At 40.9% G+C, this 120,321-nt stretch overlaps 14 protein-coding genes and 3 non-coding genes across 18 annotated transcripts; 5 read left to right on the plus strand and 12 right to left on the minus strand.

The window, feature by feature from the left end:
* Positions 1-5,170: 5,170 nt before the first annotated feature.
* LOC121619914 (sperm acrosome membrane-associated protein 4-like) lies at positions 5,171-8,279 on the plus strand. The gene is made up of 3 exons (XM_041955855.1): positions 5,171-5,386; positions 6,347-6,457; positions 6,906-8,279. The coding sequence occupies exons 1-3, from the start codon at positions 5,335-5,337 to the stop codon at positions 7,121-7,123; spliced, it is 381 nt and encodes a 126-aa protein (XP_041811789.1). The 5' UTR covers positions 5,171-5,334; the 3' UTR covers positions 7,124-8,279.
* Positions 8,280-14,625: 6,346 nt separating this feature from the next.
* Positions 14,626-18,075, plus strand: LOC121620156 (ly-6/neurotoxin-like protein 1). Its single transcript, XM_041956120.1, has 3 exons — positions 14,626-14,808; positions 16,192-16,302; positions 16,682-18,075. Exons 1-3 carry the CDS (start codon positions 14,757-14,759, stop codon positions 16,903-16,905), a joined length of 387 nt encoding a protein of 128 aa, XP_041812054.1. The 5' UTR covers positions 14,626-14,756; the 3' UTR covers positions 16,906-18,075.
* Positions 18,076-20,397: 2,322 nt separating this feature from the next.
* Positions 20,398-27,720, plus strand: clic1 (chloride intracellular channel 1). Its single transcript, XM_041955168.1, has 7 exons — positions 20,398-20,536; positions 20,791-20,857; positions 22,515-22,624; positions 22,935-23,060; positions 23,450-23,556; positions 23,952-24,133; positions 24,259-27,720. The coding sequence occupies exons 2-7, from the start codon at positions 20,816-20,818 to the stop codon at positions 24,418-24,420; spliced, it is 729 nt and encodes a 242-aa protein (XP_041811102.1). The 5' UTR covers positions 20,398-20,536; positions 20,791-20,815; the 3' UTR covers positions 24,421-27,720.
* LOC121619445 (prostate stem cell antigen-like) lies at positions 27,372-32,707 on the minus strand. The gene is made up of 3 exons (XM_041955169.1): positions 32,148-32,707; positions 31,009-31,128; positions 27,372-28,929 (listed from the first exon to the last, which is right to left on the minus strand). The coding sequence occupies exons 1-3, from the start codon at positions 32,197-32,199 to the stop codon at positions 28,718-28,720; spliced, it is 384 nt and encodes a 127-aa protein (XP_041811103.1). The 5' UTR covers positions 32,200-32,707; the 3' UTR covers positions 27,372-28,717.
* A 3,166-nt stretch (positions 32,708-35,873) lies between these two features.
* Positions 35,874-44,934, plus strand: ddah2 (dimethylarginine dimethylaminohydrolase 2). Its single transcript, XM_041955756.1, has 6 exons — positions 35,874-35,989; positions 36,897-37,459; positions 38,417-38,605; positions 41,108-41,227; positions 41,864-42,007; positions 43,949-44,934. Exons 2-6 carry the CDS (start codon positions 37,160-37,162, stop codon positions 44,066-44,068), a joined length of 873 nt encoding a protein of 290 aa, XP_041811690.1. The 5' UTR covers positions 35,874-35,989; positions 36,897-37,159; the 3' UTR covers positions 44,069-44,934.
* A 110-nt stretch (positions 44,935-45,044) lies between these two features.
* Positions 45,045-48,483, minus strand: rps5 (ribosomal protein S5). The gene is made up of 6 exons (XM_041955284.1): positions 48,427-48,483; positions 47,375-47,478; positions 46,880-47,089; positions 46,004-46,132; positions 45,406-45,504; positions 45,045-45,157 (listed from the first exon to the last, which is right to left on the minus strand). Coding segments are annotated over exons 1-6 (612 nt in total). The 5' UTR covers positions 48,428-48,483; the 3' UTR covers positions 45,045-45,088.
* Positions 45,578-45,709, minus strand: LOC121620177. The gene has a single exon (XR_006007553.1). It is a non-coding gene; the product is annotated as a small nucleolar RNA SNORA3/SNORA45 family (small nucleolar RNA).
* Positions 47,175-47,308, minus strand: LOC121620178. The gene has a single exon (XR_006007554.1). It is a non-coding gene; the product is annotated as a small nucleolar RNA SNORA3/SNORA45 family (small nucleolar RNA).
* A 1,288-nt stretch (positions 48,484-49,771) lies between the features above and the next one.
* On the minus strand, positions 49,772-57,838 carry ppt2b (palmitoyl-protein thioesterase 2b). The gene is made up of 8 exons (XM_041955259.1): positions 57,394-57,838; positions 56,123-56,276; positions 54,947-55,042; positions 54,117-54,224; positions 53,868-53,951; positions 53,341-53,425; positions 52,783-52,837; positions 49,772-52,345 (listed from the first exon to the last, which is right to left on the minus strand). Exons 1-8 carry the CDS (start codon positions 57,559-57,561, stop codon positions 52,202-52,204), a joined length of 894 nt encoding a protein of 297 aa, XP_041811193.1. The 5' UTR covers positions 57,562-57,838; the 3' UTR covers positions 49,772-52,201.
* A 951-nt stretch (positions 57,839-58,789) lies between these two features.
* Positions 58,790-73,783, minus strand: cratb (carnitine O-acetyltransferase b). Its single transcript, XM_041955021.1, has 15 exons — positions 73,440-73,783; positions 72,842-73,066; positions 71,796-71,914; positions 70,918-70,971; positions 68,516-68,681; positions 67,265-67,439; positions 66,070-66,160; positions 65,141-65,228; positions 64,948-65,048; positions 63,922-64,041; positions 62,750-62,872; positions 61,652-61,787; positions 61,448-61,510; positions 61,224-61,361; positions 58,790-59,710 (listed from the first exon to the last, which is right to left on the minus strand). Exons 1-15 carry the CDS (start codon positions 73,488-73,490, stop codon positions 59,507-59,509), a joined length of 1,854 nt encoding a protein of 617 aa, XP_041810955.1. The 5' UTR covers positions 73,491-73,783; the 3' UTR covers positions 58,790-59,506.
* A 1,062-nt stretch (positions 73,784-74,845) lies between these two features.
* On the minus strand, positions 74,846-82,551 carry ppp1r18 (protein phosphatase 1, regulatory subunit 18). 2 transcript variants are annotated; one of them, XM_041955343.1, is made up of 3 exons: positions 80,812-82,548; positions 77,542-77,752; positions 74,846-75,860 (listed from the first exon to the last, which is right to left on the minus strand). In XM_041955343.1, exons 1-3 carry the CDS (start codon positions 82,423-82,425, stop codon positions 75,841-75,843), a joined length of 1,845 nt encoding a protein of 614 aa, XP_041811277.1. In that variant the 5' UTR covers positions 82,426-82,548; the 3' UTR covers positions 74,846-75,840. The 2 variants fall into 2 exon arrangements, with proteins under 2 accessions (XP_041811277.1, XP_041811278.1); XM_041955344.1 differs by lacking the exon at positions 74,846-75,860 and having other exon boundaries at positions 77,591-77,754; positions 80,813-82,551.
* A 4,118-nt stretch (positions 82,552-86,669) lies between these two features.
* On the minus strand, positions 86,670-91,046 carry nrm (nurim). Its single transcript, XM_041955668.1, has 4 exons — positions 90,851-91,046; positions 89,462-89,655; positions 89,081-89,257; positions 86,670-87,948 (listed from the first exon to the last, which is right to left on the minus strand). The coding sequence occupies exons 1-4, from the start codon at positions 90,999-91,001 to the stop codon at positions 87,646-87,648; spliced, it is 825 nt and encodes a 274-aa protein (XP_041811602.1). The 5' UTR covers positions 91,002-91,046; the 3' UTR covers positions 86,670-87,645.
* trnak-cuu lies at positions 90,436-90,508 on the minus strand. The gene has a single exon. It is a non-coding gene; the product is annotated as a tRNA-Lys (tRNA).
* Positions 91,047-91,713: 667 nt separating the features above from the next.
* On the minus strand, positions 91,714-94,280 carry LOC121620010 (LIM domain-containing protein 1-like). The gene is made up of 6 exons (XM_041955945.1): positions 94,191-94,280; positions 92,984-93,051; positions 92,793-92,855; positions 92,113-92,243; positions 91,892-91,943; positions 91,714-91,797 (listed from the first exon to the last, which is right to left on the minus strand). The coding sequence occupies exons 1-6, from the start codon at positions 94,234-94,236 to the stop codon at positions 91,714-91,716; spliced, it is 444 nt and encodes a 147-aa protein (XP_041811879.1). The 5' UTR covers positions 94,237-94,280.
* Positions 94,281-97,125: 2,845 nt separating this feature from the next.
* cdcp1b (CUB domain containing protein 1b) lies at positions 97,126-110,602 on the plus strand. Its single transcript, XM_041955447.1, has 13 exons — positions 97,126-97,343; positions 99,944-100,168; positions 100,391-100,732; positions 101,876-102,091; positions 102,773-103,120; positions 103,301-103,516; positions 103,665-104,021; positions 104,440-104,799; positions 105,606-105,803; positions 106,429-106,785; positions 108,309-108,665; positions 108,758-108,839; positions 109,153-110,602. The coding sequence occupies exons 1-13, from the start codon at positions 97,280-97,282 to the stop codon at positions 109,655-109,657; spliced, it is 3,627 nt and encodes a 1,208-aa protein (XP_041811381.1). The 5' UTR covers positions 97,126-97,279; the 3' UTR covers positions 109,658-110,602.
* Positions 110,603-111,017: 415 nt separating this feature from the next.
* Positions 111,018-114,406, minus strand: LOC121619843 (tetranectin-like). The gene is made up of 3 exons (XM_041955771.1): positions 114,290-114,406; positions 114,032-114,130; positions 111,018-112,153 (listed from the first exon to the last, which is right to left on the minus strand). The coding sequence occupies exons 1-3, from the start codon at positions 114,384-114,386 to the stop codon at positions 111,747-111,749; spliced, it is 603 nt and encodes a 200-aa protein (XP_041811705.1). The 5' UTR covers positions 114,387-114,406; the 3' UTR covers positions 111,018-111,746.
* A 2,037-nt stretch (positions 114,407-116,443) lies between these two features.
* exosc7 (exosome component 7) lies at positions 116,444-120,108 on the minus strand. Its single transcript, XM_041955798.1, has 8 exons — positions 120,020-120,108; positions 119,751-119,852; positions 119,427-119,521; positions 118,699-118,864; positions 117,487-117,557; positions 117,264-117,387; positions 117,020-117,175; positions 116,444-116,587 (listed from the first exon to the last, which is right to left on the minus strand). Exons 1-8 carry the CDS (start codon positions 120,074-120,076, stop codon positions 116,483-116,485), a joined length of 876 nt encoding a protein of 291 aa, XP_041811732.1. The 5' UTR covers positions 120,077-120,108; the 3' UTR covers positions 116,444-116,482.
* Positions 120,109-120,321: the final 213 nt, after the last annotated feature.

Here is a 120,321-nt window from a genome sequence, read left to right on the forward strand (position 1 = left end):
TAGTGATCTCTCCTCAGATATATAAGTCAGCGTCTTCCCCCCTGTCCTTGTCAGGTTGTTCTCTGTGTTTCCCTTGCTTTTTTGATAAGCCATAGCCATAGCCCTATAGTGAGTGTTCTTCATTGTGTTATCTTTGTTCATGTCCGTGCTGTGTTTCATGTGAGTGTTTCCTTGGTTTGTCTGTGTTCTTGGTTTTGCTGCATTTGTGCAAATGTTTGTCCTGCGTCTTTTGTATTGTCCATGTTACCAAGCCTTCCCACCGTCCATGTAAGTTTGTTTCTAGTGTTGTCTTTGTCTTTAGTATGCCACAGTTGCTGTAGGTTTGTTTCTTATCTTTTTTTTTTTGTCTTTATCCACGCCAGTCTATGTAAGTGTGTTTCTTTAGTGTTGTCTACGTCTCAAATCAAGCCACGTTCCTTGTGTGTGATTTCCTAGTTGTGTCTGTTTTCTCTAGTCTTGTCTTTGTCCGTTTCCTTCCCATGCAATGTCTCTTGTTAGAGGTCTCCATAGTTCCAAGTGTGTTTCATGTGTTATTGAATATTTGTTTAGTTTTTCCCCAGACCCTTTAGCCTCATTTCTTGTGTTTTCTAGTGTTGTCTTTGTCTTAACCCATGCCCCGTTCTGTTTTGTGTTTGTGTGTAGTGTTGCCTCTTTTTATGTGTAGGCCCATAGTTTTGGTTTTCTTTTGTTGAATAAATTCATTAATTTGAACCAAGTGTCCCCTCGAGTCTGCATCTGGGTTCTACCCATAGCTCCCTTAATTCCCCACCTTCCTGACAATTTTCTTGGAAACCTGGCATGTTAGTGTCAGAAAGAGGCATAAAAATCGGCCAATTGAATTGCCCAATGAACTGTACGTCCAGATAACGTGCCAAAAGAGGGGATTAAATCTAGGAGAGTGGGAGCAGATTATGTCAGTACAGCAGTACATCATCAGCCTATAAGATAATGAGTGCCTCTGTACCACCCACCTGTATACACATTATATCTGAGTGGTTTCTTGTTCTTCTGATAAGGGGCTCCAACACGATGGCAAAGAGGGCTGTTGAGAAAGGACAACCGTGCTGAACTGTATGTTCAGCTAATGTAGCTAATTTATCGCTGTTAGTTACGACGCAGCACACTGGCTGTGCGTATACCAGTTTCACCCAAGACATCAATGATTCACCAAAGCCAAATCTATACAGGGACTCGAACATGCAGGGCCACTCAACTCGAGGGACAAGATTGCTGCTCTACTGGCCTTCCTGTAGTCAGTGTATATGGTGTTTGGGAGATATTCATGAGAAAACGTGGTCTTTTAAGTATGAACCAACATCTTTGGCTTCATAGGAAAAATGTTTTTGATGATTTCCTGACTTCAATGTCACTGGTTTTCTTTATATTTTCTGTAGAGGCATGAGATACAGTAGACTCTTGGGCTCATGAAGCGCCTTTTTTCGGCTCCACTTTTGAACTTTCCACTTAACAACAACAACATGCTTTAGAGTTGAAACAGCTGGTCATTCGATCATGGCGTTCAATTAGGTCTTCCTCAATGTCAATCATACTTGACATTCTGTCACTCCCAGTGATGCTGTCCCCAAGCCAAAAATGAAGACAAGTGGCTTGAAAAAACCACATTTGATCCCCTCCCATCACCCCTCTCTCTGTATAAATCTCTGGCCTCAACAACCAGGCTCATCAGTTTCCACGACACACAGCATCCGATTACCTGGGTGGAAGGATTTTTTGCCTGTGAGCTGAAACCAAGAACCAAGCCGACGCAACAAGATGGCAAAGATCCTGTTTGGAGTCATTGCAGCTGCAGCATCTCTCATGCTGGGTAAGATGAAACAATAATCAGGGTTATCAATCAGGGAAAGTATGGACCTGGCAAAGGTTTTCTGGCAGTGGTTGACGTGATTGATATTTTGAAATTGTATATCAATAGTATGCAGACTTTTTTTTTTTTGACTAAAGTAGATGGTCCTATAAAGTCTTGTCTTTCCAGTAAGAAATGTCACACGCAGGAAAGCAGGAAAATCTCTCTTCTCAACTCTTCCATTTTGTTATAAGCTTGAATATCTAAAATTTACAAAATAAGACAACAAACATCTCAGGCCAATTCAGCTCTTTATGCATTTCATTTCCATTTACAGTAATTGTGTTGGAGAATGTGTCATTACTGTAAAATATTGAGGCAAAATAATGAATTTCATCCATTCTGGGGCTTCATGCAACAGTTGGCCAATTAAATAAACACATGTGATGCCTCTTGTGTCCAACAGACAAGCTTTGTGATTCTCCATAAGCATCCCTAAAGCAGATGAGCTATGAAATACAGGCTTTTTGGCTCATTGTCAGGGGTTGGCAAGAAGAAGTCATAGAAGCAGAGAGTGAAACCACAACTGTCAGCAACTATTACCACCAGAGGAAAGTGAGACAGTTTGTTTTCTTAGTGTGATTTGGATGAACTGACCCTTTTTAACTAAAAAGACCTCCAAATGAGTTAAAAACCCACTTTACCTCATTCCAGAAAAGCGTCCCATTGAGTAGCAGCCATTGCCATTTTCCTTGACAATGAGATCGAAATCCCACAGTGGCATTTAAACCTGCATGATGTTCTTCAGATGGATGGTCATCTTGGAAATTTATTTGTTTTGTTTGTACAACAGCGCACGGGTGTGCCGGTCCACAAATTCCCCAAAACAACGTTAGCTGATCTGGAACGAAAACATAAGATAGAACTTTATTTGTGCTGACGAAAACTGTTGAATGAATGTTCATGTTGATGTCAACAATACAACTGACTCAGTTAAACCGAGTAAGGTCATTCGGCCCTAGATAAAGAGAAGAGTAGAAAAAGTTTAACTTTGTTTTACCTTGACTGAATCAACATTTTTTAAAGCTTGTTTTTCATTACTTCAACCACACAGACATGTTGTGAATACTTTGGAAATTCTACTCAACAAAACGTGTTTTTTAATTTGAACTTTTATGCTTTCTTCTGTGTTTCAGTGGAGGCAGCCACAGTGACCTGCAACCAATGCAACTATGGTTTGGCAGACTTCTGCCTTAGCAACACAGAGGTGTCCTGCGATACATCGACCAAAACCTGTTTCACTGCAAAAACAAGTAGGTCACCTTCAAATTGCCTAAAAACTGACACCCTTTACCTTAAAACATTATGTGCCACCACAGGCATGATTCAGTTATAATCACTCCTGTGACACACACACACACACACACAAAAATCCAGTATTCCCAGTCTCTAAGCCACATATGGAGCAACCGTATATATACTGATTCAGTGTAGTCATTCATTTCAGGTCAGTGAAGAAGGAAAGGAATGAACAAAAGGAGAGAGGAAGTTGGAATTAATTGTTATTACTGATGTTGTGTTGAATGTAAAATCTAAATCTACAATCATGAAAATGTATTTAAAAGTTATATTAACAAATAAGTAACTATAGGTTAAACGTGGTGCAGTGAAAAGTGTCAAATTTCCCTGCAGTGGAGTAAAAAGTAATGCAGCAATAAAATAGAAACACTCAAATTAACACCAGTACCTTCAAAACTATTTTTTTTAAATGTACAAAGTTACTTTTCACTTTCTAACACAACAGTTTCTCTGCAGCCTTTCCCTCTATCTCAAACACTGTGGGCTTCAACAAACTGGGGTGCCAGGACAAGATGACTGGAACTACCGACAACTGCAAGGACAGCGACGGCAACGTGTTGGGTATCAAGTACGAGACCAAAGTCACTTGCTGCGAAACAGACAAGTGCAACACTGTCCAGCTCAGCGGCGCCCCATCCGCCAAGATGACCCTCACCACCGCCATCGGTGCAGCCATCCTGGCCTCCATGTGTGGAAGCTTGCTGTAATATGTCTAATGCTGCCAGCTGATCCTGAAACCTATTTGTGCTATGATCCAAAGTCAAAAGCAATTTTCAAAAACAACTATTGGGACCTTATGAGTTTAGAATTGTGATTATTCATACACTCATATGCTGTTGCACTCTTTATTTTCCAAAACTCAGGTCTTGTCATGTCAGGGTTTAGTTTTATAATGCCAAGCTATAGAAAACCTAAAACTAAGGTGTACACATCATGGAAGTTGATCAATGGCATGTTTCAGGGAAACATTGAGTTCGTAAATCTTCCAGGTTGTTGTCTTACTTTGTTTTGGGTTTTTTTCATTGAATTGTATTTATCCTTTTAACTCCTTTGTGGCTTACTGCAGAAAACATTGTTGTGAAAACAAATAAAATCATTTAAGCATCTGTTGCCTCTGCTACTTGCTCTTATTTTAACAACATGCATCCACCCATCCATTAGCTGTACATTCGTCTGTCAGTCACAGGGCTGATACATAGAGACGGATGATCGTCCACGATCACATTCACACCTGCTTTAACATCATGCAGTAACCAATTATTATTTCTAATAGTATAATTTATTTTTAACTATAGCAATATTCTTCTCCAGTCATTCCAAGCCAGGGGGAGGTTGACATAGTTCAATAATTAACAGCTGAATATGCAGCAGTTGGCAAAAACAATTGAAAGAGCTGAAAGAATGGGTAAACAGTTGAAATAGTTTGCCAAGAGTATAGACAGACTTCCCATTTCCAAACAATCCAGGAAGAGGGTGCAGAGAGGCTGTCAGAAAACATGTTGCCACAGTGGCATGAATGCAGCTTTTCAGGATTTTAAACTTAATGGCAGTCAGTCAAAGTACAGGTTAAAGGTCCATTTGTATGCTGCACTTGTCAAAACTTTATGCCATATGATTGTTGAGCTTGTCAGCTCTGGCTAGCTAATAATGGATAAATGTTTAAAATTCTTGGATGAAGGTCACGAATAAACAGTTGAAGCTGTTAGCGTTAGCTAAAAGTAATGAATAAGAACTGAAACATTTAGCTAAACGTAATAAATAAATTGTGTGTGTATGTCCAGTGTCTGTCACCAGGCTACAAATGCAAACTTGACCAAAGCAATCTAAATAAAGAGGATTTAATCGTATGAAAGATATGCTGTAACAGTCTAATTTTCAGTAAAAATGTGTTTAAACGAAAACATTTTGAACTTGTAGGTGGTGCCGATTACTGAGCTGTAATAGTTTTCAGTTTGTTAGAGGAATGACTCACCATCCACAAACTTTCTTATCACTACTGCTGATGTGTATTACTGATACAAGTACCCAGTGTATAAAGATGTTGACCATGTGTCATTCTTCCTGAAAACTTAATCCCACAGCTTCAGAAAAAGCAAGATCTGAAGAAATTAGTGCCAAACCAACCCTCCTTGGTGGTATTTTCACCTGTCGGTACATCTAAGGACATCAAGATGAGCACGTTTCTGTGGAGCTGTGCAGCGTTATTGACTCTATTTGTTGCAGGTAGGAGGTTTTCACTCTATTTTGTTAACTTTGTGGCACAGAGGGTTCACCCTGTGTATAAGCTCAAATAAGGATCAATAAGATTTGGAGCTTGTGAAATTGTATTCAGAAATAGTAACAAGCTTGTGGTTGTATATGACTCTTTGTAAACCAGTGACAAAGAGTTCGCACAAAAATGTTGTCTGACTCGAACTGTTTGACTGTATTTAGACATTCAGATTTTATTTTTCTCGCAAATCTTTTCCACACATCATTTATTATTAATAGGCTTTAAAATCATCAACTCTGCAGAGACAGCCTATCCTGCAATGCACACGCTTTTTGCAGATGTGTGTTGTCAGAGCAGGGCTGTGCTGTAATTTCATCAACTAAATTCAAAATTACATGTTTTTTGTTACCCAAAACACAAAACAGTGCAGGATATATGACCTCAAAGCAAGCTGTAGGAAATGCCACACCTATATTTGAGGTACATGGAGGGAAAAACATGATTTAGCATATACTTCTAGTCTAGTTTTTATGGTTTATCTGGAAGACAAGCTGCTGTTAAAGGTATTTTTTCGATGTTTTGAGCACCATTCCATTAATCTCTAATGTATCCAAGTGGAGGCAGACATTTCAGACATCTCAAAACTTGAGCAAATATAAACCATCTGTGTGCAGCTCAAGAATAGCTGTGCCATTTCACATTGCTTTAAAGTCCTACCCTGGATTGAATGACATTTTAGATTATTCATGTGCAGCCAGTTCACTTTAGCGGTTGTGAAACATACTCTTTATGTGTACTTTGTGATTACAGCAGGTGCTTGTTTGATAAAGGTGGAACTACATGGAGTCGGATATTTGTGGCTATTGGTTTCACTCTTTGTCCTTCAGTTTATGACAAAGGGTTTATACCCTGAGATCCAAAAACATTCTTCTTTAAAATTTCCTTTTTGCTTATTGTCTCCACTGCCACAGTTGAGTCCCTCACCTGTAACACCTGTGATGTATCCATTCTCGGCACCTGCCTCGGTGACACTCCTGTAAACTGCACCAGAACTCAGAACAGATGCTACAACGCTGTTGCCAGTAAGTTGAACCGCTGAATGGCTCATTAATCATTTTTGCATGATTACAAAAATCATGCAAAAACTCATCCGCCACACCTTGATAAAAGCAGGGAACAGAAATCCTTTGAAATCTTTATTTTCTGAATTGGCCGGCGGCGTTTCATAAAGGAATGAACAGCAACACTTTGTCAAAAACCTGCCAAAGTTCACGGAACAGTTTTTCCACATGGGCTACAAATCAAGAGGGAAGACATAATGCTGTTCCTGTTTAAAAAAAAAAAAAAAAAAAGATTAAATGGATAAACATCCAACATTTCTGTGACCACGTGTGGTTTTTGAGCATCTCTTAGATTTTACATGAATAACTGAATTACAGCTTCTTCTTTTCTTTTCTTTTTTTTTTTACAATAACGTCAAAAAAAAAAATCACAATCAAAGATAAGGTGTCTCGTCTTTTCTACCTCCAGAATTTAGTGCCGACCTGTTGCCGATCCATGCGCGAGGCTGCATCGAAGAATCCGCCTGCAAAAACGAGACAGGGGTCTCCATCCTGACCGTGAACTACAGCATCACCATGACCTGCTGCAGCACCAACCTTTGTAACGGAGCTGCCTCTGTCCCGCTGCCTCTGACTGCCGCTCTGGGCGCTGCTCTGGTGGCAGTTTGGAACCAATTGGGCCTTTAAAGAAGAAGGAGACGGAAGAAAATGGGTTGCTGCACATTTTCATTTCAAAATGTCATCACTTGTTTGTTCTTTAATTTCTTGAATATGCTTTAAATGACCCTTGCAGTGTGTCAGGGCGCCCATGTCACGCCTGATATGACTCTGCTTGGAGTCTTCACAGCACCGTGTGAGGTTGCAGCAGGTCTACATTGACGGTTTGAGCAATTTGTTGGGGTAGATACTACATCAGGGCTGAATATCTATGCTTTTATAAGTAATTCTCAAACATTTTAACACTTCGGATGTAATAATGTATTTCAAAACATTCCCAGACATGCATGAGATCATATTGGCTAGATTTTGTTGTGAATCACTGTATGTTCATTCAGTGCTAAAGGGCAACTAAATCCTAATACTGATTATTGCAACAATATTTTCCATTTGTGTTTCGTATGTTTATTTGGAACACAACCCTCCAAATGATTCATATTATGGGGTATGGTAACGTAATTTCTTGAAGATTAAGTTGGGCTATGGTAGGTGATCCGGTTTAAACATTGCACTCAGTGTGCTGGCACAGGACAAGATCGACATACATACTTTATGCTAAGCTAAGCTAAGCAGCCGCTGGCTGTACAGACATAAGAGTGGTATCAATCTTCTCATCTAAAAAAGAAATAAGTGTAAAAGTGTAAAATTATTCCTTTTACTACTAACAACCAACAGTAAACTTAAAGGACTAGTTCAACATTTGGTAATTATTGTATGCTTCTTCACATTCTTGCAGAGTGTTGTGTAATGCTACAGCTAATGTTTATCTTATCTTAAAGACTAGAAACCAGAAAACAACAAAATTGTAAATTCTTGTTTTTTTCATTTTTTCTATTTTAATGTTGAACTATTCTTTTTTCTTCGTAGCAGGTGTTATATCTATCGTGTTTTGAAGACTTTTTCATCAAATTCAAAGCTTAAATTCCATTCGTAAGTGTCATTTAAATGATCTATTATCTATATTATCTTATTATTTTCTATTCTATAAGTGGACCTTTGAATTGAGATTACGTCATTCTCTAATATTTCAGATTTTTTTTCTACTCTAAGGTGAAGAATACAGTTCTATGATCATATCCCTGTCTTTATGTATCATAAAAATAAAAGGAGTGTCTTCGACACATAATCCTAATATTTGTTGAGAAATTACTCTTTTGTTGACTGAAGCTTTGGTCTTTATTGCAATGTAAAGATGGAAAATGATTATTAGGAGCACACAAAGGTTCAGACACATGTGCATACAAACACGGGACAGACACTGTCATCAATCATCTCTTTTTGGCTTTGTTTGGCTTTTTCATTGGCTTAACTCTTCATACAAACCTCTGTTTGTTTTTTTTAAAGGCCCTAACCATTTTGTAGAATACATCAGAGCCTGACCAATGAAAATCAATGTCAACATTATTCTGCGTTGTTTTCTATATTCAGATCTAAGGCCCTGACGGCACACCTCTGACATAAAATCAGATCCCCAGAGCTGATGAAGGTCACTGGAAACCCGCTTCGCTCACCTGTGCTGTTGGATCATTGAACTTTCTCTTTGACTGCCTCGGTTGGGATCTTCTTATTTACGCTGATAATTTCTGGATAAAACACAGATCTGTGTAAGAGCAAGGTGATGAAGTTCATCTGGGTTTCTGTGGCATTGATGGCAATGTTTGTTACAGGTAAGAGCATCAGGCAGGAGGCACTTTTGTACATTTAGTGTTGAAAGAAAGGAACATTATCTCCAAATGCTTCTACTAAAAGAGACTTTTAAAAATGTTATATGTTCAGATCTTAATGATGCAGTTTGGTTACTAAATACATTTCCTAATGAGAACAAATGAACCATTCAGTTCTACATTTTTCATCTACACTCCCGCCTCCGAAAAAGTTGGGAGACTGAAAACAGAACAGAATGTGATGATTTGCAAAACATTGAAACCCCACATTTAATTAGAGATAGCACAAAAACAATCAAATCAAATGTTCAGATGTTGAAACCAAGAAGTTTAATTGTTTTTTGAAAAATATATCCTCATTTAGAATTTGATGCCAGCAACACGTTCCAAAAAAAGTTGGGACAGTGGCAACAAAAGACTTGGAAAGTTTGGGTATTGGGTATGATTGGATATAAAAAGAGCGTCCCAGAGTGAGTCTTTCTGAAGAAAAGATGGGGAGGGGTTCACCACTTTGTGACGGACTGTGCTGGCAAAGAGTGCAACAATTCAAGAATAATGTTTCTCAATGTAAAACTGCAAAGAATTCCTACAGTGCATAATGTCATTAAAAGATTCAGAGAATCTGAAGAAATCTCTGTATGCAAGGGACAAGGCTGAAAACCATTAATGGATAGCCGTGATCTTCAGGCCCTCAGACGGCACTGCGAAGAGGAAACCTTATAAAAACCAGATCCAGAACCGCCTTCTCTGGTCCTGAGCTCATTTAAGATGGATTGAGGAGAGGTGGACAACTGTCCTGTGGTCTGACGAGTCAAAATTTTTAATTCCTTTTGGAAATCATGGACGCCGCATCCTCCGGGCTATAGAGGAGAGGGGCTTGTTATCAGCGCACAGTTTAAAAGATGACTGTCTGTTTCAGGGAAGGCCTCGCTTGTTTCAGCAAGATGATCTCAAACCGCATATTTACACAACAGAGCCCAACTTTTTTGAAAGGTGTTGCTCGCATCAAATTCCAAATGAGGATATCTTTTTTCTTTTTCTTTTTTTAATGAAATGTCTCAGTTTCAACAATTAACAATTTGTGCTGTGTTCAGTTAAAAATGGGGTTCAGTGTTTTGCAAATCATATGTTTCTATTCATATTTTGCACAGTGTCCCAACTTTTTTGGAAACAGGGTTGTATTTAGATCCGTAGAACCTTCCAATTATAAGCCCAGTTTGTATAGAAGTAGGTTGTGACCAGTGTTGTGTTAATGAAGATTAGTAATTAGTTAGTTACTAGTTACTTCTCTCAAAAGTTATTGAATTGCTTCGCTAATTAGTGCAAGTAATTTGTCACTTTTGCGTTACTTTTAAATGTATGCTTCAATTCAATTCTCTTATTATGATAAGAGTGTGGGACGGCTGTCAAATTTGATCTCTAATTCTCATTAATGTTGGAGTGATACTGTCATACTCTCAACCACCAGAGGGCAACAACAACTAGCGTTCATATCCGCAAACTACACTTGCGTTGCTTTGGTTAGACAGTAGGATTTAGAAGAAGACCCACACAAACATGTTGTCCACGCTCTGCTATAAATAAATGATTATATGGGATAAATCCAGTTTATTTTGGAAACATTACAATCACTATGGTGAAAAACAAGCCCACCTTGCCATCTTAAGTTCAGGTGATTTGGTCAATAGGCTGCGTTTGTCTGCTGTCCTCTGCAGTTGTCCTCTTTTTTCACTGAAGACACAAAGTACACAAGCACATTTAAAATTCAGTGATTGTAACTGTGTTGTTTAATTTGAAACAAAAATGCTTTCTAGATACCACCAAAAGCATTTCTTTGTACTCCCAACACTGTTGGTGACTTTTCTGCTGACTCATGACCTCAGTATTTCTGAAATCCTGGCTATGGCCCTGAGGCTTAAACACAAAGCCAGAGGAGCTTGTTTTGGGAGGGTGAGTGTATGTTTGCTTTTTGTAAGTCTTAAAAACTATAGATGATATTTTTAAAAATAAAAATCCTTGCAAAGTGTGATGTGTGGATGTTTTTGGTGCAACTTCATCTACTAAGGTGCACACAGATGGAAAAAACATTTTAAAGTGTCAAAGGTCAGTCAGTATAGAGAAGCTGCTCTGTGCAGGAGTTCTGATTGTTGAAAAAAACAGATACACTTTTACTTTGAACAAACTTTATTAAAATCTGTCTATGATTAGATTTCCTGTGATTTTCACATGAATAGAAAATATCCATGCAATATCACGATCATAAAACTTTGAATTAGTGAAAGTATGTTTATGTTTAACACTCTGATTATCTCCTTTGTATAACCTTGTATAAAGAAAATTGTCCCTTCCCTTTCATTTGATCTCTTTTGACAGCATGTTCTCTCTTCTCCTGTGCTCCCCTAAATCTCTCCTTCCCTCTGAATCACAGGTGAGTCGCTGACCTGTAACACCTGCAGAGTGGGGATCGCAGGTAAATGTCTGTTCAGCTCCACTAAGACCTGCACTGGCGCTCAGCCGAACTGCTACTGGGGTAAACTGAGTGAGTAACATTTCAATGATCATCTGCAGTTCTCTTTAGTCCTTTACAAGCCTACAGGAAAATTATGGTGTAGTGTAGTGTGAAGTGTAGGTGTAGTGTTTGTGTCTGTAATAACAATGCTACTAAACCCTGCTGGGCTTGGAACAGTTTTCTAACCACAAACAATGTAACAGTGCTGAAGATGAAAAACCTGTACTAGAACATATTGAGGTGTGGCCAAACGTCAACACACCTTAACACACCTTCATCCCAGAGCAGTCCAGTTCTAATTATCTGTTCTATGTAGACAGACGCAGGAAGTAAACAGAACCACAATGTTTTTGCATGTTTTAGGCCATTTGCTGCGCATAACACATACTCTACATAGCTACAACCACAATTTTCCAAAGTAAAAGCTTTAATTTGCATGTTTTATGCAGCCTTTGGTCAAAAAATCAACTTGAATCTGATTTAGGCCATTTAACTCTGGGCTGGTGGGTTTATGTGCAGGTGGAAGGTCCTGACAGCTACTTAAAACCGTTTTGAATCAAGACGCTGAGTCACAGTCAGATGACTTTTTTTTCCATGTAACGTCATGAAACTGGTTTCGGATTACAAAACACCTCAACCAGCACTTTCATGTGCCAACTAGGAAGTCTTTTCAAAACAGTCAGTGCTTTTAACTGCATTACCACACATGTAAGACATATTTTGGAGATAACAGTAGCATTCATATTAGTACAAACTGTCTCACACAAGTTTCTCCTTTAGTGTAGTGGTAATCATGTAGATGGACAATTCTTAGGAAAATAGTTGGTAGGACTGTAAATTCGATATATTTTTATGGGCCAACAAAAGCTAACCTATCTATGTTTACAGGTCAAACATTTTATGTCACTTCTTCATAGGAATATAATAGTTATATTTCAAATAAAACTTGTTTGCTTTAACCAGAGTTAGATGTGATACCACTCCCATATCTGTATGCTAAATGTGAAGCTAGCCAGCTGCCGGTGTGCTTAACTTAGCATAAAGATTGGAACGAGGGGGAAACAGCTAGCCTGGCTCTGTCTAAAATGTGCTGACCAGTACGCTCACTTTCTAAAATACTGCATCTCATTTGTTTAATCAGAACATAAACATAAACATTAAGAAATGTAAAAACAACCATTTGTGGCATTACGGGAGGCTACAGGAAGTTAGCCTACTGCGTAGCTGTTGTTAGCCAAAAGGCAGTTACAGTATACAGCACAAAATCTGCTTGTAAAACCCAGCTGTGTGTCATTAACATTCCTGTTTTAGTACAGAACGAACAAACAAGTGTGTATAAGTGAACTTGAGAGAGTTTGTTGGTGTGTTTTCTTAGCATACAGACAGGATAGCTGTTTTCCCCTGCCTGTGGTCTTAATGCTGAACTAAGCTAGCCGTCTCCTGGCTAATATTTACCGTATGAGCACGAGAGTGGTATCAATCTTCTCATCTAACTCTCAGCACATCACATACTTTTTGATTAGTATGGGTTAAAACATGCAAAGCAATGGCTCGTGGCTAGAAATACTGGACTCTAGGAATTTACTACTTTGTACTTTTGATTGATGTCTGTGAGTCATTTAACACACTGAGCTTACAGCTATTGTTGCTGCTGTTCTGACCTGCCCGTGTTGTGAAAGTCCACAACTCGCCATGATATGCCAAAAGCAAGCAGGATAGCCCGAATCCTCTGGTGCCACACACAGAGATACAGAGATCCATTTCAGGCCAACTAGACACAATACACACACACACACACACACACACACACACACACACACACACACACACACAGTGTAAAGTGTAAAGTTTTGAGATAGATAAAAGAGATAAAATACAACACAGTATTAAGGGTGAAATCAGTGGTTGCCAGCATTTTGGCTTTTGTCACATTCTTTCGTCAAATTTCAGATGTCTATGAATTGTTAGCAGTTTCACCTATGACACATTTCCCATCGAAACGCTTCATTTGAATAACTGTTGACCCAAAGAGGCAAACTTGTTATTAATAAAGTTTTTTTTTCTTATTTCCTCTCCCATGAATCATATCACAACCTCTAAGATTTATCTTGTGACGACTTACTACCTAACTGTATGTAAAGTAGTAGTAGCCCCATCTGGAGCAGATACGACAGCAAAAAGCTATTTACACACTAATGAACCTGTAATAACAACCTGTTATGTAATATTTAATGATATCCGAGTCAAGGGCCATTTTTCTGAACCCGTACTTTTTTATACTTTCAGAACATTTTGTACTTTTACTGAAGTTAAGGATTTTAAATGTAGGAACACAGAATCTTCACATTGTTGTATTGATACTTTTATTGAAGTGAAGTATCTGAATACTTCTGCAAGCACTGCTAATAATAATCAAAGAGTGTGATATATTTAATGAGGTAAACTCTGAGAGAGGCCATTCTGAGTACTTTTGATATTTTTATTTGCTGATATGTTTGATGTAGTTTTAGTTTATTAGATTTTTGAATGCAGGACTTTCAGATGCACGTTTTACTTAGTACAGGATGTGAATATTTCTTCCATAAATGGCACACTGGGTGGGACACAGAGTGATAATGTACACTTTTTATTTTCTGTGTAAAAATGTGACAAAGGCTGCTGATCTTCATGTTCCCCTCAGCCTTCAACATCAGTAGAGTGATGAGCCTGGAGACCCGAGGATGCCTGGCCTCGCCCCTCTGCAACCAGACCGATTCAGGAGCCCTCCTGACTGCCGGGTACACTGTCAACAGGACCTGTTGCAGCACTGATCACTGTAATGGAGCCACATCCCTCCACCTCCCACTAAGTGCTGCCTTGGGTGTCGCCGTAATGGCCATTTGGAGCACCTGAGGCGTTTAAAACAAACAATAAAGATCATATTCCTGACTGGGTGATGCCTTTGCCTGATGAACTTTGAGCACATTTCTATAGTATGATACTTCTTGTAGCTTCTATGCCTTTGGGGTTTTAAGAGAATATTTACACAGTTGAAAAGCTCAGTGTAATAACATATTGTCAGTCTCATGAACGTTGAATAGCTTTGCATCGTCATCTACCGCAAAGGAAACTTTATACTGCATGAAACTCTTTACAATCATGAGGATATTTTAAGTGAACAAATAATAAAAGTTGTTCAAGCTCAGACTTAATGACTGTTTTCTTTAGACTGAGGGTGTTTTACCAGAGTGGAGTTTTCCAGCAGTGACCGGAGACTAACTCGTCACGCCGCTGGAACACAAAACCTGATGAACCTCATTCTTCCACGTCGCTCTTCCATTGAGTCGCACCTGAAATCTTGTCATTCCTCAGAAACTCACTTGACTGAGACAGGTATTTAGTCCTTTAAGCTCATTTCTACAACAAAAGGTGTCCGTTAACCTCAAGAAGGATGAATAACTTCTGCAAAGCAGCGATTGTCCTGAGTGCTTTTATCGCAGCAGGTACGTTGAGATTGATGTCTGATTCCTGAGGTGAAAATGGGAGAATCAATACACAAGAGCAAATGGGGGATTTGAGATGAAAACTATGCCTTTATTAACTTTAATTCTCATTGTTGTGGACTAAAAATGTCTTTTATGTCAAAACTCTGTAATTTAGCTTTTCTTTTCCCTCTGATATCTGTAGCAACTAAGTATGAGGTTCATGTCTTTGTTAAGCACAATCTAACGCTGCCATTGGAGGAGTAATGTGGTCAAAACAACTTTTTTGCAACCAGTACCACAGGCTCATTACTTGGGACAAACAAAATGTTCGGGACTAACAAAGACGAAGATCAGTGGTTATATTAATTGGTGTTCATGATTAAGTCTCAGGTGATTTTACTGTGCTGCAGCTTAATGACATTCAGTCTAGTGTCAAGTGTCTGCGCCAGCACTAATTGCAACAGATCTAACAGGGATTTCCTGTTCAAATGAACTAAAAACTAAACTGAATTTTATACAGATTATGAGACTATGATATATTTCATATTTATGAAGGCAAAATAGAGCTTTTGGAGAGCATCTTTCTTCCTGAATTTAAATGTAATAAAAATATACCAGAAATGAAAATATACTGACAATAAGAATATACTAAAACAATAAGCAATAAAATATACCAACAGCAGCTGAAATATACTAAAATGTATATACTGAATGCAAATGGCTGACCATTAAGTTAAGCATGTGTGTACTTAAATGTCAAGTACACAGAAGATGCAGGTGAAGGTGGAGGTGAAGGTTTTCCTGATGGAAGCGGTACAGGTCGGTGGCCCGGACGGCTGGGGTCTTGCCCTCTTCCTGACCCGGCCTTCATATATAGAGTCTAGGTCAGGAAGGGGGCAGCCCACGATGCCCTGTGCAGTTTTAACCACCCGTGCCAGTTGTTTCCTCTCCTGTGCCGTGCAGCTGCCATACCACACTGTCACACTAAGGCAGAGGATGCTTTCAATTGTGGCCCTGTAAAAGTTGACGAGCAGCCAAGAGGAGAGTCCAGCCCGTTTTAGTTTCCTGAGGACGAAGAGCGTGATTATATGTAAAATGCTGCAAAAACATACTATTGAAACACCGAGCTAGGTCTTCAAGGTATATTTATGTGTCCAATTATAACAAAGATCAACGAAGCTCAGGTCTGAAAGAAATTAAACCAAGCACTAGCATGCAGCAACAGTTGATCAGTCGTAAAGATTAGTTCGAAATTTTGGGTAATATGCTTGCATCTGTCTGTTGAATATGAAGCTAAAGCCAGGAGACGGCTAGCTTAGCTTAGCACAAAGGCAGGAAACAGGGGGAAACAGCCAATCAGAATCTGACTATCACATGTTTCCTCTTTCTTTCCTTTGACAGCACAATGTCTGACCTGTCGTCAGTGCTACATCGGTGTATTTGGGACTTGTCTGTTTGGAAACGACGTCACGTGTAATAATGCAACTGAGAGCTGCTTCCGTGGAGAAGCACGTAAGAAAACCTCTACACCACTCTGTATGTACTGTGAAAACCATAAAAAGGCTGAAATCTAACAAGAAGCTCAAGAGTAAAAGTAAAAACAGTAAAAACATGTAACAGTGAGCACGACATTAATAAGCAGTTGCCTCGAAAGTTACATTATGTAGCAACACAACAGCCTCAGTCAGCTAGTACAGCTAGCTTGGATAGCAGTAAACTGTATTAGCAAAACAGCAATCAAAAAACAGCTGTAATTAAAAGAGTACCTACAGATACTGCTCCAGAAAGGACAGCTGATGCTGTTCAGCTGAAACTATTTTGCTGACGGCGGGAAAAATGCCAGAATTTTGCACACCTTAGTTTTTACATTTTCCATTTCCAATCCTCGCAGAGTTCAATGCTACGGGATCGCTGACCCTGCACAGCCGCGGCTGCCTGGACTCCGACCTGTGCGAGAAGACGCTGACTGGGAGCATCCTGGGTGCTGGTTACACCAGCACTTTCCAGTGTTGTACAAAAGATCTGTGCAATGGAGCCACGTCCGTCCAGCTCCCTCTGGCTGTGGCCCTTTGTGCGGCCATCCTGTCCTCTCTGTGGGGCATGTGGGAGTTGTAGTTTTACATGATCTGCCTGTTTCCACAGCTCCCTAAGTGGATTTATTGTACGGCTACTGTGTCATTATCATTAAAATAACAAAATGCAGTTTCGGGGCTATAGCTATCATCGAAGACGCTGGGGTCTTGTTTTTCGTGATTATTTTATTTTATTTTGTGTTGTTTATTTTATGTAAGCTTAAGTGATTTTTCATTCTGCAGTTATTGTGTTAGGTTGATCAAAAAATGAACAAATTAGTAAAGAACTCAGTAATTCAGCTCCAGAATTTAACTCCTGGTAGGGCGGAGAGTGCTTCAGAAAAGCTTTGGGAAAGAAAACAGTAATGTTTTATTTTAGGCATCCCTAATTTCCTAATAATTTCTTGCAATGTAAACTTGTAAAAATAGAACAGTGTACTGAAAAATCAAAACAGTTTTTTTGATATTTTTGAGAATTTTTGTCTCTAAACCATGGCCTTGAAGACACTGATGAAATCTATTCATGGAAATGTGCAGTGACACTGCCGCAGATCATGAATTAGTCATAAAGTCTAAACTGAAGGGTGTGGGCCACATGCATGCTACATGGAAAAGTCAATATTGTGAAACAGGGTGAACTGTTTTTCTTAAAAACACAACCAGTGGGCAGGAGAAGCTATTATTATTCACACAGACACACAACAGGTGTGTTTGCACCTTTAACGAATCCGGGGGTTTAAAAAGATCGGTGCTGACTTGTTGTCAACACAGGCAACATGGAGATCTGTTTAATCCTGTTTCACCACCCTACTTGAAGTAATTTCAAAACCCTACAATGCCCTCTAGTGCACAGTTCCACAACCTCTTCATCTTGTCTACGTGCTATGAAAATAAGAACCTTCTGCACAATTGACACCTCAGTTATCTCAAAGTTTTAAACCCCCTTTATGACTGACTTGAGATTTTTTTTGCCATTAAATAATAGTTATCCACAACTTCAACAAACCTAATCAAAAAGACTGAAATCTCAACCATTTCAAACAGCTGCCAGCTTTTCTCTGTACCTTTGTTTTTTCTTTTAAAAGTTTACAGCCTTCTCATCTGTGTTGTCTTAAATGTTGAATGTAAAAGTTTGCTTGCAACTTATGGAAACAGTTAATAAGTAAAATAAAATAAAATAATACAATTTTAAATAAACTCTAAACAATCTGTATTGAGGCTGGATTGAATACTGGTGCTTTTGTCCTGTTTTATGTGTTCTTAAATAATCATAAGCTACAATAGATAATAACCAGCAAGAAACATTTCTGACCATAAACCGCAAATATTATATTGGAAAATGAAACCTCTCATTAACGATCTAAATTATCACACTAACTGTCCCCTTGAAGTTTCTCAAGGACTCCTGGAAGTCCCTGATCCCACGTGGGCCTCCATGACAGGGAGCACACTGCACCTGAATGGTTCAACTGTCAGTGCCACATGCTCATTGGACTGGCAAACCAGGAGGATTTCTCTTATAACATTTTAGTAATTTTTGGACCACACTCAGGACAGTTTTTCATGACTTGTTTATCCCCTCGGAGCAAGAAGCAAAGTATAGCTCAATGGCCCCCTCTACTGGCGCTCTATCGTACTGCAATCCGTACTGTGTAGTATGAAAAGCAATCATTTTTGCATATTTTATTTACATGATGACAGTTTCTCTTCCCAGGAGTATCCCACAAAGCCAAGATGACATTCTTACATTCATTCATGAACCCTAAGCTTGTGCTACACTGCCTTGTTCCTTTTTGATCAGTTATGGCTGCTTCTTCCAAAACATCCAACACACTTGAACATTAAAACATGAATGGAGTATGCAAATCACCTCTTAATTATCCCTTTCATTTAAAAGTCCCTTCCTAAATCACCTCTTAGCTACATTTTCAGAAGAAAAACACTAAAAATTATGTCTCTAATTTACCTAAAAAATGGCTCAAACATTTTGTTGTCCTCATTTCAATACATTTTATCTTAAAAGTGATTCAAAATGAATGCAAGCAACATAAACAACATGGGCTGTTTTGCCATTATGATACACCCACTGTCCCGTCTGGACTGCTGATGTTACCATGCCAACAGAGGATGCAGAAAGTCAAGACACTCTCAATAGAAATAAAAGTTTGGAAGCGGCTGCCACAAAAGCTTAATTTGGTACAGTCAGATGGCTGAGTAGACTGCTCTATATTCTTGATTGGTCTTTCATGCTTTTAGGTTGAAGAAAGTCCTCTTTACAAATGGATGTTATTTTGTGTGAAGGGTTTGCAAAAAATATTTGTACAGGGAACAAAAGGCTGTATAGTGTTTCAGCCAGACTGAAAACTGAAAGGACAGAAAGAGACAAAGACACATCTGAGCGACAGGCAAATGAGAATATAAGACATCAGCAGTTGTTGGTGAACAAAACTGGAAGCTTATCATCAACATCTATGCAGATTTAAAAAGGAACAGGTTTCTGTTACAGTGTCAAGTGGATAATAATGCCCAGAACAAGCTGTAATTAACAGGCATGTTGTTTTAGCAAAGCTATTCTTAAAACTTAAAAATAGAAAAAGAAGGTCCATGGTTTTGCACAATACCAGCTGAACATACTATGGACTGTTAAATCACAGTGTAAACCTGTTCAATCCAACCACTGAGTGGACTGCAGCGGACCAAACAAAAAAAATGGGTTCCCAAAATATTTAGAGCCAAATTGCATGATTGTGGTGTGTAGCTGTGTACAGTACATGTAAGCCTCTGCTTCCTGATGACAGATTGCAGCTCTCCTCATTTATATTGCTTATTATGTTGCATGTCTCTGGTCCACATTCAGCTCCATATATCCAAAGCTCAGCTCAGGCATCTGCACAAGAAAGAGGCTGAAGTATTAACAAAAAATACTTTTAATACTTCAAGCAAGGTTTTGCCGAAGTTATAAGGGGGGGACAAATAATCAAGAATTTGTCATAGACAGCATGTCACAAAATTGCTGTTCCCCGACCTCAACAACTCACAACAAATGACAAATGATTAAGAATTTGACGTAGGCAGCGTTTCGGTTTATGGAGCTACTAAAGTTGCCCGCTAACTCGACAACTTACAAAATCAGCGATTTTTTGAAGGGAGTCTGGTACCTTCCCCTCCGGGTGACAAACCAGAATTGTGCTACAGTTATCTCTATCTGTGTGTGTGTGTGTGTGTGTGTGTGTGTGTGTGTGTGTGTGTGTGCGTGTCTGTGCGTCGCATCATCGATGTCCACACATGATTGACAGTTATATATGCTGCCCTTATACTGTCTGTGCGTCCATGTGTGATTATTGTGTGTGCGCGCGCCTTGAGGATGCTGCTGAGACCTCTGATATAAGGCCTGATAGCATAATTCTGAACACCTATTGAATGAAGGCGTGTTTAATACAAAATGTGTGTATAGGATCTGAGTGCTACTTCCCCCTCCTCCTCCTCTTCTTCCTCTCTTTCGAAGCCAGACCGCGCGTTATTCGCAGAGAGCTCAAGCCGTCGCGCGCCACCAGGAAATGGTGGAGCTGTGGTGATGAGCGTGTAGCTGCAGCGGACTGACAGACAGCAGAACTGGGAGGGGAAACGACCAGCAGGCAGCAACAGGCGTCAGCGACAACTTCCAGCACTCTGAGGTCGGCTCTGCGGTCCAAAATTAGCACCAAGTTAACATTTTGAGCTTTAAATGAGGCGAAATGTGCTCTGTTTAACGTCTGCGCTTCTTGTGTAGCTGCTACAGCGTGTCATTTGTCATGTAGTCGCCGGCTTTTGTAGCGGAAGATGGGCTAGGCTGCCCGAGTTCAGAACTCGGCTCGTTTTGTCGTCCTAGAAAATGTCACTTTCACGTTTTTTTTAAAAACTTGTTTCTGTCTGTTTCCGCTTTTAAAAGGGGTCTCGTGCAGTAGCGGGCGAAGATGAGCGACGCGAATCATCCCAAAGTTGAACTTTTTGTGAAGGTAAGCGATTGAATGATTGCTAAAACAAACAAAAAAAACCCCCCCATCACACCCAGAAAGTGACGCATTATGTGACAGTAATTTATTTAACAGTGGCTTTTGAGGCTTGTTATCTTATCGTTTCATCAGCATTCTCAGTGTATTGTTACTACAAGCTGATTACATATCCCACACGGCCCACACATGGGGGGTTAATGTGCCCCCTGTGTGTAAAAATTACAGTGTTGTAGTATTCATGTCAGATAGACCACCTCTGCTGACTCACCGGGCTTAGAAATGACAGGAAGACTAATCTAATTAAATGCACATTAAGATAATGGGCAGCCGACTTTAATCTATATTTAGTATGTTGGTCGGGATGGCTAATCCCATTTTCTTTGAGCCAAAAACATGCTCTAATATAACCAGTTTGGCTTCCCCTGCCTCCCCTCATGGTCTTACACAAGTTTCCATAATGATTCCTCTGTGTGAACATGTGCGCCACCCTCTGCTTTTTTCTTTTTCTTCTTCAGCGGTGAAAGATGCTGTTGTAACTTCTCTAAATCCTGGTTTCTAGTCGACCTCTTCGATAACACTTAAATTAACAATATAGAAGTACAGTTTCACATTCGCCTTGGTAACAGAAAGTAAATGGTTGCCTGGTTTACTGTAACTGCCCTCAAGTTTATGCTATTCAGGAAACCGTGCATATAGATGAAATATGGCTTCCTGCAGCTATACAAGGAACATTTTAGAGTTGTATCATCATTTCCTGAGCAGCTTATAACTCCTTTACCTGAATGCAAGAAAGAATTCTGTTGTTTCAAGGGCTGCAGATAATTGTTGGTCTGTGAAATGATCAGAAAATGCTGAAAAAAGGCCATCACCATTTTCCAGAGCCCAGGGTGGCATCTTTGAATTGGTTGTTTTGTCCAAACCAACAGTCCAAAAACCAAAGATTCTTTGTTTTTAATGCTCTAAAACAAAGAAAAGCAGCAAATCTGCACATTTGAGAGTCTGGAAGCTGAAATTTTTTTTTTAAAATGATTATTAAAATAGTCTCTAATTTTCTGTAGATTGGCTGATGTTGTTGGTTGTTGAATGAAACGTGCTAATGCAATGCCTTCAGATGTTTAGTATTGTCCAATCAACAGTCCAAATCCTTAAGATATTTAATCCTGTTACTTTTTTTATCCCAAGCTGGGAAACTGCACTGCAATTTCCCAGCTTGGGATAAATAAAGTATATCTATCTATCTATCTATCTATCTATCTATCTATCAATCAACAGTCCAAATCCTTAAGATATTTAATCCTGTTATCACATAGAGCTGAAATGATTCATCGATTGGTTGATCGACAGAAAAACATTTGTTTACTTTTTTAAAACTAGAAATACCAAACAGTACTTCGCTTCAGCTTCTCGGTTGTGAGGATTTTGTGCTTTTCTTTACTCTGTGTGATAGTAGACAGATTATATTTGTGTTTTGGACTTTTGGTCAGACAAAACAAAGACATTTAAAGATGTCATTGAGCTGTTGGAAATGATGATTTTTCTTTATTCCCTGACATTCTAGAGCCATAATAATGAACCATTTAATCACAAAAACGTTAGAAAAGTAACAGCAATACTCATGGCGCACCCCCTTCGCCACATTTTCTCTGTGTTTGTGTTCCAGGCGGGGAGCGATGGTCAGAGCATCGGCAACTGTCCCTTCTCCCAGCGTCTCTTCATGGTGCTGTGGCTGAAAGGAGTCACTTTTGATGTTACCACAGTGGATATGAAGAGGTGAGAACACTGGCCTCACACATGCACCCTGCGGGTTTCTGTTGGCACAACAGAGGAGTGTCCACCTCATCTTTTGCTCCCTTATGCACTGTGCAGTGAAGGAACAGGGCACATTTCATTCAGATATTGAGTGTTAACAGATATAAAACCACTCTGGTAATGGTCTTTGTTGCAAACATGAGTAATATCCTGTGGTTTCATGTTTTTCCCTTTTCTTCCCTTATCCTTCCACCTCTCTCCTGCTGTTAAACCCTCCGTCTCTTTTTCTGAATTTCTGTCTCCATCTGTCTTTATGTCCGTCCACCTTTAGGAAGCCAGACATCTTGAAGGACCTGGCTCCGGGTGCCCAGCCTCCCTTCCTGTTGTACGGCAGCGAGGTGAAAACCGACACCAACAAGATCGAGGAGTTCCTGGAGGAAAATCTCTGCCCTCCAAAGTAATCGCCAGTGTTTTTCAAGACCCGAAAGGATCAGTCGATCAACAGAGAAATGATTAGAAACAGTTTTGATTAAAATAGCAACTATTTCTTAGCTTCAGCTTCTCAATTGTGCTGCTTTGTTGTCTTATGTGATAGTAAATGGAATATCTGTGCATGTTATTCTGTTGTTATGTTATTTCAGCTGCATTTTTCACTATTTTCTGACATTTTCTAGACCAAACAATTAACTGAGAAAATAATCTGAGGATTGATCGACAATGAAAATAATAGTTAGTTGTTTTTTTGCAGTTTTTGGGTCATCCTTCTTGGTCTAAGCTCTTTACAGTTCACAACGTTCATGTGAATTGTTGCTTGTGATGTGAATCATCATTGAGCTCTCTGTTTAGGTATCCCCGTCTGGCTGCTCGTAACCCAGAGTCCAACACAGCCGGCATGGATGTTTTCTCCAAATTCTCTGCTTATGTCAAGAACTCAAACCCTCAGGCCAATGAGAGTAAGTAGATTTAATATTTAAAAATTAGAAGTAGTGTCAGTACTTTATAATAGAATTAAACTGCTCGCTACTTTAGTTTTGGCTGTATTTACTGTAGTAGCACCGTCTGTGTTTCTGTGATGCACAGAAAACCAGCAGGGAGCGTCCTTGTTAACAACATTATGCTCTGTGCTCTCTGTGTCTGGGTGATCTCGTCGGAAATGTCACTGTTGTTGTTGGGTGAAAACTGTGTGTTAATTTAATCCACTCACTCTTTAAAAAGGAATTCATTTAGTTTCAGCCATTTAAACAGTAAAAAATGACTTGCATTAGTCTGAAATCAATGTAGCAAACCATCATTTCAGCTTCGAGCGTGCTCTGTATTTGAATATTTCTGTGCATGCACATGTGCTCAGATCTAGAGAAAGGTCTGCTGAAGGCTCTGAAGAAGCTGGATGACTACCTCAGCTCCCCCCTTCCTGACGAGATCGACGAGAATAGCGCTGATGAGGTCACTCCCTCCTCCCGCCCCTTCCTGGACGGCCAAGAGCTCACTCTGGCTGACTGCAACTTGCTGCCTAAGCTCCACATCGTGAAGGTAATCTTCTGTTTCAAGCTGTGCAGCATGGGAGGCCCGGGATGAATAGATTATAAGATTGAGCCCATGTTTTGTCCAGCGTGGTGTGTTGATTGCATCTCTAAAACTCTTTTTTTTCTCTCCAGGTGGTGTGTTTAAAATACCGGAGCTTCAGCATCCCAGAGTCTCTGACTAACCTCTGGAGGTACCTGAAGGCTGCTTACGCCAGGGAAGAGTTCGCCTCCACCTGCCCAGTCGACGAGGAGATCCACATCGCCTACTCCTCTGTAGCTAAAGCTCTCAAGTAGGAGGACAGCAGGACACACAAGTCATGAATACACCAGCAGATCAACATGCAAAAGCACAAAAACAACACGCGTTTACTCACCTGCATGCACACCAAGTGTTAACTCTGCAAGCAGCGCGTTCAACTTGTAAAGTAGTTTCTTGCAGCTTTAAATGTCAACATCACCTTTTATAATGTTGGATCATTCTGATGAGTCAACATGGCTTGTTTACTGTCATTAATTTGGTCTTAGGTTTGCTTTAGAGGGGTGTGTTCATGCAGTTTTCCTCCTAAAAGGGATGCTGTTAGTTGGCCATATGGATCAGTCTACATCAGTAAGAAAACAAGGACATACATAAGATGATGTAAACACGTTGTGGATAAATTTCCTTTTTCCTGGATATTCAGCTCTCCTGGAAATTAATGAACTTCTGGTTATTTGTTGACCGTGTTGCTTGCAGGCTCTCTCTCTCACACACACACACTCACACACACACAAACTCAAACTAAAACTACAGCCTTGCTTGTGTACAGTTTCCCCATCAGTAGATACACACTGTAAAGATGGAAATGTTCCCTTCTTGACAGCATTTGCTACAGTATATTTTGGATTTTTGGGGCGGGGTAAATTCAACAGACACAAAGCTGCCTATCAGATCAGACTTGCACCAGTACCTTCCAAGCCTCACACAAGCTGATTCACCTCTCATTTTCAGTCTTGTTATTAAGGAAATGGGTGGTTTTATGGTGACAAACATGCACACCAGCGTCAGCTCACCTGCCAACGTGTCTTTTGTGGTTTTTCTGCAATCACAGATGCTTCACATTGACTTTATTATTTAACTACTGAGGAAACAAGGCATTTAACAAAGAAGGCTTACAAGCCAACTTCTATTTTAAATGTCTTATTCTTCATAGTGCACCTCAGAGAGGAAGTGGGGGCTTTTCCTCAGCCTGCAGACCAGGTCTTGCTTTAGTGAGGCAGAGCAGCAAACAGTTACATAGACAGGAAGCTATTTCAATAGACGAGGGCTTCCCCTTTCTCTGCTCCCACAGCAGGCGTGAAGGATTAGTCAAGATTACTGAGCTTGTTTGTGATCTGCTGTCAGGGCCCCTTGCCAACAGTTTATGTTGCCTGTCATGTATGAAGGATCTTTTTTAATGTCATATGAAAGGGTGAGATCAGGTTGTGGTTGCATTGAAGTTGCTGTAAATGAAGAAGCATAGGCTGTTGTGAACCGCTTAAGTGCTACACTGAACACACTTGTCCTCACTCCACTGGTAGCTCGAAGCAGAAGGCCTGTTCTGTTGCATGCGTGAAAAAAACAGCAGGAAGTTAAATATAGACATGCACAGTGTTTGAAATGAAAATAGCGTCTGCAGCTTTAGTTTGTAGGCCATTATTAATTAAAGAATAAGCCTGGAAATATTCTGTATTATTGTCAACTAAAAGCAAAACTAACAGTAACACTGGGTGATGTAACGTTAGCAAACGTCACTCAAACAGGAGTCAGTTTACGGCAGAGGGATGGTGTGTTTGGGATTGATTCAAAATGAATGATTCAAAAATTTGAGATCAATTTCACTTAACTTTGGTGGTCCCTTAACTTTTTATCCAACACCATCATCAGGTCAAACTTTTAAGTCACATTCCCCAAAAAACTTTGTGTTTGATGCTAATTAATGTTAGCATGCTAACACACTAAACCTGCTAAACATCAGCATGTTAGCATGGTCAATTTGAGCATGTTAGCATCCTGACGTTAGAATTCAAGTCGAGGTGTCATGCGATTTGTTGACAATTAGAAACGTTTTTGATACACTGCAAAAACTCAGCTTTCAAAAACAAAAAAATCTGTAAAATGGGAAAATATTTAAGAATGATCTATTTTAAAAACAAGTCAAACCATCTTCTCTCAGAAAATCATTATCTTCACAGTAGTGCAGCAAGACTAAAAAGCAAGTACATTTGTCTGGGTATAAAGAAAATCAGACTTCTATTGATCACACAGCTTAAAGTTTCAAACATTAAGTTACTCAAAATCAGTAATAAAATCTCGGTAAGAATTTGTATATCTTATTAATATAATTAAGCACAAAAAAGCTTGAAACAAGTGAAATTCTCTACCATAAAAAACTGCCTGTAGCTTATCTGACAAAAAAAACGTATATTGCCTTGATTTAAGATATCTCATCTTACTCAGTTTTCAATTTTTGCAGCACAGCACTTGACTTATTCTTAATTAAAAATCTTGTATACTTAGTGATTGCTGGCTGTGGCTTGACTGACGCTGGAACCAATAATCACACGCCTTGTCCACCTGTAGTACCAGCTTGTGTAGAGCATTTTATTATTTTCACAGCGCCGTGCAAATTAACATTTACAGAGGCTTTGCAATTAAAGATTGCGTTTATGCAGCAGTTAGCGATGCGCACGTTTGTGGTGAGCTCAAGGTAACCTCACTATGTGTCATGTCTGTCAGACCAGGATGAAAAAAAGAAACCTAAGTGCAATTTAACATGATTATAAAGACAAACTTTGATTATATTAGACATCCAGTGTGAGCACAGCTGGTTATTTTTCTACATGATTTTAATCACACGTGTTAAATCCGTGCTTGATGAACTGCTAGGTGGCTAATGCAAGCGTTGATGAAGGAGATGATAATGTATATTTTACTTGACTGAATTGTTGTGGGCCAACATTTTAAGGGATCGTGTCTGAGTAATTTCGGGGCTGAAATAATTTCAGTGCTGATGTGTTTTAGTATTTCTTCTCTCCAAGTGTGGAAGAGTTTTTCACTTCTTACTGTAGGGCTTAATACAACTTCAGGGACCATTTAATTTGATATATTCATTCAGATGTTGCTTTAATTAGTGTATTTTTCACTTCACTGTCTTTAACTCTTTTTTTTTTATCTTCACATACATGTATTTTCTTTGTTATGACACCCATCTTGTGCTTTTCCTACCTGTTTGCATTTCCCTACACATATTTTAGCCTTTTTTTGTCTTTTTTTTTCATGCTTTTTGCCATGTAGTCCAAAGCAGTTGCACTTAAAAGTCCACCGGATCAAAACAATGGTGTGGACACTAAAACAGTAGATTTAAATCAACAATGAAGACAATCAAACTAATAGCACAGCTGAAATGTATTTTGTACTTTGAAACTCTTACAAAGACACATGTATTAATATCCTAATAAAGAAACATTTGATATTAAATCAGTGACAGATGTGTTTTTACTTTGTCAAGGGTAACAACATGGTCAAGAAGTCAAGAACGTTTCAAGTCTGCAAAAGCTGTAGACTCGAAGCTCAGCAATGAATATAAGTATGTTGTCAAGTACTGTAATAAAAAGATAATACGTGTACATAAACATAGCAAATGCACATAAAGTAGAGCTTAAATAAGAGGCATAATGCTGAGAAGGCTTCTCCTCAGTTCAGTTAAGTTTTATTAACGTCATTATCGGGTCATCATTTAAGACATTTGGAGATGCGCGATATGGCCAAACTAAGGTTACGAACCAGCATTATGCTGGCAGCATATATTTGGAGTTTCAAAGCAGTTGACAAAACAATCACAAACTCAATCACAAAAACATTTAGTATCTGTATCTGTATCTGCTTTCATCCATTTAACATGCAAATGTAGATGCTCAAACTTGCACTTTTTCTGAGTATTAAAGCAACATGTCGTCCATCGTCTGTGTGAAAGTTCATTCTTGATCGTGGAGCTGACAAAACAATCTCATCACGGTCTCTTTAGCAGCTGCTCTGGAGCTTTCTATTATTGAGGTAAGTCATGAACTATGAACTAACTTAATAATAAACAGGCAGACTTATAATAAACCTGTAATGTTAAAAAAAAGTGATTATCTGGTTCCACATTAACTGATTCTTATGTCCTGATGAACCTCATGTGGTATGATTGAAAGCTCCAGAACAGCCTCAAAATAGACCTTGAGTTGAGATATATTTTGGCATCAATAATTTGTTGTTGTTAAGCTGTCACATATTTTTTTTTTATTACTTTTAAATTATTAGCCTTCTGACATTTTTAGGAAGATTCTGCTATGTTTGAGAAACAGATGATAGAATAAGATAATCTGGGCTTCACAAACCACCTCAGTGCCTCACTCATATCACCCCTGTTCATTCTTTATTAAAAATAGGATTTTTCAAACCGTGTTGGCTCACACGAGCATGCTCATGATCCTGTGAGTGGACGTCTTTTCCAGGTCACCTAACAGCTTTGATATTCGGTGTTGAGCTTGACCCGGCCCAGACCTCCGACACCATCGTCGCCTCTGATGCTCAGGCCAGCAGGAGAGAGAGAGCAGGCAGCAGACAGAGGGCGACGCCTCCCCAGCTGAGGGCAGCGACGGACACGGCCCCGTTACAGAGGTCTGTATCGCAGCAGACGTTGGTGTAGTTGAAGTAGAGGCCCGAGGCGTATTTCTGTCCACTCACACCGCACTGGGAGGGGACGGCACAGCTCTTCTCGTACATCGTCACTTGCAGTGAGCCTGAAAGAGCAGATAAATGAGAAGAGGTCGTTGCACGCTGGTCAAACAAAGCTATGGAGGCAAAGAGAGGCCATAATAAGAAGCTGAATACCTGCTGTATTGGCCTGAATAGGTGGCAATTTCTTTTCTGGAAATTGTGTGGTTGTGTTTGAGGACCACACGTTTATGTGTTCCAAACAGCAGATATGCTTTGTGAATGGACAGTGTTGCATTGTGGGTTGTCAGGAGCCTTGATGTTGGTAGTCTTTTGCAGGCAGTCAGCCCTAAAGCCGTTTATTTAGCCTCTTTAAAGCTACGGGAGTTTCTGTTGTTGTGAGGGAAATAAATTCCTGACAAGTGGAAGCAGCTCCCGACATTTTTACCATTTTTATCTGTCAAACAGCCAAGAATCACAGAGAGCCACAAGATGTCACAATGATGAACTAACCCTAAGACAAAAACAAAACAAAATGTCAATAAACGTCCTGTATTCAGGCCAGTGCTTTAATTGGGAAAATTAACCACTACTGGATAATCTTTAAATTAAATTAAATTTAAAAACTGCATTAAACAGGATTATAATATTTGACTTTACGAACTTGAATTACTGGATTTATGTGCTCTGAGTTCTCTCGTTATCAAGAGGACAGTTTTATGTTTTGGAATTTCAAAAACTTTACACAGCTTTATGTGACCTGCTAGAAATTTTAAAAAAAGCAGTGTGAGAAGCAGATGGATGGCTTTCAAAGTGCTATAAATATATATACATTTCAAATTCAGGAGTGATTAAATTTCAAATAAGGTTTTACAGTAGTTGATTTTCACATCAAACCTTTAGGACCTTTTTTTTTTTTTTTGCTTCCATACAAAACCCATTAATTTAGCTCCATTTAGCAAAGTTTAGTGTAGCATTAATGACTCCTGCAGCTTAGCTCCTCTCACCTGATTGTACAACAGTTAATATATCTGAACTCATAAACATGGCGTCAAAACGTTCTGGTTGCTTTTTGTCTAAGTTATTTACCAAATTATACATCCTAAAGGTGGAGGGATCTCTGGGTTGTCACATCATTGGGGGGGCAGCCGTGGCCTAGAGGTTGGAGAAGCGGCTTGTGACCGGAGGGTCGCCAGTTCGCCCGGACTGGCAGAGAAACTTGGGTGTGGTGGAGTATTCACTCCCCCCCTCCATTAGCCGGCTGATGTGCCCTTGAGCAAGGCACTTAACATATATGCTCCCCGGGCGCCTGATGCGGCAGCCCACTGCTCCTGTGTGGTTCACTGCATGTTGCATGTGCATGTGTGTGTTTCAGTAAATCAGCGATGGGTGAAATGCAGAGACTAATTTCCCAGTTTGGGATTACTAGAGTGAATAAAATTTAAAAAATAAATTAAAAATTGTGTAGCACCAGTGTTACCACTTTTCTTTACTAATCCACCCACTTTGCCTGAGCATTTAGGGGTTAAGGTGCATGTAAAAAAGGGGCTTTAGCCTCTGATGGGACACAGTGAGCTTTTCGCCCCACCCACGGAGCTATTTTTAGAGATAATTTGATGGCATCACAGGCATTAGTGATCTGACAACCGGCCTGATGAGAAATGGTGCTGACATCTCATCTACCGACTCGTGCTTTTGTCTCATTTTGCTTTTATACTCGTGGAGTCCAGGATTGTGATGAGAGAAGGCCCTGAAACCCAGCCACAATTCTTATTTTAGTGTCCAGAACAGCAACACACACAGGATGATTTTTTTATTGTAATTGAACTCTAACAGTTATTTTTACATTTGCTCCTGATTTGAGAGTTTTCTGGGTTTTTGTCAGCGAAGATATCCAGATAACCTCTCAGAGCAAACCAGGTACTCTGGATTTAGAAGCAGATTGTTTTTGGACTGTGCTGGTTGAACAGACCAGAAATTCTAACTACAAAAACACTGAACACTTCTACAGTATTCTGTATGAGGCTTTGTCTGCCAATTTGTGGCCATCATGCCCTAGATTCTCAGAAAATAATCTCATCTGCAGACACAGAAATAAACTGTCTCTCTCTCTGTCTCTCTCTCTCTCACACACACACACACACACACACAGATCTGGATCTCACCCCGCTTTCCTATCGCAGTACTAGACAGGCAGCGCTGTCCAGCTGGGCACTCCTGAGGGAACTTAAAGCAGTCCAGAGGAGAGATGGCAGGAAATACACAGGTGTAACAGCGCAAACAGGCTGAGGGAAAGAGTGGGAAACAAAGATATTAAGAAACTTGTAGAAAATTACTGCATACATATTATATTTGTTTTGTTATTTATTTGCTGAGTCTCTGTTACAGTCTAGTAAACAGCCTGCTGAACAGCCATAGAGGGGCATTGTGACCTTTAATGGCAGAGGAGGCTCAGACAGTCGAGTCGTACACAGATCTTCGGTTGTCTCAGTTTGTTGAGATGTCTTGTTTTGGTACTTTTCTGACTGGATTTTGGCGTTTAGAGCTGAGGACAGGATAGCGACCCATCCTCCTTGTGACCTTGTTTTCTTGGATATATCTGCCTACTGGAAGTGTGTTTGTCAAGCATATCCAGCCAGTGTTACATCGAGTTTTGCTTCCTAATACCAGCACTTTCATAAACACAGTAAAATAAGACAACAGAGACTAACCAGAGTTTTCCTTATTCAGCAGAAACTTACTCTGAGCCAAATCGAATCGGTATTTTTCTGACCAGCACTGACACATAATGATGTATTGACTGCTAATCAATTCTGCACACACACATTTTTAATAGCAATTCTTTAAATTTGGTTGTAAAAGAACTGCGATGAATTGAGCGGGACACTTTTCATTAATCACATTTAAATATAAACTTGTCATGGCTCTCTGGGGACAAACTGGGGACAACAATTTATCGTTGATAAGCTAATAATTTCCGATCTATCACCTGGCTGATTTCTCAGTCTGGCTATAAATGACTGTGAGACGTTCTGCTAACACGAAAAAAGCTGTTTATTCACCAAACCTGACATGGCACAAAAAACTTTTTCCAGAAGATTTTAACCAAATAACCCTTTTGTGCGAAAGGCAAGTTTTATTAAGTCTTAGCACGTTTGAACATTGCTGTTTTACCTCAACCAGAGCAGAAATAATTAAATGATAGAAATGTATTGATAAATAAAACACCATTTGAATGTCCTCCTGTAATTATTTCACTTGTGAGGTTAACTGAGAACCTTTTTCATGTGCGTGTGCTACGTACCTGCCAAAGGTAGACAACACAGGAGTACAATCAGCAGCTGTGAACGAGACATGATGCTCCTAGTAACAAATCCTCAAATTGTTTTCGGTTAGCTATTCAAACCCGTCCAAAAACCCCCTGTCGGACGTTACAGCTCGGTCATCAAACTAACTGCTGCTGCTGATCGGAGCCGATCCAACTCATTCCTAAATTTAATTTGTCTTCGTCCTTGAAGTCAAAGTCCACACCCTCAGTCTCTTGCCTTTTCTTCAGCTTTACTTTCACTGTTTTGGATTAAGCCGATCAAAATCGAGTTTCCTCGAGCGTTTCACGGATATTGGCCTACTGTAGTTTGTATTGTGAGCACGCTGGGGTCGCCTCTGAGCTCTTCTCTTTATGCCACTCTCGCTCTTGTCTTCTGTCTTCTGTCACAGGTCTGATTTGAAGATACCCACGTTACCCTGGCAGTCAGTGTTTCCTCCCTGAAACCTCTAACTTCATTTGGAGAGGTAATTGCGCGCAGCTGACGCGGTTAAAGACGGCCTGTAAATGAGATTTATTAAGTTACACTTCCCAGCATCTTTACGCTGTGACAGCGAGGGCACATTTCAGAGGAAGTGTGAGACAAAGTAAAGAGAGAAGTGAAATGTTTATGTGTGATAGTGCTGATAAGATGACCTCTGACCTCACCTGTAAATATACATGTAAAAAGACTGCATTATAGTTAGATTTCTTACATTTTTCTGTAATATTGGTGTGTAGAAGTATTTTTTTACAACCTTGAACTGGTCTATAATATTAGACAATATTAAACAGACTTTCAATTAACCAAAATGACCCTGGACTCCAGAGTTTAATTGGTGCTGGGGACACTTCTACTCATGACATCTGTATTTCTACAACTGTTATACTGTCCTTTATTTAAGTGCAACTAAGACATTATGTGTTTATGCCCTGTGCGTATGTGTGAGACAGCAGCAGAAAGGCGCTAAGAAGTCAGAAAAGGCAGACAGCGATAAAGTCAGCACAGTGGAGAAGGACTCAGCATCTTAGGTGGAGAAAGAAACAGAGAGAAAGTCAGCATGACAGAGACAGAGAGTCAGTGAGCACGGAGAGCGAGCCGGTTTAACTGAATTATCCTTTAGTGCGTAATAAGAGACGTGAGGGCAGCACGCAGGACGGTCTGCTGACAGCAGTCTTGTGATGGTGTGAGCCAACTGGCCTCAGACTGAATAAGCTGTTTACAAGTTGATTAATTACACAGGCAAAAGCCTGAAAACCAACAAAATACCAGCAGTTTTACAAAGCATTTCCTTGAGTTTTTTAATCAGGATGATGTTTGCAGAAATGATCGCAAATGTCTATAAGCATTTATGACTTGTCGTGTGATTTGAAGTGTGTCCGTGTTTGTTGACAAAGCAATAGATTTTTGAATAGAGTTTGGTGTGAAATAGAGAAGTATCAGAACTAGAACCTCTCTGTAAATTTACAGTGAGTGCATTAAAGTTGTTTGGACATTACATCTTTTCTGTTTTGCGCATCTGTCTGTTTATTCTTTTTTAAATTCACTTTTTCTTCCTGTAAAATGAAACCTTAAACCAGTTCACTACTGTTACGTAGAAGCATTTCATCTCCATATTTCAGCTTTGCATGAGCTAAAAAAATACTGACTGCTTGCATGTTGTAAAATGAAAGATTTATATCACAATGAATGAAAAGATTTAAACTAACAGTGAAATTAAAACACTATTTATGGATCAATTTTCTGCCTCCATTCCACATTCGGTCTATTTTTGAGGAAAAAACTGCAAAACTGACTCCGACTTGGGTGACTCCATATCATTCAGACTAACTTCAAGGCACACTGTTTTCAGATAATGCCTCTATGAACTCATTTGTGCTGGCTGTAATAGAATAGGTGGATGCTGGAGCTTTGCAGAATGTTAAAGGTAGGGGAGTGGAGACGCAGACAGAGCCAGTGTGGTAAACATGCTGATGCTATATCTGACAGGGATGTTTTGTTTGCTGGCTGCAGGATCTCAGTGGACAGATGGTGTTCTTTAATCCTGTCTGTGCCCTCTACCTCCCATCCTCCATCCCTCCACATTTCCCTCTACTATTACATCAACCTCACATTTCCTGCCTGTTTTTCTTCCTCTGCGCACAGAAATACACGCAGACATTTTACATTTCGTCTTTGCCGCTGAGTTGCCTCAGCTTCTGGGACTCTCTGTTGCTCATGAACTGATGGCTGCAGTAACTCAGTCCTTTAAGTAGTCACACTTGCACTCAAGTGCACATGTTTGTATACTCAATCACAGACATCTGTTAATGTTGCATATATTTATGCTCATGTCACTGCTGTGTAAACCTCTAGATAGCAGTTGCCAAATGTCAGCAAAAACGGTTCATAGCAAAATATGGTAAAAAAAAAAAAAAAAGGGTCCTATTTCTTTAGCGTCTGACAGGGCTGATTGATCTATTTATACAACAATCTCAACTGTGTCCAGCATCATTTGACCCACATTTCAGGAAAAGATGGATTATTTTTTTTGTTGTCATCTCTCACAGTCAGACAGACAGACAGACAGACAACAACGATGGCTCAGTAACACAGCATATAGGCCTTAATCTGGGATGACTTTGAACAGGAGGAGAAAGATGGCAATGATCTTGACACTGTACAGATAGCCTGCTGAAATAAATCAACAGTGCACCCGATGAAGTTAATGCGGCCATTTATGTAGAAAAGTGTGGGAGAGGTGAGAAGAATATTGACTTATTTGATTCACAGTCCAGGTTTATGTTGATGTTAATGGCAGATATAAGCTGAGGCGGGGCTGCTGATACAGTGTCTGACCGTTCATAAACAATTCATCAGGATTAAGGGGAGAATATTAAATAGGACTCCTTAATCCTAGTAAACCTCATAGAAAGACTCAAATCCATCATTAATTCAGTGTCTCAGTACAAGGAGAGGTGTCAGGGTAGGCTTATGGCAAAACTAGGGATTTCATCACTGCGGCCCAAATAACTTGCGCCAGAATTTCCAGTTATTTTATCTATCTTAAATTAAATTAAACCACTCTTTATTACTCAGAGTGACCTGGCAATTTGATGTTTCCACATCATGAAGTTATCAGCACGGCTAGTTATAGGCCTCCTAAATTCGCAGTTATTGTTACCTTAAAAATCTGGCAATCTTTGTTTATGAATTTCACGCTGATGCTCTAAACTTCAACAGGAAATGCTTCAGTAACAGAAAGCTGGTGATTTTGTACACCGGTATTGATTACTGTAAGATGTAGCTACATTCGCCATTATTGAAAGCCAATACAAAAGTGGCCGGTGATCAACGTAGATTGAATCCGGCCGTGAGTGTGGGGGATGGGGGGTGCTGGGATGAAAGGGTGGGAGAGCTGTGAAGAAATTACCACAAACACACAAAAGAGACCGGAAGTGTAGCATTTGGCTTGAAAGAAATAAGAGCATAGCGGTCCTCAAAAGTTGAAGTTTGTTGTTGTGTGTATAACTCCTTCGTTTTTAGCTCGAACACAACTGCGGTTGAGTTTTATTACATTAGCTATCCAATTTATTAAAGTGAGGTGTGGTGTTGTTTATCAACCGCGTGGGAGGTTACTTGACACAACATCGCTCAAATTACTGGTTGTAGTAGCCGTCTTATTTTGAAAGCTAAACGGAAGTGTATATATTCACAGTCGCCATCTTGACTCGCAGTTCGGTCGGCGGAGAAACAGAGGAAAAGGGGAGCGAGTGAGTAACGGGAACTGGGTCGGTTTGGAAATTAAATCAAACTGAGGAAACGGGGCCGAGCGTGGAAGCTGCGACACATAAAAAGAACGGTAAGCAGATTTAAGTCTACGCCTGTAATTGTTATTTGTGCAACTTCTGGTAGTGTTAGGCCATAGTTAGGAAGATGTGGAACATCACCAGAAGTATTTGGGAAGGAGCAGTGAACTGCTGGGCGGTGCACTCCTGCAGCCAAACACTCGGGATGTTTTGTTCCGTGTGTGTGGATAACTCAGGACTGCTCAGCCAGAAAGACTGAGTTGTGTTACATAGTCAAACTCAATGAAAACACAAGATTGGAAGCTAAATATTGAGAATTTTATCAGGGAAAAAACACAAGGTATCATAGATTTCATTCCTGGGCACCACAGACAGATAAATACTACATCTAAGCTGTGATTTGAAGCCTGAACTTTAAAATAGCTCTTCTTAAGATGCAACATGTGCTGCCTTTTGACAAAATTAAATAAATATGCATGCAAATGTTGCATAAGTTATGAAGCAGATTTAGGAAACATCCTGTGTGGAAGGGAACCAAGTCTTTCTGCAGCCTCACAGTGGGCGACTGCTGTGAGTTACAGGGAAGACGATAAAAGGGCAATTGTCCCAAATCTAACCCGCTGCCCCAGCATGGAAAGGATTTGCAGCATATTGCAGCACTGTTGAATAATGTTTCTTTATAATCTAACCTTGGACAATGCTCCTTTGTCCACTGTGCTATCTCTGTATGTTATTTCAGATGCCCTTGAATGTTTCATGTGGTGATGAATTGTTTCCTCTTACCAACAACCAGTCAAAAGTCCACATGAGTAGAATTCTTTAGTGCTTCATTTTTGTGGGACAGAATGGGACATGCATGCCCCAGGAGATGCATTGTGCATGCATGCACTGGAGCTCAGAAGACTGATCTTTGTTGTGTTTCTCTCATTGCATCTGCCCTTGTTAATATGTCTGTCTTAGGCTGGGATCATCTGCTTCCACTTCTTGGCGCCTGCAGGCGGAGGAGTACCCGGTGGAGCAGGGGAATGAAAGAAGAGGCAGGGAAAGAGATGCTCTCTGTTTTCCTCCTGGACCTCTTGATCCATCCCATTAGCTTTGTTTAGAGTTCAGCTGGTGACCGGGCTGTGAAGAAAGCATACACATCTTTTTATTACCTCTTGCTCATCTTCCGACAGAGAACTCCAATACGTGCTACCACTGTTTACAGACAGTTTGTTGGAATCATGGCAAACATGTGCCCATACGGCAGATTCACCCACGCCGTGGTGAGGGGCATCCCAGAGACCTTTGGGAAAGCAGTGGGAGGCGATCGCGAGAACGGGGATATCTCAGTGGACCTGGCCAAAGCTCAGCGTCAGTTTGGTTGTCTGACGGGAGCCCTGAGGCAGAAGGTGGGCCTGCAGCTGATCGAGATCCCCCCTGACCCCGAGCTGCCAGAGAGCTGGAGGATAGAGGATGTGGCAGTCATCCAGGGGGACACGGCACTCATCACCAGACCCTTCAAACAGCAGAGACGCAGTGAGGTAACACTGGAGAGAAGAAAATGGCTTTAGTTTAGCCATTTCTGCACCCTAATCCTCTGCACTTAATCTCACTTTGTGAGATAAAGGGCAGTTGGTAGCAACCATGTTTTTCAGTTCATATCAACATGGTATAAAAAATGAACTTGCAGCTGATACTATGTATTTAATTGCATATTTTAGGTTACATTATGGTCACATGGACAAACAGATCGTCGTTACTTTTTGGTGGATTCCTTCTGGAAACTCCAGTATTGAGATTAGAGAGTCTGCAGAAAACAACATTTTCAATACACAAAGTCTGTGTCATAACATCCATTTTTCTTTTGTTTGATTTCCGTGAAGCAATGTAATGCTTTCTGGCTCAAATCTTGAACGTCAGAGGCTCAGTTAACACTTTTGTTTAGCTGTCTGTATTTTCCACAAGATTTCCAGAAAATTATTGTAATGAACTTTGTAATTTGGTACTAATTATATAAGGAAAATAGCAATAGTACCTGTCCAGTTAATTACCGTTTGTGCTTCATTTTACAAGTTTGTAAAATTACTATGTAACTTGGTGTGTAACTGTGAAACAGCTCCACTAAAACAAAAGAAAATATTCATTAATTGTTCATTACTTGCAAGTTTATTTCTAATATATGCTGAACTCTTTCTATAATTTTAGTGTGCCGGATTGTGTAGTTTTTTTGAGGAATCTTGTAGGAAATTCACTAGACAATTAGAAGTTACGGACCCATTTAAAAATAAAAAAGCATTACAGAGGTTCCTTGAATGCACCATTGTGGTCTTCACAGAACAAATAAAATAATGAAATCTGAACTTCTTAGGCAGTAGTCTGTTTTTTTTTTTTTTTTCTGTTAGTTCAGTTTGTTAGTACGACTCTCAGACAAAGCTGCACACAAACGTGTCCCTTTCTCTCTTTCTCTACGTCCTCCTCTTCACTCTTCATCACTCTAGGCGGAGGCAGTGAGGAGGGTGATATCAGAGCTGAACCTGACCGTGGTGGAAATGGGGGCTGAGGAAGGGGACTCCGGAGGGGCCACGCTGGAGGGCAGCGACGTTCTCTTCACGGGGAGGGAGTTCTTTGTCGGCATCTCCTCTCACACCAACCACAGAGGGGCAGAAGTGCTAGCAGACACTTTCAGGGTGAGAGGCATCAAGAGAAGGCGTAGCCAAGACTTAATCTCTGTGTGAATGAATGAAGCAGACATGACTGCATGTGTCTGTGTGTAATAGAAACTCATCTAAATCTCTGCCCGTTCGATAGATTACATTGATCGGTGATGGCAGGAACTTCTGGCTCTTAAACAATCAATTGAAAGCTCACCAATACAGCTTAAAATAAGCAATAGTGTCTCAGTTGTTAACCAGGGCAACAAAGACGGCCTTAGTGCCAAGATGCTCGTCAGAAAACGAACCCAGCTGCCAAAGTGAGCAGGTGGCCATTTGCTGTATTGCATTTGGGGAATTATAGTCTGTAAACATTGATGAATGAGGCAGTTCTATTGGCCAAATAATGGAGACCACACAGCCAGCCCCCTCAGGCCCAACATGTCCCACCCTTTAATATTGATTTCTTCACTTAAGTGCGTTTTACGCACTTCTGCTTGTCTTCACACACACACATTTTGCATCTACTTGTGTTGAATGTGTGTGTGTTGTTATTTGTGTGTCTGGTATGAATTAGCGTGGGTGGGAGGGTTCATGTGGTCAGAACAGAGGAGGAAAGAGGAAGACCAGCACGTACTCTGACATTCTCAGTGTCGTGCTTCCAAATTGTGACATGAGCATTTTGCTTGCTTTTCAACTGCAGTACTTTAAAAGTTCTTAATGACATATCTATAACCTCTCCTTTATCTCAACAGCTGTGGATGGATTGTTGTGAAATTTGACACACTTTCATGTTCATGGTACACAGAGGGATCTTACTAACATAGTGATTCTGGCTGTTCCTCTACCTTCGTCCACCATGAGGTTGACATTCGGGGTTTTAAGTGAAATGTTTCATCAACATTCGGATGGATTGTTATGAAATTAACTAAACACAGTCATGAGATTAATTGTAATCGCTTTTCATCAGATCACAATTTAAATGTGTCCGATACTTTGGTTTCTGACCAAATGCTTCCATAACTAAGGACATTTGCAGCCATCAGGCTTGGTTGTACTTTGTATTTAATGCTAACTAATGTTAGCATGCTAAAAAACTGAAGTAAAATTCGAACATGGTAAACATTATGCATGCATGTTAGCATATCAGCATGCTAGCATTGTCACTGTGAGTGCGTTAGCATGCTGCTATTAGCATGTAGCTAAAAGCACCGCTGTAGCTAAGCTTCACAGAGCTGCTAGACTCTTTTCATCGTTTATCTGATGATGCTGATGTTTGATTCAAGCTAAAACAATAAAGCAATAAATGCACCGTACAGTATCTCATATAAAACACAGGTGAGGTCATTAATGACACTTATATTTAAAAAAAAAAAAAGATTTTTCGTATTGAAAACACCCCCACTCTTTAAATGGGTTCTGTGTTTACATCACATGATATTGTTCAGAAAATGGCAAAGCCTCAGCAACAACTTTTAGGCCGTGAGACAGAAACACTAACAATTAGTGGTGGAATGTAACGAAGTACATTTATACAAGTACTGCTCGAAGCACAATTTAGTGTTTAGTGAGTGTTTCTATTTCCAGCAACTTTATGCTTCTACTCCACTATAATTCAGAGAGAAATGTTGCGCTTTTAGTTCCACCATGTTTATTTGATTACATTAAAAATAATAATTACTTTGCAAATTCAGATTAATAATACAAAATATAATCAGAATAATGATGTGTTATTATTGATAGAGATCAGACTTCATTGATCCCTTGGTGAAATTCACAACTTTTCCAGTAGTACATGTAGGAAAAAATACATATTATTCTGAAATGTGCAGTTCTGCATTATGAGTACTTTAACTATTTCTTCTGTAAGTATATTTTATTGCTAATACTTTTGTACTAAAGTAAAATATTGAACGCAGGACTTTTACCAGAAGTTGGACGTGTAACAGAGTATTTCTAGACTGGTGGTATCGTTACTTTTACTTAAGCAGAAGAGTGCTTGAGTACTTTTTCCACTGCTCCCAACAATACCTGTAACACTGTTTCACATAGAGTAGGTCTGGCAGCTCGTTAAGATGGGGAGGGGCAGATACTCTGCAGGTTTTACAGACCAGCACCACAAAGGAATAACTCATTATGTCTCCTGTTATACAGTTAAAGAGAAAAATAGGTGGCAGCTTTGGTCAGAGAGGAACTTATTTCAGACCAGAGGTAGAAATAAGTCTAATCAAAACAGCTTATATGATGTCTCTCTTGTCTTTCTACATACTAAATGTAAAGTCGTGTGTTACTGCAGCTGCATTAAGCCTTAATTCAAGGACATGTTCAGACCAAGAGGTGGCTCAATGTGTGCCTTCCTCTGATCCTTCTCAGGAAAGTCCAGAATCACCCAGCAGGCTGCTTTGTGTCGAGCCGCATGTGGTGAACGATTTACACTCGATGGCTCAGAGCCGTTGTTAATGTAAAATAAGACGAGGGACCGCGTCTCGTCTGAAGGGACGGTGTGCTAATTAAACCCTTCAACCTCCATCTGTTCAGGACTTCGCTGTGTCCACCGTCCCTGTCTGCGGTGGAGCCAGACTGAAGAACATCTGCTCCATGGGAGGTCCGGACACGATCATCATCAGCAGCAGCGACGGGGCCAAGAAGACACTCCGGGTGAGTGTGTGGGTGTGTTAACTCTGAATGCTTGAGGACAGCATGCATGTGGTGTTAAGGAATATAAAATCCAGTATCTTTAAAGGAATCGTTCAACACTTTCTTTCTGAGTGTTAGATGAGAGAAGATATTGACAGTTTCCTCCTAGTATTAGAAGCCCATGTATTAGCCAGGCCCTCAGTCAACAGTAGCCTTGTTATCTGTCATACATGTAGAGATTTTCACTCTGTGTGCATGTGTTTGTGTTTCCCTTCTCTCTGTCTTAAGGTGAACTGCACAAATCATGATTTCCTAACTGCTGAGGTCATATTAATAATGGCACTAATGTTGCCTCTGAGTCTGTGTGTAATGCTGGGAGTGGTCTACTGCAGTGTGTGTGTGTTTCTGACAGGCTACTTTAGGCAAATTTCAGACTTCAGGGGGACAGCTGGTCTAAAAGGAGACAAAAGCTGTGAGCACAGTCGGAAAACAGCAGATTTTTGGGTCAGTGGGTAACGTTGGGTTTAGGTTACAGTCAGGCATGTCGTGGTGACAGTTGGGGTTAGTCTCCGGGAAATTAATGTAAGCCTACGTTATGTCCCCAAAAGTGTGAAGAGTGTGTGTGCAGTAATACTGAGTGTGTGTGTGTGTTTGCAGATGATGGAGCAGCTGACTGACCACCACTATGAAGTGCTCACTGTTCCAGAGGAATCAGCAGCGAACTGCGTCTACATCAAAGGTCCGTCTAACCGAGACTTCCTGCTGCACCGACCTGCAGAGGAATGTCCCGACAGCGTCTCTGTGAGTACAGCTGAGGATTTTGTTTTTTATGGCACAAGAGAGCCTCATTTTTATTAAGTGAAAGCATTATGGCAGCTAGTTTTAATTTTATTTTGTCTTCTGGCATTTTAATTATCTGGCTTTTAGTTCCTAGTAGAGGTTAGGCTCCAGAAACACTGGGTCCTGCAGTTCCAAACTTTTTATTAGAACACCTCTGCCTGGTAAACACCATCATCTTTCAAACTCCACACCCCCAGTTTGGCACATAGACTTGAAAGATTTGAAGTCCAATCCAAGACAACCCAGACAACATAATCAGGGTTATTTTTTCAGACTTAACAAAGCTCCTCCAGAGCCACGGCCGATTTAATACAACTGTTTCCACACATGACAAGTACCAAGTGATCTCCATGTGTGAAATTGGTGGATTGCCCCTTTAATGCTTTAATGCCCTTGGCATGTCTAAGCCTGGAAGTCTGTGTTTTGTGTAAAAAAAAAAAAACGCTGCAGGGCCTTTTCTTTAAACCAGTTATTTCTGACCTTGTCAGCCTTGGCAGTTTCCTATGATGCAGGTCAACAGAAATGTCTAATTTTATGCCACAATACAAACTATTGTGTTAACTATGCTGTGACAGTTGGCTGTTTGCATCCAAAAGCTGAAATGTCTTGTGAAGCCGCTCTGTTGCTCACCCTTCATTGTTGACATGTTAAAAATGCGAGTAGGTGGGGGAACACAAGTTGAGATATCTTGAAAATTTTAAGCGTTCAGGAGTTTTTGGGTGTGTATGTGTGGGTGGGCGTGTTGACTTTTGACCTGGGCTGAGCAATATCTCAATATTAATACGCATGTTTTCCAAGTATAATAATCCAACTCATGTGCAGTGTAAGTAGCTGTGTTCTGCTGTTATGAATTACATCAGGAAAGAAGAAGAAGAAACAGTCAAACATAACCTACAATAAGGCAAATTGTGTCAAATTAAGTTGTTGATTTTGACAGTAGAACTTTGTACAACAATAACAAAAAAAGGATAAAATCATCCCAAAATTCAATTACTGGAAGTCAATAAATAATAATAATAATCAGTGGAGAAGTAATGTAGTTGCTCTTGGCGATGCGTTCAATGGAGCAGTAAGAATCAAACGTATTAATCTTTAATGATTTGTGCTGGGAAGCGTACATACTCCAAGAGTTTATGTGCCTACAAATATCTTTACAGGCCAGTGCTGTATAACATGCTGGAAGGAGGAGGTATTCAGATCTTTTACTGAAGTAAAAGTACTGATACCAAACTGGAAAGATGCGCTGTTGCAAATACAAGTTCTGCATTGAAAATGTTACTTGATTAAATGATTATTACTGACGCATTAATGCCCAGCAGCATGTTCCTGTTGAAGGTGTTTGAAGTGTTTTCTGTCAATCAACTAATCAATTAATAATCCTCTCAGCTCTACTTGCACTGTGTATATTGTTAGGTTACAGTACTTACTTATAAGTCTTATTAGCTCCTTGTATGTTTTGTCTGTCAAATTTGTACTTGAAGACAGTACTTGAGTAAATGTACTTAGTTTCTTTGCACCACTTCAAAAGCAGTAGTGACTGTATTTGTATTTACGGGGCAGATGTGAAGGTTTAGTTCAGTGCTTCGTCAGATCTGACATTCTTTGTCTTCTTAGCTCTTTACATCCTCATCACTAATATTCAAAATTTTAGATGTCAACAAAAAGAGACTATCAAGAATATTCGGTCTCTACGTGAACAGTCACTGAAGTCATTAAGTGTTTTTCTAAAAACCAGCGACGTCTGTAACTTATTGAAGTCATTGTGCTCGCAGCCAGTGAAGCAGTTTTTCTTGTTCCTTGTTGTATTAGCCAATAACTTCTTCCTTTGAGGGTATTCAGTACAGTCTGTCTGCTATGATGAGTGTGTGTATGAGTAAGATGTTTCCTCCGTCCTCTCTGCAGGCCTTCCAGAAGCTACAGGACTACACCCTCCTGCCTACAGCCTGCAGCGAGGCCTCCAAACTGGGAGCGTCTCTGTCCTCGCTCTGCCTCCTCATCAACAGAAAGCACACGTATTTCTGAAAACACGGCTTCGAAACGTCAGTAGGTTACACAGCGTTTGCCTGCACGTGTTCACGGTGGGGTGTGAAGGGGGGGCCTCTGAAACTGAACACATCAGATTTCCAGATTAAAATTCTTGTCTATTTATTTCAAGGGGAAAAACACTGACACACAGCATTTGTATGAGCGTGTGATCCAACTGTAACATCTGCTAACTGACTTTCTGAGCAAACAAGCTGATTCTGGGCACTGCTGCCCCCCCCCTGCTGAACCAGCAGTGCAGCTCTACGAAACCACTAAATTCAGCTGTAGCTTCACACTGTTTTTGACCACAACCTTTCCAGTTTCTGCAGACCATCACTGAGCTGAGCTGAGATCACATTTACTGAAACTGACACTATCCAAAAAGCAGATGGATGTTGGTACCAAGTTTGAGACTTTTAAACACCACACAGAATGTAATTTAATAGCTGTTTCCTGATCATACTGAACTCTGAAGGAAAAAAAATCAAAGACGAACGCTTTCTGATATAACTACAGTGACCTGGACAGGTGAAATGAACGGGTTAAGTAGAAATTATTCTTTTAAATCTGAAATTGACACTTCCTCATAACATTACTGTTTACAGTAGGCAAGAGAAAAATACTTTTAAAAACAAGGAAACTGAATTCAGTGTTACTTCTCTAGTTCTCAGATTCATGACAATGTATAATAGTTCTTGCGTCCATAGTACAACAGTTTGGTACCTACAGTATGTCAAATGTTAGTCGTTTTACTGTCTCAATCACAGGAAATGTAGCTGCTAAGAATAGAAATGCAGAGTTTTTAAATAATTATTTTAGCTTTCTTATGTATGAATTTGTAGTAAGTGTAGTGATGTCAATAAAACTCAACTAAAGGCTGTTGTCTTGTTCGTGTGTATTTCATGTGGCTGTTAAAGAATCATTTGTGTGAACAAGTATATTAATTTAAAAAAAAGCACCCAAGGCAGCAAAAGAAATTTCTTCAAATTTATTCGTTTTGTGAGAAAGCAAACATGTTTAACGGTTGGACTTGGCAACTCTCTCCAACTCGTCCTTCTTCTTGATGGCGTAAGAGTTTGATGAACCCTGAAAGGAGGAGAAATTCGGCTTAATAAACCTCACCATGCATTCCACATTCAACGACTAGAGTGACAGACTGCATTTCTCACCCTAATTACAGGTCATGATTTAGCTCTCACCACTAACAAGTACATAAAAGCATCATGAGGGTGTAACAGTAGGAATCCTACTGCATGAGTCTTCTGTAATGTGCTAATTATTCTACATGACACTTTGAATTAGAGTGGTCATGCAATAAGTGGATGAACTCTTACCTTAGCAGCATTGATCAGCTCATCAGCCAGGCACTCGGCGATGGTCTTGATGTTCCTGAAAGCAGCTTCTCTTGCTCCTGTGCACAGCAGCCAGATGGCCTACAAGTCGAGACAGACAGTGGGTGAGACAGGCTGACAAATTCACTGGTGGAACAAACGCTGGCTGGTAGTGTAATGTATCTGAGTTGGTGATTGACTGGGCCACAACAGACTACAGCCAATGAATAAGCAAAGATATTTCCTCTGCGAGTACTCTAGCACACCAGGACAATGGGCAGTGTCCAGGCGTGACTCTAGCCTCGCTTCATGCATCCAACAGTTATTTCCGCTCAAGAGAATACAGCAGCTTTCAGTAATAGAGACTGGAGGATTATTTAAAGGTAAAATAAAGAATATGTCAACAAGGATTAAAATAACATACTGTGTCACTCCCACTTTATCAGCTCTCTATCAATGAATGCTAATTAATCTGATTCATGTTCACTGCACTAAAGTTCTTCCTCCCACTTGTTTACACATGTGAAAGGACAACACCAAATTTTCATCAATTAGAAAAACCCAGAATGGAAAACTACTATTTTTAATATAAATGAGTTACCTGGTTGACTCTGCGGAGGGGCGACACGTCCACAGCCTGCCTCCTGACGGTACCAGCACGACCAATACGGGTGGAGTCCTCACGGGGTCCGCTGTTGATGATGGCGTTCACCAAGACCTGGAGGGGATTCTGGGAGCAAAATTTTAAAGTAGTAAGAAGTTTTAATCAATACTCAAGAAACCAAGAAATATATACATATATATATATATCAAGAAATATATCCATGATACTGGATATCTATTGAAACCTGAAGTGTTGGTAACAGTGCTCAATGTTGTGTTTGGCCAACAGTAATATTTCCAAAACTGGTCTGTGTTTGACAGCAGCTACTTCAGTAAAGTGCCCTATAACATGAACAATTTGTTTTTAACTTAAAAATCTGGTAATTTAACTACAAAACTGTAGTCTGATTTTTTTGACTAGTTACTTTGGTGTTTGTGGCATAATTAACAGCTCATTTGTAATTGTCTCTACAAGTTCATTTAGCAGAAGCATTATCTGAGTGCTGTATAGTGTCTTTAGAGCAGGACAAACAACTATTGGATCTGTGGGAACTAAACTTGTATGAAAATCAAGTAATACCAATCTTCTCCTTTGAAAAAGTCTGGGTTTCCGTGTATACAGGCAAAAACTTAGCAAAAAACTATGAATACCTCCTGTGTTTTATCACTGTGATAACCTGTCCCATAGCATGAGTTGAAGACTGTTAATCCTGTATCACAGTTCACCCTTCGCTGTGGTTTTTGGTGGATTGCTGCCTTTCAAATATCCATCTTGATCTGATTGTGCTGTCTTAACCACGCTATACATACTGAGCATCGTTTTAGGTCACAATAAGCTTTAGCGACAGTTGTTGTAGAAGCTAGTGGTCCATACTTCTCCAGTCAGCAGGTGGATGATCTCGAAGGCGTGCTTGACAATGCGAACAGTCATCAGCTTCTTGCCGTTGTTGCGGCCGTGCATCATCATAGAGTTGGTCAGACGCTCCACGATGGGGCACTGGGCCTTACGGAAACGCTTGGCGGCATAACGTCCTCCAGAGTGTGGCAGGTACTTGGCGTACTTCTCTTTCACAGCAATGTAATCCTGTAGTGCACAAGGAGTGGTTTAAGAATCCTTATTTATGCATATCTGAAGACAGCATTGTTGAGGTACAGCATGTATGAAAAGGTAGTGTGTCTGAGTTGGTGATTGACCGGGCCACAACAGACTACAGCCAATGAATAAGCAGAGACAGTTTCCTCTGCGAGCACTCTAGCACACCAGGTCAACAGGTCAGTGTCCAGGCGTGACTCTAGCCTCGCTTTACATTGATAAAACAGTACTTGTAATACACAGTTGACACAAGCAGCATATGTCTCTATTACTTACCTGCAGGGAGATGTCATTGATCTGAACATCATCGGTGCTCCACTTTCCGAAGAGCTTGATCTCTGGGGTCTCAGCCACAGCTGGGGCAGTCTCCCACTCAGTCACTGAGGATTTAAAAAAAAAAGCTGGCGGTCAAATTAAGTTCAGGAAAGGTGAAGAAAAATAGCTCAACACCACAAGCGATATGCAACTTGACTTTTAACATCACATCAGGTTCTCCAATGATAATGAGACAAACTGGTCAGTTGTCTAGTTGATGCTGCCAACATTATAAATCAAACTGGATCTGTCATTGTCACCGAACACTGCCACATATTTAATCAGTTCTGAACCAATTTGAAACATAACCGTTCATGTTGTTGGTTTAACAACACTGGCAAATATGATAAATCACACTAATCCCACACAATTGACGTTACGTTGATAGAGATCGACATCTTAGCTAACATACATTGCCCAGCGCTAACCCTTTATAAGCTAACCTACCCTACCCGACATTTCACCCACACAATAAACAAATGCCTTGACATTTGTTCCTAACAAAGATCACTTTACTGAAATGCAAAGTGAGATTACAGGTCAAAAACTGAGCCACACTTTCATAGCAGGGCCCTACGTGAAGCCTGTTTCCGTGGAGTTAACGTAGCGTTAGCCAACTTAAGCGATGTCAACTGACATTCTAGCGAACGTCTGAAAATCTGAAAGTCTGAAATTTCACATTAAAAACTAGTAGTTGCATTTTCTACAGCAATAAAACGCTGCAGTCGTAACCATACGACCATTACAATCTGTGAAATGGAGTACTGTGGAATTTTTCGAGTTGGCTAATCAACATGCCGCATCCACATGTGCTAGCAAACTAGCCACATGCTAACGCTCGGCGCCGTTGTGCTCGTAGGGCAACACTTAGTACAAAAAAAACAGCATTATGGCAAAACTGACATGTTTTCCTCGTATTTCTCGGACCGCCGAAGTCAGTGCGGCTTCTACTTATCCGAGAATTATATTTTCAACGACATATGAAGCAAGCAAAAAGTGATTTTTTCACTCACTTGTGTCCGCCGTTCTGTACCACACTTCTCTGAGACGGAAAAGGGCCTTTTCGGGGCGCCGCGTCCAGATATCCGGTAAGCAGGCGGGTTACTTCCGGTGCGCAAGGTATGCATGGAAGTGTAGTCTTTTCTTTATGAATGACTAACCTTTTGGTTTTACCAAGATAAAGTGTAATTAGGCTGAACAAGCGGAGCAGAAGTCTGACAACGTGATGCAAATAAAAAGAAAGTATTTACTGATTGATTTATTGTCAAAGATGCAAGATTACACATCACCTTTTCAGTCTTCCTTTGGTCAAAACAGTGATTTTGAAAGTAGGCATCCTGCGTTTATATATTAACCATTCCAGACAAAAATAAGTCTGGCATCAATATTTGAGTTTTAAAAAACTGAACAACTACAATATTATAATGCAAGATCTTCATTATGTACTGTACCACAACGAACATTTTTGACTTTTGATATCCCTTGACTATATTAGCTACACTGCCATTTGCTGTAGATATTCTTTTTTGACTGCCATTTGCTGTAGATATTCATTTGTGCAATACTTTTTCATTACTACTGTTTACTATTTTGCTATTTTATTATTATGTATATAATTTTTTTACTGCTCGCTATTTTGATATTTTATTATGTATAGTTTGCTCTTTATAGTCTTATTTCAGAATTTTTCACTTATTTCACTGTGTGTAATGCTGCTACTGCACTGCAATTTCCCAGCTTGGGATAAATAAAGTATATCTATCTATCTATCTAACGATCTATCTATCTATTAAGTCATTAAGACTTGCAACCAAGATACAGTATGTACCAATATTTTACAGTTGGAAAATAAAACCCCAACAGCAAATATTATAACTCAAACAGTAAACATAAACGAAAATTAAATTGGTATCAATGACAAATATAGACAATACAAACACACATTATGTAAGCTGAAATAACAGTAACAAAAACAACATTAAGTCTCATATTGTGCATAATTAAGAAAAAAGCATGGCTTTAAGAGGATAGTAAGTATATTCATATGCAGTACATAACATAACATAACAAAGAGATCTAAAAAAACTAAATAGTACTATGACAAACTGTTTCTGTGTTTCCTGTGTGGAATTTTTGTACTGTTTTTTGTTACATACTGCCCTCTGTTGAGTCATATTTGTGATATGTGACTATATTAGCCCGACTGATCAGTCATTAATGAGTGGTAATTTCCAGTCCGGATGTTTAATCGTCCACTTTGACGTACTAGATTGGTTCATTTCAGGGCGTGTGGTGTTTCTTGGACTAACCCGACAGAGAAAATCTGTTTTCATTAATCAAGACAAAAAGAGATGCTCAAAACTGTCTTTTATTGAGGAATTGACAACATTTGACATATTTTCATTGGCAGCCCAAATATTGTAGAAATTGTCAGTGTCAAAATAGCAGATTCAAAAGCAGTTTTAAAAAATTGTCCGTATCTGCATCTACTCTTTGTAAAGCAAGAAAACCCAACACAGAGAACATCCCTTCAGTCCCTAAAAAAGCAGTTAATCCATTTGTACAAGCAAACATGAAAGATGTAACAATATTAAAATAACACTGCAAATTTAACAACTTAAACAGTTAAAATTGTCACATCACTTCCCTCCCCTGCTTAAATATTGTGCAATGCATATGTTCCTCATTAAAATAGTAATTCACTTCTTATTTTATCACACGATAGATATTTCCATTCTCCTTCTTTTGAGAAACAAATATAAGAACAACAGGACGCCACAAACATCCAACAAAATGCAAGTAGTTCAAAATCGATCCCTTCTGCGACAGAGACAGACAAACAGGAAGGTTGCTCAAACGCCTGAGATATCTAAACGCGATGGGAGGTAAAGACTGCCACGTACAATAGTCTGGTGGACAAGTAAACACTAACATAGCACTGCCACTCCCTGGTCACTCTACGTCAGTCTCCACCGCTCTCCCCTCTCTCATTTTAGCACCGTCACTAAAGGCAATGTACCATAGCACTTCGGTATGGGACATGAAACACTGAGGCATGAGGGGAAAATTTAAGGCTTAATCTACTAAAGCTCCAAAGCACTGCATGATAATGAGAATAACCACAATTAGATGTGCACACCAAAAAAACAAACAAACAAACAGGAAAACATGATTCCCCCTCGGTTTAAAAAAGGGAGGATAATAAGATATAAACTACTGCGTCATAAAATGAGCAGGGCAGTGATTCTGTACATGTAGACAAGATGACAGAGCGTCACTCAGGCACTGTTGTGTTGTGTGGTGTTGTGAGGTATGTGTGACCCAACACACAGGCACACACACGGAGAAACACTGTATGTATGTGGGCTTGAAATTTCTAAGTAATAAACTTACTTAGCCATACAAATTAAAGGGGCACTCTGCCATTTTTTACACATGGAGAGCAGCCATGGGGAACACATCAGCCTGTGAAAAGCACAGCTTGGGGCTTACTTCAAATTTTAACAAAAGCCTGCATTACAAGGTAGAGGAGAGGATTTTGAAATATGCAGATTTTTAACAAGCAGAAGGGTCTAAAAGATATCGTTGAGTTGCATTGTGGAAATTGCAGCATTTGGGGGCTTACACCTGGGAATAAAAGTCTGGATATTTCAGTCTCTGCTACATTAATTTTTGACCCTTCTCTTTTAAATCTGTCCCTATACTTTATGGAGGAGTGCTCCTTTAACATCCCTTATGTTTATGGAAGCCTTTGTATTTGTCGCTCCTGATGGCGTTTGACCAAATGCCCCCAGCACACACACACACAGTGATGTGCTGGATTTGTTCCACAGCAGCAGCAAGGTTTTTAAGAAAAAATGAAGGGAATAGTTAGACATTTTTTGCAGAGGATCAAACCAGAGGATTTAATACTGCTCTCATGCCCGTAGCATAAATATGAACTGTGAGCTTATCTTAGTTTAGCCTTAAGGAAAGACTTGAAACAGGGGGAAACAGCTCACCTGGCTCTGTCCGAAGGTTAACAGAATCTCCCTACGAGCTCTCTACAGGCCACTAATTAACACGTACCAATCCTGTTCGTTCAATCAGTACAAAAACTGGAGTGTAAAGAGGACAGTTTGTGGTTTTATGGTGTTTTTGGGAGCTGCAGCTTTCTGGGGTCTCCGCTGGTTGCCTGGCAACCTCACAGTGATGACAAGACTCCAGGAAGAAATAGTCCAGCACATAACCTCTCGTGAAAAAACACAAATAATCGCTTTTACACTCAGTTTTATGTAATTGAAACAAATGCAAGAGGTGTTTGTAAGTGAACTTTACAGAGCTGGTAGGAGGATTTTGGCCAGCTGTTTCCCTCAGCCTTTATGCTACGGTAAGATAAACGGCTGCTGGCTGTAGTTTATATACACCTCACAGACATGAGTGTGGTATCAATCTTCTTATCTAACTCTGCGCTAGAAGGCAAATAAGACCCAAAATGTCAAACTATTCCTTTTAAAGTGACCGAGCAGTTACTAAACAATAAAACGTCTCAATAGAAACACAAACCACACCAACAGGAGGTACAAGGAAAAACAAACACAGGCAACACTGTTCGATTACCAAGTTACTTCTAAGAAATGCAATCCAGAAAATGAGATTACATCCTTCAGAGTACACTCACAAATGTTTCTGAGGATACTTTACAGTAGTCGGAGAGTTGGAAGAGTTGGAAGTTAAGAGTTTGTAAAACTGCGTTGTGTGTGTGTGTGTGTTTATCTCTGTGTGTGTGCACTATTTAAGAGTTATGCTCTACACCAGCCACTTCTCAATGCACATGTGGAACACCGTCTCACTCGAGTGCCAAAACACGTGCTCGACTTTGGGAACGGTGCAGATGATCAAATCTCCACGAGCCGCCAGCGTCTTCAGGCCGAAAACATCTCTCAAATAAAACTGGGAAAGGAAAAAGAAGAATATGATACAGGCCATTGTTCTAAAGTTTCACTGTTATCACACTTTCAAACTGGGTATCTTTTCCCTCAGCAGTACATAACTAAAGATTATTTATTCTGAAGGTTAGATTTTATTTTTCGAGATAGGCTACAATGATGCCCAAATTATTCCCGATGTACAAGGAAAGATGGTCGCTCTGATTTTGTCTGATAAATCTTGTTTCACCATTGCCCTTTGAGGCGCAGTCGCTGCTGGTTTCAGCGGTTTGCTGGCAAGTTTGCTGCCTTTAGAAAAGCATGTAATATTTTGCATGACACAATGAATAGCTAATTATAGATGAAAATAATGCTAAATAATATCCCATGAAGGACATTACAATCTAAATTAAACTAAAAGCAGTGTTGTACATGTGTGTTTGTAGCATGATTTTCACTCACATCTTGTTGTTGCATCTCAACGACGGTCTCGTTGTCGTCATAAAATCCAAACTGACTAAAAATCGTGAGAGAGACAGAAGAATATAATGTGTGGGCAATACATGACAGTCATCCACAGTCCAAAAAAAGCAATAAAAAAAAACAAAAATAAAAATGAGGAAACTGCTGCAAACTTGTGTGTGAATGACAGTAAACTGGAAAACACAACCCCTCAGCTGCAACAGAGAAAAGACTCTAATGTCAAGTGTTTTGACTTTCATCAGGGGTACAGAGGAGAACATTCAATATTCTATTCAATGAATTAACTGGTCTTTTAGACGTATTTTTCCACCAGTTTCGTGCAGCCGTGTACCTTAAATGAATCTGGCAGAAAACCTTTAACGCTTTAACGATGCATAAGATGAAACCCAGAGCTTCACAATCAAAAAGCAAAAACGTGCAGCAAGTATTCCTGTCCTGGTCGCACATTTGCTGACTTTTCCCCGAGAACATCACATGTGCGATGTGTCAGAGATCAAAACTTTGACACCAGGTGTCAGGATCAGAAGATGAACTCACCTCGACTGCCAGGGGGTGATGACTCCGTCGTCTGGTCCTCCGATCAGCACCAGGTTTTTGATTCTAAGGAAGTTCTTCCTCCACTCTGAGACGTAAAACAGCAAATACACACTCAGTGGCCAATTTATTAGGTACATCTGTACAACATATTGCAATCCAGTACAACAGCTCTGCCATGAACTCCAGAAATAGTACAGGTTTTGATGACACCGTTATAAATGTGTACACACTTATTACTGAGGTCATAGTTATAGGTGGTGTTGTGCTTGACTGCATTATATTTGTCCTCTTATAAACACACATAAATAATAACAATTAATAATGTTTCATGATAAATATTCAGCACTATGACTCCCTCGTGACAAGGAAATCATTTGAAGTTGAAGCACGTTCAGGACATTGCGATGTTAACAACCTTTTCTGACTTATTAACATTGTTTTTTAGGAGCCATGTGGTCAGATGCGCCCACTGATAGTTACATACGTTAAACTTATGGGTGATTTTTACCCACAAGGAATGTGCTGACCTGTTGAATTTGGGTTGGCTCTCTCACTGTTGAGCAGAGCCAAATAATCACTGCTGTTCACGTACAGGTCTCTGTGGTGAGGGTCTGGAGGAGGAAGAGGAGAGAGGGCAAATTATAATTATGTCTCAAATCTCATGTCTTTAAATCTGACATAATTTTAAAGAAAACTGAATATCTAACTTTCAGGTTTGACAAGCTAAGGAATGTCATTTAAAGAGTCATTTTAAGAGTTAAGTGTTGCAGTCTCACCGTTCCAGTAGTTGCAGATGGATATCCTCTGACCTATTGCAGTGTAGCAGAGGTGGTAGAGGTTGGACTTCACAAACTGTGGGAAGAGGTACTTCAGGTAGTCTGTGTCTGAGAGAACACAAGAGACAAAGAGCAGCATGAAGAACATGTTAAAGGTACAATGTGTAAGAATTGGCCACCTGTTGAAGGTCACTCGGAACAAAGAGAGGGCAGCAAAACATCAGGATGGAGAATAAAACCATTTTGATAATAATAGCAAAAATAACCTCTCTGGTTTTAGTCTTAAAAGGTGTTGACCAACTCCTGAGGGAACTATCTGGCTCCTCAGCTGCTAAATGGCTGTGTTCACCAGCTGGTCGCTTGCTGTGTCTGTCTGCTGTTTGGACCTGAGCAGGCGGTGGACTGTACTGTACTGAAGCCTGTTACACTCGGATGAATGTCACTGTTTCAACGTGTTGGAGCTCGTGTCAAATGAAAAATGTGACCGATGAAGCTTTAAACATCACTGGTGCGCTGGCAAACACTTGATTCACTGCATAGCAACATCGACATTTAACACACTTTTGAACAAGAGTAGCACTTTGCTGTTTGCAATGTCCTGCTGAGTTTGAAGCCCTGAAGCTTCATAAAGCTTCAGCCACCCACCACTTGTTTTTAGAGGTTTGGAGGTGAGCTGCAGATTCAGGTGATGATTCTCTGTAGGCTCATTACCACAATTAATTCCTTTCAGGTTGTCATTTGATACACAGCTATCAGAAAAATAACAAAAATAATTTTTCCAATATAATAAATAAACACCATCATGTGTTCAGCGCCGACGTCGAGCTTACCTCCGTACTGGCCGGCCTGTGGCGAGGACAGAGAGATGAAAGACTGGACGTTGTGGTCAGACAGAGTGGAGAGGATTCCTCTGCAAATCAGCCCACCTGTGATAATGTCAACAAAAAACACTTTTTCATCACTCTTTTTACCTGCTTATTCCGTCTTTGGGATGGGTGAGGGCAGCTCCGCCTCATATTATAATTTCTCCACTGCCAGAGGTGTAGCACCTGACTAATACATACAGATAATCCTGTATGTGTGTTACTGTTGGATGCTGGAAAATATTGGCTTTTTACCAGGCAAAATGCAACTTAATGACGCCTTAAGTAGACAATGTGAGGAGAACTAATTTCCTAACCCACAACAATGTACGTAGTTATTATATTCAGGGCTGAAATCTGATTCTTTTCTTTTAAACTTGATTGTTTCGTAAGTAAAAAGCCAAGAAGGAGTGAAAAGTTCCTGTTATAATCTCTGTAAGACAAAAGTGACATCTTTAAATGTCGCCAAAAAACCTGTAGATATCCAGGTAACTTTCACAAAAGACAAAGAAAAGCATAAAACCATCACAAAGTAGAAGCTGGAATTAGGAAATGTTTTGCTTGAAAGCAATGCTTAAAGGATTAATCAATTATCAATCAATCAATTAACTTTCATTTGATTGTATTACTTGCACACACTCTAAAGACTGCACCATTATTCTTCACATTCACCTTTATTCTATAAAAACATGTGAAACGATGAAAAAATAATTTAAACTCTACAGTTCCTCACAGAAATATTGATGTTCTGTGGTAACACTTTAGTAAATATTGCTCACGAGTAATTTACACGTATGTTGGACACAGAAAATCTAACCAGCATATGAATTTCTTCCCCTGGCTTTAACTAACTGTGACATTTAGCTGCTGGTTGGGAAATCCAACTTCTGACTGAAGCAGAAATCAAAGAGTCATAAAGAAATTGACCCAGTCAATAAAACAGCAAACAGTGAGTCTTGTAAAGCTACATCTTTTAAATACAGATGGGAAATATTTACATTGTACAGAATAATGTGTCACTCTGAGGTCACGTTTTTGCAAGAATGACATTGAATTTAAAGACACATACCAAGACTGTTTCCTAATCTTCAGTAAATACCACATTTATGTGTCTATTGCACTTGCACAAATGTACTCACAGACCTTGTGAGTAGCAGATAAAGTGGACCCCGTCTGCTGCGTTTTGCATTATTGGGTAAATGGCTGCCTTGAATCCCTCCACCTGCTTCCACATGGGCTGCAGGCTGGCGCTTCTGTCGAACAAGTCGATGACCGTCACGTTTGTTCCAGGATGAGACTGCGGGAGAGAGAGCAGTTTGTACTGGGGCAGCAGGGAGGAACTGTGTGCAAATAATTCCTCATACTGTTGCATGAGGCGTTAAACAGCTACAAGAAGCAACACGCTAACCTCAGCATTAAAAGCAAGGCAAACCAAACCTCCTGTGTTGTCAAAGGTCCATGGGGAGGTTTAGCTACTAATTGATCAGGATGTGCGTGAAATATTGATGATTCATTGGGCTGTTTGGTAAGAAGGCAGGAGCACAGATGAACTGAAGCAGAGAGAGCGTGGTCTGAATTTCCGCTTTCAATTCGTTTTATGCCGGAAACGTCTGTAGTCTGGCTTTAGTCTTAAACTTTCTAATACAGCAGAGGTGAAAAAGAGGAACTTAATCTTGGTTTAACCTCATCAACCTTGCCGGAGTCATGACAGAGACCTTCCCTTACGCAACATCAGCACATCTGGAGCCTAATCATGTTGCGCCCAGCACAGTCTCAAAGTGTGGGTCTGATTCAAAGGGTGTGGGTGAGGAGTTTGGAGGAATTCAAGAGGAAAAGCAGGAAAGAGCACATTTCACTGTGTGTTTGAAACACTACAGTATCATATATACATCATGAATACAAGCACTGGCAACTTTACTGAACAAAACCTCCTGTACACCACCTAATTCTCATAGATTAAATGTAACAAAAAGTCCAGACTGGCTCAAGATAGTTCTCATACACACATTATGGACAACATTTAAGAATATTAAAGAATACTAACAGATTATATTAAACCAAAATAACACATGCACAACTCTATACATCTAAATGTATGAGCCTACATTATAGCACTAACTACTCACTTTCCTGTGGTATTGCTGCAGGAACACTACAGAAAGCTAATTCAATTTACATTACAAGACAGTCTTCTGGCTCCACCATCATGATGAAAGCTGACTAAGGTGGTACATTACATATTGCATTGTGCGGACCCAGGTTTATCTGATAACGTGCTTATACAAGCTGCAAGGCCCGCAGCACATACTGTATAAGGTCAAGCCCTGGAGAACAACATGCAGATGTCTTGCTCTATACATAATATCTACACAATAACCACAGTGAAACGGTGTCTCTTCATTCCGATCACTCACCTCGTTAATGAACCGCTCTAAGATTTTAAAATCCCCTGAGCTGTCGAACAAACCGTGCACTATGATCACCGGCTTGTATCCGACCACCGCAGCCCAGAGACACGCACCGAGCAACGGGTACAGCAGCCCAGCCGGCCCGCTCTCCCTCCTCCTCCTCGGGCTTGACATGGCAGAATGGGATCCGTCCTTATAACTCAGAACAAATAAAAAGAAACGCTAAATTGAACCTTAGAGCGTTACAAAATAAAAGACCTGTAATAAATAAAATCAAAACATAAAATCCTGATGCTTGGCTAATGTCGAGCTGTCATCTTTATCGCTCCATTTCTTTTTCCAAGCTGCGGTACAGCAGAGCTCGTCAGCGTCCCTTAAATAAGCCAATTTTACACACACCGTGTGTGTTTTCTGTTTAATAACACCGGTCAGCTGCTGCGCTTTGCTTTGGTTTCTTTTGTTTGTTCCGGTTTTAAATTAAAAGTGATGCGGACGCTGCTGACGTCATGTCCGGTCAGCTCGTCCAATCAGGGGCGCGGACACGCAAAGGTCCCCGCCTCTGGTGTTGCATCTGTTGTAATAGTCGTTATATAGGTCACACCTTGTGCAATAATAATGTAAAACTAATCTTATTACCCAAATGTTTCTTTTTTTAATCACTTAATATTAATGACTGTTTACAGTATTTTTCAAAACACTGCAGTGCGCTGGGGTTAAAAATCCCTTTCCTGTTAGGATCTCTGGCACAGGGAGCTTAGCTGGGTTACAAAAACCATGATGACACAGACTTCAAATAAGAATGAATGATTAACAAAGCAGGACTGAAAAGAATATGACAGTAATAATTTCATAAAGGACAATTTTCAAGTATGTCTTAAAGCAAATGAACACTGAAACAGGGGGTTTTCATGCTGTAATCATTTCTCCTCTTTATACCGACCACTGAAAGAGGCCTTCCTATTGAGCTTTCAATGTCAGTGATTGGGGACATAATCCACTGTTCACTGCAAAAATACATGACGTGAATGTGCTTTTAGTACAAAATTCCCTCTTTGTGTTTCCTTGTTGACCTGCAGTGGAGGGATAGGTGCAAAAAGACAGACACGGGACTCCTCTGCAACACAACACGCTATTGTGCTTAAGTGGTGCATACTCCCATGTAAATCTGCAATTCATCAACTTACCCAGGGGGTCTAGGGCTCTGATTGGTAGCCCTGCCCCGGGTTTCACAGCTGTTGAAGAAATGACTGAGCTGCAAGCGTGAAATCGCTCACCGATTTCTGCAGGGATGCTATAACACAGGCACACAAGTCACCCCAAAACAAACACAGTGAGCTCTGAGGTGTTTGTATGCCGTCATGCTCTCTCTCTCACAACATACACAAAACATTTAAATGAGGAATCACGTGATGACAGGCTTTATTAACCAGTCCTGCAGGTTGAGAGCAGAACAACACGCCCCAGCGAAGGGGCCAAAGCCTCTTTATATTCAGTTCAACATACAGTAAATACAAACATGCACTTTTGCATAACCAGCCCTGTGGCTTTTGGTCCATTTCAAACAGACTTGTTTAGCTACAAAATCAGCAGTTTCCATTAACATTTTAACTCCGATGGCAGTGCAACACATGAAATATATTTATGTATTCTCAGTAGAGGGTACTGGGAAAGCTGCTGGTCGTCTCATCGTGACTTGTGAAAGAAGTGCAGTCAGATTAAACGTGTTTTTGGCTTGTTCTGATCAATGATGGAGTGTCAGGCTGGCTTTTACTTTGGTTAGCTTTCACACAGAGATATTGTAGCACCAGATGCCTCCAGGAGCTCCAACTGTAGCGACTATAATGCAGCTTGCATGCTTAACTCTTGCTAGAAAAGGAAAGTGATTTATTGCTTCATCAAAAACTTAAAAAAAAAATCTAAAGCACCTCAGAGACGCTGAGTTCACTCTTCAAATGGTCTTAGGTTTAACCGCTCTAGCTAGGCCTAATGTGGCACACGGAAGAAAAAATCCACATCAAAAACAAGCCTCATCAAGACTTCTACAAAATGTTGTTTAAGAAAATAAAGCCTTATTTCCATGTGTAGAAGAGCAGGTTCATCCTGTTGGACAGGAGCAGCTCTACACAGTAGGCTGCAGAAGCTCCTGTAGCTGACACAAGGTGTCCTTCAGGGTGAGGGCTAATGTCTCTGCATGTGTCTCTTCGCAGCAGTTGAAGGCGGTGATGGAGAAGTGGACGTGGTCTGCCTGGGGGTTGTAGCAAAGGGCGTAGCCGTCAGGAACGAGGGGTCCGAAACACATCACGCTGTCCGTGTTTGCAGGCACCTGTCGGAGCGAGAGAGAGGACAACATGTGTGAAAAGAGAAAACGTCAGACCTGTACTGGGCGATAAGGCTGGAAATGATATGACAACAATATTTGTCCAGTATCAACAGAGATGTCATTACAATATGGTACATGTATGCAAAATCACATATAAAATCATCAACTTAATGTTCAGAGCAATAAACTGTGTTCCACTGTTAAGAATTACATCAGACCAAAGAGTTTAAATGTGCAAAATAAAACTAGTTCTGCTCACCTGGACACCAATATTTTGTAAAACATAATACAGCTGAAACAAATAGTCAATAATTTGATAAGTAGATGGACAGAAATTGGACAATTTTGATAATTGATTAACCATTACTACTAAAAAAAACAAAAAAACAAAAAAAACAAATATTTGCTAGTCTCTGTCCCTCGAGTGTGAAGATTTCCTGATTTTCATTATCTTATATAATAAAAGCTGAATATGTTTGGGTGCAGAGCTGTTTTTACTTTGGCCTCTAGCAACCTGTAATGGGCATTTTATAATTAATTGATATTTGGCACATTAATCAGTAATGAAAGTAATGATTAGTTGCAGTGCTACAATCATATCATTTCACAATGCCGAGCCCTTCACAGTAGTGACGAATAGCCAAAATCATAATTCAGTGCTCCCTAAACTTGGGTTTAAAATTGAGGGAAATCAGTGAGTCTCCAGAAAATAAGCAACAACATTTCACTGCTATTTCAGCATCTTGTTGGCCCAATGAAAAGTAGAGAAAAGACTAGAATGACTACTTTGCTCATAGATTTCACTCTGCCTCCTCCTGGAATCACTTCAGCAGTGCTACATACAGCACAGTCATGTCATTGAACGCCACATACCATATTAAACAGTAAGGACAAAAACCTTCAAAGATTGTGGACCACAAGGTGAAATCATTTTAAATGTCATCATATTAGAGCAGACCTTGATTATAAACACATCTCCTGTCCACATTAATCTTTACCCAGTAGCAGTGTGGTGTCATTGTTCATTGTACTGTTTTTGCATGAAGGAAGTAAAGGAAAAGTGCTGACTCTGATGGAGAAGGATGAATCGTCAGGAATACTCACACTACATACAGCAGCTGGTTATGTTGTAAAGGGATAACAGCACAAAATGTGACTTTAAAAGCAGGGAAATTACACCGGGCCATAAAAACCAGACGATGAGGTCAAGTTAGGTTTACAGTAGAATGTAGAGGAGCAAATAACCTACAAGTGTGAATGTCAGCATAAAAAAAGAAGCAGAAGATAAGCAGCTTGATTGCAGGAAACTCCCAAACTGCAATGACAGTAAATGCATCACATCACATCACATGCTCCAGAGCAACTGGAAAACTGCTGATAGACAGAAAATTCCCTCTTCCATATTTATGGTAACATGAACATGTCCACTTTCTGCGGTGCTACAGGACTATCAGCACCTTCTGTAAAACAAATCTCTAAAGGACAAAGAGACACTTCTACACACAGAAACACAGACCTGCCCTGTGCGGAGTTTCCAGTGTGTCGCCACGCCGTAAGCCGTATCCATGAAGATTTTGGGAATGCTTAGTCCTTCCTCGATGGCCTGCAGCTTGAGGCCCAGCAGGTGGCGTTCAATGCCGTGTCCTTTAAGTGCCTGAACAAAAAAAAACCTAGAATATAAGTGTCAATCTGTTAATAAAACAGAAGACAAAAGCAGCTGAGAGTTCACTGGTTTTTTACCTGCTTAGTCAGAGCTGCATAAGCATCAACAGCTTCTCTGAACAGTTGCAGCTTCGCTTCCCGCTGCGAAACAAAAAATGAACCACACAATGATTACAAGCTGACCCACATTTCTCCTCGCTGCTAAATTACCTGAAAGCAACCGAGCGAGCTCAAATGGCTCCCGCGTTCGCCGCAGCGGAACAATTCACCGGCGTCTCTCACCGATACAGAAGGATCATCGAAGGCAAGAATGAACTTGAGCGTCTGATTAGTGGGCGAGCGGATGTATTCCGTCCGTCCTCCTCGAAACATCCTCTGAGAGACGATATCACAGGCAGCGCAGACCTCCTTGTGAACTCTGAAAGAAAAGGGAGTGAAATCTCTCAGCACAAGCACTGCTAATTTCAACCTTTTATTTCATCATCACCAATGACTGTTCCAGTACAAACCGCAAAGAATATAGAAACAAATGATCAAAACCAGGAGTCTGACACTGTGGGACCCCCCCAGACAAAATCCAGCCTATGTTTGTTTACATTTTGTCAAACTGGTGCCTTTAAAAGTCATGCAGAATTAATGATTAGCAGTTCCTGTTTGTAATGCACCCATGGATGTCGAGACAACTATCACCGGATTACTTTCATACTGAAGAAAACGTAAAATCGCCATGATTCTGAGGCAAGTTCTGAAGTTACGAGGGGTTTATCATTCCTGATATGTCCGAGCAGATTTACAGGCATTTATTCGCAGATCTGAAAATATGTGTGTCATGTCTGTGTGTTCAGATTTGACTGAGTTGTGACACCGTGGAGGAGAAACATAAATTGCCTAAATTGTGCAATTCACCTCCCGCAGTATTTCTGGCTCACGTCTCTCCCTCCACGCCTCCCCTCCAACTCCTCACACTGAAAACCTCTGATGGAAAGAAACTACTTCCAGCAATTACTTTAATAAACCGTATTTACGATTTCACATCATATTTTTTTTCTTTTATTTCAGTTGTATTCACATGAACTGTGACTAAAAGTAACACAAGGCTCTTCTTGCTGATGATGATTCTGGGAAATTGCCAACTCATCATTAACATTAGCATATATATATGCTAATGTAATATATAATATATATATATATATTTTAAAATATCCTCCTGCTGGGAGATATCTGTTACACACACAATGCAGCTTTTACTCATTTATTCTACTTTAAGACAAACTACCTGCTGCGGGACATGAAACATCAATGAAAATATGTTTCTAAAGGTGGATTTTTTTCCATCAACCCGACTTCCTGTGAGCAGAACGTGTCGGTGGCGTCACTGACCTGTAGTAGGCGAGCTGCAAGGCGACCTGGATGAAGGAGTGTGGACTCAGCTTGTGCCGCTTTGGAAGATCTTTGCCGAACTTCTTGAAGTTGAACACGTTCACGTCGAGGTCGTTAATGAGTCTGCGGGAAAAAAAACCTTGTTTTGTATCTGTGATTCAATCACTCTAAAGTCAGGGCTGACTTACTTTCTTTTTTAAGAACTTTCAGAAAGACCTCGTGGCCTTTTTTACAGCAAATGAACTATCTCAGGCGTCATCATGCTACCTAAGTATGGAAATTGGGTCACGTGATCACAGGTGGCCGTGTGACAGTGGTGATTCAGGGAGAATCTTCTGCATCAGATGTGATCACACAGAAGAAGGCTGTGAGTGGGAAAAAGCTTGTAATTAAGCCTTGATTTTAGAATAATCTTTTACAGAAATGTGTTTCCAAGGTCAAAAATTAACCCCCATGCCTATTATTTGTAATGTGTGTTCTTTAACATAGTAATTATGACATTTTTAAGCACTTTTCTTATTGCAATATAATATATTTTCAGAGATTGTATAAGCATTGGTAATTATCTGGTAACACTTTCGTTACCACACTATAATGTTGTCGTAAGCAGATATATGGACATTTTAAATTGTCTATTAATATACTTCTTACTTCTTATATGAAAAACATATTTTATATTTTTGCAACTGCTACTACTTAGGAGTGCCCACACTGTTGCTGACAAATGCATTAGCAAACATAACTGCTACTACATTACCATGTGTTATGGTATGTAATTTGCAAGGCATTTAGAGCCATGGTAACATCTGTCTCGCTCAAAACTACAACACATGTAAGAAAAAGCTTTAGTCCACATTTAGATAGAGGCATCGAGATGATTTAAGAGACTCTGGAATGACACAGCAGTGTGTAAAGGCCTGGATCACAATAACGACTAGGCAGTGGAGCTAATGGCAGCTTTCCTTTTTCCTCAAGGTTATATTCACCCAGAGAAGATAAATGTGTTTGCACTGTCGTGGTTCTCCTGTAGGCCACTTTCATTTCAGCTTTTAAGGGTTAAAGCAAATATATAGCTCAAACTGTGCCGTGAGGCCATTCTTCTCCTATCACCCTGCAGAGACCCTACATTCACACTGAAACACTCGCTTCAAGAGAAGCAGTGAGAAGCTTACATATCGAGGTTCTGCTTGGCGTGCTCTATGTCCCTCTTGATTTCTCTGTCTATGTGGAAGTAAAGCTTCTTGGGCATCGGTAGCGGGACCAGCGGGGCTCTCTTTGGATCTGGTTTCTCACTGCAGTCAAGAAAACGCACAATTACTTGTGGATGAGTATGCAAGATGTAAAGCACAAATCCAGCCATTTTCCACCTCGTGTTCTATCATGATGGTCTATACTGGCTCAACCTGCGTATGCTTCTTCCCTACATGAAACCACGAGATATTTGCTTGTGTTCACAGCTGTTCTGTAATGAGACGTTTACATTTCACCTGGTATCAAAATGGGATCTGTGTCCTGATACGTTATCTAGATAATAAATGATCCGATTTTTGTATTCAGGTATTTTATTCAGATCAGATCAGATCTCTGTCCTCCAGAGTAAAACCTGCCTGTGAGTAATGTCAGGTGGCCACAAATCAGCCCCAGACTCCCTTAATAAATAATGGAGTTTTATGAGTTGTTGAGTTAGAGGAAACGTTATAAACATTGTGAAACACTGTCTGCAACATAATATTAATTATTCATCCCCTTTTCTAAATTCGGCAAATGTAATACATGAAGCTAATCCTTCCTTTGTATAAAAAACACCCTGTCAGTTTGTCCCGGTGTGTTGCAGTGGGCTATTCTGTGACCAGATAAATCATTTGCCTTGTTAACAGCAGATCAGCTGCAAAGAGGAGTGCAGCGCACACTGTCACACGCAGTTATTTCTTACTGGGTATCATTCACTTCCCACCTGTATTGCTTTCATTTTTCACACAGTTCTGTTGAAAAATGTGTATTTTGAAGCTTTCACGGCACAAAGTAGATGTATAATCAGTAATTAGAGGCCTGTCTCTGTCAGCCTTCTCGCTTGGTGGCAGACAAATTCCAACATTTGCTGCTTGGTGGGTTATAAATTCAGATCCACTATAGCAAATTATTCAAAACGCAATAATTTCTATTGAAGACGACCATCAGAATATGATCACTTCTCTCACCAGTACTCCAGGATGTGATCCAGCAGTGTTGCTATGGGCGGACCCTCGGCCGTGGCTTGTTCATACAGGAGACCCCACGAGCCGTCCTCGCCCACCACAAACTACTCAGACAAACACACAGAAGCGTCAGCCTCTCCGTCAGCTGGTATAAACCAACCCATCCTTGTCAAGTGTGAATATTCCCAACGCTCACCTGCAGCGTTTTATCAAACCAGCGGTTTCCACTGTTGGAGAAGGTCCCGCCTCCGTGCAGAACCTGCGCTGCCTTGCGGCTGGCATACCTGTCAATCAAAGTCAGAACACGACTGATCTGCACAGCTGTACACAAAGTATCTACAATGCTAGTGCTGCACGATTGACCATCTCAGCATTGACATGGTGATGAACTGAGTTGTGATGAGCTGGTTTTTGGTGACGCATACCTCACTGCTACTTGCTTGTTGCTTTATTATTTTGTACATTTATTTTTTCTTATTCATCGGCTGTGGCTCTGACTGGCAGCCCTCAAACTAACAACAAAAATGCTCTAATGATTAATTCTTTCCAGTGATATTCAAGCCGTCTGGTGATAATTCCTCACAAAATATATCACATAAAAAAAAATCTTAATGACATTTTTCCAATATTGTGCAGCCTTATGAACTGCTCTTGTATTTCTCAGTGATAAACAGAGAATGATCTAATATTCTATAAAAACATAACACTCTGAAAGGAGTCCTCCTGCATAATAAATACTTTTACTTTTGATACTGATCATACATCTCTACTTTTGTAGTAACATTTTGAATTCAGGACTTTTACTGGCGAGTATTTCAAAACTGTGATATTTCTACTTTTACTTCAGTAAAAAATGTCAATTATTCAAGACATTCAAACCAAAGTGTTTATCTTTATTTAAACCAAAAGCTGGGACGACATTTCAGACTGAGGAAGTGACAAATTTACATTGTTACTTAAGGCCGAGTGTCAACAGACAGCACAATGATATCTGCACACACACAGAGGATTACCCAACGTATTTAGCAAACACAGAAATACCTGAGTGTGGATTATGAGACAGAGGATGGAGAGACAGAGGTAGGTTGTGTTAGTGTGTGTGTGTGTGTGTGTGTGTGTGCATACTTCTCATCTGATATCCTCATGACTGGAGAATCCAAACACAAGGAGAAAAGTCCCGTCTCTATCAGCCGCACTGATTCCTTGTTTAGTTTATCTGAGTCACACACACACACACACACACACACACACACACGCACACACACACACACACACACACACACACACACACACACACACACAGAGTATGGAAAAAAACAAAAGGACAGAAAGAGCAGAAAAGTATTTAAATATTTGAAGATCAAATTCAGCATCATATCATCACAACTCTCTGCAGGTCTGGATTTGTTTTGCTCCCATCTTGGCCTGGAACACGTCTATCATAACATTTACATATTTTTGCATGACATACAAATCACCTACACTTCAGCAAACATTTCAGATTTATTTCCAGGTCATGCTGGAAAATGTGGTGCAACAAAACCATTTTGAGGCACTTAAAACTTAAAAGTTAGGTAATCAGTCGATCACAGCGATCAATAAATCTTCTCTTTGTGAAGCAGAAAAGAGCAACAAGTCTGAGTGTTGTTTGACTAAAAGTCTGAGCATTTTAGACTTATCTCAGTCACAGAAGCCTGAAACTATTTCAGTCTAGTTTTAGTCAGTTCTTTTCATTCATCGTCTTTTCGTTCTTCTTCTTCTTCTTCCAGTTCTTCTATTCCTTCTTCCAGTTCTTCTATTCCTTCTTCTATTTCTTCATCATCTTCTTCTTTTCCTTCATCTCCTTCTTCTTGCCCTTCTTCTCCTTCTTCTTCTTCTCCTTCCTCTTGTCCTCCTTCACCTTCTTCTTTTCCACCTTCTTCTTCTTCACCTCCTCCTTCTTGTGCTTCTAGTCCTTCTTCTTGTCCTCCTTATCCATCTTCTTCTTCTTGTTTAATTGGTGGGTGCCTTTTGAGTCCCTTCTCATCACTCCATGAGCCAATGTTCTACTGCCGCCTGTATTACCAGAGGACTCACTTTGCCTCCCGTTAATGGTACAGCCAACCTTTGTTTTTGTTTTCTAAATGTTAAAAGTATGTGAGATTTACGGGAAAATGTTTAAATCGGAGGACATGAGGGAACACGGGTAAACAGGTCTGACTATCTGCAGTTTGATTATACTAGTGCAATGAAGTTCAATGGAAACCAACAGCAGCCAGGAAGGTATGAACTAAAAAAGTTAATTAATTTTCTACCACACATCTGTAGTCCTGTGATCTACCTCTCAGCAGCCGGTTGTAGGCCTGTCCCCAGGTGTGACGGTGCTCACTGGTCAGGATGCCCACCGGCTCTTTGTCCGTCTTCCAGGACTGAGACCTGATCCTCAGCAGCTGACTGTGGATCTGACTCTCCGTCATCCGAGAGCCGTCGCTGTTGTAAACCTCCAGCTGGAAGAACTAGCAGAGAGACAGAGGAAGAGGAGGCCGTCTTTGTCACGTCTGACCTCGAAGCTTTCCGTTTCAGTTTGGACAACGGCAGGTGTCACCTTACTCAAGGTGTTTAGTGCTGATGCGCTTTTCTAAGATTTTGGGGGGTTTTGGACTGATCACCAGATAAATGAATTGAAACTACCGTTAGCTGCAGCCCTACTGGGGTTTAGAGCTGCAATGATTCGCCAATTTATCAGTTCATTGTTTCATTCAGTCATTTATTTGGCACAAATAACAAACATTTTGAATATTAGCTGCTTTTCTCTGTTTCATATAATTTTTAACTGAATACTGCTGGTCAGAGAAAACAGGAAATATGAAGATGTCGCCTTTTTTGACGCAACAAGGATCGAACAATTGTTGAAGATAATAAACAGATTTATCAACTATAAAAATAATCATTTGCTGAGCCCTACCTGTGTTTAGCCTTTATTTCTGATTGCCAGTGGGACAACAAATGGGAAGCATGAGCCCATAATGCCACCATTATTTACAAAAGCAGCAGAAACATGCACTAAAAAATCCACAGTTTAATTTGTCCAGTGTTTCCTCTTACCTTCGTTCAGAAATTCAGTTCTAACTATTTCATCTGAACTCATATTACTGGCAAAGACACCAAATCGTAGCAACTACATCAACTGAATGTATTTCTCTGCATTTTTCAAATGAAATCTACAACAAATTCAACAAACGACCACAGAACATGTTTTTGTCTGATATGAAGACGAGGGCGTGACTAAAGGTGAAGAGCACATGCATCTTAAGTTAAAAGGACTGGGATCAGATTTGTTTTGATTCCTCTCTCTGCCAAAATCTGTGATCTCACCATATGACCTGCTGCCAAATGAGCTTCCTGTGCGGTCACGTGACTCCACTTGACGAGGCTCTGTGCATTTGTAATTGGTTTAAGCCTCAAGAAACCCAATACACAGGCAGCAAGGTGTGACGGCACAAGATTCAACATGACTGCACATAACAGCAAAGATGCTGAGTCAACAACGAGCGAGAACAGAGGAGAAAACGTGACGTCCGGCTCATCCCACCTGGTAGTTCCTGACGACTGTGATGTGCGTTGGCGAGCGCCTGGAGCGGCCGTGGTGGGCGATGTAGTCGTGCTTGGGACCCGGGATCCTGCAGGAGGAGAAGAGGAGCGGGTAGAGCTCCATGCACAGAGGCTTCCCTTGCATGTACTCCACCGGCAGCTGGCCGCTGACGGGCAGAGACAACCACACAGTCTTTGTTAATATTTAGGTTCATTTTTCTGGATATATGCTTTCATTTTTATCTGCTTATTTTTTATCTGTTGTTGGTTCAAAGTTCTGGAAAGTAGGAAAGTAACTGAGTACATTTACTCAAGTCCAATACTTAACTCCTTGTACTTTACTTGAGTATTCCAGTTTGTACTGCTACTTTCCGCTCCATTACATTTCAAAGGGAAATATTGTGTTTTCCACTGCTCTACATTTCTAACATAACTAAAATTAGCTCCACATTTACCAGCTGCAGCATTATAGTGATGAAGACATTAATGCATCAATAAACCACTAATATACATTATCCTGAAATGGGCCACTCCGCATGATGAATACTTTTATTTTTGGTACTTTTAAGTGTATTTTGATGATAATATTTTCATACTTGAATGAAATTTTGAATGCAGGACTTTCACTTTATTTCTACTCTAGTGCTACCTTTACTTATCCCTTTTCTATATGTGGTACACAGTTTTCACAGGACACAGAGGAAAAGTAAAATGCCAGAGCGCAGTATATGAATATATTAAAAAATACATTTTTATCTACACTGATGTAAAGATTATTGGATTATTATCACTGACTCATAAACATCTAAGTATGTAATACTGTACTACATGTGTGCACGTGGAGGGAGAGGCTGTTCGGAGGTCTGGCTATAAATAAAAGTGGAGAAAATGATAATAATAGAAAAAGAAGAAGTGTAACTGCTTCAGTCACTCCAGTACGGTGGCTGGAGGGGTACAGTCCACACCTCAGATAACAAGTGTCGCTCTAAACAGAATAAAACAAAGCCAAAGATCTTTCAAACAAGTTACGATTCTGAGCAAAAGAGTAAAAGACAACAGGGATGTTTGAGCAGCCTGCTGTCTGCTCTGCACAGATACTGTTACAGACCAGGTGGGCAAATAAATTTAGACACAGATTAACTTCATACAGCAGAGAAACGCAGGCTGATGTCAGCCGGGTGTAAAGTTACAGCACTTAAATAGCAGCTGGATAAAGTGAGAGTAAGGCAGCAGATTAAAAAGGAGGATTACTGTAGCATCTGAACAAAGGTTGACAACAGTTTACAGTTAATAACTGGCTCTATGGATAATTATTAACGGCAGCTTCCATTTGCTTGTAATGGGATTACTTCATATCCTGAACTGTCTGCGTTCCTACTGCTGACTGTACTCCTCTCTACAGAGCCGTAACACATGACTGAATGTGTACACCATTAAATATGAGTCTGATTGAGGTCAGTATGAACCAGAAACACATCTTATCCAGTGCTGACATCTACTTGAGGACTATATAGAAGTACAGTTTTAAAGGTACCTGTACATTACTTGAGTATTTTCATTTTATGGCACTTTATGTTTCTACTCCACTAAATTTCAGTGAAATATTGTACTTTTTACTCTAATATTACAATTGGACATTTGCAGCTATTACTAAAAAAACAAACGAGCTTCTAAAAACACGACGGACCATAAAATCAGATTTTAATCTGAAACTTAATTATTTTAAAAAGCAAATAAAACAAACAAAAAAATCAACTTGTGTCAATACTTTTTAAAAACAAGTTAATTTAAAATAAAAAAACAAAGGTTTTGGAACAGAGTTATAAACAGAAATGTCTCTTCGTTGCCAGACAGTCCTTTCCAAAGGAAAACTGAAGCAGTTATAGCGCCTCCGGTGCCACCAGACTCCTTTGACAAAAACAGCTATTTTTCACTTGCATAATATGGGAGTTCCTGGTCTACCGCTGCCTTGATCAGTTTGTTACTTTGTGTTATTGTGTGACTGCGGTCAATCCACACTAACCCTTTAAAGCACCGATGTCACACAGTAGCAAAAAACTAACTAGCCAATCACAGCAGAGGTTGACCAGCAATTCCCATGTTCTGCAAGGTAAAATGACTATTTTGTCAAAGGAGTCTGGTGGCTTTGAAGATCATGATATAACAGTTTCAGTTCCCATTTCACAGGGTCTGACAGCAAGGTAAAGCAGTGAAACTATTATAACTATAGCGTACACTTAAACTTGTGTTGATTTTTTTTAGGTGGGCTGTTTTTAGGTGGCTAAAGGGTTAACTGCTTTGTTTATGTTTTTATTATGTTTACACAATGACAATGTGTTCAGTTTTCTAAAAGACACGACCAATAATTGTCATTTTAATTGGCTCCAGCTCGGTCATACTTACTTGTTGATTTTGGCCTTGAAGTCCAGAACTGCTGCTATCAGTTTGGATGCAAACCTGTGTGGAGACAAAAATGTCGCGGCCAGTGGTGTCATTACGTGATGCACTTGATTATTTGCTCTCTTTTAAACGTGCACAACACGAATAGTCCATTTTGCCAGAAGTGCCAAAACACTAGAGATAACAAACAATCAAAGTGTAACCTCGACAAGGATGAATTCTCTCAGTTTACGCAATGATTTTGTCAAAAGGTTGCAGAGTTTCTTCAGCTCACAGAGGAGCAGCTAATCAAGCTACAAGGTCTTAATGGCAACAATGATTGAGGAAAGAAACAGGTGTATGGATCCAGATCACACTGAAGGGCAACATCCTGGCACCGGAGAGATAACTGACACGAAATAAACACAATGATTTTGTTAGCTTGGACTGTTCTGCCAGCTGTCGGCTCAACTAAATACATGTACAGTTAGCAGTTATGGGAATTGATGACTAATCTGTGTATTGCAGCTCCACTATTCTTCTCCCTCTGCAGATGGATGCAGGCAGGGAGATGGTCTGTTGCAACTGAGTGCTTCTCAAAGAATAAAACACATTTTAAATATTTATCGTGACGCCAGAGTTTTGACAATCATCTTTCAGTGATGTCTAATACGTAATTTTAAAAAATAATGCAAAAATCAAATAATCTACTGAATTTGTCTGTTGATTGAGGCTCTAAAGTGTTGCCTCTGTGAAAGTATGTGTGTATTTAAATAGCTTTTACGAGGTGTATGGGGTGGCATTAAAGCAGATATTAGTTGCCACTAGTACGCTGTGTGTTAGTGTGTGTGTGTGTGTGTGTGTGTGTGTGTGTGTGTGTGTGTGTGTGTGTGCTGACTCACACTAGCTGGCTCCTCCAGCCATTATAATCTCTTCTGGGCAGAGAGATGGCCGGGTTCGAGTGCACGGGCAGCGGCTGTCTGTCCTCCAAGTACGCCCACTGCACCCACCAGGGTGAGATCTGCAGGTTAGAGACCACACACACGCACGCAAGCACGCACACACACACACACACACACACACACACACACACACACACACACACACACACACAGGGTTGACATTAAAGGTTCTATATATGAGATTCTAACATTAATAGTAGTCGCAAACAACTGTTTGCTATCCTGGAGACAAGGCGTCCTGAGCAGAGAATGAAGTCACACTCCCTTTGTGTATGTGTGTGTGTGTGTAATCTGATCTTCTCTGTTCTTTGTTTTGGTAGCCAGTCTGGCCATGTGTGCATTTGACCCTCACCCTCCCCTGTGAGACTGTTGGCCCAACCCACGATTATAAAGAGACGAAGAGCGTGACCTCTGACACAGCTCCGTAGAATCGAGATGGCACAGTGCAGCTTGAATTGTTCAGCCAAAGTCATTCAGATTCAACTGAGTCTATCAAACTTGTGTTTCAAGGGAAGTTTTCGGTAAATAGCATTAGCAGAGTAGTTAGCAAAGAGGCTATTTATTTATTTACTAGTTAGCAAACGATCTCACTTGGGCCACGGACCAGAAACAAGATGTGACCTATTTTTTGTGGAGATTCAGAATTTAGCTTTGCAAAATATGCTTTTTACTCTACATTTTCTCATAAATTACTACATTTACTTAGATGTAAGAATTATACTTCATGTGTCCCATGATTGCATAGATGTGCCGTTTAATGCAGATCAAAATCCAGGTGCTGGTGTTTAAGTATACATGAAAATAACTGCTTATTGTTATTATTATAACTGTTTTTGGAGGGTTTCTGCACTACTGCTTTGGTCTGATAAACTGATATCTAACAGTGCTTCAAGCACACCACAGCAGCTCTATCTGTGCTTTACAACCCACCCACACCCTCCTCTAACATCCGTCACATTTCCCACACTGATACAGCAGACACAGACCCAGTTCCTCGTGTGTCTGGCTCTCCTCTCCAGGCCCTCCTGCAGCTGCGCGCCCAGGCCGCCCGGTCTGCCGAACTCCTGCACCATCCTGCGGGTGTGGCTGAGCTCCTCGGGGGGCAACAGGGGCTCCAGGGCCCTCAGGTAGCCCTGCAGGGTCTGGGCCAAAGGGGGCACCGGCTGGGAGGGCACAGAGGAGAAGAAACAAGGTTCCTGTCTCACTGAAACCTGGAAGGAAGAGTGAGACGTTTAATGACCCCTGCAGATCTGAGTGACATGTTTTTGTTTATTACTGCGAAGTCCCTCAAATGCACCATGAAATCAGATCAAAACGTTTCGAGTGTAATTACAGAGCTGCTACAGTAAATGTGCATGTCAGCACAGTGAGATGACTTCCATCAGTCTGACCCTGCCAGTACAAGCAGGCACACACGGGCGTATCAGAATAGGAAGTGTGAAAGGTGTGATTGTGGAAATATGATCCACTGCCTGTCGTTCGCTGAACAGCAACGAATAACTACACTGCACTGCATGTCAGATATATTCTGATAAGCCAACAGTTTGACTCTTTAGTTAACTTTAAAAACAGAAAAAGACTCACCCGAGACAGCCAAGCTCTGCAGGTTCCTGCTTGAATTTTCCTCAAAATCATGCTTCCTTAAATCAGAGATCCACTCCTTGTTGCATATGTGTTGCAAAAAGCAGTTTCGCCTTTATATTCTGATCACTTTTGCACAATCCCAACAGAGTCAGACGGTCGAAAAGAAGCCCAGCCCTCCCCCTACTTCTCCATGGTGGATGTAAACGAGAGTCCTCATCGCTCGATAGATCCTACTCTGAAAACATCCCATGCGTGCCGCGGAGAGCAAACCTCTCGGTGCTTTGTTCCATCAAAGCGCGAGCATGCAAACATTCACGTACTGAACCGAGCTGGACCGACGCAACAAGTCCGCACACGTGCTGACGTAAAAAACGTTTCCGTAAACAGCTACGTGACTACAAACTCAACGTATAGTACCGCAGCTCTCCGCAGGGTGTCGCTGTTACACCTCATGATGTCGCAGGGGGTGAGAAACTTCCGCGGACAAAACACAATCAAAGCTGCATGCTCGAACACAAGAGGGGGAAAGATAATAAAATAAGTATTACATTTTAAAAAACGTGATTTATTTTATTTTTTTAGGTAATTTTCCAATTTCCAGTTCTGTTAATCATCTCATGACCTCTCTGATTCAATTTGGGATCTAATGTAGGGCCTCTGACCCTTCTTTGACACCACTGATCAATAGTGATGCCTTCTCCGCTGGCCTCACTCCTCACATGCACATTAGATTGCATTGAGGTAGAGTTGAATAATTGTGTTTTATTCACTAAAAATAACATAAGGCGGGATCTGGTGGATTAAACTTAAAAATTATTATAAATCATTAGTTTTACCACAAATCAAATTTGATTTTTAGCAAGTTTCAGCTTCTTTATCAAACTGTGTTCAGCAGTCTAAAATAATCAAAAGTAATTTCCAAAGTGTCATTGTTGTCATTTAGGAATACTTATTAGTTTAGTTAATCAACAGAAAAGTGATGACAATGAGCCTACAAAACTTATTTCACCTGTTATCTCTGAAGAAATGTTAAGAAAACAACACAGAGTGAAACAACTATCTTATAATGCTGACATGTGCAAAGAAACATAATAACAAACATAATGCACATGGCAGTGTACTATACAAGGAAATAAGTTCTGCACCAATAAAACATCCCTTCTTTAAGATTTCGAGTTGTTAAGGTGGAAAGCATTTTAAAATAATTTCAGGTGTCGAATGACAAGCCATGCCTCAGTCTTTAAAGTTTATTTTTCACCCTTAAATTCACAACATTGTTACAAATCATACTGATTTGATATGCCACTTACCATAATGGATAACTTACAACATGTATGTAATAATTATTATTCTTTCTCAGGAATCAGGAACCAGGAAGGATTAACAAATAAAAGAAGAGACAAAACTGTTTTCAGAGATATTTATTTGATTTTTTTTTCTCTTGAAGCCAGCTTCTTCAACCATCATAGAAAAAAATAATTTGCACATAATTTGCATCTTTCACCAATTAAAATATTCATATACAAACAAGAAATACAAGTATATATTATGTTATAATTGTAATACAGCCAAATGTCAGATAGCAGCTGTAATATGAAGTTAGTCTGTGAATTGAATTGTTCTCTGCTTCCTCTCAGAGATTTTCACTCACACTGTGCTCTCTGCTTCCACATGACAAAAACAATAGAATAATCCCTTTATTTATATCCATATACATTAACTGAACTGTTACCAAAGTTGTCATTATGAACAGTAAGGCTCAATTAAACCCCACAACGAGACCACTAAAAAAACTGTTCTGCACACATTGCACCGCCCCTGTTCCTGCAACGCTCAACACAACACCCGCTGAGAGGAGGGCTTTTTTCAGAAAATGTCCAAATAAACTGATCTTCATATCATCTGTATGAGCAAATCCAGCAGGCACATGAAACCAGATGATATAAACATCACTCTTCTGTGCTGAGGCAGTGCTGACTTAAATCTAGGCTCCAGAAACTATCAAATATAGCAACTAAAAAATAAAATCTTATCGGTTTCATTATATTGCATAGACAAGTGATCCTTCAGTGCATACCTGAGGGTATTATATAATATGTACCGCACTTATACATTCACATTTGTCCCTCAGATTCCCTGAAAATTAAACTAGGCAATAACTTCCCCAGTAAACACAATTATTCTCCCTTTTCAACTGCATAGAACAACCTGGACTGTACATGTCTTCCACATCTCTCATTCATGCTGATGCTAGATAAAACAAAACCACCACAAGGATTACACTCACTCCAACACTCAATTCAACAATTCAAATTCAACAAACCAAAAAAAAAATCACGTCATATTCAACAAAATGTTGGTCATCTCATCACATGGGCAATTTTGGCGAGGCGACCGGCTTCTACCGAGGGCAAGACTCATCTGGAAGATAGAGAGACGGAGATGGAAGGTGAATAAGGCGAATCATCTTTGGAGCTGACTACTTCCCATTCACCAACAGTGACATTTATGGCTTTTTGAGGACCATAAATGCAACCATACCATTCCATTTGCTCTCTAATAAAATACATTCTACCAAATTTCAATTTTCCATTGCATTTACAAAAGATCTTGTATGGGATTTTTAATCTTCATTTATTCTCTATACTGAGCTTGCCCACACTGCTAACCTGCTATCATTTACAAACCTCTGAAACTTCTGTTTGTTGATAGGGCTGGCGTTGTTCCAGATTTTTCTTATTGTCAACAAATAACACGAAAAGACCAACATCAACAATGTTATAAGGCTTGGTCACAACACTGTTTAAATTAAATTCAATTAAAATGCTAATCTCTTGGATCAAATTCAGTGAAGCCGTTAGCAAGCCATTCTAACAGGGATGTCACACTGGTCTTTGAGGGAATGGCGAGCCTGCGAGGAAGCTACTTATTAGCTGTGTTTTACTGTCACTGTTTATCTAAACTCCTCCTGTCAGAGTAAAAACTGCTCCACAAAACAGGGTTGGTTGTCTGACAGCTATGACAAAGGGGTCAATAGTACAAACACTTATTGCTATGTTAGCGACTAAGCTAACAACCTTGCTAAGCGACATTTAGCTTGGCTACATTAAGCTTGCTAACTGTCAGAGCTTGCTAGCTGTCAGTTGGCAAGCTCTTTGCTAACTGTCAGTTAACAAACTCGCTAGCTCAGATTCTCAGAGGTTTTCTTCTGCTCCTCAATAAAAGTAAGTAAATTCCTAAGAACCAAATGCCAGGAGGACATAAAGACACTGAGCAGAGAAAATAAACATAAACTTGGACAGCTAGCATAACTGACTAGTGCTTTTAGCCCTCTATTCTCTCTAAATTGTGTCTGTGTCTGGGGGACTCAGCACCAATTCATTACTTCTCTTCACTTAAATCTTTAAAAATGTGTTATAAATATATTGTTCAGCTTTTAAAAAAGGCTCCTTCATTTACTAAACAATTGGGTACTGCAGTTTTTAGCTAACATTACTCAAACAAAAGAGTAAATAGTGCAGTTGAGGGGAATATTTTTAGCTATATATGTGTTTATAACAGTTTTTTTTTTGGACAACAATCGAGCTCTATGGCACAGAGAAAGAAACTATATCAGGCTTTGGCCTCACAGGAAATACTTGTTAGAGCAGAGCCACCCAAAGTGAGGCCCGCTGGCCAAAATAGGCCCGCATAAGGTTTAATTCGGACCGATCGGAATCATGTAGCATTTTCCATCTTAGCAGTAAAATAGGTGTTTGCTGTCGGCCCGTGGCAAACCATTAATAGTTTGGGCACCCCTGTGTTGGAGGATAAATTCATTGCTGATATCGCCTTTTCTTAGTGTTTGCTGACAATAAGAAAAATATAGCATACAGTTTACTGCCAGACATATAATTTAGAAAGAAAGTTCAGGCACTCCAGCCCAATTCTGTGGTGACAACACAGTGGAAAAACACAAACAAGGAACAGAAGTTTGCCATCTTAGCCTGAGCATAGTCCAAACATATGGAGAGTCTGTAAGACATCATGAATGGCAAAGCAATCTGAATCCATAAGCTCACTCTCTACACATTATGTTTTTTGAGAAGGGGGTGACACTGACCCACTCTTAGACCCCGTCTTGTTGCAGCCCCCGCGTTCCTTGTGCTTTTGGACATAATCGTTGCTCCCTCCACTTCAGCCTCCGCCTCCTGCGCTTCCTCTCCCTGCAGCCTCCACAGGTCATGAGGGTAGGGGCTATAAGCCAGCATGGAGGTCTCTGATGGGTACTCACACACCTGCTCCAGCTGGTCCTCGTCAAAACACACCTTTCCCTGTAACCGTGAGCAAAGAGAAGATTATTTTACTTTTAGTCAAATGCATTTTTTCTTTTTCTTTTACTATTGTACATCTTTTTGACTTGCATGGGGAAAACTTGCTTTTTGAAAAAAGTTTAATCCATATTTTTGCCCAGGCGACTGTAAAGAACAGCATCCTTTCTATCCTGACTGACTTTTCCTCAGACATGTGCTTACATGGTCAAATGTAAACAAGCTTTGAGGCACTGAGAAGAGTCTCAGTCCTACCCTGTGAGATGTTTGTACTTTGTCAGTGTAATGTTTACTGACAGCATGAGGCTTAGCCTAGCAGAAATACTCCCTCTGCAGTACTTACTGACTGAACACTTCATGCACAAACTTATTGACTATTCAGGACAAGACTGTCATCACACAGATAAACAGCATGTACGCAGCAGCGGAAACAGTTGGTTTGCACTAAGTGTGGAAAAGCAGAATGAGATGGGTCAGTGCAGCAAATCTGCAGTGTGTCTTCAAATAACAGCAGGTCATCTCTGAGGCCTGGACGTGCACTGTAGTAAACACATCAAGAGGAGCAGACATGATCTGGATGGAGCCTGAAACATCCAGACACTACCCTGCACATGCTATATGTTACCACAGCTTCACCCTGTCAGCGGCTGTCTGCAGAGGAGTGCAGATAATAGCTCTGCATTAGAGAGGCTGGGCGAATCATGCTAAGGCACAGGAGGCTAATCCTCCCTCCCTGAACCCGATTAACCCAAGCTAACACAGCAGGACAGCAGAGGCAGCGGGTGAGAGACAGAAACTGAAAGAGTAGGAGAAGAAGAGAGGGAAGTTTTCATTAGCAGGAATTTAATATTTCTATTAATAGAAATACATCTTTATAGGTTCAATACTGCTTGCTAAGTAATGCTGAAAGTTAAAGTTTCTATTTGTGTTCAGGGAGATTTTTAAAATTTACACTGGAAAGTTTTCACATCCCAGACTGACCCACAATTTATGCTTTTTTAGTTCAAGGAGACAATCAAAAGTGTGCATATGATTGTTTAGAACCTAGTAAATGCAGACAAAAACTTCTAATCAATACATTCATCTGAAATGTCAGCCAGATTCCCAAATTTCAAACAAGAATGAAAGCTGTCATTTATGTTTCAAGAGTCTGAATCAAGCCAGTGCAAGGTGATGGAGAGGCAGTCCAAGATAAAACAAAAAAAAAAACAACATGCATATGAAGAGGAAGCTGGAGAGGAGGAAAGGGAGGAGGTAGATGAGGAGCAAGCAGGTCACCCCCCTCTGTGACATGATGGCGCCTTCAGATGGGGGAGGGAAGGAGGCCTGAGCAGTCTAAAGGGCATCAACGAGAGAGCGACAGGTGGTCAGAGAATCAGCGCTGTAAAGTGGTCACTCAGTGCTGCTAAAGAGGACTGTGCTCACAGATAAATCAGGCACAATAATGGACCAGTACAGAGCTGGAGTTCATACAACAGCATCAAATACTGGGTTATCGCTTGTGTGTCGATTGCTGTTGTCCAGTCTTTCCAAACAGACGGCCCCTCCTAAAACAGTTTAGTGTCTGAGACGCATTTTTATAAAAGGACACCACGTCACTTCCTTGTGCCGATTTGTGTCTCTTGTTTGGAGGAAGTGAAGAAGTTTGAAAGAGGAAGTGAGCAATAACATGCAGTGTGACAGGGAGTTTCTGTTGGACAAACTAACAAGTCTTTAATCCTCTCAGTATGACTGTCAAACTGTCAACATTTTTTTGACAGGTTAGACCACCATGGAGTTATTCTCTCATCTTTCTGTGACAGTCTGTCTTTCTCTTTTCCCGTTCACCCACGTCAAACTAAGAGCTGGCAGCCTGCTACCAGCAACCCTCAGGCCTGCAGTGGGTCAGCGTGGTGAAAAACTGATTGCCAAGACTCCAGTCTAACAAACCAAACCCCTGCTAGGAAACAGCCAAGAAAGACACAAAGAGAGATTTGTCTGAGAGGAAGGGAGAGCTGACTCAACAGAAATGGCAGAATTGGTGCGAGGGAACAAGGAAGCAGCCTGCAATACACTTGTTGCAGACTGCAGGGAAATTACCAGCATTTTAACAGCCCTTACACAGAGAAAAATTCAGTCACAAGCAATAGGATTCTTCTGATTAGCAGTCAGGACTGGACTGGATTCAAGGGAAGCTCAAAAGTGGAAACAGAAAGTCCCAATGTGAACTTCCAGTGAGATTCACTTGTAGTTTGAATCCAAATTGCTCAGACTAAATTGCTGTAAATACCAGTGTGGTCTTGCATGCATTCACACAGACGAGCATGTGATATGGGGTGGGCAGGCAAAATGCAAAGAAATGGGAGGAAGGAGCTGGCTGCTCGTCATTGTGGTTTCCTACTCAACCTCTCTGTCTCCACCGAAGCCTACAACTTTAACCGTCTGCTCCTGCAGAAGCTCAAACAAACCAACTGGCACTATATAAAACACTCATCTTTTTAGCTGCACTTATAATTACCTAAGATTAACAAACAAAGCAACAAACAAACCCTCTTTCTGTGGTTTTGCATGTAAACAATGAACAATAAAGGTAAAAAAAATATCAATTTTTTTTGGCACTGCCCACACATTTGGATAAAAAATGTATGCTGAGATCATCATTATAGGGTAAAAGTCAAAAGTCTGGAGAGAATTAGACTGCAGAAGCAAGTGGTAAAGCAGATCACTCCAGGATTTTATGGCTAAGAATCAAGATGTCGTGCTTGATAAGGCTTTAACTGGCTTAGGTCGGTGATTGCAATCAAAAGGGATGTTCTCACAGTGAAAGGGGATTCTGCTTGACGACGAGGGACCGGGCAGGTGACGCAAGGTGATGCCCTCTGGACCACCTCTGATGAAGCAAGGGAACGACCATCCCATTGAAATCTGGCTTAACACGACACATTGGAAACACTGGGAGGTGCAGGTGACGTCTCCTCTGCTATTTGGTGCCATTGCGTGTGTGGCTAAGACGCCAATATGTCTGTTGTTTTGCTTACATTTATCTGAGTGAAAGGCAACGAAAAGCTACAGTCTCCACTCACCTTTTTTGGGGTCCCTCTGTTCTTGATCAGACAGGACTTCTCCAGGTTCTGATATCCGCCAATCACCTCAATCTCCTCCACTGTGGGGTACTTCTTCTTTGCTGGCTCAGCCACAGCAGAGGTTGTCTGGGCCTGCTGTGATGAGGTCTTTGCGGGTGTCACCCCCGCTGCCGTGGACCCCGCTGCCGTGGACCCCGCAGCTGACCCTGTGGCGCCACTTCCTCCCCCAGACTTTTTTGGAGCGATTGTGATGGTGGCACCTCTCTTTACTTTACCTCCAGAGGCACTCCTGATGGAGAAGAGCGTGGGCGATGGGGTGGGAGCTGGAGAGACACTAGGAGACTGGGCAGGAGATAGGGAGTTCGGGGAGGAGGCCGGGGTCAGGGCACAATCAGAGAGTTTCAGGGTATTGTCTGGGGATTGGCTCCTGAGATGTGGAGGGGTGATGGTAATAGTTTGGTTGGATTGTTTGAACAGAGATGTTGGAGAACAAACCCGCTGAGGAGTCACTTTGGGGATTGATGTTTCTTGATCTTTTTCCTGGATCTTGACATCGTCCTTCACCTGGGGCTTTAACAGTCCTCTGGGGCTTTGCTGCCCCCTTGTCTCTCTGTCCTTAAGAGGAGTGTTTGGTGATGTACAAGACTTCAGCACTTCCTGCTCTTTCAGCTGAAACTGCTCTATCTGTCGTTGTATTGTCTGAACCGCACAAATGTCCTCACCTGGGAATGCTTTGCTGTCGCCCTGCTGTGCGTTTGACATGAGGGGCTTCACTTTAACAAGGTGCACTGATGGGATGTCCACAGTCCTCTCCCTCAGACACAAGCCCGACCTCGAGCCAACTGTTTCCAAGTTGTAGATCCGACTCATGGCTGCGAGGGAGTTGGAATGAGGCGGCAATGGGGAGAGAGATTGCACAGGATCAAGAGTCGATTCCTCTAACTCCTCCTCTGAGAGCTCCTTCTCCTCCTCCTTGTGCTCTTCTCGGTTCTCGATCTGGCCCCTGTGGCGTCTCAGCTGTTCCTCCACATGTTTCACAGGGTCGTCTTCGTCCTCAGATAACTGGGCGCTATCAGAGATCACTTCTGAGGCAGCGGTGGCGTACTCGATTGTTACTTCCTCTCTGACAGCTTGCGAGTGTGGGACAGGAACAGGAAGCTGAGGGCAGGTTTTCAACACGCTGACTTCCTGTGTGACGTCAAATGCAGTCATGGATGTCTGCCCTGCTGCCTCCTCCTGTCCCCTCTCTGCTTCGATCAGTCTCTTCCGCATATGATCTGCAGCTTCCCACTCTGTCTCTATTTCATTTCCCCTCTCTTCATGCCTGTCCTCAGCTGGCTGACTGACATTTATCTCTGCGCCTTCGCTCCCACCTCCATCCTCTGCCTCTCTTTGTTTCTGCTCTCTTTGTCTGATTTTCTCTCGCAAGGACTCGATGCGGCTCAGGGGTTTTCCGATCCTCCAGCTGTCCCTCCTCTCAACCCTTTTACCTTCTTCCCAGTCTGGCCCCTCGTCGCTTGGACCCACAGCCTTTTTTTTCTCCACCATTTCTTCTGCTACGTAAAACACAGTTCTGGGGATTTGAATCTCGAGGGGACCTTGTGGGATCCCCATGGGTGCAATTCTTTTTGGGGATCTGGGGGTAACATCATGAATGAGGTTCTCTAATCCAGTGTCACTGTACGTTTGCGCCTCCTGTTTGCTCTCTTTGGTGACTTCACAAGCAGCCTTGTAAGCCCTTTCTCCTCTCTCGTTGCTATAAACAGTTGTCTCTCCTATTTTTTCTATTTTACTTATAAGATCCTCTGTGTGTTGGGACAAAACAGAATGTGTTAGGTAAGGTCCTTGTGGCCCTGTACCACTCCACTCTGGTCCTCTATGGGGGTCTCGAGGCCTATCTGTGACAGGGCAGAGCAGACTGGAGCACTCTTGGAAGGCTGTTTCATGTCTGTGCTGACTCTCAGCAGAGTGACTGAGGAGCTCTGATGCATCAACACAACTCTTCTGCGTCGCCTCAGGTGGGATTGTGCTTTCGAGTCCCTCTTCTCTTCTGTCACAAACTTGTGCCTCAATCTGTCCCCCTAGCTCTGAATCCTTTTCTACGCTCAGCTCCTTCTCTAAACTTTTCTCACCCATCAACCACTTCTTTGCTTTCCCGTCCTGTCTGATCGGTACTCTTCTAGCGAACGAGATGCCCTCTGTGTTTTTGACAGATGCGACCGTGAATCCCTCGTCTCCATCTGCATCACCTGCCTGTTCCGCAGCCCTTGTGTCAACGGGCTCGACTTTCTTAACCTCGGTCCTGTGTTGGCTGGAGATTTCGCCCTCATGTCTCCTCTGCACGGGCCCCCCCTTTTCATCCTTGTTTCTGAACTGTCTCTCTCTGTGCTTTCCACACTTATCTTTATCTAAATGCAACGTACACCCCAGTTTGATCTTCGCTGTGCTTTCCATCCCCAATCCTGCTACGTCCACCCACGGCGCTACGCTCTTATCTGAATGTATCCTGTCACGCATTTTCCTCTCATAATGCCCTTCTTCATCTAAACCATTCTCCTTAGCAGAGACGACACGGTCAGAGAAGCTTAAGGAGCGTTTCGGCACTGCTTTCGACAGCATATTCCTCCCGTCTGCTTCAGATTGTTGGTCATCTTCATCTCCAGAATATTTTCTCCTCCCAGGCCTGAGGAAATTGTCAGAGCTTTTGGATCGAGATGGAGGCTTGGGGTGCTCTCCGAATTTGCTGAGCAGCTGGCTGACCCTCCCTCCTCTGTCAACGAACACATTATCATCCAAGCTGTCCTTCCTGTCTTCTTTAATAACTGTCGCCTGGCCCCATGGTCTCTCTTTCTCTTTGTCTCTCAGCCAGGACATGTCTGCTCTGAGCTCCCTGCCAATGCTCTCCCGCCTTCCATCCGTGCTGCCCTTCATCTCTCCATCCTCTCTACCTGAACCTTTCCCTCCTCCTCCTCCTCCTACTGGATTCCTCTCTTCAGGGCTTGCTGAGGGCTTTATGATCAGAACCTCAGAGGCACGGATCTCAGTGACGCTCCCTCCTCCAGCCAGGATCTCCCTCAGGTCCATCTTCATCCCTCTCTTCCCCTGGTGGTCCTCCTCCGGCCTCTCCCTCTCCGCCTCCCTCCATCTACCCCTTCTCTCGTCGCTGCCTTTCCTCTCTTGCTCGATGATGATGATATTGTCAGCTCGGATGGTCCGAAGACAAGGCACGAGGGGAGAAAATGAACTAGATGGATCTGTTTCTTTTTCCTCCTCGTCTTTTCTCACTTTGAGGAATTCCCGCTCCTTGACTGTATCCTTTACTGACTCTTTCCATTGGCTTTTTTCTTTTTCCCATCCCTCCCTGCTACTCTCTCTTTCTCTTCTGTCCCTGCCCTTCTCTTTTTCCCGTCCCTCACTTAAATCTCTGAATCTCTCTATTTTCAGCTCTATATCTCTTCCTCTTCCTGACTCCCCATCTTGACCTCTGGGGCTCAATTTGTCTCTCTCCCTCTCCTTAACTTCTGGCTCATTCCCTACTTCAGCATCCCTTCCCTTCTTCCATGAACTCTGAGTGCGAATAAATGGGTTTTCATGGACTGGAACTATAGTTTCTAGAGACACCTGGCTCACTGGTTTAACGTCTGCATCCAGCCATTGCCCCGGATCTGGACTAAGTGACAGTTCGCTTCCCAGATTGACCGTTACAAAGCTGTCCGTGTCACTCAGACCGTCAGAAGGAGATCTGACATCCACCTGCAGCAAACAGACGTCCTTCTCCTTTTCTCTGTCACCCAAACTGTCCTGCTTCGCCTTCCTCCGCTGGATGATCCCTCGCTTCCAGGCGGGCATGCTGGCAAACTTCTCCTCCTCCTCTTTCTCTCTCCTCTCTCTCTCCTCCTCCTCTCTCCTCTTTCTCTCCAGCAGGAGTTGCTTCCATTCCGGCAGAGAGGAGACAGACATAACAGAGAAGGTGCCGGGTGTTGGACAAGATGGCTGGCGTTTGTCTTTGGGAATGGTCTGCAGATAAGGGAAAGATGACGTTAAATCAGCTCTCTCTCACAATCGTCTTAAATAGAAGAGTACAAAAACGAAAGAGTAACATTTGGAAAATAAAACGGTAAAATGCTTTTACTGTGTGAGTGTAATATCAAGTTTGTTGGCATAAAGAAAATCAAAATCACACATTGGGGCAACATTTGTCAACACTTGCCTTCAGCCCTTGTTGACTTGTTGTCCACTGAGTGTAACTTTAATCTTTTACATAAATGATATCAAAAACTTCACCAAATCAACTCGCAGCACAGTAAACACATGTAACAGAAAGTCATTATGTGCTTTAGTGTAAAATCTATGATGGCAGTGTCGAATTAAACTCACCAAAACCCCAGTTGTTGCAAAGATATGACTAAGACCGCTTCGTCTCTACAGTTGTCATCTCCACTTTTGCGTCTCGGCTGTGCGTCATGCGCTCCGCTCCTCGACGGAAAATCTCCTTTGCTCAAAACTGAAAGATTAATCTATCCTGTGAAAAAAACGGAGGGTTTAAAAAAGCTGTGCGACCCGGTCAAGTCACCCCACGACCTGACTGTGCATCAGAGCAGAAAAACACGTCCGTCGTCGGTGTAGTAGTAAATGTTTCCAGCCTCAGAGCGGCAGCGCTGTAATCCGATAATTACATTAAATTCCGTCAGGAGAGTTTAGTGGCACACACCATATTGTCGGACCTAAGAAAAGGCGTTTAAAGAGCATAGCCGTCTGCCCGGGCACCAGCGCCACCCCCTCCCTCGTCTCATCCCTTCGCACCGCAGGGCTAATTGGAGAGGAGGTGGAGGTGGTGGTGGTGGTGCTGAAGCGGGCTGTGGTGTCTGAGGAGCAGAGCGCAGAGCTGCAGGAGTTCACCTGAGGCAGACCAGACATGATCAGCCTCCCTCATATGACATGTTTTTTAATCTGTTTTCCTGTTTGCAGTCCTGATGATTTTCCTCCACCTGATGTTTGCTCCACCCTGCAAAGGAATGAGAATGTGTTTTTATTTCAATACGTCAAGTGAATAAATAACATAACCTCAAACACCTGGAAATATGCATAGATAATCTTACCGCGATAAATTAGTCTTCTCAGTGGAAACAAAAACATATTTACCTGCAGCTTTATTGTTATGTGTGAACATCTCTGACTTCATTCATCCAGACTGATGGAGGCTTTAATCTCAGTCAAAAGTCCAAAGTCAAATTTTAAGCATGTATTTCAGGATATTTGACATAAATGCGTTTATACCATTTATTTTTTCTTACATAATGTTCAAATATTTATATATAATTTTTAGAAGGTCCATCAAATATGATTATGATTTCCCAACTATATATTTTAGCGCAGGTATGAGTGAATCACAAAAATTCTTTCCATGTTATTATCTCTACATTTTACCTAAACCTAGGTAAACACCAGAAACACCCGTCAGTATAATGCAATACAGTTCACAGCACCACTACCTACAGCCTCCAGAATGGTCATACAGTCAACTTGTAGGACAGTTGTATTTGACTGTATTAGGTGTAGCTAGGTGTACCTAATAAACTGCCGACTGAGTGCATGTTGATCCAACTCTCTACTCTAATAAGCAACTTATGTTGAAGATGCTAACTAAAATCTGAAATTTCAGTTGTAAATTTCAGCGGATCAAGGAGCTGTTTGCTGGAGAGACTGTTGCCTCACATTAAAAAACAAAAAGCTGCGAACAAATGAAAAGTTAATATAAGAGCTCAAATAAGCCAAACTTCTCAAGCTGGCGTGACTTCTGAAAAAAATAAACAACGGACCCGATAAGAAGACATAAACAGACCACCACACCAACAATAAACAGCTCATTACTTTATTCAACATGGAATACAAAATACTGAAAGTCATTATTGTCATTATAGTGAGATCCCAACGCAGACATGGGAAAACTATATGAGCGTACATGTTGAATCGGATATTACAGTAGTTTGAGGTTCAAGAATTAATGACAGTATTTAGGAATGTAGTGGTCACTCTGCTAATAAACTGTTACTAACTTTGTCCAGACTGTTCAGAAACCAGTGGAATATCACTGGTCTGACATCAGTTTGATGAGTCCTGAACACAAAACAAAGGAAATACATTCACAATCTCAGAGATGCAACTTGTTTTTCATCATAGCTGCAAACTGAAAAGAAAGCTGCATTTTTGTGCATTTGCCAGTGTAAAACATCAGTATGACAATTACATATGAAAGACAAAGAAATACAGCAAACCTGCAGCCTATCAAAATATACTGTTAAACCAAAAGTCAGTGTAGTAAAAACAAAGATATATTTAGAAGGTTTTACTGCAAAATTTACACAAAATCTCTATTTTGGACAAAACTTTTTTCCAAAATTTAGTCAGAATACAAAGATAACCTCATTAATATAACTGTTACATTATGTTGACTGAGAATTTAAACTGTTCACGCAACATTACAGCAGTTTAGTTTAACACCAGCCACGCTTTAAAAACATTAACACATCCTCATTAGTAGTAGTAGGTGTTTTCAAATGGTAGAAAAAAAAACTCCTTTTGTAATAAACTCTCCCTTTTCCCAAACCGCAAATGAAGTGAAACGGAAATTTAAAAAAATAGTCATTTGCCATTAGCAGTGAATGGCCAGAGCAGGTTTGCTTTGTTCTTATTCAGCACAGTAGATAACCAGGCACATGGAAAAGTCAGTTTCAGGGCGATATTATATGTCTATATCCACAAATAGATGTATATTTCTGGTTAATATTAAGACAGCAGTTGGCTTCACATCACAGCAGTAAGAAGACCTTCGCTTCACTTCTCCTTGTGGTTGCTGTTGTCCCGGCTGCCCCGGTGCGGCTCCGTCAAGAGCTGCATCTTGCTTTTAAGCTGGATACAAAGGTAGGCTAAATCCTGTTTGTCCAGGGAGTGTGCCAGGGCCAGGTAGGCCGACAGAGTCCCAGCCAGCAGGAGCCTGTCCAGGGACAAGGCCGGCAGGAGCCACAGCACGACGCCCAGCTCCAGGCACACCGGGTGGCGGAGGTGAGACAGGAGGCGCTGGGCACGAGGCGACTTGTGAGACAGGGGGTCCCCTAAACCGAGGCAGTCGTAATACACCTGAGAGGCCAGAGAGACACATGAGGTGACGCAGAGGCACCGAGAACAAGTCAACTCCGGAACATTTTAGAGGTTTTCATAATCACTGCCACCGATTACATAATCCCTGCTACACGTTTCTTCAGATGTCATGCTGCTGTTGTGGCTTCAAATAGAGGATATTAATCACGGATGAAGGAGTGGATTGCAGAGTTAGCTGTTGAATTAACTGAAATCCTCTTGATGTTTTCATCCGAGCCCGACGAGGCCTGTCCAGCATACAACATTTGGGGCTAGAAGTTCAATTCTGACAGCTTCTTCCTGTTATCACAGATGAGTCGTAGTGAAATCCAAATGAGTTTTCATACATTTCACATGACATTGTGTAAAATTAAGAAACACATGTAACAGCACATCTTCCTGAACGTTGTTATTTCGTACTTTTTGTGACACATACTGTCAACATCTCGGCTATGTCAAAGTAATCTATAGGAAACTGAATGAATCATACAGTACTGGCTTTAGGCAATAAGTTAGACACTTAATTCAACTTAACAATACCTTCATTTAAAGAGACATCTGCCAAAAATAATATCATGTCACACCACTGACCATAGGAAGTTTGACAAAATGTAACTCAGGCTCATTGGTCATTTTCATGCAACTTGCTGATTATATAATATAATATAATGTAAATATCTGCTTATTCTGAGTTTGATGCAGCAACATGTTTCAAACAAGTTGGGACAGGAGCAGCAAAAGACTGGGAAAGTTGTGGAACACTCCAAAAACACCTGTTTGGATCATTCCACAGGTAAACAAGTTGATTGGTAACAGGTGATCGTATCATGATTGGGTATGAAAGGAGCATCCTGGAAAGGCTCAGTCGTTCACAAATAAAGGATGTTACTACATAGTGTTACACAGCATCCAACTTTTTTGGAATCAGTGTTGAATATTTTAACTTCTGCACTATTTTATGTCTTAGATTCTCATTTCTCTTAGTAGATACTGTTGAACATGGTTTCAAGGGAGCCTAAGAATTAAGAGTTGCCGCTTCACCATAACTGTTGCATGATTGTTGTCAATGAAGAATTTGACTTGAAAGTATTTTAATGAGCCAAGTATAGCCCGCTGATGAAGATCTCGTTACCTGCTTGATGCCCAGCAGTTCTGGGTAATCAAAGATCATGAGGATGCTGAAGATAATAGCCCAGCAGAGGAAGTGCAGCGAGAAGCAGAGCAGAGGGAACCAGATACTCCAGGGTGCATGACGCACTGACCACAGACAGGGAGCGTCAGTCACGGGCTGCCAGCAACGCATCAAAATCTAAATACAGGTGGGAAGAGAATAAAGATCCAGAGTGGTGCAAGGAAACAGCATGTTTTATCAACCCCAAACACGCTCAGCTTTAACTCCAAAATGTAAGAAAATTACCAAGCAACAAACAGTCTAATTATAACTAATAACCTTCTGTGCACTATGGCAATAGAAGCAGCATTTTACATACTTTAAGAGTCTGTGTTGCTGTACCTGGAGGGCCAGTGCTGTGGTGAAGCAGTATGCCGTCCTGTTCAGGGGCCCCAGCACCGACTGGATGGCCTGTTTGACAGGTGACCAGGCGAGCAGACTGTGCTGTGTGGTGAAGAGACCCAGCAGGCCCAGATCCACGACAAGAGACCTGAGGACAGAGCTGTCCCGCAGGGCCACAGACCATGGTATGGAGTCTAAGGTGTGGGCAAATGATGCGAACAACAGGAGAAGGGAGGAGTTTGAATGCTGTCGGGAATTATGCTGGAGAGGATTAAAATATAGTCTTTAAAAAATACTTTGTCATTTTGTAGACAACTGTGCAACCTCACAAAGCAGCTTTCATCGACTGATTGGTCTGTATTGCAGTTTTTTTAATTCAAATGAATAAAAACAAAGATGTAGCGTGAAGATGCAGCTTAATCAGCCTGTTAAAAACTAAAAATACATGAACAAGCTGCTCAATCGAGCCAAGAACTAAATGTTAGTTATTCAACAATAGACATACAGTATACACTGTTGCCTTAAATCAGCACATTACATAAACAGAATAAACAAACTAAAGCTGAACTACTGGTTTGGTTTGACTTTATTCTTAAACAAAAAACATCTAAACTTTAAGTGTGGTTTGGAGCAGGATTTACTGACTGAAGTTTAATTCAGTGTGTGGTCCTCTCACACATGGCAACGACCCGGTCATGGCCTAATAAAACACAGTTATCCATGAAGGCATTAAGAACACGCAAGTACTGTTTGCATGCGCTCAGGCGTTAAACATGTCACATATACATGATTCAACCCAGAGGCCTCAAAATACAGCTCCTTTATGCCATGGACGGTAACAGAGGGTTTGGTCTTCCTTCTCATTTTCATTGTGCTGAATTTAAAGAAACACAATAAAAGTCAAATCAAATCATTTATATGTGTGTGTGCATACTTGCATCTCGCACCAAAATTTGGCCGGCGAAAAGGAATGTCGCCCAACGTGGGGCTCGAACCCACGACCCTGAGATTAAGAGTCTCATGCTCTACCGACTGAGCTAGCCGGGCAGTGGTCATGACGTGCAAAAATACGCGTAGTAGAATGTGTATTTCTCAATGATTACACAGACTGGCGCGCTACTGTTGCAGTACAGTAGCTGATTTACATAAAACAGCATTATGCGGATTTTTGCGCACTAAAAACCATTATTTCATTCATGTTGTAAAACACCTTCTATGATGCAGCTACTGTTACAGCTATTATTACTAAGTAGCTAATAACAACATGTCAAGTACTGGAGGTCACCTCTCATAGCTCTGTTTCCCGAATAACTCCACTAAAGTTAGTCAACTTTCACTTATCTTGGTCGCCTGCCAACAGCAGTAAGCGTAAAACTTATGCAAGCTTACCTTGACAGAGTGTCGTCTCCCCGCTGATGTTGTGGTAAATGGCTCGAAATGATATGAACCGAATGAAGTCTGCACCGGATATGAAAACAAACGCAAAGTTAAGCAGAGACACGGTGCAGAGAGCCCAGCCACGTACCGTGACTGACGCCATTTCAATCAGCGTTTATCTTCATTTAGCAACACTGCCGCTGCAACTTTTCCGGAAGGGGAATTTGTTGCAGTACCTGCTATTAACACACGGTGTCGCTGCTGCACGTCACAAGCAGGGGAGAAAACTTTTCAAAGTGGGATTTCTCAGAGGATTTGAGCTTTGGCTTAAATTTCACTTGTTCTATATCCATTGCAAGTGAAGACAACGTTATGATGCATATTAATGATATTTGATCAAAGAGTTGGCACGGTTGTTCCACAGAATAGAGAAGACTTGAATATATACAACTTTATTGACCAAAAAAGCAACACAACTAAGTGTTCATGCTTAATAGATAAGGTAACAAAACAACTCTGAAGTATAATAAAACTGAGCAAACTAAGATGCATGACATTATTATTCGTATTACATGTAACTGTGTGTGGAATCTTAGTTATAACTTTATTCAATAATCTCCAATTTCCTACATTTGAGCCATGCCTGAGGAGCTTTACTTGATCTGTTTTCTGAAAAGGAAATGTGGGTCACCACTGTGAAACCTATCAAATGACACCATTACCAAAGAAAGACCAGGAGAGAACACAAAACAATACTTAGTGTCTGTTTGAAGTGACTTTATTGCAGACAGGAAAATGCAACAGATTCATAATAAAAAAACTAAAAAAAACCAACAGCAAAACACAGAAAGATGGAGGTTGTCCTGCTCCTGTCCTCAAATGAGATTAACCTCACCGTTGTAGCACTCTACGTGGTAATTCCTGTTACATGATACCACTCGAATAGACTCGGCAGACCCCTGAAACAGTCAACACATGGAAGCAGATTGAAACTGACAAGAAACTTAAGTATCACTGCTATTTGCTTTTAATAAAACAATGAATTCAGCTCACCTCCGTTGGCAGTATCGGCCCTCTACAGGCAGCACACCGAGGAGCCTGGACCCTGAAACCATGAAGAAGTCTCAACAAAAGGTCACAGAAACTCCACTCTGGGTGTGACCTGTCTCGCGTGTTGCTTGTCTGGTGGGGTTTGGTGTCTTTCTGTAGAGTGTGAATTGAAGGGCTCGGCCCACTGTTGTTGCACCTGCACAGGTCGTGTATATGATACTCACTTTTGGTAGTCGCTGACGCAGTAAACCCTGCTGTCAGCGTCCACAGAGAAGGGCAGACCCTCCAGGCTCTGTCTGCAGACGACACAGCGAAAGCAGGTCGGGTGGTAGGATTTCCCACGAGCCTGCAAGACCTGACGGTGCAAAATGAGCTCTTCTTTAACACATTTTAACAGCCAGCGGGGGAAGTAACTAACTATATCTACTCAAGTACTGTACATAGGTACAGTTTGAGGTACTTGTACTTTTCATTTTCTGCTACTTTGTACTCCTCTACAATTCAGAGGGAAGTATTGTACTTTTTTCTCCACTACATTTATTTGATATAATTACTAGTTACTTTCCAGGTTCAGACTCATGCCAGAAAATGTAATAAAATGATATCAATAAGACTTCATTGATGTGAAATTGACACGATAACAGCAGTACAAACAGTAAAAGGCACCTTTACCACATGCAGCATTAAAGTAATGTAAGCTACATACTAATGCACAATTATAATGCAGTAACATAGTATACATTATTCTACATAATGAGTGTTTTTACTTTTGGTACTTTACGTATATTCTGATGAAATACTTTTGAACTTTTACAAAAGTATTTCAGAGTATTTCTACACTGTAACGCTACTCTTACTTCATCAGAAGAAGCATTATCTGCACAAACAGTAACTGAATACTCACCATGTCCATGATTAAGTACCCGCAGCTGCTGCACACTTCTGTTGACGGATGAAGTCCTGAGTACTGCGTTAAAAAAGGAAAGAATTCACAGATTAAATGTCTGGCTGATTGCTGTAAAACACCTGATAGAATCATATATGTGTGCAGTATTTAACTCTGTGTGCAGCCGTACTATCACAGGATACTCGTACCAAAAAATCCTCCTCACAGTAGATTCTTCCTGAAACTGTATAAAATGCTTTGCCCCTGAGGATTTCACCTGAACAAGAAACACAGGACGAGGAGCGACGTGAATATTTTCCACAGTGTGACACTTGACAAGATACTGATGTCTTATTATGTTCTTCTGAAGGAATAAAAGTCAAATGTCAACTTTGATTGTCATTTCAGTCATACAACATTGTTTCTGTGGACCCGAGTACACACAATAAACAAAGAAAACTAAATAAGAAAAATGAAATTATATAAGTAAAGTAGTAACTTACTGTTGATGTACAACGTGCTGCAGACAGTTCTGCTTTGCTTCGTTTGTTGCAGTGATTTTGTTAGTGTTCACTGTGATATTTTATGTTTTAACATGCGTTGCTTTGTGGCTGTGAACATCTCAGTTTTATTCAGCATGAACTGATGCGCTCAGTGCTCAATGTCTCGGGTCCATGTTTCAAAGTCATGTGATAAACCAAACTTGACGTAGTTGTGGCTCAGGTTAATAGGTTGATTTTTAAAAAAAAAAGTCTTTTCACAGTAAGTCCAGCTTTTCTGAGCCTCCCTTAAGAAGCATTCACTATTACTGTTGTTGTAAAGAGGGTCGTACTCGCCATCTCATCTCAAAATTAAATTCTGCCCATTTTATTATTATATGTATTTTTTTGCGCATTTTTTTTGGTGCATGTAGTTTTTTTTATCGTAAAGCACTTTGAGCTGCATTTTTGGTATGAAAGTTGCTATATAAATGAAGATTATTATTATTATTATCACTATTAGTAGAAGTAGCAGTAGTGGTATTAATACATGCTTTGGCGTGAGACTGGGCTGCAACATTTTTTTGACAACATCATTTACTCGCTACTTCGCAGATTTAGATCATTAATACAAGATATAAATGAACTCATAAATTATAACGTACTATAATAGATGAAGCTACCCGGCAGTACAGTAGTTACATTAGTGAGTATTAACAATTAATGCAACAATAACTAGAATCTAATGATATATTATTCTAAATTTGGCCATTCTATATAATGAATACTTTTACTTTCGGCACTTTAAGAATATTTCGATACTTTTACTTTAGTAAGAGTTTGAGTGCAGGCCTTTTACTAGTAACAAAGTATTTGTGGTATTGCTACTTTGGTAAAAGATCAGAGTATTTGCAATGTTCAGCCAGCGAGAACTCACCACAAACGCTGCAGGTGAAACAAGTGTCGTGGAATAAATGACCCATCGCCCGGCAGGCCGTCCCATCACTGTACACCGCTTTACTGCATCCCGCACAGCTTCCTGAGCACAGACCACACACACAATGAGGAGGAAACACACAGAACTGTACAGCAGACTGTCCAGACTGACAACACACTCACACACATGCTGAAGAATCATCTGTCTTCAGCCTGCAGAGAGCTGGACTAGATGACCGTGTTAGAAAGACAAATATTCAGGTTATTGCTTCCTTACCAAAGTAAAGATTGGAACTATAACTCGGGTTCATCTCTACAGTATGTTCCCCTGTTGTCCCTGCCTGCTGGAGCCTACAGTACGACTGTCTGGGGGTCTAATTTTATGTACAGCTGTAAGTGGAGCTGCCGTCTGGGTTTATGGGTGGTGCGTTCAGTGCTTTTGGTCTCTCTTCAGACCTCCTGACTCCTCCAAGCTGGCTGGCTGAGTGGGCGGCAACAGACAAGGCCAACTGGCATCTTTTAGCACAAGTTAGAACACCAAAGGGGGGTATTTAGATGCTGCTGCTCCTGCATTAAAATGATTAGCAGTTTCTCATTGAATGGAGGTGGTTGTCATCATCGGACCTGGGTCCCTGAACTCGACGAAAGTGAGTGAAAGATTAGCTCACTTTGTCAGTTTTCTTGGTTTCAGGAGCAGATTCTGCAGCAGTGGAAGAAGCAAGAATAAGTACAATTACCAAACCAACAATGTAAAGGTACGACAATCGAAATCTAACATAAGAAAAGTGTTATCAGCAAAATGCACATAAATATCAAAAGTAAACATAAGAATGATCCCTGTGGGTATTACATTAATTCATGATTAGTGAAGCATTAACATTTCGAGACAAATTTCTATTCATATTTTGATTATTATTCTCTAATCTTTGCATTTTTGTGAAAATTTCCCTTCTTTGGGCCACAAGCAGTTATTTAAATGAAATTTCTATATTGCAGTTTAGATTGTACAATATTTCCCCCTGAAATGTAGCAGAGCTAAAGCATAGCAGAGAAAGGAAAAACTCAAGTAAAGTGCAAGCACTTAAAAATTTGAGTGCAACAACAAGTGCAACAAGACCAATGGCCCATTCAAAACCCTGCTTTCAGATGCTATGAGTTTTATGCATGTACTGATGTAGCAATACTGCAATGTAGAAATACTCCACAAGTTTTCGCTCATAATTAAACTTTTACGTATTTTTTCTTAAATCTGCTGCAGCAAACAATGTAAATACAAAAGCTTGTGCAAATCCCAATAAAGGTGATCTTGTAACGTTTCACCCTGCACCACATGAGGAGAGGCATTTCAACCCATTTCAGCAGCACGGCTGATGGACTCATCAAATAACAAGCAGGTAAATGACAGAATCCGCTTCATTTAAATGAAACAATTTGCGGGCCTGAGAGTACATAAGAACTTGATGCTGATCATCTCTTTGTGTTACTGCCCTCCTGTGGGCTGTTCACGGCTTCATTTTGTAACTCTGGCCTTGAATCAGACCAAATAACAGCTGGAAATAAATGCTGCTATTTGTGTTAAAGTGCTTGGAGCTCTGAGTGAGCTTGTAACTGAACATTTTCAGTGTGTTTTTTCATTTAAAATACTGTTTTCTTTTTATCCATGGTTCCTTATTTTCATTGTACTTATATAATATCTGGTCTTGAATAATAGATAAAATAAATACAAGAGGAAGAAGATGACAAATATAGAAAGAATTTAGCAAGCATTTCACAATGTTCGACCTTTCCAGTTCAATCAGAGTCATTGTTAGTGGGCTGTAAACAATAAACAAGCAGTCATCACACCTTTTGGTGTATTACACAACCTGTAATGTCTCCATACTGACACACAATGCACCAAAAGCTATGAGACGAAGTTGCTTTTCTGTCAAAAACTCCACGAACTCCAATGTAAAGGCATCAGAAAGGAAACTCTTTCCATGAAACTCCCCACAGCACATGTTTGGCTGTCCTGGATCTGAAGGGAGGGGGAAGTCTGACAGCTGCTGATTCTTCACTGAGGTCCCTTGTTGAGACTCTCTGAAGCTGTTTAAATTCACCACACCGCCCACTCTGCAAGCTGTCAGACTGGTTCAGCAAAACAAAACTCGGTGTCGCTCGTCTTTGATTGTGTGTGCGCAAAAGAAGAGGTGAAATCAGGCAAAAGGGGGTTCAGAGCGAGTCTGGAGTTTGATTCAAGGTCGATTTTTGGCCATTTTGCATTAAAATGAGGATGTGTTAATGAGGTGATGTGCAGCGGAAGTGTTCAGAAACATTGCTCAGGTGTGTGTGCGTGTGCGTGTGTGAGTGGTCCTGCCCTCAGGTATGTTTCTGGGCAGGAATGTCTGCGTCATGAGGCATGTGGAGGCAGGAGGGAGCCTCTGCAACATGCGAGTGTTATTCACAGTATGGATCCACTATTGCACATCAGACACCAAGCTCAGTTCATTTTTCAGCATCATTTCAGCAGCTTTTGAATGTAAAGATATTGCTTATTTTTGACAGAAATACTCCTCAAAGAACTGAATTCCTGCTCATTATCTCTCTGATATTATTCCCTTTGCAGTTATATTTGTGGTGGCATGTCGCATTATTAATTCTGCGTATTCCAGCATGAAGTAGCCCCTGCTTGGAGCAGTCTCCACACCCTTCCTCTGCCTCGTTTTGGGGATACACAGCCCGATGCCAACAATCCTTGGCATGTTTGGCCGTTTATAAATAGGGCAGCCATTGTGCCACACAGTGAGGGAAAGCGTCCTATCATAAGTCTATCAGCTAAGCAGTGCCTCGGCTCAACGGTACAACGGCAGGGCCCGATCGTCCTCACCCGTCAAGTTTGGGCAGGTAAACGTACCTGCGGTCCACGCCCTCCGCCGCGCTGCTGCGTACAGGTAACGCAGAGCAGGAAGTGGCTGTCAACGTCGTCGCTGCTGCTGTAATGTGAATGAAAATACTGCTGAGTCTTTGTGAAGGAGAGGGCAGCTTTTACGTTTTCATCTTTTTTTAACTTTCTGCATCTTTCAAACCGGGGAACTCCTCCTTTTAGCGAACATGCGGCTCCGTGCGACCTGCGCGCTCCTGGGACTTGTGTTGTTGACGGTCATCGATTCATCAGGTGGGATAATAATCTGTTTCAGCAGGAAGCAACATATGTTCATTTGATGTTTGTTGAAGCTTCCTTTGGTTATTTCCTCTTAGCTTTATCGCCTTTCGTTGGCGACACTTTTTTAAAAGAAATATGTGCTCAAACGCCACAAACGCACCGATGCGTAACTGTGGCGTCAAATTTGTGCCAATTGGATCAAACCCACAGTTAATGTGAGAAAGTGCTGTGGTAAAACGTGCTCAGGCGGAAGCCTCCTGCAAACCTGCAGCCCTGTGAAGCGAAATGAGCTGCGTTTAAAAGCTCAGCGTCAGTAAATTAAGCGACAATAGAGGTCAGTCAACATTATATATGATTGATCGACTTGACGGTGGAGATGAGAGGCTGGAGCACATATTCAGTCTGAGTGCAGTAACGCTCGGCTCTGACTTGAAGACCTCCATTTTCAAAGGGTTTATGAGGCGTTTATGGAGCTTCCTGGAGGCTTGAATTCATCATGGCTTCATTAATGATTGACCAGCAATCTGCTGATGAACTATGAAACTGGCGGGCGTGTTATCTTTTGTTAGATTCAAACTTATGCATTTTAATTAATTTTAAAGCAAAAGTCACCAGCAGCATGGTGAATTTATTCTCTCTTATAGTGTTTGTAGAAGTGATCATATAAACTGCTATATTGCTTCTAAATATGTCAGTTTGACATATTTACCCTTTGACATCTGCGACACACCCACTGTTTACTGTCAAGAGAAGCCCTTTAGCCAACATTTTATGTAAATGCTGCATTATTCTTCTGTGCTGCTTTCAAGTCCCTGCAAGTTCAGCGTGTGAATTCCTTGTTACATTCTTTGAAAAGCACTCTAAGTGTTTTCATTCAAATCGTTGCATCACTGCAGCAAGAAAACTGCCACCAGAGGTGATGTCAGGTGTATTTTGACATTATGATTTATGCAGATGCTTTGGGAGTGCCCTATACTCCAGATGTACTGGAGGAAGGCTCCATAAATGCATATTTATTCAGAATAAGAGGTAGCTGATCATTATGTGGACAAGTGGGGCGGTCCTTCAAAGCACATTAATGCTATTAATTGATGTACAACAACAATGTAGGACATAGTGGGCGTTACAGGTTTTATTGAAGGTACGGTAATTATAATGAGAAGTATGTATTCGTTGGAAACAGCTATCTCTGGAAAGCAGAGCAGTAAATATTTGCATGCAGTATATCTTTGTATCTGTTTGTGCCTGCAGATGTGTGTATATCATACATACTTCTGAATAGTATTCCAATAGAAAAAGCATGGAAGTGTGGAATTAAGCCTGACAGATACTGGATATTTGAGGCCGCTACCAATCTCAATTTGTGGGCAAATAAAAAAAATGTATAATTATATATAGGTTAATAGTAAGTTTTGTTAACATAAACACATAACATGCATCCATTACATTGGTTTTATTTTTAAGTTGTGACCAACATACACACTGAGACACAAACTAAACTGCACATTTTGATTGGAAAATTGGACACTCTGAGTGAGCTCAAACCTGTGTTGCCATTTCTGTACTACAATTCCTTGTTGCTCATCAGCTGACTTTAACTCAGATATCGATATATCTGCAATTATTATCATCTGCTCAGGTATGAAAGTATTCAAATAGACCAGGCCATGCTTTAAGTCACAGATGTCGAATAGATTTTGAAACTGGTTCACCTTGAATTTCTATCTTTACTCACAGCTTAGATGACTCACGATAATGAAAAGTCAATGAATTTGCTTTGGTTTATCACTACACAGCACGGGGGTAGGATGGGGGAGGGTGTGCCTGGAACCACTCTGTTTGCTCAAGCGTCAACAGCAAACTGTCTGACCGTTGCTTTGTGTCCTTTGTTCCTGTTTTCACCAAAATACTGCAGAGGTGTTGAATTGATACCTTAAATTGTTGTACAGGAACGCTGGACATCTGCTCAGTGTGAATGAACTGATGTGCACCTATCCGATTCATTCAACCCCTCCAATGTTTGGAGGGTGCTTTTTCATTTTTATTTTTCATTAATCTTGTTCAATTGATTGTTTTGTTTGCAAGATGTTAGAAAATAGTGAAAAATTCCCATCATACCTTGCATAACAATAGGCACTGCAGTGCTTTGAGCTAAATGCTAACACCAGCAAGCTAACAAAGACAATGCAAACATGCTTACATTATATATTAGCGTGTTAACAAGCTAATATTTGATAATTATTACTAAACACACCTGACCTGATGGTGGTGCCAGAGATAAAGTCTGGGGATCACCAGAGTCATCAGGACACGTCATCTGGGAGCCATGAATGTCTGCACTAAATTTCATGGCAATCTATCAAATAGTTGTTGAGATATTTCAGTCTGGACCAGAGCGAGTGACCAACCGTCACTGCCACCCCCCCGCCCCCCCCCCCCCCCCCCCTCGCTGTCATCATAGCAAAAATGTCCAAAGACTCCAAAGTCCAAATATGGGAATGTGTCTCAGCGTGCACTGAGACAGCTGATGAGCAGTTAAAACAAGACAATGCTGGCAGTAATGATCCTTGTTTTCATTTTGCATTGCTTCCATGTTTTAATTTTTCCCCCAGGATGCCTCCAGACGGAGGTCCAACCAGAGAAGGGCTCGGCGGTGACGGTGTCCACCGAGCTGCCTTTGGGTCAGTGTGCTGTGTGTACAGTCAGCGGGGTGAATGGCACACAGACGTCCTGCCACTCCTCTCTGTCTCTGGTACCTGAGGAGAAGGTCAAACTGCTGTTCAACTGCTCCCAGCCGATTGAGCAGGCATACACTGTGATGATTACTCGCACCATCGGTGAGTTCATCGGCCTCACTTTGTTTTGCAGTAATTGTTCTGCTCAGGGAACCAACCAGGATCAGGTAAAGGCTTACTTTGAAAATACCAACAAAAAGAGAGTTACCACCTGAATCTGCACCTCCCCTCTGCTGTAATTAACATCACAATATATTTAATAAACATGCGTATTCACCTTCTTCTTCATCTTAAAATCTCCTCTTGCCTTTAATTTTAATCCAGAGTGCACTAAGGACACCTGCACCCCCACAACAGTAGAAACTCAACCCTCCATCCTCATAGAGTTCACCAGAACCTTCACCTGGGAGCTCAAGGCACCTGAGAAGACAGTCGTGACTCTGGACATCCTTGGAGAGGGACTGATGGAGACGTCACAGCCATGCCCTAATGGGTTCCAGTATTTAGTGGCTACATCCAAAACAAGCGACAAGGGCCGGACTCAGTACTGTCGGGGTGGTTCTGTTACTCGTTTAGACCTGCCCGACCAAGCTGTTGTCTCTCTGCAAGTTAAGCCAAAGGCTCAGGTGGAATCTGTGTTGTTCCAGGCCTCTGCTGGACCATTAAGTAAGAAATTATTGAATACAAACTCTTTTAAGCTCTACTCTTTTAGCAACACTGTCGAATTTAAGTTCAAACTTAGCGAGTCATAAGTGGTTACTAGGTGGATGTTTGTCACCAAATATCACTAAATTAAATCAGGTTGCACCACACAAACTGGTGCTTAAATAGAGATTAGCTGTTATGCAATATTTACACCCAGCAACTGCAAAGTGTAACTGCTACAGCTGACTGAACCACCTGACTAAGCTAACGTTAGCTTGCTAAGGTATTACTCATTGTAGTGACTACTGCTAATTGATAATTGCTGACATATCTGATCTGACACTTGATTGAAATGTTGTGTGATAATTATGTAAAAACTAAGAAGATTCTAAAGTACATTTCACAAAAATAACGTCAAACTACAAAATGTTACTGAGAAATGGCTAAATGACAAAATAATAATAACAGTTAGGTTAGCATAATTGGGTATTTCCCTCTCATTTTAAACTGCATAAATAATGCTAACACAAAAATTTCCATGTATATCATGTGTAAATAAAGCAAAATCATACATACATTTACAAATGCTGGTAGATTGCATTTAGATAGATAGGTTTAGTATATAGTTTGGAAACTTGCAACTGTTATTTTTGGCACTTATGCTAGCTTACAGTTAGCTACATTGGCTTTGTTACATACTTTGATTAGACAGCACTACAGATATTTACTAGCAATCAAATTACTCTTCTTCATTAGCTTAGCTCAGACATTCCTTAAAGGAAGAGTTTGACATTTTGGAACATTTATTTGCTTTCTTGCTTAGAGCTGGACAAGAGGAATGTCTCGTCTTTATGCTAAATATGAAGCTACTAATAGCAAAATTAGCACCGAACAAAGACTCAAAATTGGGGAAGCTCAAAGTTAGCAAAACACGTGACAACAGTGTGTAGTATTTTGTTTGTTTAACCTGTACAAAAAAGTATAAAGACTACAAATTGCTTTTTCTTTCGGGGGTTATGTTCCCGACTATTTTTTTTGTCAGGACACAATGTCACTAGTTTGAAATTAGCTAGTGCGAAAGACCTTAGGAAGCATGGCTAACAAATAGCTGGTGCAACCCAGTCCTGGCGTCTGTCTCACTCTCTCCATTTTCACTCCCTCCAGAGGGCCGATCAGTGGTTGTAACTGTTGATTCCAGCACAACTGTGGCCATTAGCCGTAATCCAGAGGAACCAGAATGTGAAGTGTGCTCTGGTGATGGCGCCACTCCCAGCTGTAGCCCGACAGAAAAGTCACTGACGAACGCTGAAAATCTTCAGCTGGAGTTCAGCTGCCCAAAACCTGAGGATGTGTACAGTGTGAAGATAAACAAGAAAATAGGTGAGACCTGTGTTAAGTTCATTTACTAGAAAAATTTGGCATAAATTTTGTATTAAATTTGAAATCAATGAATAATTACAGTACTTAAATAGTTCAATAGTGAATATTCAAAAAGAAATTCTTAGTAATTCTTTTGGCCATGAGTAAATGTCTTTAATTAATTTTTACATGCACTCTGTATTTCTAAATTTCTACAACAGAAATATAGAAATAGATAAATGAAGAAATGTAGAAATGCCTAAATAAATAAACTTGGAAATACAGAAATATAGAAATCAACACATTAGGATTTGAAGAAATGGAGAGATTAATTAAATATATGTATGAATAAATGATAATTTATTTATTAAATTATGCATTTAATGTCTATATTTTTATTTATTTCAGCATTATTATATGTATTGATTTCTCTATGCAACGTTTATCTCTTAATTGCTATGGCATTTTAAAAACATACTTATGTATTTATTTTTTGTTAAGTGTATATATATATATATATATATATATATATATATATATAGAGAGAGAGAGAGAGAGAGAGAGAGATGAATAAGTCATGTTTTGTCCTTTTAGCCATGAAACTGAAGTAGGCTCATTCTTTTTCTGTAGTATTCGAAAAAATTAAAAAAGATTCCCGTAAACTGTATAAAATTGAGACATTTTTCATTTTTCATTACTCAGAATGCACCAAGACCTCCTGCACTCCAGCTGCAGGAGACATTGATCCTGACCTCTTCAAGGACTTTGAAAAATCGCTAAAGTGGGACATTAGTGTACCAGAGAGGACCGTATTAACTTTGGACTTCCCTGGTGGATTAAAGGAGTTGTCTGGAGCAGAAAATTGCCAAGATGGTCACCAGTACTCAGTGAGTACAACTAAAGGCGACGGAAAGATCAAAACTAACAGTTACTGCAAGGGTGGGCCAGTTTCTCATCTGGATCTGCTCGGAGCGACGACTGTAACTACAGAAGTTCCCAAAGGAGGAGAAGTTGAGTCAACAGCATTCGCTGTCAAAGCAGCACCAAGAGGCAAGTGTTCCTGCAGTTTGTTCATACGGCAAAGAAAAACACGTAGCTGTTTATTTACAGAACAGTATGTCGAAGACGTGATAGAAAGATGCTTCATTAAAGACACCAAACATAATCACTTTTTATAATATAGTAAATCTAGAGTTAGCATTGAAAGCTAACTTTCATCTGTTGTGGTAGGTGGCAGAATGATGTCCGTGACCCCTGATCCCAACACCATCATCAGCATCAGTAGGGTGACCAGCGAGCCCGACTGCAGTGTGTGTGAGAAGAAGGCGCCTGAACAGACGTGCAACACTCAGCGTCTCACCCTGAAAGATCCCACCAACACCTCAGTAGAGTTTACCTGTCCTCAGCCTCAGGATGTCTTCAGTGTGGAGATCAACAGAGAAATTGGTATGAAGGTCACAAAAATAAGAATTCGATGGAGACGTTGTTTAATATTTTTCTTCAGGTGGCAACAATGTTTGACTGTGAACCTACAGCATTCACAATCTCTTAGTGTCTGTCAATCTGCTTATGTGCTCTTCTCTACAAAATCCAGACTGCACAGAGGCCTCCTGTTCGGGTAACATCGTTCAGGCCGAGTCCTCACTGTTCCCAGACTTCAATCGGACCTTCACCTGGGATCTGAAAGTGGTCTCAACTCGGGCCTTCCAGCTAGACTTTCCAGAGCCTGGAATGCGGCAGATTCCCAACGAGGACACCTGTCCAGATGGCCACACATACTCACTTCTTACGTATCTGCGCACAGGACCAGCAACCATTGGTACCTTTTGCAAAGGAGGAACTGTGACCACCATCCAGGCTCGCTACAAGGGCCGCATGTCTCTACAGGTGCCTGGGGACAGGAAGCTGGATCCTGTTGACTTCAAACTCACTGTTGGGCCTGAGACCAGCAGTAAGTTAGTTTGTTAGTTTATATTTCAGTGTCATGCCAAACAGTTGGTCCATCTCACATGTGACGAAAAGACATCACTACATATCAAACGTCAAGACATTTCAGCTGAAATTAGATAAAACCAGGAAAACATCCTAGAGGTGCAGTTTTACTTTTGTCCATATAGCATTCATCCACTGTATTTAACTCTCAGCCAACACAGTTTCTCTGAGCAAATATTGTTCTTTTCATTATTAAAAATATTAAAATACGTCACCAAAACCATAGTTGTAAATAGTTTCTAATCATCATCTAATATAAAAAGAGCAAGTTTGTCTTTAGGTGTTGCTTTACAGGCTTAAAATGATGTATTTAAGGTATATAGATGCCTTCTTTTGCATGTTTCACACCACAGTATTCTCTCCTTGTTTCTCTCCAGTGGTTGCCATAGTGAAAGTCAACCTACCACGAGGTGTATCAGACACAAAGTTCATCACAGCCAACTATCCCAGTGATTTTCCTGATAACCAGCAGATGCAGTGGGACTTCAAGGTGCCCGGCATGCACAACTACACGATGCATTTCCTGGATCACACGGCTCCAGAGTGCCTCAAAAATGAAGTGGAGGTGCAGTACCAGAAAGGGGGCAATAAGGTGACCAAGCTGACTCTGACGGATCCTCAGCCGGAGCATCAGCAGGGCAGCTTCAGCATGGTGCTGAAGAACTGTGAAACCAACAGGACGCTACAAGGACTTGCCTTGAGCTACAAAGTCTCTGTCATGAGGAGCGGTCATCCAGGTACAGTATTAAAACATGAAGAGCAGGGAGTCGTGGTGGGTTGGCTGATCCCAGTTCTGTCGTAACTTCAGATTTCATTCTTGTCCTAAAGGTCGCCTTTTCCACGCTCACTTACCGTTGTTTTCCTGAACAGATCTGAGCAGGCTGATTTTGTTTTATTGATGTATATAACTAGAAATTTGTAAGCTTGTGAAGAAACTTGAAATTTGAGTTCCAGTTTCTGCCTCTGGTGCCTCACATTGCATTCGAGTCACAGAGCTAAGTGTCTGATTATCTGGAAAAATAATAATCAGCTGATCTTTAAACAAGGCACAAGACCCTCCTGACCATCTGGATAAAAATAATTCTGTCTGTTGCCCAATGAAAACTATTTTTAACCCATTTCCCAAGTTGTGACACTGTTTCCTGGAAAATTACATGCATCCTTGCTCAGTATGTACAGCTTGACCCAAAACTACTATCCCTTATTTTGTTGTATATTGATGTTACTTTTCAATGTTTGACATTTCCATACAAAATAACGCATTCATAATTTGCTTCTGTTTTACAAAAAGAGCCAGGACATATGTCATTTCTTTCTGTGAGTCCAAACTTACATGACTTGACCCATAAAAAGCAATAATTTAGAAATTTTAGATCAAAACTTGGCTCAGATCAGGTTTTTTCTTGTCCATTAAACTGTGATATTGGTATGCGAAACACATTTTTATTATAATGCAATTATGCTGTACATATCACAATAAAAGCTAAGATAAAGACTTCCTTTCTGATCATTAAAATATTGTCTCTCTATGTTTCCCTCATAGTGCTTTGTACAGTGGATCTAACCAAACACCAAGGAGTGTCCCTGCAGATAGAGAAAGTGGGTTCAGATCCCTACTGTGAGATGAGCATCGACTCTAATGTTCAAGAGAAGATAATCGTTGCTGCAGGCACTAAGGCCAGCCTCTCCTTCCTCGACTGTCCAAATGAAGACGTGCGCCTGACCGCCAGTAAAGTTCTTGGTAAGATGTTTCAAGGTCTATCAAAGTAAAAGGAATAGTTCAATATTTTGAGAAACACACTATTATCTTTCCTGCCGAGAGTTACCACTCTCGTGTCTGTACTGTAAATATAAAGCTAGGGCCAGTTAGCTTAGCACAAAAACTGGAAATGGGAGCCTGGCTTTGTCCAAAGGTAGCAAGATCTGCCTCCAGGCACCTACAGAGCTCACTAGAGTCTTGTTGTCACTGTGACTCCAGGAAGTATCCTTGCCTAAACAAAAAATAGTCAGGCACTTAACCCCCTTTAAAACCGCAGTGTGTCATTTCTGCACTTTGGTTTTTGTGAGGATTAAACAAACAAGATTAATTAGTAAGCTTTAGAGACATTGGTAGGTGGATTTTCTTGCCTTTGGAGAGAGCCAGGCTAGCTTTTTCCCCTTGTTTCTAGTTTCTGCGCTAAGCTAAGCTAAGCTAAGCTAACTGGCTGCTGGCTGTAGCTTACTTAGTGCATTTCAAAAATGTCAAACTATTCCTTTAAGTCCAAACAAACATTTTGTTAGCTGTGTATCTTTTGAAAGTATAACTTGGGCTGTTCCTTTAGTTAGAAACTTGACTCTCTTTCTCATTTTGCGCCTTTTGATAACAGGCTGCCAAAATGTGGCGTCATGCTCCCCGACTCTCCTCACCGTGCCCAAGCTGGATTCCTGCCTACGGATGCCCCTCCACAGCTTCACCTGGCACCTCAGCATCCCTCAGGACAGCACGTTGGATCTGACGTCGCCCACGGGGAGTCTTCGACAGTCCCTGCCTGGCCAGGAGTGTAATCAGTCTGTCTTCATGCACGTGGCAGAGGACAATGGAGTTTCTGTTGGAGATTTCTGCTTTAACGGAGTCATCCAGAAAGTTCAGGTGCACGCCAACATCTCTGTCACAGCCACAGTCCAGAACTTCACCAAGACCAGGGGGCCTTTCCTCAACGTCAGCTACAGTCAGGAGATTCCAGGTAAGACGTGGATATTCTGCAGGCTGCAGCTAATGATTAATCTGCAGATTATTTTCTCTGTTAATCAATTCATCATTTGGTCAGAAAGTAATGAAAATTACTCAAAAATTGAGCCGTCCATATATATATATATATATATATATATAGATATATATGTCAAACAAAAGCAGCTTCCGAAAAGCTTGAACCAGAATTTGTTTTTTTGTCATTTTTGCTTGAAAAATGCCTGAAAGGTTTAATTTCCTAATTTATCAGCTAATTGTTTCAGATCTAGTATATTGACCGTTTGTGGTTTAATCCACATTAGAGCGTTCTGGATTTCAGGGTGCTCTAAAGTGGATGATGGCACTCACCTGCATATGACCACCAATTACTGCAAATACACAATAATTAGTGGGACAGAGTAGTTTTTAATGCCATTAGTATCATCTGTGCTTCCTGCTATGACAAGTTGAAATGTCTGCTGTTGATGATTTTAAATTCAACATTAAAGAAACAAGTGCTCTGATGCCAGGAAAACAGACAATGTGATGTGAAGATATTTGCCTTTTTAAAAAACAGGTTTTAGTGTCTTTCGGTAAATGTTTTTGAGTTTTACAGCCTGCAGCTTTTCCTGGTTGGGTTTAGTCTCTCTGCTCTCATCACTGTCGTCTGTAGCACTCTGATAAACACACTGTACACTACCTGTCCAGCAGGAAACTCAGACCAGACACAGTTAGCGACTAGTTGGTGAACAGAGCATGTAGCAGCTAAAGTGCCAGATATCCGTCTCAGGAGTTAATTCAGACCAAGTCAGAACTAAAGAATAGTTATTAGTGGATTTACAGTCACCAGGTAGACAGAAACACGACTCGATTGAATGATAATGTTACTCCATAACTGCCAGACATGCAAATAAGCAGCCGTTCCCTTAAAAATCTATTTGTATAAGGTGACAGTATGTCAGTGTTGTGTTTACAACAAAAAGAGTACTGCTTGTAGTTCAACCACAAAAATGTAGCTTAACTGCTCTGAACAACTGTGCCTGCACTTCATCAGCAACTGAAGTGTGGACATGTTTGCTGAGTGTTTTGCTGAAAGGCATTCTGGGTAATGCAGGAAATCAGTAACAGAAGAAGTAGAAGCAGTGTGGGTGAGACAGATGAGGAGAATTAATAGGCTGATGTAGCAAGACAGGAAAATGCACTAAACATCCAGTCATGTCATGTTTGACATAAGAGCCAGGGCTGAAATGATTGGTAATTTTGAGGATGTCACATTGGGCTCCAGGAAATTGTCATTTTCTCTATTTTTCGACGTTTTATAAACCAAACAATGAATTGATTATTCAAGAAAATAACTACTAAAATCTGTCATGCTGCTGTCTGCTGTGATTTTCCACTGCAACCAATTCAGCACATTCACTTTACCTGTGAAGTCCACACGGGGGCACTGTTGCACCATGAATGCTGGAGATGCCTCTTAAGTTTGTAGACCAGCAGAAATTAGTCAGTACTGACAGAATTGTTTCCATCCCCTTTTAGAGACCATTATTTACAGAGTCAGCCCAAAGATGCCGTCCCCGACCCTGCTGGCCACCCCCAACTGGCCTCAGGGCATGAGGCCTTCCTCCACCGTGTCCTGGATCGTCACTCTCCCGAGCCAGTACCAGGCCAACATGCAGTTTGTCAACCTCAGCCAGCCCAAATGCAATGACAGGCACACCGCCATCAAGGTGAAGATGCTGGGCCACGAGGAGGAGATCATGAGCCGCAGGGAGGACGAGGAGGCGGAGGACAAGCTGTTGGTGCCGCAGAGTTTCTATCTCAACATGTCCAACTGCGTACCAGAGGAGGGACAGTTTGGTGCAGTGACCAAAATCGTTCTGGAGAAGAAGACCAGTAAGCAAGCAGGACTAATTTAGGCCAAACACACAAAACATATTACAAACAAAAGGATTATATTTTACAATGTCTTCCTCTTGCCTCTACAGATCTCTTGGCCATCCTTCTCGGGATAGCAGGAGCTCTTTTACTTCTGATCATAGTGCTGGTTGTCGTATGCATCGTCACAAAGTGAGTACAGCGGGAAAATATAACGTAAAGATATATACTCTTTTTACACTTGATGTCATTTTTCTTTACCAACAGTATTGTTTATTGATGTATTATTTAGTTATATTTTTGACACATTAGAAAATATTTTACTACAGTTTGTCAGTTTTCATTGTTAAAGTCTTAGAGGTTTGTTGGATAAAGTATGTTTTTGACCTTTTGAACTGGTCGATTGGTATTTATTTTTTATGTCTTCTTTAAGACTGGCCTGTAGCTGGTGGCTTTTGTCGACTCTTTCTTATTGTTTGTGGTCTGCCTTTATCTTTTCAAACAGGAAAAAGAAAAAAGACAAGATGAACAAGGAGTCATCCATCTACATGGGGAAAGGGAATATCTTCCGCCCAGGTGACAGACACTTCAGCAAAAGTCGGTCTGACAACGAGTCCCACGTCTACGACTCCATAGATGAGACGATGGTGTACGGCCACCTATTGGGTGATTCCAGCTACGCCGACAGCATTCAGGACCGCTACAAAGGGATGCAGGTGGACTCTTATCAGACGTTTTCAGGCCCCACTGATGGAGAGCTGCCTGTAATCAGAGAGCCGGACCAAGGGCCCGAGATGGACCGGGACAAGACGTTCCTGGATCCGTCTATGAGTTTCATCCCTCCCCGTCCGCGCACTCCTATTGACCGCCAGGACAGCCTCGGCTTCGAGGACCGCAGGATGGTGGACAATGAACTGTACACGTTCAAGAGCACCGGCGATATGAACACAATCCGGCTCTCCGGTGTTGACTTGGAGCCACAGCCACCAATAACAGAGGAGTCCTTGTAGTGCAGTCAGGACTGTAACTGCACGATGGACCGCTGTTACTAAATTCTCGTTACGTTGCAGAGTATCTCCAGGCTGCACTGATGTGAGCTTTGATCACACTCAGGGAATCCGTGTTCAATGAGCATCTGAATACGGCGTGAACGTCGTCTCTGTCAGTCTTTTTTAAAGCTTCAAGAGTAGATGCTACGATCCTCTTCTTTCAAGGAAGTTTGGGAGATACTTTTTCGCTTTCTTGCCAACAGTTTGATGAGACGATCAATTCCATTCTCATGTTTGTCCAGTAAAATAAGGCCACAGCTGGCAGCTGGTTAGCTTAGCATAACATAAAGGCTCAAAACAAGGGGAAACGGTTAGCCTGCTCTGTCCAAAGATAGCATAATCCACCTGCCAGCATCTCTAAAGATCACTAATTTATGCATTATGTCTGTTTGATCTGTACAGTGACTTCCTGGTGTCTTGTCGTTACTTGAAGTCACTGTACCCAACCAAGAAATAGTCCCTGTAAAGCCTTGTCTTGTTTATGCTTTGATTTTTATATGACTTGGATAAATTACATATTAATTAGTGAGCTTTAGAGGAGCTGGAAGATGGATTTTGTTATCTTTGAGCAGATCCATGCTAGCTGTTTCCTCGTCTCAAGCCTTTGTGCTAAGCTAAGCTAATCACCTTCTGGCCGTGCCTAACCCAAGAAACATTACAGTGATGTCAATCAACTCTCAACAAGAAAGCAACAAAATCGATTTGATTTGCTTAGTTTTATTAAATCTCTGCCCATGGGGCATGGACTTGAGGAGGGACTATGAAAAGAATGTGCGAGTACCTTTGGTCCTTGTTTTTTAAAGTGTTTTTACTGTGTATTGTTTACTAGTCTGTTTTTAAGAGATTTGTTTTTTCTGTAAATACAGTTTAGTTTGTTTTTGCAATAAATTCAAGGAAAATGCTGCAGTGCGGGAACAGTTTCTTGAGGTAATGACCGTCACATTCGTCTTTTGCGTTCTGCATGGTGAAAACAATTTCAACCACAGGAACTCGGGCCACGAAAAACTGGAGGAGGGTGTGGAAGACTTCAGACTGTGGGGTGGAAGCCAATGTTTACCGTGGAGAAGTTTTTACTGGAAACAACAAATGTGGAAGCCATTTGTAGTTGCACCAAATTTCTTGCAGACGCACGCATTAGATTCAAAGTGAGGTCTGCATTTCTGCTTCTGCCTTTCGGTTTTGAGCCGTTTGAGATTCAGGAGCGGCGTTTGACATTTTGGGAAAGCTTAGAGTGACATGAGCTGATCGATAGCACTCGTACACTTGAGGAAAGCGGATATGTGTGGTGTTTCCTTCAGGAAATGACAGCAGAGGAGTGGGTTGTCATAGTTTATTAATGGTAATTTTTCAGGTTACATCAGGCTAGACATTATAGGAGACTACAAGACTAGCAAACTGAAATAATCTCTTAGAAGAACGTGGTTGAAGATTTTAATGTTAATGCAATATCACTGATAATTCTGGCTCCGTGCGAGTCTTGTCGTTCAAACACAGTAGTTGTGAAGGGATGCCTGAGTTTAAACAAGCGGTTCTCGACCAGTGAGTCATGGACCTGCTGCACTAGAGGTGTGGATGTGTGGGAATGATGGAAAGTTACACCCAGTTTTGATTTGTGAAAGGTGCCAGCACCTACACACACCTTTTGTTGCAGGTATTTTGAATTATGAACATCCAAAATACATGTTTTGACATTATTGGAAAAATTGAAAGTTTATTTTTCATGTACAAAAATCTTGAAAATGAAAGCAGAAATCATGGATTCATTTAGAGGAGATGATGTCCCATAGTATCTCACTTATTCTAGACAGAGCTTTGTTCTTCCTGGTTTTATTGTGACCACGAGGAATGCTGCAAATGACACATCACCACATCACTTCAGTCAAAAATAACAGCTTTATGACTGTGACCTCTAGATCAGAACTTGGTCCAGATGCAAAACCAGCTGAGAACCACGGGCTTAAAACTCCTTTTAGAATAGCAGACAAAGTGGCATTGCAGCAAGAGTGAAAGCAGCTATAACCATGCACAGTCTATGATGAGATAAATGCGATCAAACGATGTTGAACTGGCAGACGGAGGGCTTCTCCTCACGACAGTTCTCGTCTGACCACTTCCCGCGGGAGGCCCCGGACAGGACAGCACAGTTCTGGGACTGGCCGCCGTCCGGCTGAGGGGACCGGCTGTTGGACGTGTCCCAGTTTTTGTATGTAATGCTGAAGCTGGTCTGGTCCACCCAGGTGCCCTCGGTCATCATGTCGTTGACGCCCAGCCAGACCTGCTCATTGGGCCCGATGCTCTGGCGGAGGTAGTCTCTGAGCTGGTCGTTCTCATCGCTGGATGTGGGCGTGCCGAGGACTCCGCCCAGGTTGTTGCAGTCTTCGCTGGCAGTGTGATAGCGTTTTCTCACAGGGTCAGCCAGGTAGCACTTGCCATGAATCTTTTTGCCTTTCAAACAGACTGAAAAGAAAAATGAAAGGGGAGCAGAAGGTTAGATAAACTGTGACTCAGTGTCATTTTTCATTTTTTACATTTGGAGATAAGACAGTATCCTGTTATCTCTGAGAGCTGTCCTCTGAGAACATGAATAAAAGCAGTCCTGTGCTATTTTGGATCCTCAGACATAATGTGGAACATGATGCTTTTTTCTGTACTGAAGATTTTTTGGATTTGCAGGAACAACTGGATATCATTTTGTGTTCTGAACGAGAGGTCAGAGAAGGTTGTGCCATGTGTTTTCCAGATTAATACTTGCAGCTTCAAAGGCTACACGTGTATCCCATCTGTCTTTATATTCAAGAGAAGCACACTTCAGACTGTTGACTCCAGCTTTAATAAACTTGGGGGCCCTGAACAATGTTGCTTATGTCACGCCATCAAATTCACTCAACTACACCTTAAAACACTCATGTTGTAATCCACTGCAAACAGAAATTATAAATGATGATATGGGTGGCTGGCTGCGCACCTCCACAGGTCATCATGAAGAAGGCTGAGCCACAGAAATGCTTTTCTAAGGCTGGAAGATGAAGACAGAGGCTTTAACGGCTAATCTGCAACTTTAATTTAATCTCACCCATCGCTGGATTAGCCTGTTAGGGGGCTTTAAGGCCAAAAAAAAAAAAAAAAAAAAGGTATTTGACCCCTGTTGACCCTCCACATGTCACCTGGCCCCAGGTGGTCTGTGTGTCAATGACTGCATGGTCACTGGTTTAAAACAGCACAATATAAACCAGGTCCTTGCTCTTTCTGGGCCCCTCAGTTGTGGAAATTCCTGCCTGATAAAATCTGTTCTTTAAACATATTTTCACTCGATGGCTTTCTCTTAGCTGATGGTATTTGTCGTAATTGTTTTTGATAATTGAGGCTCAAACCCCAATTGAGTTTGTGCTGATGATCAATTTGCTGTGAACTGGAAAAAATAAGAGACCTGAAACTTTGATCCATAACTGCAAAAGATAGGCAAGTACTTCCCGAGAAATATGACTCCAATCGGCCAGATGGTGGCGCTATGATTAACAGCCAATAGCAGAAGTCAGATCATCATAAATCTTGGCAGGTATCTTTGATTCTTCTTTGTTCTTAGTTCTTCTTCACACTGAACAGCCGAAGCATTTTGAAGGGGACCAACAGGGGGCGCCCCAAACACCAGACAACAGACTTTGGGGCAGATGATCTGGGGCCAAGTATTAACCAAAATCTGTTTTTTCTTTTCCCTTTCGATTTTATTTACTTTTTATTCCTTGTCTGACTATAAAGCACTTTGTCACTTTGTTTTTGAAAGATACTCATTTTAAAAGGTATTACTATTATTATTTAAGGTATTATTATTAGTCGTAGTAGTACTAGTAGTAGTAGTTGTGTTACAATTGCTATTCTTCTTCTTGTTCTTCTGTATATTATTACTATTTCTATTACTATTATTTTTATTATTATTATTATTATTATTATTATTATTATTATTATTATTGTTGTTGTTGTTGTTGTTGTTGTTGTTGTTGTTGTTGTTGTTGTTGATGATGACAAAGGCCCCTCTAAAAGACAGGACCACAAGATTGCATAATAATACACAACCTGCATCAGTTGATGTTGTAAATTCTTACAAAAAGTTTGCAGTCACTCATATCATGCACTACTGATTGACACACAGTAAAACTGGGAGTTTTGGGGCAGCCCAGGTGGCCTTCCCAGGCTTGGTCTGAGCCCAGACTCCATCAGGTTAAAACCACTGTAAGCCCTGGCAACTTTTTTTGTAATAGAGCCCTTCTTCAGAGAATTATTTGCATTCCTTTATTAAAGTAAAAAAAGATGATCCAGTTGTTTAGAAGTCGAGCTTACCTGTCTGCAGGGCTTGTTGTTCCTTCAGCAGGTTGAGCTCCTGGACGATGTCGTTGATCTGTTTCTGCAGCTGTTCAATGGCAGCATCATTTGTTGAATCTGATTCCAACAACAGCAGAGACACGAGGAAATTCCACTCAGAGAGATTTGAGCACATGACCATAAAGAAAACATGCTGAAAGTAGACACAGCAGAAATATGATATTCACAGAATTGGTTCTTATTCCTACACATTGTGATGTGCCAGATGTTTTCTACCTTTCTTCACTGGCTTCCTCTTCGGTGGGGTCTGCTGAAGTGAGCAGGTCACCAGTAGTAGGACTCCCAGCAGCACACACACTCCTTTGAACTCCATGCTTGGACTTGTTGAATAAGGCTGCTCCAACGTGGATGCTTTGCAATTTATCTCAGCCTCTCCCTCTCCCTCTCTCTCCCTCTCCCTCTCTCTCTTTGTTTTTCTCACACCCTCCCTCTCATCTCTCCAAATAGGGAAAAATACTGCCGTCCAAAGCCATTTGCAGGAATAACAATCTGACCTCAGGAGTTTGTGTGTGTGCGCGTCTCATCTGGCTCCAGACACTTCATGTGGACGGCCAGTACTGACCGAGCGAGCCAGGTCTGGGATGCAGGTGGAGACTGGCAGGGCGAGACTGTGTGAAACAGTTGTGAGCTTTCATCGGAGTGTATTAAAAAGAAATAAACAAACACTGACTCATCTGTGGCATAAATGCCTAAATAAGTCGGTTACAGGTTATTTCTTGGCAAGACAAGTTTAATCTTCAAAAGAAAGACTTTCTTTCCTAAAAGTTGGCCAAAAGGTGTTTGGAAGTCTTAGGTATGGCCTCATTTGGAAAGATTTAAATATTTCCAGGTGTTTTTGGCTGCAGTGAGTCACTGAAATCAAAAAAGTCTCTTTAGCAGCTTTGAATTACTTGTTTAGGTTCATGCAGTGTCATCCCTTATTTTAAGTTCTGTATCATTTTTTGAGCAATTCTCTCTATAGATTTTTTTCCATTGAGAATCTGCAGCGAGAGCTCCAGCCATAAATAGGAGTTTGTTTTGGACCTGCCTCCTCTCAGCCAGTGCACACACCCTACAACAGTCTGAGGGAAGAGTGGAAATGATCCAGAGTCACATCTGGACTTTCTGTAAGTCTTCCATTTTACACAATCCTCGACTGACGTGGCAAAACCAAAAGGACGCAGAGAGTCTGGACTTTTCCTGTGCATTTTGTCCTAATCCTGCAGTGCTGATTTCACATCTGCTAACTCGCCAGAGTACTGACTGTCACCCAAAAATAATGAACAAAAGCACCAGGATGTTTTAGAGTTTAACAATAAAACAAGTTATTTGTGTATAATAGACTCTTCAGCAGCGTCATTTGATGGATTTACTTGATTTTTAGTGAAACCAGACCACTGGTTATTGGTGATTACACAGGTTCATCTATGTGTATTCAAATGTAAATCACTCTGATGCAGTAGGTGATTTGCTCCTTCTAAGCAAAATGACCAAAATGCATCCCCCTTGTTAACCTGCCATCCCCCCATCTCCATGCCCTGGTAGTAGGGAGAGTGCAGGGGCAGTGGGTTTGTTCAGTTGAAGTCTGATTCACTGATCCTTTATCAGACTGAGGTTTGTTTGAGTTAGCATCTAATGCCCCGACTATGACCATGAAATACCAGTAGCTGTGTATTGATAAATCCATGGTGCTGTCCGTGGTGCTGAAGTGGCAGTCAAATTTGTAATTAACACCTTTTTCTCTCAGTCCCACCCTCATGTCACTTTTGTCTTGAATCTATAGTAGTCTCTAAAGCATACATTTAATACTCAATTCTGTACTATATTGTAGCCTATGTACATTATAGTGCATGATCAACGTGACAAGTAGCAGCGTGTACTTGTGGAAGAGTGAGAAGATCATAGAGACACACTGCTGCCTGTAGTATTCCTATAATATTCCAAATCTGTAATTGTTCAGTCTGTGCTGTTGAAAATACACCTCCAGACCCATGGGGGTTAGAATAACACTGACCCTCCCATTGTGCCATTCCCTCTGATTGCTTATTCTCATTACTGATAACATCTCCATGCATCAGCTGCTTGATCTGTGGCTAACAAAGCCACACAGTGATATTTTTGGCGGTAGTAATCCTGTATTTTCCAATATTTTATTGTTCAGAATCAGATTTTTCTGAGTTAACGTGTGGTTGGGCAGAAAGGTATCTGCACATTCAACACCGATGGCAGATAATCACTTGCACCTCTTCACATCAGGGCCGTGACAAGAGTCATGAGCCATAACTTAAGGATTCTTTCAGTCAGATCTTACATCTTCATGTAACTTTGTTATTAAAACACCAAGAGCACAAAACAGTGTATCTACACAAAGACAGGAAGGTTGTAGAAATTTTAAGTTTTATTAGAAAATGCTGTATACATGCGCTGATGTTAACCAAGGAAGCCAACTTTCTGTTGATTCTTTCCCAAACTCTCCTCCTGCTGCAGCAGCTTCATGAGCGGAGCATGAAGGGCCTTCCCGACCCGTTTACCTGCCTGGAAAAACAAAATACTTCTATTACCTTTCTATTAACATTATATTGAAATTATTAAAAATTAAAATTAAAAAGTCAGTCTCTTATGTTTACCATACTTTTGAAAGTTGCAAATTTCTAGTAGAATCAGCCTACCTGCACCTCTAAAGTTCAGTAACTAACAGGCTGTTTCCTGTTTATTTTATCTATACAAAAAATGAAGTATAAAAATTACAAATTCTGCGGGTGAAGGGGGGATATGAAATATAATCTGTAAATAAGTGATCTTAGAGGTGCTGGTAGGCAGATCTTTTAACCATCAGACAGAGCTAGGGTTAGTTTTAGGGTTAGGGTCTCTTCTTTTTAACCAAGGTATATTTAAATAAAATCACATAATGCCAGCGCTTCAGCTGGAGGCAAGAGGAGGCCAGATAGGGAGGAGGGCTCAACTCACCTCTGTCATTTCGAAGATGCTCTCTGGATCCAGGCTGCCTCCTCCCACCTTCCTCGTGCAGGTGACAGTGCCTTTGTGTGTGACAGAGATGATGAGGCTCGCCACAGAGCAGGCCTTCTCCTGCAGAGTCGCGTCCACGACGTGCCGGTGGCCCACCTGCAGGAAAGCAGGCGGTGTCAGGGCAGCCATGTGGTGTATATGCATCACTGTTTGTGTCATACTGGGTTTTAGAAAGTGAGCTTACCTTGCACAATGTCACTATACAAGGAACGTTTTCTACATTAAGTCTCATACAATCATACGGGTCATCTGACAGCTCAATTTCCTTCCCTCCTTCGTCGTCAGCTGATATATGCACTTTGGGAATTCTGTCAGAAAGGTAATCGGGAGACTGTCAGCATTCATTTCTATATATACTGTAAGAATTTCCCAGACCCAAACAAACACCTGTGTAACACTTCACTTACTTTGTGTTGAAGAGAGCTGCCTTTATAGCTATTGAGATGGCATCGTACAGGTTTCCATCACACTGCAGCAGCTGTGGAAACATATCAGCGTCTTACCTTAGTGAGGACCATGGAACCGAATATGCACTACCCAAATAAGCCGATTCTTATGTAAAAATGTGCTGCTTTGGTTTATCCCTTTATACCCCCTATTAACTGAACGGCTCTACACGATTTATCAAAAAATGTTTTAGATAGAAAGACTGGTTATCATATCTTATCATACAAGCAGGAATAGAAATTGATGTACAACAGCCAAAAAACAAAACATACATTTTTGTGAATTCTACATACATTTTACAACATATGTATGTCTTGACTTTAGAACTCATCTGAAAAGTTTGAAGCTTTATTCATGACGTTAACATTCAAATTCTAAATCGACACTGAAATGCTGCGCAGCCTTCTTTATTTATTTTTTCAAGTCAATTAATCCAGTTTCAACCTGGTATTTTCTGAACAGTTGCAGAGATAGATGAAGCTACAGTAATATTAACTACATTACACTACTTTTAGAATTACATTCCAGTGGTGGCTGCACAGTATTGTTTCTGACTTGTGGTATCCAATTTCCAATTACTCTTTTGTAAAGTCCAAAAGTCAGAATTTACTGAATGCTACATGGATTTATGCCAATGAAACTTACAACTTATATTCATTAAGGAAAGTTGATTTAACAAAAAAAGACTTATTTATCTAAATTATTTATTCCGATGAATTGATTTATTCAAATTAGAGGATTTTTTTTAGGGTAATGACATCATAAAACATCACGACAGACATTTGAAGCCTTTCTTTACTTTTGTTAATTTGAACGAATATCCTAAAGGCAGGTTTGTACTTCAAATAAACTCGTCCGTCTGACACAGATGGACGAATTCATCAATCCAGGTCTGAAGGTAAAAGTGTTTATAGCTCAAAGGTGAGGCGAAAAGTCTGCAGTCACAGAGAGGGGTGTGTCACAATTAATCATTCAAATGTGGATAGCAGAGCACAACTTTTAGATAATCTTTCTTCAAAGGCATTCAGTGTTGCACTTGTTTGGTAATAGTATGAGAAATGAAATGAGACCTTGAGAGAGGCACACCTGGCCCATCCTTGCATGAGGTGTGGGCTTTAGTGTTGGACTGCCCTTTCTGAAAGTGACAAACATTACTGGACGCTGCCACTCACCAGCACATCCACATAAAGGACCCAGCAGTGTTCTCCTGCACTGATACAGAGGCTCCTTAGGTCCACACTGTGTTTGTTGTTGAAGACTTTGTAGAGAGTGTTACTCAGCTCCGTCCCCAGCTCCTCCCCTCCTCTGCCCTCAAACTCGGGGGTAGCATTGGCTGAACTAGTGAAGGTGAAGGTGAAAACAAGACAGTAAAAATATGAGGTAACAGAATATCTATCAGTCTGAGATGTTTTATTCTTATTGTGATATTTTCTTTGGCAAGTCCACAATCACTGGAATGTGCTGGAGATGCATCTCACAGGGAACAGATGATACAACACTACCTCCTAGTGGCAAAGATCCATCAAAACACTACCAAAAACCGAGAAACTATTTCTGATATTTTCTTTTTGTCTGAAACAATTTCATATTTGAATTCAATTCAAAATGTGTCATTTTGATGCGAGTTTTGACTGACCACACTTACCTCAGCTCTTCTCTCAAAGCAATGGACAAATTATAGAGAAAGTTTGTTTTCACTTCTGAATGAGTGTTTGACATAATTGGGCTAATTGATTATGGTTATGTTGGTATACACTGTTCAATCTACTCTGAGCAGGTTTTCCACATTTCCATGTCTCTATTATGAAGCTGCTGTGGCTGCAGCATATGACAGGATATATATACCATGAAAGAATATAGATTTAATCAGTTTATAAAGCTCAATATGCACCATACCTACCAATCAACAAAGAACTCCAAGTAGCCTTCATTTGGCACCATGGGTCTTGGTTTCCCAATTTCAGTCTTAATCCCAACTAGAACAACTGTGTGCCCCTGAAAGAGAGATAAAACCGAACATATCAGAAAATAACAGGATAAAGAAGACAGTGCATATTAGGCTCGGATACTAATACTAACTAAATTAATAAGTAGTAGCATGTGCAGTTGGAGGTGTTAACAGGATAGAATATCTACAAATAGAATAGTTTTAGAGCATCTTCCTTTTCTTTAAACAGAAAATGAGCCAATATGTCGGACTTCTGATGCAAATACTGTACATTACCAGTGTGACTTTGGCCGAGCCATCTGTGTTGGACACCACATCGGTCTCTACCTCCATGTGTCTGTAGTCCTCACAGCCTCTCCCATCCACCCTTAAGTCATCCTGATGATAACAATCAACATGTCAAAAGCACAGCCTCAGAGTTAGTAAACGCTAACACGGCTAGCTAGATTTTTTTAATTATTGTGGAGCACAAATAACCGTCGTGGCATTTATCGATTTATTATATACAGAGGTCAAAGGCTGCGGTGTAACTGTTAAAAACTCACCCGTATACCGTGTAGAATGTACACTTTTTCAGCCTCGCTAACTTGTACAGTTGCCATAATGTCAAAACTCTGCTAGCATGTGTGTCGCTCTTCTTTTACGTCATCAAGAGGCGACGAATAAAAAAACAATAAAAAAATAATCGCGGGTTTGCCCGCTTTGCTCACCCGGATGTCCCGCTTCCTCCAGCTTGTAAATTAAGACCCCGTCCAACCGGTGCAGCCAGTCATAGATAAAATATTTGACCAATAGGTGGGGGGTATCGAAAACAATTGGGACACCGCTTTAAGATAACTTTTCTGTG

This window comes from Chelmon rostratus, chromosome 16, assembly GCF_017976325.1.
Source record: "Chelmon rostratus isolate fCheRos1 chromosome 16, fCheRos1.pri, whole genome shotgun sequence".
NCBI lineage: Eukaryota > Metazoa > Chordata > Actinopteri > Chaetodontiformes > Chaetodontidae > Chelmon > Chelmon rostratus.

Coding starts and splice junctions, on each gene's coding strand:
- LOC121619914 (XM_041955855.1), top strand. CDS start 5,335: ATGAGCACGTTTCTGTGGAGCTGTGCAGCGTTATTGACTCTATTTGTT. Junction 5,387..6,346: donor ATTGACTCTATTTGTTGCAG/GTAGGAGGTTTT, acceptor CCACTGCCACAG/TTGAGTCCCTCACCTGTAAC. Junction 6,458..6,905: donor ATGCTACAACGCTGTTGCCA/GTAAGTTGAACC, acceptor TTCTACCTCCAG/AATTTAGTGCCGACCTGTTG.
- LOC121620156 (XM_041956120.1), top strand. CDS start 14,757: ATGAATAACTTCTGCAAAGCAGCGATTGTCCTGAGTGCTTTTATCGCA. Junction 14,809..16,191: donor GAGTGCTTTTATCGCAGCAG/GTACGTTGAGAT, acceptor TTCCTTTGACAG/CACAATGTCTGACCTGTCGT. Junction 16,303..16,681: donor CTGCTTCCGTGGAGAAGCAC/GTAAGAAAACCT, acceptor CAATCCTCGCAG/AGTTCAATGCTACGGGATCG.
- clic1 (XM_041955168.1), top strand. CDS start 20,816: ATGAGCGACGCGAATCATCCCAAAGTTGAACTTTTTGTGAAG. Junction 20,858..22,514: donor AAGTTGAACTTTTTGTGAAG/GTAAGCGATTGA, acceptor TTTGTGTTCCAG/GCGGGGAGCGATGGTCAGAG. Junction 23,557..23,951: donor AAACCCTCAGGCCAATGAGA/GTAAGTAGATTT, acceptor ACATGTGCTCAG/ATCTAGAGAAAGGTCTGCTG.
- LOC121619445 (XM_041955169.1), bottom strand. CDS start 32,199: ATGTCTCGTTCACAGCTGCTGATTGTACTCCTGTGTTGTCTACCTTTG. Junction 31,129..32,147: donor GTGTTGTCTACCTTTGGCAG/GTACGTAGCACA, acceptor TCTTTCCCTCAG/CCTGTTTGCGCTGTTACACC. Junction 28,930..31,008: donor TACTGCGATAGGAAAGCGGG/GTGAGATCCAGA, acceptor CTGCTCTTTCAG/GCTCACTGCAAGTGACGATG.
- ddah2 (XM_041955756.1), top strand. CDS start 37,160: ATGGCAAACATGTGCCCATACGGCAGATTCACCCACGCCGTGGTGAGG. Junction 38,606..41,107: donor TGCTAGCAGACACTTTCAGG/GTGAGAGGCATC, acceptor CCATCTGTTCAG/GACTTCGCTGTGTCCACCGT. Junction 41,228..41,863: donor GGGCCAAGAAGACACTCCGG/GTGAGTGTGTGG, acceptor GTGTGTTTGCAG/ATGATGGAGCAGCTGACTGA.
- rps5 (XM_041955284.1), bottom strand. Junction 47,090..47,374: donor TCAATGACATCTCCCTGCAG/GTAAGTAATAGA, acceptor TGTGCACTACAG/GATTACATTGCTGTGAAAGA. Junction 45,158..45,405: donor AGCTGATCAATGCTGCTAAG/GTAAGAGTTCAT, acceptor TCCTCCTTTCAG/GGTTCATCAAACTCTTACGC.
- ppt2b (XM_041955259.1), bottom strand. CDS start 57,561: ATGTCAAGCCCGAGGAGGAGGAGGGAGAGCGGGCCGGCTGGGCTGCTG. Junction 53,426..53,867: donor AGCCAACCCAAATTCAACAG/GTCAGCACATTC, acceptor TTTACGTCTCAG/AGTGGAGGAAGAACTTCCTT. Junction 52,346..52,782: donor TTGAGATGCAACAACAAGAT/GTGAGTGAAAAT, acceptor TTCCTTTCCCAG/TTTTATTTGAGAGATGTTTT.
- cratb (XM_041955021.1), bottom strand. CDS start 73,490: ATGATTTTGAGGAAAATTCAAGCAGGAACCTGCAGAGCTTGGCTGTCT. Junction 61,788..62,749: donor TTGCAGCTCGCCTACTACAG/GTCAGTGACGCC, acceptor CTTTTCTTTCAG/AGTTCACAAGGAGGTCTGCG. Junction 59,711..61,223: donor GGAAACTCCGCACAGGGCAG/GTCTGTGTTTCT, acceptor TCGCTCCGACAG/GTGCCTGCAAACACGGACAG.
- ppp1r18 (XM_041955343.1), bottom strand. CDS start 82,425: ATGGGGATCCCACAAGGTCCCCTCGAGATTCAAATCCCCAGAACTGTG. Junction 77,753..80,811: donor ACAGAGGGACCCCAAAAAAG/GTGAGTGGAGAC, acceptor TCACGGTTACAG/GGAAAGGTGTGTTTTGACGA. Junction 75,861..77,541: donor AAGACGGGGTCTAAGAGTGG/GTCAGTGTCACC, acceptor TCTATCTTCCAG/ATGAGTCTTGCCCTCGGTAG.
- nrm (XM_041955668.1), bottom strand. CDS start 91,001: ATGGCGTCAGTCACGGTACGTGGCTGGGCTCTCTGCACCGTGTCTCTG. Junction 89,258..89,461: donor CCACAGCACTGGCCCTCCAG/GTACAGCAACAC, acceptor ACCTGTATTTAG/ATTTTGATGCGTTGCTGGCA. Junction 87,949..89,080: donor AACTGCTGGGCATCAAGCAG/GTAACGAGATCT, acceptor CTGGCCTCTCAG/GTGTATTACGACTGCCTCGG.
- LOC121620010 (XM_041955945.1), bottom strand. CDS start 94,236: ATGGGTCATTTATTCCACGACACTTGTTTCACCTGCAGCGTTTGTG. Junction 92,856..92,983: donor ACTGTGAGGAGGATTTTTTG/GTACGAGTATCC, acceptor TTTTTAACGCAG/TACTCAGGACTTCATCCGTC. Junction 92,244..92,792: donor GGTACTTAATCATGGACATG/GTGAGTATTCAG, acceptor TTGCACCGTCAG/GTCTTGCAGGCTCGTGGGAA.
- cdcp1b (XM_041955447.1), top strand. CDS start 97,280: ATGCGGCTCCGTGCGACCTGCGCGCTCCTGGGACTTGTGTTGTTGACG. Junction 104,022..104,439: donor TGTTGGGCCTGAGACCAGCA/GTAAGTTAGTTT, acceptor GTTTCTCTCCAG/TGGTTGCCATAGTGAAAGTC. Junction 108,666..108,757: donor CGTTCTGGAGAAGAAGACCA/GTAAGCAAGCAG, acceptor TTGCCTCTACAG/ATCTCTTGGCCATCCTTCTC.
- LOC121619843 (XM_041955771.1), bottom strand. CDS start 114,386: ATGGAGTTCAAAGGAGTGTGTGTGCTGCTGGGAGTCCTACTACTGGTG. Junction 114,131..114,289: donor GAGGAAGCCAGTGAAGAAAG/GTAGAAAACATC, acceptor TGTTGGAATCAG/ATTCAACAAATGATGCTGCC. Junction 112,154..114,031: donor ACAACAAGCCCTGCAGACAG/GTAAGCTCGACT, acceptor TTTTCTTTTCAG/TCTGTTTGAAAGGCAAAAAG.
- exosc7 (XM_041955798.1), bottom strand. CDS start 120,076: ATGGCAACTGTACAAGTTAGCGAGGCTGAAAAAGTGTACATTCTACAC. Junction 117,558..118,698: donor TCCTTTATGTGGATGTGCTG/GTGAGTGGCAGC, acceptor ATGTTTCCACAG/CTGCTGCAGTGTGATGGAAA. Junction 117,176..117,263: donor GTATAGTGACATTGTGCAAG/GTAAGCTCACTT, acceptor GCTTTCCTGCAG/GTGGGCCACCGGCACGTCGT.